The following is a 144,179-nucleotide window of genomic DNA, read 5'->3' on the forward strand; positions in this document are numbered from 1 at the left end:
ACATGACCTTCAATTAATTTTATGCTGAAGTTAGAAATGATTGACCAAGGCCATATTATGTTGTAGCGATGAAGAATTAGGTAACACTTCTCTATGTTTTCATAACAAGCATAGATACACTCAGTTTATATAAACATATTTCTATCACTTCAATCAGTATCACTGGGTTTTTATAAAGATTAAACGGAAAATATGTGCATTGAAGGGACACCTTCTGAGGTACTGAAATTTGATCAGAGTACAAGTATCAGAGCAGCATAAAGTGAATACCATAGTATTTATAGTTTGAAATTAACTTTACACAAAGGGTAAATAGCTCAGTAGAAATATGATGCCCTGTTCAGAGGACTGCAGACAAACTAGAATTCAGGCATTTCTCAATTCAATTCAGTTTGGGCTCATACTGTACATACTAAAATAAAATCAGGAAAAAAATGTAGATATTAACATAACTAAAACTATAAAGGGAAATTCTGAATAACAATTTAAATAGTAAAACAGTGACGGGTATATATCATTTCTTCAAGAAATGTTGAGGTGAAAAGTAAAACAATCTAAGAAACTATCTCCTCATAAATCCCCTTCTATAATGAATCCTTATCTCCCAAACCTACTTGTTCTATTCAGTTGAAGACTCTTATAATTGTCAAGGTTCTACAAAAAAAAAAAAAGCTACACATTAGTACTAAGCATTTTGGATGATTTTTTGCAATATTATGTTAATTAACATATGAAAAATAAAACTATAATTACAAGTTGGGTTTTATTTTTGCTGAAGCAATCTATCAATAGGATAAAGATAGCTAAATTACTGGAAAACAGATTCTAAGGATAAACTGCCAATACAAAAAAGAAAAAAAAGGCACGCATATAAAATTATCACACCCATTAGTGCAAATATTAAAGCAACTGGTCCGTAAGAAACTGTGTCTATAAATTTCTCATTCTCAAATATCTCTAAAAAAATATATTTTTGTAATTCGGTGCTTTGTAAAAATTTTGCTATGGTTACCAAGGGGGAAAGGAGGTAGGGAGGAATAAATTGGGAGGTTGGGATTGACACTACTATATATGAAATGGATAACTAATAAGGACCTACTGTATAGCACAGGGAACTCTACTCAATACTCTGTAATGACCTATATGGGAAAAGAATTTTTAAAAGAGTGGATACATGTATATGTATAACTGATTCACTTTGTTGTACAGCAGAAACTAACACAACATTGTAAATCAACTATACGCCAGTAAAAATTAATTAAAAACAAAATAAAATAAATATTGGAGTTTTTTTTAATTTAAATAAAAAATGAACGAATTCACAGAAAATTGTGGTATATAATATCCTGGGGATGGGGGGATGGGGGAGATAAGACAATTCTGTGGCTATTCAAGATATATGAACAGTCACTTTTTGTGGAAAGTCCAAAACACAAATGGAAGTGGGGCACACCCATAATCCTCAGGGCCCTGAGAAAGGATCCCTGTATTCTAACCACTGCAACATGGCTTCTGCATCACCCCAACAGCATTTATTTCAGCAAAGCATTTTAACACGGAGCAATGTAGCTTTAGGGATAAATATAATAACTTTGAACATATCTAAGTTGTAGATGAAAATGAAAAATGTGTCACACCTCTATCTAAATAGGATCGGAGGCAGATTTTACCAAATAAATTCTTTCTTCTGAAATCCAAAAGTAGCGTGAGAGCAAAATTCTGACTTAAACAAGTATAATTCTAAAACAAGACATTCCGCTATATGCAGTCTGCGTAACAGATAAAAAAATCGTGAAGGATACAAAGCCAGCAGTAGCATGACCCTGCCATTAAGAAAGGCATGTTTTCATTCTCCACGTTAATTTTTAAATGCCTTCATTCTATAAATTAACATTATCAAAAATGACAAAATACTTTAAACTGAAGAGTAACCAAAAATAATAGGTATTAGACTACTAATGGACACCTCTGTAAGAATCACATTCATTTTTCTCCCAAATTAGTGAAACCTGCTTTGAGAAACCTTTTAGTTTTGGGAAATTTTTAAATCGTGGGTGATTTTGAGATTCGAAAAAAAATCGTGGGTAACCTTGAATTCAGCAACTAATTTTCCTATTGTATTGACGAGGCATTGTTACTTATGACATTTGGCAATGAGTTATTCAGAACATTAGAGAAAACCTCAGAAAATCTGAATGAAAATTGCTGGAATAAAAGAGCTAGGATTTTAATCATGTCTGGGGAGTCTTCAGTAGAATTCAGTTAAAGAAGAAAAATATAATTTACTCAGTGGCCACTAACATCCCAATAAAATGTTTAAATCTAATACAAGATTTTAGCTCTGTGGAGTATATCCTCTGCTTACCTAAAAAAAAAAAAAAAAAAAAGCTTTTTCAATTTAAGTTTATTTCCTGTAATAGCATCTGCTCTGCAGATTAAGCACTTTCAGTGACTTTTTTTTTAAAGGGAGGAGAACAGAGGAAGAGGAGGGAAAACACCCCACGCTCTTTGAAAAGTCAACCATACGGCAACACCTGATGAAATAACCAGGGAACAACTGGTCCTCTACAGCCTTCCTTAACATCGTCAGGGCTCCAGAACGTCTGAAAGTGTGAGTGTTTTTGGAAGAGATTCCGAGAGAGAGTCTGGGCTCTGGCATGAATCAGCATTTTACGGTCCTAATGTCAAGGTGCAATGACCCCATCACTTTAAAGGCTTGACATGAAAGGGAAACCTCTTGAGTCAGCAGGTTGAAGTCTGCAAGACCTCAGAAAGGAATAGCACAGGAATAAATTCCTGTTACTATGAAGCTTCTATAGTTTCATACAGTAACTTTTATTTAAATACTCAGTTTCTCACATCCTAAATAGAATATTTCAACCAAAGCCATTCTTTGATTTGTTTGGTATAATGTCTTTTCTTGAAATTCTCTTGTGATATACATGGAGTATGAAAGCTTAACTACAAAAAATCCAATGATAAATTAATTATTCTCACGTATTAAGAGCTACTTCATTCTTTGTAACTTCCAATTGCTTATAATCGAAGATTTACACACCAGGTTGTAAGGTAGTGTGTTCTGGTACATTTGTCCCCAGTTTTCTTCACACCACAAATTCTCATAATTGCTTAAGAGCATCCAAGTTGATTCTGCTTTTATGAAATTTTGGCATACATTAAAGTGGGTAACTCCAGGCTCTCGTAATTACCTCGACAAAATGACAAAACATGATAGCCCAGCCAATCTATAATTACTCAAAATCTATAATTATAATATAACTATACAAACACACACATACAAATTCATGCAAAGTGTAATAAAGGTTTACCAAGCACCAATTAATGCGATGAACACAGATACACAATCTCAAAAATTCATGACTAAAATTCAATGATAATAAATATACCTTAAAATAATATCTGAAGGACCTACTGGATAGCACAGGGAACGCTACTCAATATTTTGTAGTAATAATAAAGGAAAATTATATATATATATATATGAATCGCTTTGCTGTGCACCTGAAACTAACACCACATTGTAAATCAACTCTACTCCCATAAAATAAGTAAATAAATAAGATCTGAAGAGTCAAGGTTAAAAAGCCTTGATTCTTTCTCCAAGGAAAAAGTATACTTTTAGAATTCTCTCTCGTCCAAGAGCATTTATAATCAATTATGCTCCTGAATTTCTTTCCAAATGAAATTCACAAGAAGATTGAAGATAATCTATTTTTAAAATAAAATCGAAGGCACTCTTTTTAAAAGGAATTCGGAGTTATTTTTCAAACACATCATTTTAAGTGAGTTTTTCCAAAACAGATGCCATTTATTCCATCTCTCTAAATGAATGGGTTTACGTTGCTTCAAAAGGCAGTGTGCGCAGCAGTTTTACAAAAGAACAGTATTTCTCCAACATCTCCATCTGCTGGCTTAGAGGAAAAGTAGATTTTATCTGGTGTTTCTTGAAATTTAATATTTTTATAATTTATTGTTATGAAATTGAAATATGAAACTATTAAATTATTTTTAAATAGCCTAATAGCTATTTGTCAAAGTCTTTCAGTAAAAAATAGGAAAGATTTTGAAGAAGACATTTACTATTTAATATTTTTAATTCCAAAGCCCTATGTGATCAGATACTCATGTTCATAGCCCTTTTAGACAGTTTTATGTTGTTTAAAATAAAACAAATTTACTAAAATAAAGTTTTAGTAAATAGTACATTAAGCTTTATTAAAACATTTTAGAATGTAAACATATGTAGTATTCGCCTAAAACCTGCTGTTGATTTTGTTAACCTATACACAATGTGTGGTGTACACACATATGCCAATATCACATTTATTATTGTCACAAAAATGTTGAGTTACAGTAATAAATTGCTTTTGTAGAAAAACTACTAGAATATCTCCACATCCTCAGACTAAACTTCTTAGACGAGACCCAGCAGACAGTGCACAGGAAAGGCGCAGGCCAATAAGGATTTGAAAACTATTTGAAAGAGCATTGAGGGGAAAGGTTAGGAAAAAATGAATCACTATAGGAACAGCATTCATTTATTCTCTGACATCTAGAAGACACTCAGCAAATACTGAAGGGGGCAGGGGGGAAGGAAGGAAGGAAAGAATTCTTGAGGTCCATTACTGATTCAACTGTTGAATATCAGATGCTAATTTATTTATTTTTCTGATTTCATGGATTTTCTCATATTGAAGTCTTATGTTTGAGCAACCTTCAGGGAAAAAAAAAAAACACCTCACTTTAGTAGGCTCTCTAGCTAATCAGAAAGAAGGAAGAAAGGAAGTGGGGAGGGAGGGGAAAATAAAAGGAGAAAGTAAGAAATTGGAAATCTGTCTTTATTTCCTCAGGTACCCATGGAAACAAATGGGAACAAGTAGGTTCTTCCATTATTCCCACTGTGACTGTGAAAGAGGGAGTGGGAGGGAGTTCAGAGCCTGCACAGTCACTTACCCAGTTCAGAATATAATGACTTCATTTCGTTTGCATAACTTTAACCCATTCCATGGATCCTGCTGGACCCTGAAAGCCCCATCGGCCTCAGCAGTTCCAAAGAAGTCCCTCCATCTCAGGAATACAACCAAAATTAGCAGACTAATATCTTTTCTATTTTGAAATTATATTATTAAGGTTTACAACTCTGCTTTCTTAATATATTAAATTTATACGTTACATTTAGGGTTAAATTTACCCTATGGGATTTTTACGGTTTAACTCGGAGGAAGGACAAGCTACTTTATGAACACTGATTGATGATACACATTTTAATACTGGAGTGAAGAAGCAGAATTCCTTAGATTTCTGGAGGAAATGGATGAAAGTCGGTTGGGTTTCTATCAACAGATTTGACATTGCTGCTTCCACTTCATATAGGAAAGAATCATGGACTCCCCTGTCTGAGAAGACAAGGAAACAAAGGCTAACGAGAAAAAGCCTTGAGCACGATTTAAGTGATCAAGGCTCATCTTAATAAATTTGATATTAGAGATCTCCATTCATTTCTTGACTGCTAACTTTGTGAGTGTAGTTTATACAAGCATCTCTCTCTCTCTCTCTCTCTGAAAAGAGGTAAACTAATTTTACATTTTCTATTGCTCTTGGGGAAAAAAAAAAGGATACAAACACTCCATTTCATTTTGCAAACTCTAGATTGTAAAATTCCCAAAGGAATGAAGAAATTGAGTGCCTGGTCGATGAGTTAATGTCAACTCCAGAAAATTCTATTCAATGAGTCTCTCTTCCATACCAGGGCCTCAACTAGCTCTGCTCAGCAATCAGTAAGACTACTTATAACACGGGAGAACCAGAGACCATGGCTCTGAATACCCGTGTCGGGAACTTGAAAATGCATTCAATTCTTCACCATCATTTGTTTTACTGTCCTAGAATAATCCATGGAGGAGAAAATTTGGGACCTGGACACATGTAACTTTTTATCTCAGCTCCATTTTCTAAGAAAAACAACAAGAAAAAAACCTGTGCAAAATGAAGATCTGATTTTCCCATTTTCTCAGAATTATGGTCAAGCAAATTAAATTGTGTTTTTTTTAAATGAAATCTATCTCTTATTACATGGATATACTCATTCTGTGGAAATGTATGGATTTATATATGTGCTGAATATATGTACAGTTTCTGCCTACATATCTTATTTCAATTAAATTTATATTAAATAAATCTACCCAAAAATGCTGAGACTGAGGACCTAAACTAGTCACCTAACCTTACCTAACCATTACTTTTTAGTCTTTACAAAGGCCCAGCACAATCATTCAGCATTTGGGATGAAGACATATTCATTGCTTTCAGGGGACCTATCTCCTGTGCTCTCAGCCAGGCCCTGGCATGATTTTCACCAATGAGTGAACTTCTCTGTCATTGACCATATTCAAATTCTTTTCACCTTGTTTTAAAAATCTAGATCCTTCCAATAATCATAGTCTTGCCTTAGGTTCATTACTTTCCACAGCATTTTCACACTAGTATACGATTACATACAGTCAGATACTTAGCACAATTGTGTGTCAAACTCACAATTCAGGGGGAAAAAATGGAAACCTGATATCAAATAAAATGAATAATCAAAATCTGATAGGTAAACAGGTCAAGCATAAAAAGCCTTCAAAACTTAAACTATAGCCAGTTTCTTTGTATACATACATATATATATAAATTTTCCAAGATATATATTATTATATTCTTCTATGGAGTTTTTTTTTTAACTGCAAATCCACTTAAGCCTCTCTCTCTCTCTTTCCCTCTCTCCCTCTTTCCCTCTCCCTCTTTCTCTCTCTCTCCTCCCCACCATGCCCAGTTGCTTTTCTCACTTAGAACCAACATCTGAAGAAAACACACAACACTGAAATCCTCTTAAACAGGTTTTCATAAACAGTTGACTTCTAAGCATCTAACAGGACCGTGATGACGACCCCTGCTCTATCGGTCAAAGCCAGTGGTTTCGTTCCTTCATTCATTCGGTGGACGGGAGCTTCAAACCGAGCGGATGCTGTTTCTGACGCTACAGTCAAGCTAACCCATGGGCTCTACGATTAAGGCTTATCACAGAGCAGCGGGACGGCCACCAGCTGCCTGTCTACCGTGGGGACTCCGCGGTCGGCCTTTCTCTGCGGTCATGTTCCGCGGGCTCCTTTGCAAGTAGCCAGAGTGGGAGGGGAGCCATCTGCAAGTCCCCCCGCGAGACTGTCAACTGTGCAGTAAACACTGAGAACGTCAAGTCCGAAAAGAGTTCCCGCAACCCAGCCGGCAGGAAAGGATGCCAGCCGCTGGCAGAGGGCAGGGGGTCCGGGGGCGGCCGCGCCTGGACTCGGGCCCGCCAGCCTTCCCACGGAACCGCGCGGGGACTTAATTGCTTGGGTCCCAGCACTCTGAGGCCTGGATGGAGCTCCGCGGCCGGTCCCCGGACACCGCGCTCCGCGCCGAGACTAGCAGGACGGCTGCGAAGACTAAAATGGCTGGTTGGCGGCTTCTCCACCTTCCGAACTCGGCGCATCCCGCCGCTTTCGGGTCCTCCTCCTCCCGCTGCCTCGGCGGGAGCCCCGCGACCTGCGAACCAGCGCCCCGGCCGGCGAGGGCCCGCGGCGCCCCGGGCACGCTCGCCGCTGCGCTCGGGCCGCAGCTCCCGGGGCCGCGATCCCCGGCCTGCGTCAGCCGCGCCGCGCCCCTCGGGGGGCCTCGGGTGCCGAGCGCACTGCGGGACCGCTGTGACAACGTGTCCCGTCTCGGGGGAGCATACAGGCTCACGGGGTCCGCACGGGGACCCCGAGCGGGGCCTGCAGATTTCAACCCGGGGCCGTGGCGTCTACCCAGCAGCCCGACGGCGCGCCCCGGGGCACCGCGTGCTCGCGGGGCACAGGGGTGAAGGGCTCGCCTTGAAGACTCCAGCTACGCCGGTAGCCCTGCACCCAAGGGCGTCCCCTCACCTCCGACACCCACCCCACCCGAGCCCCAGAGCGCACACTCCCCGCCGCCTTTCGCTGGCTCTTCACCGCCCCCCAGGCCCCAGCCAGCGGGCGTCCGCGCGATCGCCGACACCTTCCCCCGACGCTGCCACACGCACGCGCGCGTGCAGTCACTGCGCCCCGACACGGACACGCAGGAACAGACACACACACCAGCCCGCTTTCCGCGTGCGGCCCCCCGAAAGGACATAAATATTCCTTACTCACAAGCATTGGTGACTGCGAAGCTGTTGGCTACCTCCAAATTGTCGATGTGGGGTGTCAGTCTGAACTCCGAAGTGGAGAACTGAACCATCCCTACCCGAAATGCACTGTATTCCTGATCGGCGCCCCTGGGAAACAGCCCCCCTGCAAAGAACAAACACCAAGCGGGAGGACAGTGTCAGCGCCCGGCGGAAAGCAGGGGAGCCCGCTAGCGCCCGACTGCCCCGGAGCCCCTCGTTCACACTAGCAGGCCGAATAAACACATCCACGGACCCGGGAACCGGTGTGTGTGTGTGCGTGTGCGGGGGGGCGGCAGCATCCTAGGCCGAGGGTCAAGGCACAGGGGGGCCCGAAGACAAGGTGGGTGGCCAGAAACATCCTCCCTCCCTAGTGATCACAAGCTGTGCGTTCAGAACCCCTACAGAACCTGAACAAACCGGAAGATGCTGTGACGGCAGAAGGAATAAAAATCTGGGGGTCATTAATGAGAAGCCCTTTCCCTCTCTTGTATCAGAGGCATAGTCTTCTGCCCTTGCCTCATCTTAAGAAAAACATATATATTCCAGGCAGTTTAAATCTGGAATGCAGTCAAGGTATGACATAAGTCTACATGACATGAATTAATTTGTCCACCGTGAACAAAGATTACCACCAAATTATGCACAATTCAAAAGCAGAGCACAAAGGGTACCTACCTATCTGTATGCTGTTAGAAGAGACACCAAAAATCAGTCCCCACAAAACAGGAGAAAGGAGGACAGATATATGCATAATCTTTTGCATTTCCAAGAAAAGTAGAGCATCCACAAAATACCCTTTTTTTCCCCCCTTTTCCTCCTCTTCCTTCTTTGGCCGTTCTCCTCGGCAAATTAGATCCTCTGCATTTTGAGACAGCAATGTAGCACCGAGCTGCTAGAAACCCGACGTGGTGGCAGAGGAATCCCTATTTCCAAGGTCCTGCGGGTGGCTGCCGCCCTGCGCCCGGTCCCCGCTCGCGAAGTCCGGAGACTGGCTGGATGCAGCTTCCAGCAGGCTGCCGCTGTGGTCCCAGCGCCTCGGCACACTCAGCACCCTCCCATGCACTCACACACTCACCCTCGCGCGCTTCTCCCTCTCCCCGCTCTCACACGCGCGCGCGCGCGCACACACACACACGCACACACGCGCACACGCGCACACACACACACACGCACGCGAGTCTCAGAGACGGGTCCGGCGCGCGTGCGCGAGTCGCGGCGGGCGGGCGGGCTGCCGGGGCGCCCCTCCCCCCGCGCGCCCCGCGCGCCACGGCGTCGCGCGCGCGGGGCTGGGAGCGCGGCTCGGAGCCGGGGTGCCGCGGCCCCCGGGCGAGACCTCGGGTCTCGCGAGCTGTCGCGCCCACCGGCGCTCGCCTTTCAGCACCGCGGACAGCGCCCCCGCTCCCGCCTGCGCAGCGCGGCGCGGCGCTACCTTTGTGCCGCCGCGGCAGCTGCGGCGCCGCGAGCTGCTCCAGCACGGACCGGACGCGGCAAAGCCCGTTTCCGGCTGCCGTGCGAAGCCGAGTGGCTCCGTGCTGCTGGCGGTGAAGTGTTCTCTCACCAGGCCCTGCTGCCGTACGATACAAGCAATTCTGATTTTTATCTTCCAGAGCCTGTAAAACCCTCCTAGCAATAGGGAAACGCTGCCTGCCACCGCACCTGATCCACCAGGAAAGCAAGCGAGCAAACAAAACACCCATGAGGAGGGGTTCCAGAACTGTCAACTTTAGCTAAATGGGAGGTAGCCAGGATCCAGGGAAAACCCCGAGGTCTATCTTTAAAGGCCAAAGCCGCACAGGAGAAGATCGAGACTGAACCTTTGAAATACTTTGCATGGAAATCCCATCTTTACACTGTGCCCAGCCTGCTGCGTGCGGGTCCCTCTCGCAGCTTTCACTGCAGACTTCCCCCCCTTCCCCCCCAACCCCGTCGTAGAGACATGTGTAGTCTTGGCTCCGTAGAAGTATGTCTTTACACAGCTTGAAAGCAGACGACTCCGTTTCAAGGAAAGCTTCGTAGGATAAAGAAATTAAAAGATGAAGCAAGTCTGGAAAGGCCGCTGAGCTGCACACCCTTTCCCAGAGACTGAGTTAGAAACCGGCTGCTGCATCGCGTTTTGGTCGTGAGTTTTGAAAATATCACCGGCCAAAGAAAGTAAACTAAGCTCTCACCCCTTTGAACCCGCGAACTGGAGACCACTGGAGAAGAAAGATGACGCAAGGGATTAGAAGTTTGTGGGGAGGGGCATGGTGGGCAGGATGGAAGCCTGGACTTAACTGTGGGAACTTACGGGCCTCACACTGCCTGCCAAACTGATGCCTGGGACCTGCTGTGGCAGAAATTCCTCACTCCGTCTATGGCTTTTGCGGTTTAAATGAAGAAATCAAGGACGACTGAGTACAAGTGACTGTTTCCAGAAGGCGGGAGATCGGAGCCCACGATACGGAAGGCGTAGCCTGGTAATATGTCAGAACGCCAAGAGTTAGTCTATCGTGCTGCTATCCTGGGCACTCCTCCCATGAGTATCATTCGTACAGCCTCCTTGTTGACCTTGTAGGGTCTCATATTTGGCCCTTAATCACTTTGGGCCTCAATTTTTTTAAAAAAATGAGAAAGATGAGCAAAGCGGCCTCTATGGCTCTCTAATCCTGTAATCCTGATTTCAGATCATGGTCTTTCCCTGTTTTTGATTTTCGGTATGTTTTCCTAAGCCAGGAAGTAAAAATATCCATAATCAATTATCAAGTTTTTTTATACTACAGGTAAAAATACCTCCCAATTTTGTCACCGAGAATTTATTTTAGTCCGTTAATAAACACTTCTCTGCATATAACAGGTGTTGTGAGTCAAAATGCATTTAGCCTTTTAAAAAATTTAAAAAGAATAAAAATGGTAAGGAGGACATAAATAAATATATATCCAAGTTTACAATATAAACAATAATTAAATACATCTTATCTATTCAATCACTAGTTGTGATGGAAGACACCAAAATGATTTGAATTATTCTCTAAAATATTTTTAATGGGTAAAAGAATGAATAACAGCTCAGGGCAAAATAAAAAATACTTTTTTCAGCCATATTTTTTCTTCATTCAATTTTTTTCCACAAGAAAAACTTCAACTTCATGCCAAGTAACTAGGAATGAAAGAAGAGAGAGAGAGAGAAAGTTAAATGTGGATAATTGGTCATGGTTGAAGTATGGGTCAATGTAAATTAATTTTTTTTTTAAAGAGGACTTTTTAAAAACTATTTTCATCTTAATCTATTTTAAAGTCAGGCGAAAAGATGGACTCAAAATGAACTGAATTACATTCTATAAAAACAAACAATATAAAATAAGAATTTGCTGAATCATAGAAGCACCTTTCCTAGTAAATCATATGTAATAACTCAAGGCAAGTATTACTGTTTAGTGACCAATTATAATTCATGTATAAAATGGAAATAATTTTAGTAGGCATGCCTTGTAATTCAACTGTTTTTCTGTTAATGTGCCTTTCACAAGGCATGTACGTTTGGCATCATATATAGATACATCTCCTGCAGTATTAGCATCACTGTACTTATATTATCATTCATGGAACTTTTTCAAATTCACTATAACATTTATTACATAACATTTTTCAGGCATAGAATACTGTCAGTATCAATGTGATAAATTTAAATTGGCTGAAGGAAGTGGTTATGCAAATAAATGAAAAATACTGCAATTTATTTTTAATACTTAGAAACTCTGTTTCAAGAAAATACCTCAAATTGATCAGTAATAAAATCAAATTTGAAATTTTCAAAACTACCAGGAATACAATTGAATATAAAAGCGTGCTCAAAGAAACAGTTTGCTATTTTCTGCCCTCTGCTGTTCAATTTTGGTAATTATCTAAAATGTAAGCGTTTCTGAAGCAAGGATAAAATTACAGTAAAAACGGAAGAAATAAAAATATTATCCATTCTGTCATTTGTTCGTTTGCTCGGTCGCTTTTACTGTTGCTGTTTTGTGTGTATGTTTAAATATAACTTTAGCATTAAGGCTAGAAATAAATATTATACATAAAATCTTCATTTCTGTTTTACTCAGTCTTTGTTTCAATATAGGAAATAATCATTTTCTTTTTAAATCTGGTTTGCAATGCTTAAGATTTTATATATGCGTACATATTCTGTGAAGTTTCAATTTGTGTTCCGTAATGAAAAAGCATCAAGGAAAGTCGTTATATGTGTGAGGGGTGGGACAGGGGCAGGGGGGTGACAGCTTTGAAATGACTGGCAGAGCCTATTTTAGCTGAATTCGTTACCAAAACTGGATTATAAATGTCAATACCCTAGTTTCCCGTGATGAAGCTTCAATAAGATGAAGATCATCACCTGCCTTCCTATCGATCCCCTGGAACCGTGAACATGTAGGCTATCGGAAAGGCTTGGACGCAGATGCTGCAGAAGGATCCGGGTTCCAAACTTGAGACATTATTGGCTGAGACAGAGAAAATAAAAAGAAGAAAAAACACGAGGATTTTAATCACTCAGGACAGTAAATAGAAAAAGATATTCATTCCGGGGAGTTTCAGTTCTTCAATTAAAGATAAAGAATAATATTGATATAAGTAGTTATTCAGATGGAAACAATATTGATTATTCTTTTCTTTTGTGACACACTTGATCATTGATTGAATAAAATCAATTTATATGACTCAAAACATATATCTAAAGTTAAGCTTTTGTATATTTTTAAAAATGAACTTAGAATGAAGTCCAAAAATGGAAAGAATAAGTGAAGGTTTCATTTTGTTTTCTTTAAGGGCTCTGATTACATGGATTTTAATTAATTTTACCCCAATTAATAGCAATCCTATAGCAGAAATATTTATTGGAAAAGTGTTTCAATCCATTAATTCAACAAATTAAACGGGACAAGGATATTCTAAATAATGAGCTTGACGTAACAGTGGATAAAACGTGGGTACAACAGAAGCTTTCCTCAAGAAGTTTCCAGACTTCATTCAAGTGAGCAAATGGTTAGGACCATGTGAGAAGGGCAGTCAGAAATGAAATAAATAGGCATATGATTAAGAAATATAACAAGGCAAAAGCAAAACTTATTATGCACATTATATCTTGGAGCTCAGGGCAGAGGAAAATCACTAAAGGCTGACACCTAAATTGAGTCAAGTAGAGATTAACCAGATGAAGGTTGAGATGTAGGTAAACAGAACACTTCTTTTTTTCATTATTTTTTAGCTTTATTTAAGTATAATTAACAAATAAAATAGAAATTAAAGTATAAAATGTGATTATTTGATACACGTATACATCATTGTGCAAGGATTATCCCCATCAAGTTAATTAACACATTCATCGCCTCACAGTTTTACCCTTGTTTGTTTGTAGGAACATTTCAGTTCTATTCGCTTACTAAATTTCAATTATACAATACTGTGTTATCAACAATAGTCACCGTGTTATACACTAGATCCTCAAACCTTATTCACCTTACACCTAACAGTTTGAACCCTTTTACCAACTTCTCCCTTCCCTGACCCCCACCTCAGGCAACCACTTTTCTATTCTCTGTTTCTGTAAGTATGACTTTTTAAAAAAATTTTTCACATATAAGTGACACCATGCAGTATTTGTCTTTCTCTTCCTGGCTTATTTCACTTAGCATAATGCCCTGCATGTCCATGTATATTGAGGCTGAATAATATTCCACAGTGGAATATATATATATATATAAAATATACATAGTACATAATATATATTATATATATATATCACATTTTCTTAATCAATTCATGCATTGACAGAGATTTAGGTTGTTTCCATACCTTGACTCTTATGAATAATGCTGCAGTGAACATAGGAGTACAGATATCTCTTGGAGATGATGCTTTCATTTCCTTTGAGTAGAACCCAGAGTTTGGATTGCTGGATCATATGGTAGTTCTATTTTTAATTTCTTGAGTAAACTCCATACTGTTTTCCATAGTGGCTGCACCAACTTGCATTCCCACCAACAGTATACAGTAATTCACTTCTCTCCACATCCTTGCCAGCATTTGCCATCTCTTGTCTTTTTAATAATAGCCATCCTGAAAGGATAATTAATGATATTGAGCACCTTTTCATGTACCAGTTGGCCATTTGTGTGTCTTCTTTGGAAAAATGTCTATTCAGTTCCTTTGCCCATTTTTAATTCAAGTTATTTGTTTTTATGCTATTGTGATAAATTCCTTATATATTTCAGATATGACCCCTTATCAAATATAAGAATTGCAAATATTTTCTGCCATTCCATAGGTTGCCTTTTCATTCTGTTGGTGGTTTTCTTTGATGCACAGAAGCTTTTTAGTTTGATATAAGCCTACTGGTTTATTTTCGCTTTTGGTGTCAAATCCAAAAAAAATCATTGCCAAGACCCATGTCAGGGGGCTTACCCCCTATGTTTTCTTCTAGGATTTTTATGGTTTCAGGTTCTATGTTCAAGTCTTTAATTCATTTTGAGTTGATTTTTGTGTATGGTGTAAAATTGGGGTCCAATTTCATTCTTTTGCATGTGACAATCTGGTTTTCTCAACACCATTTATTGAAGAAACTATCATTTCCTGATTGTATAATCTTGGCTCCTTTATCAAAAACTAATTTGTCATATATACATGGGTTTATTTCTCTATTCTGTTCCATGGATTTGTCTGTTTTTAATGTCAATAACACACTGTTTTGGTTTCTAAAGCCTTGTGATATAGTTGGAAAGCAGAGAGTCTGCCTCTAGCTTATTTCTTCTTTTTCAAAATTGTTTTGGCTATTTGTGGTCTTTTGTGATTTCATACAAATTTTAGGATTTTTTTTTTCTATTTCTGTGAAAAATGCTATTGGAATTTTGATAGGGATTGCACTGACTCTGTAGATGGCTTTGAGTAGTATGGACATTTTGACAATATTAATTCTTCTATCCATAAATGCAGAATAACTTTCCATTTATTTGGGTCTTCTTCAATTTCTTTCATCAGTATCTTATAGGATTCAGTGTATAGTATTTTATTCTTTTTGATCCTATTGTAAATGTATTGTGTTCTCAATTTCTTTTTCAGATAGTTCATTGTTGGTGTACAGAAATGCAACTGATTTTTGTATGTTGATTTTTTATTCTGACACTTTAATGAGTTTATTAGTTCTAACAGTTTTTTGGTGAAGTCTTTAGGGTTTGCTATATACAGTAATTTGTCATCTGCAAAGAGAGACAATTTTACTTCTTCCTTTCCAGTTTGGATGTCATTTATTGCTTTTTCTTACTTAGTTGCTCAGGCTAGGATTTCCAGTACTATGCTGAATAGAAATGGTGAGAGTGGGCATCCCTGTCTTGTTCCTGATCTTAGAGAAAAAGCTATCGGCTTTTCACCATTGAGTATGATGTTAGATGTGGGCTTGTCATATATGGCCTTCATTATGTTGAGGAACATTCCCTCTATACCCAATTTGTTGAGAGTTTTTATCATGAAAAGAATTGAATTTTGTCAAACGTTTTTTCTATATCTATTGATAATTTTTATCCTTCCATTTGTTAATGTGGTATTTCATACTGATTGATTTGCAGATGTTGAATCATTCTCACATCCTTGAAATAAATCCTGCTTGATTATGGTGTATGATCCTTTTAATGTACTGTTTAATTAGCTTTGCTAATATTTTGTTGAATTTTTAAAGTTTTAATTTTATTTATTTTTTTTATAAAAAAGCATGTTCTTATTAATTATCTATTTTATACATATTAGTGTATATATGTCAATCCGAATCTCGGGGCAGGAGGTGGTGGTGGGATGAATTGTTGAATATTTTTTAATGAATGTTCACCTGGAATATTGGTCTGAAATGTTCTTTTCTTGTAGTGTCCTTGTCTGGATTTGATATCTGGCCTCATTAAATGAGTTTGGAAGTGTTCCGTCCTCTTCTGATTTTTAGAAGAGTTTGAGAAAAAAATGGTATTAACTCTTCTTTAAATATTTGGTAGAATTCACCAGAGAAGCCATCTTATCTTGTACTTTTCTTTGTTGGTTCAACCTCTTTACTAGTAATTGACTAGCCTCTTACTAGTAATTGGTCTGTTCAGAGCCTCTATTTCTTCATGGTTCCATCTTTACGCCCACTATCTTGAACTCTCTGTCAGGTAAGTCGCATATCTGCATTTCACTAAGATCTGTTTCTGGAGATTTATCCTGTTCTTTCGTTGGGAATGTATTCCTCTGTTTCTTCATTTTCCTTGACTCTGTGTGTTGGTCTCTGCACATTAGATAAAACGGCCGCCTCTCCCAGTCTTGACAGAGTGGTCTCGTGTGGAAGATAAACCTTGTCAATCAGCCTGGCCCGAGCTCCGGTTTGTCTCTGAAACGTTTGTGATTGTCCAAGCCACCGTCTTCATTCTTATTTGTTCTAGCAGTTGAGAACATCACAAGACCTGTCAGTGTCCCAAAGGGGAGAATTGTAGTCTGCACCTAGAGATGCAGGCTGATTGGAAGGTGGGTCCTCAGACAGCAGCTGGCATAGTAAGTAATTAAGGCCCTTCCAGGGGTAAACTTGGAGATGGGTGTTTTTCCTGCTCTCCCTCTGTGCTGGACCGGGTGTAAAGCCACAGAGGAATGGGGAGGGTGCTCCTGTACCCATTAAGACCTGCTTCTTTATGAATGCAAGCTTCTGATAGCAAGGCTATCAGAGCTGGTGATCCTGGGGCCTGTCCCTTAGGCAGCAGCCCCAAAGCTGGGGGTCCAGACGTGGACAAGATCCTTCTAGGGGGATACTGGCAACTTAGCAACTTAGAGAGGACTGGAGGGATAAAACAGGGGAGGTGTCTGCTTAGCTTCCCCAGTCTCCAGGGAGGACGTTGGCCAACCCCTAGATGCGTGCTAAGTCAGAAGCCTAATCTTCAGATAGCAGCTTTTTTTAAATTGCAGTGTCATTGATTTGCAATATTTTATTAGCTTCAGGTGTGCAACAGAGTGATTCAATATTTTTATAGATTATAATCCATTTAAAATCATTATAAAATCTTAGCTATATTCTCTGTTGCTGTACAGTATATCCTTGAGGACTCAGTGGGTCCCTTTCATTTTTGCCTGCTTCCTCTGTGCGGAGCCCTGAGGGGGAGAACCACAGAGGCCTCCTATGTTGCCATCTTGCTTGACCCCAAGAACACCTCATTTAAGTGCAGTCCCATCAGGACAGGCATAAGTGCGATCCAGGAATTACACACAGTGCAGTGTTTGTAGGATGGGAAGTGTGAGACAAGGGGAAACAGGAATAAGCCAGACCATGGCAAGAAATATGTAGCTAATCCAATAGGAAAGGGGAATCATTTGAGAGTTTTAAGTAGAGAGGTGAGTTCTTAAGATTTGCATTTAAATGGAACACTCTGGAGGCCGTGGGGAGAATGTATTTATGGGGAAACATTGAATGTAGGGGAGTGGGTAAATGGCTGTATTCCTGGTGGGGCTGACTGGATTAAGAGAGTGAGACGTGCAGAGAGGAAGGAAAGGTTGGTTTCAGGAAGTATTCAGTAGAACTCGTCAGTGAACTTGTACGTGCTGGAGATACAGGTGATGAAGAGACGAAGTTGACTCCCAGGACAGGAGGCTGAGGGCCCAGGAAAATGCTGCGTCATCTCAGGACGAGCTGTAGAGAATCCGGGAAGCACGCGAGATGGTCTGTTTACTCTCTAATGTGTTGGGTTCACAGGGTCTGTGGGACACACCCTCTCCAGATGTTGTGTCAGCACTTGACAATGATTCTGAAACTCGGGGAAGAGGTCTCACACAGAGGTTAATGTCGAGAACTATCATCATTTGGTGTTTCATATGATAGCTACTATTTCTTTAAAAAGGCAGTTAAAGTAAAAAATCTAAAACAGAGAAGACATAGGCATACCTTAAAAATCCTGCTTTCGTTTCATACTGATAAACATAAAACCTTTCCTCTTATTGGAAGAGGGACCAGGCCGTTACCTTGAACATGGCTCTACTGAATAGTTTCCCATTTCAGTCTGTTTAAAGTGGGACGAGAATTTAAGAGTATCTGTGGAGAAATCTTAACACTAAATCTTTTTCCACTTTTAGGGTTTTTCTAATATTATATGATAGTCTCACTCACTCCTAACCAGAATCAAATGTTGTGCCTGTTTGCATGACTGACCCTTTCCAGAACATTCGACAGAGTTTTCAACAATTCTCCTTTCACATGTTGTCAATTTAGAAGGTATTTTAACTAAATTATGTAATCACAATATCAAATTCAACTGTCATAAAATGTTTTCTTTTTTTTTTTTTAATACATTTGGCTTTCAGTCAATGGGTGACAGCAGAAATTAGAAGGGCAAGCTGCTAGCCAAAAGTATTCAGCAGGCCTCCCCTGTGGTTCTCCTATCATGTAAGAGGGGACAAAAAGGAGAAGAAAAGAAACAAATAAATAGCTTACACCATAGCCACAACCATTTTCCAATCTGCAGATGGTTACAAGATTTAAATATGTGACCGCAGCCACCTTCTTCAAGCACTGGCTCCATTTCCACATTATTTTGTCAGCACTTCAGCTAGATGGAAGTCTTTCCTTGGTGTGTGGGATCCAAACCTTCATGCCTGCAGGATCTGAGTCCCTCGTGGTCTTTTCTTTTGGGGATTTTTAGAGTTGTGTCTTGCATGAATACTGGACGAGAGAATACAAGAAGCACTGCAGTGGGTTGTTAATCACGTCTCCTCCATTGCATGTCCATCTCCTCTCCCCTGGTTCGGGTCACGCTGTTTCTACTTCACAATGGTACGCTGCTGTGCGCGGACAACCTCGTGGTTCAGTGGGTCACATGACGTCACTTGTTTAGGATGGGGATAGTGGGTCATAGAATCATGTCAAATCCTCTGGACAGAAGCCCAGTCCCAGTGCCCAGTGGAAAGTCAGAAGCTACTTTTGAAATGGAAAGTAGTTGGCAGCAGCGGGGAGCAAGGTTTTACTTCAAACCCTAGGCATCTGTGCTGTGATTCCCTTATTAGAGTTTGCCACAGTCTATGTCAGCAGCCGTTTGCCCCAGACACTTCAAATACCACTGGGTCTACTAGGTCTCAAGACTCAGGTGTCAGCCTGCTCTGCAGTCTGAAACTGCTGTTGTAGTTTATTTCTTTGGGTCCAACCGGCAGCCTCGTAGGTGAGCACCAATAAACGTGACAGGGCAGCAATCCCAAATGTGGTGCACGTTGCCTGCAGAATGCAAACAGGTCTACCAGACTTTGTTTCTTTCTGTGTGATAGGTGCTGAGAGGTACAGCCAACCTCAGATCAATGATGCTTAAAAAACTTTACCTGGGGCTTCCCTGGTGGCGCAGTGGTTGGGAGTCCACCTGCCGATGCAGGCGAGGCGGGTTCGAGCCCCGGTCCGGGAAGATCCCACATGCCGCGGAGCGGCTGGGCCCGTGAGCCATGGCCGCTGAGCCTGCGCGTCCAGAGCCTGTGCTCCGCAATGGGAGAGGCCACAACAGTGAGAGGCCCGCGTACAGCAAAAAAACAAAACAAAAACAAACAAAAAAAACCTACCCAATTAACAGCCTGAGGAGACCTGGGGAAACAGTGTTTACACTGTTGAGATCAGTTTTTAGGGGACTGGTTCCCTTGCTACCTTTCCAATGTGACCAAACTAGAAATTAGTCTGATCTTCTGAAATTAATTTCTTAGACGTAACTTTATTAACAGGTGTACAATCCTAGCTTAGTACTTAGACATGAATTTGCTGTTGTTTTCAACACTGACTAATAAGAAGTGTAAAAAACATTACCCTCTGGTAGCTTTTCTTTTTTCTGGAATATAACGAACATAATCTATGCAAAGCTTTTTAAATGGGGCAGTTATCCTAAGGAGTTCTAATTCAAATAATATTAAAGAATGAATAGTCTAAATTTAGAAACTATCACATGGAGAGTAATAAGAGGATATAGTACCTGGATGGGATTGTGCAAATGCCCATGTCTGATTATCAGGTTGACTTAAATTATTTATATATTCAAAGTTTTATTTTTATTGCTCAGTTACCTTTTAATACATTCAACAAATATTTATTGGTCATGTAAATGCTGAGTACTAGAGAAATTGAGGTTTTTTAAAAAAAGTAATTAATTTATCTTTGGCTGCGTTTGGTCTTTGTTGCTGCACGCAGGCTTTCTCTAGTTGCGGCGAGCGGGGGCTACTCTTCGTTGCGGTGCATGGGCTTCTCATTGCAGTGGTTTCTCTTGCAGAGCACGGGCTCTAGGCGTGTGGGCTTCAGGAGTTGTGGCACGTGGGCTCAGTAGTTGTGGCTCATGGGCTCTAGAGCACAGGCTCAGTAGTTGTGGTGCACAGGCTCAGTAGTTGTGGCTCACGGGCTCTAGAGTGCAGGCTCGGTAGTTGTAGCTCACGGGCTTAGTTGCTCCGCGGCATGTGGGATCTTCCTGGACCAGGGCTCAAACCCGTGTCCCCTGCATTGGTAGGCATATCCTTAACCACTGCGCCACCAGGGAAGTCCCGAGAAATTGAGGTTAATGTGATAGTTTTTGCCTTCAGAAAGCACACATTCTAGTGAGAGAGAGAGACTCCTGCATTGAGTGGATAAGGTGTTATGGAAAAAAAGGGGAGGCATGATTCTCATGACAGGGAAGATAAATCTGTTTTTCCACAGAGACCTGTGGAAGTGGATCTACAGCTAAGGAAAGGCAGAGACAGCTAGATTACACTTATTGTTTTTTAAAGGAGGAGAATTGAATTTCCAGAAGCCACCCAATATAAGTGGCCCAGAAAACAGACGCAAAGAAACACAGCACAGCAGGAATCAGGATCCTACAGAGGAGATGGTCAGAAATTCATGGGAAAAAGGACATAAAGTACTTACTAAGAAATGAAGATCTAATATTCCAAGTTAGCTTGTCTTGCTAGGCTGTAACCCTCTTCCTTACCCTAACATTCCATGAAACCTTGCTGTGAGGAAAAGTTCCACTTCTGCATCAGCAGAGAGCAGAGCAAAGTTACTGCAAGGATTTTGGATATTCAGAGGAATATCTACAGCCCTGTCCCACATTTTAGAAAAAATATTTTTTCAAAGGGGAAAAAATTTAAATAACTATTGGAGACTGAAGGCTACAGAAAATTTTAATCAATTTTAATATGGCAGTACTTAAGTTCTTATTATACCTAAATGGGATGGGAAGGAATAAAAGTTTCCTTTTCTAAAAAGAGTTATTTGGTTGCTAAGTACATGAAGTTTTAGGCAAATAGCAACAACAAAAATTCAGTTCCAACTGTCTTAAAAATAAGCTAAATATATCAATTCATAGAACTATAATCCCGGAGTTACAGTAGGATTTGATTGACCCAATCACTCTGATTTTCTTTCAGTTTTAGTCTAAGATTAAGATGAAGTCTCCTCTCTCTCTCTCTCTCTCTTCTTTTTTAGATTCCTTATATAAGTGACACCATATGACATTTGTCTTTCTCATTCTGAATTACTTCACTTTGTTTAATAATCTCTAAATCCACCCACGTTGCTGCAGATGACATTATTTCATTATTTTTTATGGCTCAGCAATATTCCATTTTATGTATGTACCATATCTTCTTTATCCACTCATCTGTCGATGGACAGTTTAGTTGCTTCCATGTCTTAATTATTATAAATAGTGCTGCTATGAACATAGGGGTGCATGTACATTTTCAAATTAGAGTTTTCTCCAGATATATTCCCTGGAGTGGAATTGCAGCATCATATGGTAATTCTATTTTTAGATTTCTGTGGAAACTCCATACTGTTCTCCATAGTGGCTGTATCAATTTACATTCCCACCAACAGCGCAAGAGGGTTCCCTTTTCTCCACACCCTCTCCAGCATTTATTGTTTGTAGATTTTTTGATGATGGCCATTCTGACCAGAGTGTGAACTTATTTACAAAACAGAAATAGACCCACCAACATAGAAAACAAACTTATGATTACCAAAGGGGAAAGGCGGGGCGGGGGGTGGGGAGGGATAAATAAGGAGCTTGGGATTAACATACACACACTACTATACATAAAATAGACAACCAACAAGGACCTACTGTATAGCACAGAGAAGTATAGTCAATATTTTGTAATAAGCTATAAGGGAAGATAATCTGAAAAATAACCATATATATATATGTCACATTCCTTCACACCAGAAACTAACACAACATTGTATATCAACTATACTTCAGTTAAGAAAAAAAAAATGAATTCTTCTCATGGAGGTAGCAACTGGTGTTTCCAGCTGAAAAGAAAGCAGTTTCCTTGCCGCTTTCCAACAAGACATGCTAGGATTTGAGGTTTATCCTAACCAGCTTGCCGAGGTCACATTCCAGCTTTAACCCAATGCCTGTGTCTGGAAGGAAGAAATAACAGAGGTTGGATCTGGGACCCACCATTACAGCCAGGAGTTAGTGGACCTGTGGGTGCCATTACCAGTGGGAAGGAGGGAGAAAGGAGAGCTGAGCGCAGAGACCAGCCTGTCCACCAGAGAGCATAAATATGGGAGAATAAGGGTAATTCTAATCAAGGAGAAATTTTATGACTTTATACAGAAACATGCTTTCTCTCATCTTAGAAACATTTACACTGATTCGATCACTTAAGTAGAATGTGCTATGACTATAGCCTTCTGTTCACTTCAAAGGCTATTCCTTCAACATTGTATAAATTCCAGTAACACTATAAACTCCTTTGAAACAGCATCATTTGCTACCACATGTACAGCTTGAGAAAAGTTCAAGGCCGTGAAAGTGCTTTGAGGCACAGATTAACCCTCAACTGCCCTGAATGCCCTCTCTGTTCCCAGCAGTTTTATAACATCATAAATATTTATGTATCTGATACCACTAATGAGTTCCATAAAAGAATTTCTGGCCCACAAACATACTAGTTCAGACTCCTTTGGGCAGCACTAATTAGGTATTTTATGTGCTAAAACACATCGTAGTTGGATAGCTATGTTTAAAAATTAAAAAACAAAATTTTATACTGTCATAACAGAAAGACAGAGTTTTGTTTTTGCTGTCGGTTAGTTTTTGTCTGTTTGCTTCCCCTCACCCGGCATGAAAACAGAGCCATGTCCGACTGGTTTAGTACCAATGACAGATTTTTGCTGCTCTGTATCCTGTATGGAGGAACACGTTAAATTTGCAACCAAAAAACGTTTTTCAGATGGTGACATGAAAGCAAACGTTCCAGTTCGAGTACACTTCATTTCACCTATGGATCAAAGCTACTCACTGAAATAAGGAAACCAACCACCTGAAGTTTTGAAAGTTAATTGTAAATTTGCACAATCTGTCTAGTTCATTATTAATTTTGGAAAAGTACTTCTGCCAGGTTAGACACAAAAGCCTCATTCAGGTGTGCCGTTAACCTTCCTTTTCACTGGAAGGCATCGCAGAGCGGACGTTAATGACAAGAAGTCTTTTGTTCTCGTCTTATAGAAGAATCCTGAAGAATGAGAACTATTTTCTTTCTCTCCCCGCCAACCCCCTTTGAAATGTTTTGCTGGGTTTTGAGTCCTAGAGGCAGATGGATGCCTTTACCCTAGGGTCAGGTTTAATGGGTTTTGGATTAAATTGTTATACGCTGAAGGGTGGAAAATGAAGGCTGAAAATGTCTAAACCACTAGACAATTTCTCTGACGTGAAGGATAGAGATGGGTGTTTTGTTTGCTTTGGACTTGATTATTTTTCATGAGAGTTGTGGGGAATGCGGTTCTTCAGAAGACATGGAAAAATATGGAAGAACTTGAGAGCTGATAGAAGCCCAAACGGGGTGGCACGTGGACACTTGGAGAGATGGAGAACCCTAGCACGACCGCCTTGGTGTTGAGCAAACATTCTGTGCTGAGGCTCGTGCAAAAAGATAGAACCGCTCACACAATGTGAAAGGTCACAGGACTCAGAAAATGGCTTGATGCCCTGGAGACTGGAATTCTTTCTTCCATTTTCCAGGCATTGCTAAGTTCTCCAGTTTATTATGCGAAAGGGAAGGTCCCTCAAAATACGACAAAATTGAACTTCTTGCCAGCTGGCGAAGCTAGGGCATAGGCTGAGATTTAATTTAATTTATCAAAATAAGGGTACCGTGGACCTTCCTTATACTGTCTTTACGACTGTGAATGGAACTCATACCTTCTGTCTGTTGTTCTAGCTTTGGTCAGTGCTACAGTCCAACTGACACAAACCATCAAAATTTTCCTTCAGTTGCCATTTCCAAATATTAAAAGAATTTCCACCATTTGACCCTGCAATCCCACTACTGGGCATATACCCTGAGAAAACCATAATTCAAAAAGAGTCATGTACGACAATGTTCACTGCAGCTCTATTTACAATAGCCAGGACATGGAAGCAACCTAAGTGTTCATTGACAGATGAATGGATAAAGAAGATGTGGCACATATATACAATGGAATATTGCTCAGCCATAAAAAGAAACGAAATTGAGTTATTTGTAGTGAGGTGGATGGACCTAGAGACTGTCATACAGAGTGAAGTAAATCAGAAAGAGAAAAACAAATACCATATGCTAACACATATATATGGAATCTAAAAAAAAAAAAAAAGGTTCTGAAGAACCTAGGGGCAGGACAGGAATAAAGATGCAGTTGTAGAGAATGGACTTGAGGACACAGGGATGGGGAAGGGTAAGCTGGGACGAAGTGAGAGAGTGGCATGGACATATACACACTACCAAATGTAAAATAGATAGCTAGTGGGAAGCAGCCGCATAGCACAGGGAGATCAGCTCGGTGCTTTGTGACCACCTAGAGGGGTGGGATAGGGAGGGTGGGAGGGAGACGCAAGAGGGAGGGGATATGGGGATATATGTATATGTATAACTGATTCACTTTGTTATACAGCAGAAACTAACACACCATTGTAAAGCAATTATACTCCAATAAAGATGTTAAAAAGAAATTAAAGAATTTCCGTCTTCAAATCTTACACAGAGCACCTAGAAGGAATTGCTTAGCTGAAACGCTTCCATAAACATTAGAGCCCCTTTCTGCTCACAGAGCCATGTCAGTGTCCACAGCAACCTCTGAAGGAGTCTCAGCCATGATCTTTCCACATAAAGTCACATCAGAGCTGAAGGATGGGCCCTAAAACGGTCTGCAAGTATGATCTGCAATAGCACTTGTCAAATTCTTCAATAAATATGAGTGACCAGGAGATCAATACAGTAAGTCCCCTACATGCAAACAAGTTCAGTTCCGAGAGCACGTTCGTAAGTCCAGTTTGTTCCTAAGTCCAACCCAGTTAGCCTAGGTACCCAACTAATACAATCAGCTATATAGTACTGTACTGTAATGGGTTTATAATACTTTTCACACAACTAATACATAAAAAACAAACACAGAAATTGAAGGAAACATTTTTAGTCTTACAGTACAGCACCTCGAAAAGTACAGCAGTGCAGCACAGCAGCTGGCCTCCAGGGGCTGGCATGGAGGGAACAGGCAGGAAGAGTTCCTGACTGGAGGAGGGACGGGAGATGGGAGGTGGCAGAGCTGAAGGATCGTCAGCGATGAGAGGCGGAGGGCAAGCTGCAATGTCACTCACGCCTGACGTTGATGGAACTCACGTTCCCACCTTTAAAAGTTCGCAAGTCGAAGGTTCGTACGTAGGGGACTTGCTGTATAGGACAAGGAAGAAGAGCTTGACAATGAATGAAGCTTCTGGACTAAGTTGCCAAGCACATGGTTCCCTGCCCAGAGCCCAAAGTCATCCCCTTGGGGTTGGGGAGGGTACCCTCAAAGGCCCAAGGCTGAAAGTGGGAGGATATAAAGACACTGAGCTAGGAAAACCAAGCGAGGGATGGGACTGCAGCCTGGAAACTGGCTGGGTGGATGAGCCTGTGGCCTCATTGCCTTTGAAGACATCATCACTGGGATAGAGGTTACATGTGAATGGGACACAGGGATGATTTTCCTGAGGGGTGTAAATGAAGTCTGCCTTTGGCCAAGTTTAAATTGGCCACGATGACTGACCGGGAACTGTGGAATCCCCTGAGCTCTCCTCAGTAGTACACGTTAAGCAAGATAAAATCCCAGACGGGCAATGACCGATCACTGCTCTGATTAAGGAACCAGTTAAAGGGTTATTGTGTTTGTCACAATCCTGTCCAGCCAGTATGTCAGGCAGGAACAAAATGTGAACAGTAGCTGATTAAGGGTTAAATGTGGTGAATCCTCTGATTCGTTCAGTTTACTTGATATGTAAAGCAAGATCATCCTTTTCATTCAGGACTCCTGTTGGCTTCTAATCACAAGGTCAACAGAAAGAAATCGAAATTTTTTAGGGGGGGATTTTAAAAAAAAAATTTTATTGAAGTATAGTTGATTTACAACATCACGTAAGTTTAAGCTGTAGAGCACAGCGACTCAGTTTTATATATACATATATATAGTCTTTTCAGATGATTTTCTCTTATAGGTTATTACAAAATATTGAACATAGCTCCCCATGCTGTATAGTAGGTCCTTGTTGGTTATCTGTTTTAAGGAACTCTGAATTTGAATTGGGCTCTGGGCCGAAAGGAGCACTGAAGTGTAAGAGTGCTGCCCCCGCTGAGCCCTGAGGACTGAGCTGCTCACATTACCTTGGAGTTATCTGCAGCCCAAACAGACACAGACTAGACCTTTTGGCAAAATGTGAATCAGGCTCCCCAGATGAGGCCTCAGCAGGTTTTGGATCGGAGAACTTCCTAAAACCGCCGTTCATTCTCATCTGCTTGAAAGGAAAGTGTTGACTTGTTGCTGGATGCTAATCCAAACTCCCCCCACGGCAGGCAGGGTTCAAAAATCTAAGGCCAGAAATATCGATGACCACTGAGGTGACGTCATGGAAGCATCCTCACAGGGAGAGAACCACACAGCAAAGTCTTCTCATAAAATAGAAGTGGGATTAGCAGATGCACACTATTATATATAGAATGGCTACTCAAAAAGGGCCTACTGTAGAGCACAGGGAACTCTACTCAATATTTTGTAATAACCTATAAGGGAAAAGAATCTGAAAAAGAATGTGTGTGTGTGTGTGTGTATATATATATATATATATATATATATATATAGCTGAATCACTTTGCTGTACAGCAGAAATTAACACAACATTGTAAATCAACTACACTTCAATAAAATTAACCTCTGCACACCAGTGGATTGCCTCAAGTTACATTTGTAAACTTTTACTTTTAAATAAATTTGTATTTACAGAAGAGTAACAAGGAAAATAGAGTTCCCTATACCTCCCCTGTAGCTTTCTCTCATGTGGACATAGAAAATAAACTCAGTATATGTATCAAAGCTAAAACAGCAACATTGGCACAGTATTGTAACTAAATTACAGCCTTCATTCTCTTTCCCCACATTTTTCATCAATGTCCTTTTTCTGTTCCAAGATCTCGCCCAGGATACCACACTGCCTTTAGTTCTCATGTCTTTCCAGTTTCCCCCAAACCATGAGAGTTTCCTTGTTTTTTCATGACTTTGACACTTTCGAAGAAGACTGTCAAGTCTTTGGAGGAATGTCCCTCAGTTTGACTTTCTCTAATGTTTTATTATGATTAAACCAGCGCTCAAGTTAGATTTTAAAATAACCCATATGACATAGGCAGTTCATAAGGGACACACCTGAGGCAAAGCAACACCAAAAAGATGGAAAAATCAACAAAGAGAAAGCGACATGACAAAGTTAACATCAGACAAAATAAAATGTAGAATTAAAGTAGAAAGGCGTGAAATGGGACTAAACGGCACCGTCCACACAAACAAATGAAGTAATTCATCAGAAAATGCCAGTCTTGCATTCAAACGTGTGCAAACTTTATACATATGTGTGTGTGTGTCTGTATAATATATAGAGAGAGAAATATTCATAAAGCCTCAAAATATAGAGAGCCAAATCTAATAGAATTATGAAAAGAAAAGGACAAATTTTAAGCATTTTTCTCATAATGTTCGACAATCACATCTAGTAAAATAAGATATCAATAATAAAATAGATATCCCTAATGGTAGCCAAACATGCATGAATTTGGAGTCTAGAAGTCACACTCTTAAATAGTTTCAGGTTACAGAATAAATTAAAAATAAACTTAAAAGCATTTATAACTCTACTTCAACAAAAATGCATATAAAAATTTGTAGCATCCAGCAGTACTTAAAGAGGAATTTATAGCTTTAAATGTATTTGGAGAATATGAATGGTTGGAAAAACATGGACTAAGCATTTGAATCAAGAAGTTTAGGAAAGAACACCAAAATAAATCCAAAGAAAATAGAAGAAAGGCAACACTGAAGAGGAGAAATGAATGAAGTAGAATGCACACACATTAAATCAGAGTTGATCAATAAAAAAATAAACTGGCTCTTTGATAAGACTTACAAAATTGAAAACCTCTGTAAGTGTGATTAAGAAAAGGGAAATCACAGGAGCAGCTAAGCCCACGCGCCACAACTACTGAGCCTGCGCTCTACAGCCTGCGAGCCACAACTACTGAAGCCCTCACATCTAGAGCCCGTGCTCTGCAGCAAGAGAAGCCTCCACAATGAGAAGCCAACGCACCGCAACGAAGAGTATCCCCTGCTCTGCGCAACAAGAGAAAGCCCGCACGCAGCAATGAAGACACAACGCAGCCAAAAATTAATTAATTTATTAATTTAAAAAGAAAGTGGTATGGATTATAACAGAGAGTTTAGATGTCCTAAGACATTATTTCATGGATAATTGTCAATAATTTAAAAACCATAAAAAATTGATAATTTCCTAGAGAGAAATGTTATCGAAATTCATCTAAGAGGGAAAGAGTCTGCATAGAACATTATGTACTTCTTTTTAATGTGCTCAGAATAATAAATGTCCCTAAATCTACCCTCAATAACAGAAGGATGGATCTGTTTTATAGGAGTTTTAGAAAACTCAAAGAACCATTAACTCCAGGCTTACTTAATTTCTTCCAGAGTCCAGAAAGAAGTAGGAAGATACACAACTCATTTTATGAGACGAATGTAACCCTGATGCAGAAACAGAATATGGATGACATGAGAACATGCTATTATTGGCCAATCTCACTTATAAATACAGACATAACAATTTACATAACTCGAAAAACTATACTAAAACTAAAAGGAATGTACCAAAATGAATATATCACAGGCAAAACCAGTTTATCCCAGGAATTATTTCAAGTTAGAAAATCTTTTAACACAGTAACTATGTTACAGTTTATAGGAGAAAAACAATATCATGTCAATAGCTGCAAATTGAGACAATGAGTTTCTTCAGCATTTTAGCTTGGCAAAATTTCTGCATGTTAAATTCTGATTACACCACTTGTTGAATGGAGGATGGGAAATGAGTTCTTTCTTACAATCTTGCCAGGAGTGTAAATTGATACTGTTACTGTAGAAAAATTTTGCGTTATCAATTAATTTTTTAATTGCACAGGGGTTCTATCTGTAGTTATCTACTATACAGAGTCAGTCTCCCATAAATACTAGAATATATACACAAGAATGTTTATTTCAGCATTGCTTGAAATAATGAAAAATTTGAAACAATATAAATATTCTTTATTAAATAAAATGTGACACAGGCATATAATGAAATAATCTGGATATCTATATGAATAGCTCTCAAAAAACCTAATGTGAATGACACACATAGCATTAATGTAAATTTAAAAACACTAATATTTGTTCATTTTTTCTTTAAAATATTATTAAATTTTTTGGGAAAGTACAAGCAAACTGATAATCACGGTTGCCTCAAGGTATAACTGCAGAGAAGCAAGATAAAGACTTGGAGGTGATGACAATTTCAAGTTTATCTTTAAGGTTTAATATTTTTTAAAAAAAGACAAAGTTATATATTACTTAATAGATAAAAAGAATAAAACTTCAATCAAATATGTCAGAAAGTTAAAGTGATTTAATTCTCAGTGTTGGAATATAGGTAATTATTATATTTCCTTCACCATTTTTCTGGCTTTTATAGACTCCCGCCCCTGTCTCTCTCCTCTCTCTCTCTCAATCTGTCTCTCTCATAGATACACACACACACACACACACACACACACACACACACACTTAAAAGCATAATATAGGAAGATAGTTCAAGCTCAGAAGAAAAGAGTTTTACATAGTACAATGTTGTGAATGTTTGTTACCCCCCAAATTCATACGTTGAAATGTTGACACCCTGATCCCAATGGGATGGTATTTGGAGATGGAGGTTTGGGGAGGTCATTAGATCATGAGGGTGGAGCCCTCCTGAATGGGATTTGTGCCTTTATACACGAGAATGAGCTGGCCAGCTCTTTTCCTGCCATGCGAGGATGCCGCCAGAAGACGTCTCTCTGTAAACCAGGAAGAGGTCCTCACCAAGGACCCGACCACACTGGCACCCTGATCTTGGACCACCAGCCTCCAGAACTGTGAGAATAAATGTCTGCCGTCTAAGCCACCCAGCCTGCAGCAATTTGCGAAAGCAGCTCAGGCCAGCTAAGACACATAGGTAGAGAAATAATCTGGGAGCATAATTAGAGAGCAAGAAAAATGCTAATTCGGGTCCCACATCCCTAGATGGCGAGGGAAAATAAACAGGGGCCACTTGAAACATACACGGTTTGAGATCTAGTTCACGGTGTGAGATCTAAATTAAACAGTTCTCTGGAGCATTCTGACTAAGGTCAGGAGAGGCAGGAAAAGGAATAAAATGCTAAGGTTTTGTTTATAAGGATGGAGACCCCAGAAGTCAGAGAGGGAACGAGAGGAGGGCCGCTCCTGGGGAGGGAAGAGTGACAAGACCAGAGTAGCTGAGGTGCAGGCTGCGAACAGGCCGACGGTTCTCAGGTACTAAGATGGTACATCCCCACGAGATGGGGTATTCTGCACGCGCCAGTATGCCCTGGAGGACAGGTGTGACCTGGCGTGTGTGAAAGCTGTCAGATTCAGCCTAAACTACATGTGAATCCAAAAGAATGAGACCAAGTGAGCAGGGACGCACCTGGGGGTGTTTCCTTCCAGGACCGTTTGGCAAGTAGAAAAGAGGAGCTCTTCTCCATGTCTAGAATGATGGGGCGGGAGAGGGGATGTGCGCTTTCTGAGGCGGGGCAGAGCGGACCTGGCCTATATACAAGAATGGGAGTGGTTTCCAATGATTGCTTGTAAATAAATAAATGGAACAGTCCGCTGAGGCTAAGATTTTTTCTGTGCGCCGTCTGGTTCATATCAATTAGCACACACTTCTTTGACCCTTAAATAGGCATTCCCTCCAGAGCTCCTAGTGTAACCTTCTTGTGAGACTGTCCCAGACATACATAAAATAGGTTACCCTGCAGGACTTCCAAAAGGGCAAAAACGTAGTATGTCTTAGTCGCAGATAAAACACCAGTTAATGTTACATACTCTATGTATCCATATATACATGTACAGATATGTATACACATATACAAATATAGACCCATATTTACCTAAACCTATTCACACACACATACATACACACATTCATATACATATACACACATATATATACACATTCATATATATATATATATATATATGTACTTTTTAAAATCTAATATCTTCCCAGTATTATACTTAGGTTTTAAGAACAATGTTTCTTCAATAAATGGATAACTATTGTTACTATAATATAAAATATATTGTCTTAAGGAGAGTTAAATATGGTTTTATTACTTAGAGGTTGACCTCATACATTTTTAGTATGAATTCAGAATGCAATACATTTCCATTTATACAGAATTGGGTTAACTGGATATTTTGATTAATTGAGAATAACCATTATGTTCAGTAGTTGGATTACCAATCTTCAGAGAATGAGAATACAATAAACTATTTTAACATGACAATTCTATCGAACACAATTTAGTGTTTTCTCTCTGTTTCAGGAAGAATTTCACAATCATGCAGTTTGCCAGGATGACCATTATGAGCATTAAATATCTTTTGTTAGTACCATACACGCATGAGATATAAGAGATCCTACAATACGTGCATCAGTACCATACACGCACGAGTTAATATGATCTTGATTTGTCATGTTTAATACACCTAGGAAATTCTTTTCCTTATGTTTTTTTTTTAATTCTGAAGTATTCTCATTTATTTATCTTTTTAAAGGATAAATGTAAAATATGACCCTTAACTAAGTGTATTCTGAATTTGGGGCATTCCATTGCCCACAACCTAATTCTTAAACTTCGGAACTCCAAGTAAATAATCTAAGGACTCCTTAACACACTCCAAGAATATTTTAATATGCAATTGATAGTTTCTGCTATTGTTCCTTAAATTATTTTATATTCAAAATTGTGTATAGCTGATTCACTTTGTTATTAAGCAGAAACTAACACACCATTGTAAAGCAATTACACTTCAATAAAGACGTTAAAAAAAAAAAATGAGGGCTTCCCTGGTGGCGCAGCGGTTGGGAGTCCGCCTGCCGATGCAGGGGACACGGGTTTGTGCCCCGGTCCGGGAGGATCCCACATGCCGCGGAGCAGCTGGGCCGGTGGGCCATGGCCGCTGAGCCTGCGCGTCCGGACCTGTGCTCCGCAATGGGAGAGGCCACAACAGTGAGAGGCCCGCGTACCACAAAAAAAAAAAAAAAAAAAAAAAAAATGAGCTCAATGATTATGGATGTCAGTGCATTTTTTATTTGAAAGACAAACTTCATTAAAAGTAGTTTTAGCATTTTATTTATGATTAAAGTTTTATGTTTTAGTGGAATATTTGTATATAAATGTTTTCAACAAATTACCAAATCAGTGACAATTTATGGAACATGAAGAGCTGAATTAATAAATTCATTTGAAGAGAAAAAAAAGTAGTTTTGGTGCTAGAAATAGTGCAGTACTAAGGGATAAAAGGACATAATAAGAACCCCAATTTATTGCACAATTACTATGTGCTGGAACTCTGCTGAGCACGTTACTTAATACATTAAATCCTCACAATAATGTTATGAGGTGGTCATTATTACCATGTTCTTTTTGTTTGTTTTTTTGGTTTTTTTGGTTTTTGGGGTTTTTTGCGGTACGCGGGCCTCTCACTGTTGTGGCCTCTCCCGTTGCAGAGCACAGGCTCCGGACACGCAGGCTCAGCAGCCATGGCTCACGGGCCCCGCCGCTCCGCGGCATGTGGGATCTTCCCAGACCGGGACACGAACCCGTGTCCCCTGCATCGACAGGCGGACTCTCAACAACTGCGCCACCAGGGAAACCCCATTACCGTTTTTCATAATTGGGGAAACTGAGGCTCAGGATGTTTAAAAAAAAATTTGCCAAGATTTACCGTAGTAAATGGGACTCTAGCCTAGACTATGTATTTGAAAATCCTTGCTTGTAACAACTATAAAAGATAGACTTACATGTTGTAATCTGTAATTCTTAGATTATTTTTACTCCCTCTTCAGGAATAAGGTAATTGAGAAAACCGTTCTTTGACAAGGTTTGCAGGGTTGTGAAAAGCAAACCCAGAACTCTAACTAAACTATAACTATAACGTATTCTTATTCCTTCCAGCCCAAGTCTTTCTACCCTCTCCTGTTCCCTCTGTGTCTACATACTGGATTGGCTTCTGACTTAGCGTAGCTCCTGGGATTATTTCTGTAGGATGCACCTCCCATGTATATGCCTTAAGAAATTTCACATTTTTATTGGGACGTTTGAAATTTGAAAGCTTCCAAGATGTCAGTGGACCGATTGGAAACTCCAGAGATTTTTGAATGAAAGGGCTTTTGAGTATACAAAGGAATAAACCAGAGAAGGGCAGCTGTGTTTAGAAAGAGGCTTTATAACAGTCCAAGGCAGAATTTATTAGGTATTCCCTCTAATGGGTTCCATAAAATATTCTCTCAGTTAATAAGTGAAAGATCATCTTTGTAGCTGAGAAGCCTGCAGATTCTGACTCAGATTTATTAAAAATGCTGAAGCTCGTTAGTAAGTCAGCAGATATGATGCTGCTATGGTGCGCCGAATTCTTGTCCTCCGCAGGTTTCTAAAAGCTTTACGGCACGAGGTCGTGGTCCTTGAAGAAGAGCAGCTAGAGTGTTTACTATTGCTAAATGCCATGTTCCTGCTGCTACGTGGCCAGCTCCATCCCTTGAGAACAGACGGTAAAGTCAGCCGAGCTTTTCAAAAGCTAAAATCCTTTGCCTCATCATCTAGTTTACCATCTCATAAAATAGGGTTTCTCTTGCACGTCAGCAGTGGCTTAGGGGCAAGGCAATGCTAATTGACTAATAAAATCCCTATTTGATGTGGTAATTGCTGCATTCTTGCTAAATCACGGAGCCCAGGAGGTGACTCCTGGTCACCTCACTGTGCATAATATTAATTGAACTGCCATTGCCTCGGGCTGCAAACTGAGATTTACTGAAAATTCTTTCCAGTTACAGGATCAAGATCAGATGGGAGTTTTAGTTAAGAAACAAACACCAGGTAAAGCGCCTTCCATCGTCAGCTGTGGAAAATCTGCTTTTTCCTCTTCATTATTTCCTCAGCAATGTTAACTAGGAAATAAAATTCAAAGAGCACTTTAACTTTCTTTATGGCAATGTTTCTCCACTTTACAATTCATAATTTTTCTTTTCGTTAATGTCTAGCTTCAAAATTCTATGATCTATAGTAAAATGGCCTTTATTTAACTACAGTAAAGTATACTTTACTTAATTTTCTTTAAGACGAGTCTTTTCCTTTCAAATCACTGATTTTCTTCCTTCCCTTATGCTTTTTAATGACATGCATTATGTATTCTGATTTGCATTATAGAGAATTGTATAATTAGCATAATTTTCCTTCTCACACTATTGACTATCATTTAAGAGAGCTTCCACTCTTAAATGTTTTCTTCATCTTCACGGTTTTGGGCTGACACAAGACCCTCAAAATATCAAGTACCCAAGAAGCATTTACTGATTTACATTTTTGTTGTTATTTAGTATTCTACTCTGGGAGGATTTAGAAAGACCTGTTTTGGGTGTGATACACGAGATTTGGAAACTGTAAAAATACTTATAACAGTGAAAATGCACTTATTGTTTGGAGTACAGAAATTCCAACTGGAACAAAATTCACGAGTTTTCTCATTGTTCTTGCTGGTTAAGGACAAAATTTTATAATACATATGTAGGGCTTCACTGGTATCGCAGTGGTTAAGAATCCACCTGACAATGCAGGGGACACGGGTTCGAGTCCTGGTCCGGGAAGATCCCACGTGCTGCGGAGCAACTAAGGCCGTGCACCACAGCTACTGAGCCCGCGCTCTAGAGCCCACGAGCCACATCTACTGAAACCCACGCGCCTAGAGCCCGTGCTCCGCAACGAAGAGTAGCCCCCGCTCTCTGCAACTAGAGAAAGCCTGCGCAAAGCAACAAAGACCCAACACAGCCAAAAATAAATAAATTAATTTAAAAAAATACCTATGTATATATGTGTGTGTATGTATGTGGAGAAAATGCAAAATGTATTAAAATACAAAATATCAAGTTTATGCATATGTGTATATAAACACCCTAAGATTATAACCACCCTTGAATATGGCATCTATATTATCCTTTCATATCAATCACAAGAAAGTCGGTAAAGCATATTTACTCCATTGATGCTTCCAATGCTTTGCAATAACTGGACCTTAACCTCTTAAAAGGTTACGACCAGCTTCACAAAAAAAGGTTGGGGGGAATTAGTGAATGCTAGATTATTGATAGGTTGTGTAAACATATGCACTTCATTTGAAAATATAATTGGAATAAATCTGATTTTCTAAAATAAGATAATAAAATTTTAACAAGAAATCCTTATTAAAGGTTATAAAAAAAAGATTTCAAACTATTTCTCATCTTAGGCCTGGTACTTTAAATTTTTGTATCCAGCTATTTATGTAAACTGAAATTTTCCATGATATAGATGATGATAAATTGAATGGTTTTTAAAGCAGCTTAATTTGAACACGGCATGTGCAATGGGAAATATTTTTAATTTTATTATTCAGTAGAGATGAAACTATATAACTGACACACGCTTAATGTTGAATAAAATCATATCAGTTAAAATGCGTATGGGAAGACAAACCATCCAAGATTGACCCACTTAAAAGAAATAATGAGACGTAAAATTAAACACTAACCTAAAAGGAAAGGTACCTCGCTGAACTTAGCAATCCTGTCACTGCTAAGTGTGATAAGCAAAGGTCGGCTTCAGTTTGGTTGGAGTTTGAGATGTGAGCAATGTGAGAAACAGCTACAAGATAAGTTAAACTTTAACAAGGAGAACTTTATATGTCAGAGGGAGGACTTTTTTCCTTAGTTCGTTGGGCAATACAAAGCTCTAAAGATGTTTGAGCAGAACGCCGTGATCTCAGCTTTATTTTAAAGAAGTTAATGTCATGACAAGTAAATAAAGAATGGGATACTGGATTACATCCTGAACCAAAACAAACAAACAAGAAAAGGTGGGACAACTGGCAAATCTGAATAAGGCCTCTAGATTATAGTAATTTATCAATGTCAATTTCTTGATGCGGGTACCTGGTACTACTGTGGTTATGAAAGGATGTTCCTTGTTTAGGAAACATACATTGAAGTGTGTAAATACAAAGGGTCTTCATCATCTCTGCAACTGTATTTTAAATGTTTCAGAAAAAAAGTGTCTCATGTGAGGACACACACAGTGGGAGAGGGAAAATAAACCTAGTGTGATGAAGTACTAACCTTTGGGGCACTGGCATGAATGGCGTACAGGAATTCTTTGTAATAGTTTTGCACGTTTTTCTGGAAGTCTGAAACAAGGTAAAAAAAGTTTTTAAAAAAGAAAAGTAATACGTACACTACATACAACAGGTTAAGAGATGACCAGGCTGTGAGAGTCTGCACACAGCATCTTGACAATCTAAAGACATTACCAGAATTTAAGATGTAGACATCTTTCAACTCAGCAACTCCACGTCTGGCATCCACTTCACGGAAATATACGCATGTGTGCACAGAAATATTTAGTACAATGCTATTTTGTATTAGAAAAGAAAAACAATCAAAATTCATGTTTAAAAAGAAGCTAAATTCAGACACATTCATGCTATAGAATAATAGGAGGCAAAAGATTTATCAGCATACAATAGATCCTCACATAGAAAGAGCTCCAAAATATAGGAGATGAAAAACAAATCGCAAAACCATACATATGGTAAAATCTCATTTACGTTAAATCCCGTTACGTTATCTTTTATATTTAAAAGGTAGATAGAGGTTGTAGATGCCTAGAGGTCACTGTGGTGACCTCTGGGAAAAGAGAAAGGTTTGAAGATAGAAGGTTATGACAACGTTAAGGGCTTACGTATTTTAGACACACCTGTTTTTCTAATACGTCGAGATATTCACGTATTACTTATGCCATTACAAAATAAACATCACAAAGTAAGTTTGTAGACTGCTGTAATTGTCTGATGCATGGGAAAGGGAAACTGAATTAGGGTGGTGTCCGCAGAAATGGAGAAGCAGTGGTTGGTGTAAGGGGGGAAATTTTAGGACTTGGAACTTGACAGGGCATACCGTGTGACAAAGGAAGGCAGATGGCCCACGGGGGACTGGAATAGTGATGGCTTTACTGGAAACAGAAAATAAGAGAAGCGGCTGATTTGTAAGGAGAAGATCTTTTTTATTTTGGAAACATGGAATTTGCGATACTGACATCCAGGTAAATATACTGCAAGTTTCCTAGAAAGACATAATATGTAAAGTACACAGATCAGAACTACCCTGGGGTTAAGTGACTAAATTCTCAAGATAACAATAGAAAGCAACCGTTAGTGGACACCAATTGTAGTACCTTATGATCATTGCGTAACGTTCCATTTGTAGTTATACATACACACTTAATCCGGGGATAGCTAGTTATATATATTTGGGTATTAAAATGGATATTAAGAGGCTACAATATTGTATTACAGAAAGGAATTCATTCACATTATTTTCAAGAAATAAATTCTTATGGAATGAGAACTGTCTTCCATTTCATACATTTCCCACTTAAAACTCTATATCTAAATCAAACTCCCTAAAATGAATGAAATTGGCAAGAATGAAGAACAGAGATCACAAGCAAATATAATTATTATAACTACAAATTTAAATGGTCTAAGTATTATCCAAGACGCTTTTTCCTCTCAGCGCTTAAGATGTTATTGTCCGGGTCCTAGCAGGATGTTGAAGTCCATCAACAGGGCGACTTGTGGCATTTTTAAAGTGACTCAGGTGACTGTGCTTTTGCAACTAGAGGGTGCTGAAGGACCACAGAGGACTAGATATATCTCGTCTTTTAAAGATTCAGTAATCAGTGACTCTTACAAATTAAAGTCTTCAATAAAATAACATTGAATTATAGATGCAATTTGCATAAACAATATGTAAACACATTTTATTATTGAATTGACAATCCAAACCCTCAGCTGCTGCAAACTCTCCAAATAATGTAAATACACTTATTTGGTCTTATGTTTATGTTACATGGATTAGTCCTAGTATCAGCTATGGAGAAATAAGAAGGTACATTGGCTCTGATATTACTAGGGAATACAAGTCTTATAGACCAGAAAGTACCTATTTTGCAAGTTGGAATAAGACCAAAGCAATTAATCCAAGTAGCCTGGACTTTTAGCAAGAAAGAAGATACAAATGGAGGTGAGATCTAACTAAGTAATCGTTTACTTAACCTTTAAATGTCTTGTAACAAAATCAAACACTATTCAAATAAGAACAAAAGAAATTCAGGAAAAAAATTTAATTTTACTTTAAAAGATGTGAGCATTTTAATAAAATAAAGAAGTTAAAATCCTCTAATGATTATGGATTTTTCTTCCCAACTCGTTACTTCTAGTAATAAGGTATTTTCCTCTTGGTTTCTTACAAATGGTACGAAATCACATATTCATTGCTATATTCCAATTCAAAATATTTATGACTCTTTTTAAGGCACAATGATTTTGTATACTCTGTATCAACAAAATAAAATCCATGAAAATATATCTAGGTTTTAAAGTGGACTAAATAGAATTTCTTTTATCAGAAATATTTAATCAATATATCTCCTTTTATTTTTATTTTATGAGAAACCAGAATTCAGCACGAATTTAGGTAAATCTAGATTTCCCTTTGTTTCAAAAATGCTCACTGGGCTTCATTATCTGGCATTTGACAACACAGGCACACTTTAAAATGAGCTGCTTTTGCAAATTAGGAATTTGTTTGAACTTTATTTCTCCACAGAGCTCATGTAGTTAGAGTTGATATACTTCTACTTATAAAGTTATACCATATGTAATATACTTTTGCTTTATCTATGATAATACCATCTAAAATTGTACAAGAATAAGATGGCTTTCTCCGAAAGTTACAAGGAAAGGGATCTGAAACACTACGTACATTGCGATGATGACAAAACAGGGTTCAGAGTGCACCCCATTTTATTATCAGAATTATCGAAATATTTGCAATTTACACTAACTGGAGAGAAATGTTCGGATTCTATTTTACGTAGTACGCTTATCCTTCATTTATTCCTAAAGCAATTATGTTTGCTTTACATAAATACATCATGATTAGAGCACAGACGTAACAAGATCATGCTGCCATTCCACATGATGAAGGCGCCATATTTGTATTACACTCCAATGGCATCCAAAATGCAATATATTGCTATGAAAGTGCAAAGAATGTTCACAGATTGGCATTAATGAACGAGGTTGTTCACAATGCAATGGGACTTGACTTTATACGAATGGAAAAGGTTTATCATAAATATATAGACCAGTAGATAATGTTGAAAAATAAGAAGCAGAAAGGAAACAACGCTCTTGCATAAAGATCGATCCTCTTCGCTGCCGTCGGAATAACGGGTTTGGCAGGAGGCGGCTTCTTGTTATTCTTGGCCTGGGATTTCCCAAGTCCGTTGTTGACCTCAATGGGTTTTCCATAGCAGTCATAATTGGACAATTCAAAATCTCTCGGTAAGCTTCCCACGATGCTGAAGTCGTTAGATCTCAGATCAGACTTGGACGTACAAACCTTTTTGCATCGGGTCTCTCCAACCTGAGAATAAAAATTAAAGACAGGATATTTAGAATTTTTCTATTTATAAAACGTCTTCAAAAAGATATTTTAAAAATCTGATGGTTTATTCAGTTGACTATTATGTCTCTCTGTCAAACAGAAATAATAGTCAACTGATTAAACCACGGAATTACCTGAACATTTAGGGCTCTAAAATGTTGCCTATACAACAAGGCTTATGTCATGGAATAAACTTTTGGTAGGTTATTTTATGTTAAGGGATCAAGGCACAAATCATCCTTTATCTTAGGTGCTCCCAGGCTTGTGAGAGTTCTCAGTTGAAAGACTGACCAATAAATGAAAATCCAACATTTAACCATGACACAGATCATATTAGCAGAACATACAGAATACAAACGTCTTCTGGTACCTCTGATTTCCCCAGGGATCCTATTGCCAAATTGGGTTGTTTATAAAAGACTGAGGCATTTATCCTTGCAATGAGACAGACTGTGTCTCTAAACCACACTCACAAGTAAGAACTAAAAATGGTCACAATGATCGTGAACCAAAGACTGACCAACGAAAGGCATTCCTCACTTGCCGCCTGAAGATGAATTAGCCAGAGAATCCAAACTCAGAAAATCCAATGAAACTGTGGCTATTTCAGCCAGATCATATGCTACAGAGACTGTTCAGTTGATCATCTCTGAAGTACTACATTTGACTCAATTCCCTACAATATACAGAATAATTATTTCACACTGAACTCTCTCTGGCCGTCAGAAAAGCTCGTGGAAAAGACAGAGGCTGACCAGTGGCTTAAGGAAAGGCCACAGAAGGGGGAGCCCATGATTCCACTGCTTCATCTTTCACTGTTCTTACTCCCGACCTTTGGGATTCACCTTGGGAATCTTCACTAAAATATTTACTGTTTTCCCGAAAAAGGAAACCATGCCATTGTACACTATTAGCACACTCTAGTTTTTGCCTTAGTTACAATAATACATTGACTACTTATGTGGATTCTATTCACATTTACTAGATTATGGCTGGGTAAAAATGATGCTTAATGTAAGACATAAAACAAATCATTCCCCAGCAGCCCTTCAGGTACCAGGACGGTATCCTTTATCCGAACAAACACTGAGGCATAATTTCTGGGCAAAAGCCAGATGGCAGTGCTCAGAGGTGGATAGCAAAGGTAACCAACATACACTGAGTGAAAAAACAAATGAAAATGTGTCACCACATCCTCTGGCTTTATACATTTAGGTTGTTTCCTTTTTTTTTTTTTTTTCAATTTTGAACAAGTGCTGGTAATGTTATTTTTTTAAGCTGATCTATGAATGTTGGCTTTATTATTATATCTTTATGCCACATAGATATTTGTACAATCCTGTTGGGTAAGAACTTTCGAAAAAGATGTTTATGTAAATATAATTGTACAAAAGTACACAAGAAAATGTTGATAAGTAGGAATGGGGACTGAGGCACTGGAATTTCATCCTTTCTGAATGTCTTATAGGTTAAAAAAATGTGAATCACCAACATATTACAATATTTAGAAAGTGTCGATTTAGTTCCGTCCTGGTTTGACGGGACTTGGAGCTAAAGGAGGCCAGCCGGAAGAAAGAGGATTACCGTTCCCCGTTTTTTAACGTACAGTCCCAGCTTCCCCATGGTGAGGACCCATTTTGAGTGCAGCTTAAAGAGGAGCTATATCCTGACGGAGCTACCATTGGTCCGGGCTCTGGTCCACATCAATTTAACCCAGTGCCTAGGAAAATGTCTGGCAAAAAATAGGGACTGATCGATGGAATGAGACAGAACAAAGCTAGCAACGAGAATCTAAGTTATTTAAATGAGACTTTGGGAAATCGTTCATGTATATATTATATATATATATATATATCACGAATTGTGAAAACATATATTTAAAATTTACTTCCAGGCCTTTTATTTAAATTCCCCAATTTGAAATCTTAAAAGGTCACTTTCAGCAAGCAGTCTGTCACCTAAGCTCTGTCTCCACACACACATATACACACGTTCACACTCACATACCCTCCTGGTAAGTGTCCCAGACAGAAGACCGCATTTGAAGCTCTGGTTTTCCAGGACTGTTTGACGAATGGGTAAGTCTCAGTGTGTGTCCGCGAACTTGTGTAAAGACTAAATCACGACTTGATCGGAAGAGAAGTTGGGAATAGCCTCTCCATGTCAAACCTTTGTCCTATTCTCAGACTCTCAGAGCAGCCTGCAAGCTCTGGGACTCCGTGGGTGTCCCAGGCTCTCTCTCACTTAGAATCCTCTGCTCCAAGAGCACTAACTGTGCTTTAGAATCACGTATCAAAACAAAGGAGGACTCTGGATTCTGACAGCAACTCAGAAAGCGTGACTCCTACCAGTTCTTTTTACTTTTGCACAAAGAAGGCCATACATATTTACTACAGAAATGCATTTACTCTGAACCGTATTTTATTCATGGCTTTAGGGGTAGTTTCAGTATCTATAAGTAACTGGACAAGTAGCCCAATTTATATGATATGATAACCTAAGTCATACATATTAACACTTCAAATTTTCTAGTGTTTTGTTTACATAAACACATTCTTAGATTCTGCCAGCAATTTTGTTCGTTTTTTGTTTGTTTGTTTGTTTTGCAGTACGCGGGCCTCTCACTGTTGTGGCCTCTCCCGTTACGGAGCACAGGCTCTGGACGCGCAGGCTCAGCGGCCATGGCTCACGGGCCCAGCCGCTCCGCGGCATGTGGGATCTTCCCGGACCGGGGCACGAACCCGCGTCCCCTGCATCGGCAGGCGGACTCTCAACCACTGCGCCACCAGGGAAGCCCTGCCAGCAATTTTAATCATTATATAATTGTACCTACACAGCTCATTCAAAATGTAGGCATAGAATGTTACATTTATTCCAAGAGATTGTTTAAATATAGGAAATAGTTAAGGGAAGAATAATTACTTCAATGTTGAAGTGATAACAGGAAAAATCACTCCAAAAACTTCAGTTTGGTTACACTAAATGCTTAATCATTTAGTTTATTGAACACTCTTCTATAAACGTATTTGCAGATTCTTATATTTGAAATGAGGTGTGTGTGTGTGTGTGTGTGTGTGTGTGTTGGTGAAGAGTAGGTCTACTGCAGAAGTAATTTTTAACGACGTGTCAGAGCTGAATAAGCAATAAAATTAGGTTCCATACTGAGAAGTCCTCTAGTTGCTTAAACAGCTCATAATTCATTACCTCATTCGCTGGTCTCTTCTCCTGCTCATCAGAGACTTTACACAAACACAACTTTCTTTAGTTAATACTCTCCACACATCATTATCAAATCAAACATGTACATAAGAGTACAAAGAGTTTACAGTATAAATGCTATTTTAAACAATTATAATATCACATGCAGAGGGATTAAATGAGCTACTTAGAAGTAAGACAGTAACCCCACTCCACACATTCTTAAAAGTGACCTTGGTTCTGCAGATCTCCCATTTATACTTTCCCCATTTTTCCTCATATGAATATGTGTCTCATTTACTTTCATCATATAAACTTGTCACTTCTGAAAATTACTGGTAGCAAAAATGAGGTACTACGATAATGAGGCTGTCAAGGATAAAAAATGATGACGATAAGAACTTCCAAAGGCTTCAAACTGTAGCCTCTAAGATTTTCTTTGTGGTCCTTTCCAGCTTGAATCTGCACACAGGTAAAAGCGAATCACCCGAGGCAATATTTCTGGGCCAGAAGACTTAGGTGTGACTTCACGGTGGTAACAACAGAGAACTTACTAGAAAAATGAGCAGAGCCTCAGTGGTGACGTGTGGGCCTGTAACAGACCATCTAACATCTGTGTCGTCACAGTCCTAGAAGGATGGAGGAAAGGTACTCAAAGGAATAACAGCTGAAAACTTCTCCCATTTGGCAAGAAGCATGAGCCTGCATTTTTTTCTAAGAAGCTGAACAAACCCCAAACTGGATGAACCCTAAAAAGAACACTCCAAAATACATAATTAAACTTCTGAACATTAAAGGCAAAAAAAAAAAAAAAAATTTTGAAAGCAGCCAGAGAAAAATGACATTTTACTTAAAGGAGAAAAACAGTGTGAATGAAGCAGAGTTCTTCTCAGAAGCCACAGAGTCCAGAAGGAATGGGCACAATACTTTTTAGGTGTCAAAGGAAAAGAACTTTCAAGGATCCTATTCCCAGTGAAGAGATCCTTTGGGAATGAAGGGAAACCAAGACATTCCCAGATGAAGGAAGCTAGGAGGATCTGTTACCAGCAGCGCTACCCAAAATAATGGATAAAGGCAATTCTCTAAAAGGAAAGAAACAATAAAAGATAGAACCTTGGAATATCAGAATGGAAGAAAGATCAAAGTAAACAAAAATAGGCGCAAATACAATAAACTTTTCTTCTCTCTCTGAGTTTTCCAAATTATGTGTGATGGTGAAACAAAAAGTGTAACACTTTCTAATTAGGTTCTAAGAAGTATTTACAATAATTTTGTCATGTGAAGAGGAAAGCAAAAGGTGTTAAAGGCAGGTAGCATTTCTACACATCACACAAAGTGGTAACAGAGTCACATCAGGAAACTGTGATAAAGTTATGTGTATATAATGGGACACCTGGAGCAGCCTCCAAGCAAGAGAGTGACATGCTTACAAACAATACAGGAAACTCAAAATGTCATTCTAGGAGCTGTTCAAGCAGTCCACGTGGAAGAAGGAGAAAGAAGAAAGAGATTAAAAATAGAACAAATAGGACACAAAATATACACCCTGAGAAAACCATGATTCAAAACGACACGTGCACCGCAATGTTCATTGCAGCACTATTTACGATAGCCAGGTCATGGAAGCAAGCTAAGTGTCCATCGACAGACGAATGGATAAAGAAGATGTGGCACATATATACAATGGAGTAGTACTCAGCCATAACAAGGAACGAAATTGGGTCATTTGTAGAGACGTGGATGGACCCAGAGTCTGTCATACAGAGTGAAGTAAGTCAGAAAGAGAAAAACAAATATCGTATATTAATGCATATATGTGGAATCTAGAAAAATGGTAGAGATGAACCTACTTGCAGGGCAGGAATAAAGATGCAGACGTAGAGAATGGGCATGTGGACATGGGGGTTGGGGGATGAGTTGGGAGATTGAGATGGACGTATACACACTACCACGTGTAAAACAGATAACTAGTGGAAACCTGCTGTATAGCACAGCGAGCTCAGCTCAGTGCTCTGTGGTGACCTAGATGGGTGGGACGGGGTGGAGAGGGGAGGCCCAAAAGGGAGAGGATATACGTACACATACAGCTGATTCACTTCGTTGTACAGCAGAAACTAACACAACATTGTAAAGCAACTATACCCCAATAAAAAATAGTAATAAAATTAAAAAAAAATAGACTGAAGCCCTAAATATATCAATAAGTTCATTAAATTTAAATGATCTAAATATACAAATTAAAACGTGAGAGGGCTTCCCTGGTGGCGCGGTGGTTGAGAGTCCGCCTGCCGATGCAGGGGACGCGGGTTCGTGCCCCGGTCCGGGAAGATCCCACATGCCGCGGAGCGGCTGGGCCTGTGAGCCATGGCCGCTGACCCTGCGTGTCCAGAGCCTGTGCTCCGCAATGGAAGAGGCCACAACAGTGAGAGGCCCGCGTACCACACACACACACAAAAACCAAAAAAATAAAAAAAGACCTGCAGACAGCATCACGTAAGAACAGTTTGCTTGCCTCTGTCTCTAAAACCGTGTCTAATGTTCTAGGTGTTGGTAGGAGTGGCGGTCAGCAAATGGACATGGTCTGGGGCCAGATGCAGGCAAGGTTTCCAAGGCTGTAGGATGGTCTGGACCTGTTGGTCTCTTGTGGAACTTACCATGCTACGTTCAGTGGAAATGGTCCCCTGGCCTAGGGTCTTCTCAACTAGAGGTCATCAAGTACAGGCATGCTGGAGTGAGTGGACCACTGTCCTCAATCCATGACGTGGTCTGTGGCTCCAGGATGTATCAGTACCTGAATCTAGAGGCATGGTCCGCTCTTCTTAGACCCATCACCAAGTGACAAGGCAAGGTCATGGGTTTTAACTGTTCAGTTCTTCTCTAGCTACTCACTGCGCTGGACAAAACCCAAGCCATGGGCATAGTTTCCCTATGAGCCAGGCACCCAGTAAAGAAGTAGCCTGCCTGACATGAGCATTGTGAAGCTCTCCAACTTGATGGGGAATGGGTGGGAGATTGACTCAAGAACGTGGGCCCCGTAAGCCTTCAGCCCCCTGGCCATTCGCAAAGGTTTGTCAAATGAGAAAGAGTAGGAAGGTCTGTCACTTGGGCAAGGCCTCCACATTCAGTGGTGACCATCAGAGCAAAGGAACTGAAGCATCCTTAAACTCCACGGAAAGTTCTCCAGTAATTTGATAAAGTGTTGATTTTTTTCTCGGTTACTATTGGACCTAAGTGTTTTCTATTCTTTTCCAAAAAGTAGGTTGTGCTTAGTCCCTTTGCATCTGTGAGAGAAAAACGAGTGAGAACCGATTCTACCAAACCTTTCAACCCGCAGAATGCACTTTGCTGGCCGACGTCGTCCTTACCTGTAAGGTGCTGATGTGAACAGGTGTGCCCGTGCCATTCACAGTGTTCTTCTTAGCTGCACTCCCCCCCTTCCCATCTGCTTGCTCAGCCTTGGCAATTCTGGCTTTTTCCGCTTCGACTCTCTTGGGGTTATTGAGCATCACCTGGACGACCGCGTACTCCACCAGGGACGCAAACCCGAAGAGCAGACACGCGATGAGCCACACGTCCAAAGCCTTCACGTAAGACACCTTGGGAAGTTCCGCAGCCAGGGTTGTGCACTCAGAGGCCAAGCTGAGCACTGAGAAGATGCCTGCAGGACAGAAACAGGAAGTCAAGTTGCTTTTACTCCCGTGAAATGTTCTACAATCACTGCTCTTTGATGAAATCCCCCTCCAATAACTTTCAATGCCCCTCAGGTCCCCTTAAAACTCAAAGAGTAGAAGAAATACCACGTACTTGCTTCTTATGTAAGAATTATTGAATATGGGTGGTATGTGTGTAAACACTTAACATTTTAAAAAGTAAATATTTATTTTTTATTACCCTAATAATGAAAGATGTACTTGGTTCTCTTTGCTCTTGCATTGGGAATACGGGAAACACTATATTAGTATCAATAATCATTTAAAACACTGAAAAATATATATTCCACCAGTTGCATCATTTCAGAGGCTCCTGAAAGGTGTGGAGTTTTGGGGATTTTTTTTTTTTAATATTGAAGAACTAAGAGACTCTCTCCTAGAAAGAAAGGCTTTTAGTAAAATATAACTTCTGCAGATTGAAACAATATTACATATATATATATATATATATACACACACACATATATATTACTATTATATTGTAATTATCCTCTATCCTGAAGAAAACTAATGAACAGGACTATGTTTTAAAAGTTAATATAGGTTTTAACATTTTCTAACCTGGAAGTGAAAAGTAACATAAAAATACAAGATCTTCTCAAACATTGCCCTAAACTCAGTTAATTATACCTATGGGCATTAATTTAGCAAATCATATTCCCAAGTTATTTTTTTATTCTTAATCAAATGTTATGTCAGCTTATCAATCAATCAAAAACAAGCCTTGAAGTAGCATATATTGGCACCATTCTCTGTGTTTCCATAGCATTTCATGCTCATCAATAACACAGAATGTATCAAATTGTAGTAAATTTAGTAGTATACCTGAATCTTTATCCTGATATATTAGCAACTTTGTGAATGAAATGGAGAATAGTGCCAGATTACAGAAGGCCTTCAAAGTCCTAGAGTGGATCTTTTATCGTATTTGGTAGAGAAATGACATTATCAAGAGAATATTTCAATAACGTCACTCTTCTAGGGATAAAAAAATAAACTGAGAAAGAAAAATATAGGAGATGCAGAAACAAAGAATAAGAAAATGAAGGATACAATGAATGTGAAAGGATTTTGGAGAAAACATTTTTTAAAACTTGATTACTGTTTAAAGGAAGAAGGAAAAGATTAAGACAAACTTCTAAACAGAATGACTGGGAAAATACCCATGAAATATAGGAAGAGGAGAATATAGAAAAGATGTGACTTTGGAAAGAAAACACCGAGTTAGGCCAGATAAAGGCCGAGAAACAAAGAACTGGTGACCACGACTCAGCACAGGGCACCCGGGACCTTCTTGAAGGACAGATTGGCCAGTATCATTCAGGGGAGGTTGTGGTGGAAAGGGAGGGGACTCCAGAGAGGCTCAGGCATCAGAAAAAGAAGGTCAAAGGAGCAGAGAAAGATTCAGAATAATAGGATATTAATGGACATTTGGGAGATATTTATAATCCCAGGCGTTAAGTTAAAAACCATGGTGACCAATTCCAATAAGATCTGTATCATTTCGAAGACGTAAGAATGGAAATGGAGATCAGTTGAGAAGGAAGAGAATGTGGACCTCACTGTGTGCCTTGTCTTCAGGAAATCACATTAAAATAGGAAACGTCCACTTGCTTTTTTATCCTAAAATAAGAAATCTGAGCAAATATTTCTCCGGACAAATATTTCAGCCTTATCTTAACATGGCCTTCAGATGAGATTACGTCATTGTTTAAGTAACTCATAGTGAAATGCTGCCTGAATTTTACTACATTATGAACCAATAAAAAGAAATGTGAAACCCATCATTCAAAAAAATGGGGATATTTATAGTTTCAATATTGTGTTCTTAATATATTATCCCCACTTAATGGAGCACCTCTCTAATACATTCCAGGACTTCTTGGTATAATCTTTCTATAACGTGTTTAAAACATATAGTCCTTATTTGTCATTTGTTACTTTCTCTCCCTAATGCAAAAACAAACCAAGTCTAGATTTCAAATCAGGGAGTATGTCGTAAAATTGCTATCAACTCTGATAAGCAGGCGTGAGGTCTACATCTACTAAAAGTTATGGCTAACAAATAATATAAATCAAAGTATTAATAAATTAACTACATAAAATAGTTAACCTGAATAAAAACTTCTATAAAGAATTCAGGGTGAAGATAAAGCTGTTTAGCTCATCAATATGCAGAAAGAACTTTATAGTGATAAAATCCTTATTTAAGAGACCACTATTGATAGTGAACTCCCATTGACTATGGGATGTCCACAGATTTCTCGTTCAGACAATCTCAGAGGAAACATCTGAAAAATAATTCTTTAATAGCATATACTCTAGCAATCTATTGCCTAAAAGAGGAATACCAAAACCTAGAAGACTGAAAAAGGAAAGCAAGAAAAAGGGTGAAAAAAGAAAAGGAAAAGAAAGGGGAGGTAGAGATATTTTTTTGTATTTCATTTATTTATTTATTTTATTTCTTTTCCTTTTGGCTGTGTTGGGTCTTCGTTGCAGCCCGCAGGCTTCTCTCTAGTTGTGGCGTGCGGGTTTTCTCTTTCTAGTGTCTCATGCAGGCTCCAGAGCGTGTGGGCTCTGTAGTTTGTGGCACGCAAGCTCAGTAGTTGTGGCGCGTGGGCTTAGCTGCCCTGCCGCACATGGGATCTCAGTCCCCCAACTAGGGATCGAACCCACGTCCCCTGCAATGCAAGGTGGATTCTTTACCACTGGACCACCAGGGAAGTCCCGGTAGTATTTTTTATTAACAACAAATAGAACCAACAGAGCAAATCAAGGAGAAATTGTACCCAACAGCTACTGTCTAAACATGAAATCATCTTTATCCCATACTGAGACAAACTACACTATGCAGCAAATTCTTATATGGAGTTGTGATTAATAACATGAAAATTCATTTAGAAATACTGCTAAATTATTACATCAGCATGTTATCATTGCACAGCATTCTAATCAAAGGATACTAAAAGGAAAACTACAGTTACTACCATGTGGGAATCCAGAAATAATATCTGACATTTTTGAAAGAGATCCTCATAATCAAAAAGATCTTGAACCACTGTTCCAGATGATAAGAAAAGACTATAATAAGGAAGAAAGGTACTGTGTGTGACCTGCTAGAGGTCTGAATTGCGACCTGAATTATTCATCTTTTTACATTTATAATTAAAAAGTATTGTTTTAAAAAAATCCTTTTTAGCAGCAACTAAACCATTTCATGTACCAGAAAAAGAATGTGTTACAGTAAAGTTTACGTAGGGTAAAAAGTGTAAGATGTTACCTCCACAGTTACTTTTATACTTAAAGAAATAGCTGAAGACAAAGTCTACCTAAAGTTCGCAGAGGAAGCTTTGATACTTGTTAGCAATGGGAAAAGTAAATCAAAAAGAGATAGGAAGAAAAGTAAAACTAGAACACAAGACTGATTTTATTTTAAAAAGCAAAATGAGTCTAGGGTAAATGATATATGTTCTTCTCCTAAATTTTAGAAAATAAAAATTATGGGCCATAGAAGGAAAAGATTGGCAAATTGATTTCATAATCTTTTGGAACAATGTAGGGGAAAAAAAGTAGAAAAAGGAAAGATACACTGGGTCAAAATAGCCGTATTGACAGAATATCCTGATATTTAATCTGTCAGTAATATTATTTCTTTTTTCTTTTTAGATAAAATTATATATATATGTGTGGGTCTAATCACAGAGCTTCAAAATACCTGAAGCATAATTCCATAATTAGAGTTGGGGATTTTAACAACTTTCTCATCAATAACTATAATAACTAGACAAAAGACATAAAAGATTTTAACAGTACTATCAACCAACCTGACTCCACTCATATCTACAGAAATCTACACCCAAGAGTGACAAACATACAGTGCAGGTGACATGGGATGTTTGCCAGGAGACATATGCTGGGCTGGACCATTAGCGAAGTCTCAGTAAACATAAAAGGATTGAAATCATAGAGTATGTTCCCTGACAAAATTAAAAACAAATCATATTTGAGTACTCATGAAAACGCTAAATATTTGGAATCCAAACTACACATATATAAAGAATCCGTGGGCCAAAGAAGAAATCACAAGGGAAATTAGAGACTATTTTTTTAATGAAGGAAGATGAAAATACAGTATACCAAAATTTGTGCACTGCAGCTAAAGCAGGACTTACAAGGGAAATTTGTAACTTTAAATGCCCATGTTAGAAAAGAAGAAGGGTCTAAAATCGGATATCTGAGTTTCCACTTCAGTCATCAAAAAGAGATCAAATAAAATCCAGACTGAGTAAAAAGCAATAATAAAGACAAGAGCCAAAATCAATGAAAAAGAAAAATAAACAAATAGATAGAAATGAATGAAATGAACGCTGATGTTTTGAAAATACCAAGAAAACGGATAAGTCTTTATCTAGAGTGGTCAAAAAAAAAAAAAAATTCACAATTTAACAGTATCAGTACGTAGGAATGAATACTTCACTACAGCTAGACAGGAAAAGGAAAAACAAATGTTATGAACGTGTTTGTGCTAATAATTTTATCTACTCATCTAATAGCTAGGAATCAATTGGTAAAATTTGCCAAAATAAAGGGAAAAACCATACAAACCTTTAAATATACTCAGAGAAAGCATTGAAGCATTTGGCAAAAGTCAACAGTCATGATAAAAACCCTCTGCCAACTAGGAAGAGAAGGGAACCTCTTCAACCTGATTAAGAGATCTGTAATAACTAGAGCCACTATTACACTCAACAGTGAATACTTCAACTATGTCTACCCAGAATCAGGAATAAGCATCTCTCACAACTGTATTCAACATTGGACTAAGGTCGAAGGCACTACAAGAAGTAAAAAAAATCAAGTATTTGGGGAGTATATGACACAGGAGTACGAATCAGGCAAAACGGTACCATTATCTTGATAAACATTACGCTAATATTTTAGAAAAGTTAAACATACTTTTCCTATAAAATGCAGAAATTTCATTTCTAGGTGTTTGCCCAAGAGTAATGAAAATGTATGCCCACACAGAGCCTTGTACGCCATTATTCATCACATCACGTATAATACCCCAAAACTGGAAACAACCCAATCCCCAACAACTGGTTAATGGAGAAGCACACGGTGGTGTAGCCGTACTATGAAATGCTACTCGGTAATAAGATAGAACCAGACATTAACACACGCAACAGCACATATAAATCTCAAAAACCTAAACATGTCCCTAGTTTTCTTTTCATGAGTCAACATGTTGACTGATCCCACTTTCAATTTACCACCACTGACCTCCAGAGGTCCGCGATCCTACCAGGCAATCAGGGTGTATTTCCCCAGTCCCTTCACCAGTCTCTCTCCCTTCAGAACCACAGTGCTTTTCCCCATCACCCTTGCGACTCATGACCTGGCTTCCCATTTCACTAAGAAAACAAAATCAGGGGCTAGCCCCCATGACCACGTCTGCCCTCGCATCTCGCCGTGTGCCCATCAGCTCTGCCTTCTCTCCTGACGCTACAGACCAGCAGTCAGTCAACCCGATGCACCAGGCACATCTGACCCACCGCCTGTTTTTATAAATACAGTTTTACTAGGACATATCCACACCCCTTCAGCTATGTATTGTCTAAGGCTGCTTTAGCGCTATGACAGCGGATTTCGGGATTTCAACAGAAACCTCAAATGTTTGCTATTCAAACTGTCGCCGAAGGAGTTTGCTGACCCCGTGGACGAATGCACTGTGTTCTAGCAAAGGCCAATCCCTCGTTTCCTACCTCCCATCCCCTCTCACGGCTCCTGCACTTCTACCCACTCTCATTTTTTCCTTCACTACCGGTTGTTTTCCACCAAAAATAAACGTGTGTGGATTGGCCCCTTAGAAAAACAAAACCAAGAAACTCTCAGCTCCCATCCCCCCTGGCTATCTCCCCACCCTCCCCTCCTGTGGGCAGCTAACCACCTCCAACAGGCCGTTTACACCGAGGGCTCTAGGTCCCCCTCCTGCGTTCTCCTGAGTCACTCCGACCAGGCTTCCCGCTTCTCCTCACTCCATGGAGACTGTCTCTCTTCTGGATCCCAGGGACCCCCTAGGCTGCTAAAGCCAAGGGCAATCTTTAGCCCTAACCTTGACCTACAGGCAGCTGGCTGGTCACTCTCCTCGCCTGGACACACCTTCTCCACTTGGCAGGATTCTAGGAAACCACATCACATAGACTGTTCCTCATCTTCTCAATCCCAAGGCTTTAGCCCTGAGATTCTTCTACCTACACTCCACTCATCGCCTTAAATACCATCTACAAGATGTCTTGCATGTGGGATTTAAGAAAGCAGAATCAGGGCTTCCCTGGTGGCGCAGTGGTTAAGAATCTGCCTGCCAATGCAGGGGACACGGGTTCGAGCCCTGGTCCGGGAAGATCCCACATGCCGCGGAGCAACTAAGCCCGTGCGCCACAACTACTGAGCCTGCGCTCTAGAGCCCGCGAGCCACAACTACTGAGCCCACATGCCACAGCTACTGAAGCGTGCGTGCTTAGAGCCCGTGTTCCGCAACAAGAGAAGCCACCGCAATGAGAAACCCATGCACCACAACGAAGAATAGCCCCCGCTCGCCGCAACTAGAGAAAGCCCGTGTGCAGCAACGAAGACCCAACGCAGCCATAAATAAATGAATTAATTAAAAAAAAAAAAAAAAGAAAGGCTCTCGATTATTTCCCCAACCCGAGACTATTTAAGCCCTATAGAGACAGAATTTTCAAGTCTGGCTATTGGTGTTTCTATGTCACAGAGCATTAAACATCACAAACTGGAGAGCGTGGCCTAACCAGCCCTTCCTCTCTCTAGCCTCTCTTGGTGGTACAGCACACAATAACTAGTGTTTAGGAAAATGATGCAAAGTCATGTTTAAAAGATAAATTCTATTACATATTCCCTGATGAACAGTATGAGACAGTATATGATTTAGAAAGATTTCTATCCAAATAGTCATTTGTTTTTAAGCTTGGCACCACTGGGGATTTTAGCCTTCCGTTATCCGTGAAAATCGCTTATTAATAATTATTTCATGAGAGTCAAAGTAGGATGGATTAACTGCTTAAAATACCCCAAGGACACAAAAAGGGAAAACTTAGTTTAATTATAGAATGCATAAACACGGAGAAAATCTAGTTCAATGTCAAGAACTGAAGGAAGTCTGAAAAAAAAAAAAAAGGTTACCATCAATTCCAAAACTCACTGTCTCAAAATCATTTGGTATAATTTCAAAATTATACAGTCATTTCTATAAAGATGCAGCACACTCGCGACCCCCCGAGAGAGGCTGGAACACGTTACCCAGGGGCACTCGGGCAGCGCTGGCGTCGGGGTTGATCCAGAAGGACAGCCAGGACAGAACCACGATGAGCAGGGTTGGGGCGTAGACACCCATCATGTAGAAGCCCACCTGCCGCCTCAGGGTGAAGATGACCTCCACGCACGTGTAGTACCCTGCCAGCGACAGACACGGGCAAGAGTGACACTCCCGCTACATCCCACCGCAAAATCACATCGTGCCCGGAAATTACAGGTCGCTCCTGCTTGAGGCAATTTCACAAAGGGAACTCCACGTAAAAAGGACGGGGGCTGGTTCTGTAAATATGTATCCTTTACGTGATCTAAGAGGACGGCATGATGAGACCTGTTTCACCCGACCTCTTGCGACTTCATTATGAGATTGACAAACAGACACCATGTGCTGCTCTGGGATGGCCAGTCCCGGCTTTTAAGTCTTTGCTCCGAGATTTTGCAGTGACTTAAACTTCCCAGTATCCTTGGGTCCTCTGGGAGCAAAAGATCTAAAGAAGCCACCGGGAGCATCAAATCAGAGCAGAGCAAGTCTAAAAAAGAAACATGCCTGGATTACACGTTGTCAGTATAATTTTCAGCCACGTGGACCACTTCTTATCTGGAAGGGATGACCGTCTACCAGAGCTACCATTTACGCATAAAATGTGCAGACAGTCTTGGAGGTAAACACGAGCAGGGTAAGTGAGTGTTCCCAGTCTATGCAGGTAAAAGTTTGTAAAGGCAAACATCGGACATCCCAACCAAGTCTCCCCTGGTTCCACTCCAGGACCTCAAATGTTCTGGAATCGAGGGAAAGGGCTTCACTTTCACAGGCTGAGACTGAAGCAGACGTTGCCCTTACACGTCATTCTAGGACTGCCATGATGTCAAGTAGTCTCTCAAATTAATCACAAATTATGGGCAGCCTCATAATAGCCTTTGCTGACTGGAGAAAGAAAATAAGTGACACAAATAGCCTCCCAGCACTGGCATACAAGAGACGTTTCCAGATGTTTGAGATGAATTTTTAAAATGTTCAATTTAGATAAAAATGTCATTTCCCATTCAACAAAAGGAAGGGTATGCATGAATTCCAAAACGTTAAAATATCTTCAGTTGCGTTCAGCTTAAACTGTACATAATTATTTTAAAATGCTGAGACAAATGAATGGACAGTGCATAAATAAAATAACTATGGGGGAAAAAGACAATATTACTTTTTTACTGTGTTTTAGTTTAAAAAGTTGTACTTATCTAGTTTTCCGAGTTGGGAAGAAGGTATATATTTCTGATGCTAGAATAATCTTCATATTTATTCATTAATAGTATCTAGAGCAGTAATTGCACACAAATAGGGTCTTTCAAAGAATGGCTATTCTCACCCTTTATCAAATAGCTTAGATTAGAAATCTATCCTTTTCCCAATAATCATTGATACCTCGGAGGGATTAGAAAGATGTTAGGGCTAATTTGTAACAAAAATAAATAGTTGATTTGAACTAAGTAAATTCTAATTATGCCAAATGTTTCCATATTATATCAAAAAAAGACAAGCATGGGCTTCCCTGGTGGCGCAGTGGTTGGGAGTCCGCCTGCCGATGCGGGGGACACGGACTCCTGCCCTGGTCCGGGAAGATCCCACATGCCGCGGAGCGGCTGGGCCCGTGAGCCATGGCCGCTGAGCCTGCGCGTCCGGAGCCTGTGCTCCGCAACGGGAGAGGCCACAGCAGTGAGAGGCCCGCGTACCACAAAAAAAAAAAAAAAAAAAAAAAAAAAAAAAAGACAAGCAATGCAGAGTGTTTGTCTTTTTTAAATTTTAAGTTCATTAAAACTAGGCAATTCATTTAAATGGTGCACAGGTTCTAAAAAGATATGAAAGGCAAAACGATGGAAAATCCCCCTCCCTTTTCAGTGCCTACCTCTTCTCTCAACTTCCTGCCTGGACAAATGAGAACATATGCTTCCAACTAACAACCATGTGCAAAACTTCCAAACCATAATCTTTCCTAAGCCCATTCGCTGCAATTAAGGAGGCCCACAGCGTTGCCTACACGCGGTTCTGCAGTACCTTGCTTTCTAAGAGTGTCACTCCCTCAAGGTAACTTTACACTCACCTAGTGCCTGTGAAATGGGGAAGAACACATATGTGCTTATTACGTATCTTTAGGAGCCTAGGTTGTCACAAGGATTATAACAATTTTCTATAAAGTTGCTCACTTTCCAATGCATTTGCGCATCCCATCCACCACATTTAGATGACAGCCTAGTAACCGATTGCTTCATCTGAAGCCACCCCCCGGGGAGCTTCCCAAGCCGTGGATGCATTTAGCAGTAAAATATACGCCTGGATATCATAGTGATTTGCTCCATAAACTTTTATGAGAAACATCCCTTGATCTTTTTTGATTTCCTGGTACTGTTACATTTATGAGGGGCAGGTGGGCAGCTAATGGGTATAAATGCTCACTGGCAAATTCAATTTACTTTCTATTTCCTGTGAGCTTTTATTTGATTATTATTCACTCAGGCTTCCAATTTAAAGATTTTTCTATACTTGTGTACCCATATATTTCTCCACCTGTGTAATTTCTACTATTATAAATAAAACCCTAATTTTTAATAAAGTTAAAGCCAAATCACCATTTCGGATAATTTTGTACAAATTAAAGAAAATATTGGCCATCATTTTATACGTTGCTTTCTGTATCTTTTCCAGTATTCTGCACTGCTAAGCATTCCATATATTTTGGATGTTCTATTTCCTTAGATACATTTCTAAGTATTATCCAAACATTAAAATGTTTTTCTTATATCCATATACTGATTCATATAAATACTGACAAAGCATGTTTACTGAAATATAGTGCCCATTATTATTATGTTAGCCATGAGTTTTTTCTTATTTTCTGTATCTAATGAGATATAAGTGACTTATTTATGATAACTCAAAAAATAAATACCACACACACACAAAAATCTATGAAAGATTTACTTATCGTAAATCTTGAGTATATCCCCAAATACTCTCTACCGCAGCACACCCTCTTATTTCCTTCTTAGGACTAAAAGAATTACATTTACTTTACTTGCTTGCCACGTAAGAATATGGATCTATAAAACAGCAGGGATCTGTCCTTTATTCACTGCTGAGTCCCCAAGTAGAGGCTTCTTTTTTGTTAAGATTGTTTTGATGTGGACCATTTTTAAAGTCTTTATTGAATTTGTTACAATATTGCTTCTGTTTTATGTTCTGTCCTTTTGGCCACGAGGCATGTGAGATCTTAGCTCCACGACCAGGGATCGAACCCGCATCCCCTGCACTGGAAGGTGAAATCTTAACCACTGGACCTCCAGGGAAGTCCCGAGACATTTTAAGTTCAGGGCTTAAAGGTGAAAAAATGAATAACCCCATGATTTTCAATACTGTTACATGATTTTATACTACATAAAATTAGAAATAAAATTACTGGTTTTATTTTTCATCTCTAGATGAAGTTTAAAAAACTTCAGTAAACTCTATTTCAAGTTTCTCCAACAATTTAGAGACTATTCATTTTGAAATGTTAATCATATAATCTGGATGTGGGTAACTATTTTCCAAATATAATAGCACTCACTGAACTCACAGGACTGTTGTGAGGATTAAATGATAGAATTCCTGCAAAGTGCTTAAAGCAATGCCTGACAGATAGCAAGAACTCAAAAAGCCATCTATTAAATGTTTCTGTACATCAATCCTCCAGAAAACTTCTCTTGGCTTTCAAGTTTATTTTTTCCATTACTAGGTGAGAAATCCCTGAAAACTGTAGTCAGTCTCAATTTGCATGAGTCACAGAGAGGAGAATGACTGTGCCCAGGTTACAGCTGACACTGATTTGCCCTTGACATTCAGGAAGTCGTTGACCCTGCATCTCAGTTATTTTATGTGTTCAACAAAAGAGCTGGCTCAGCATTAGCCGACCGATCACTTCCACATCTGACAATCAAGGTATCTACGATTTCTTCACGGAGTACTTTGATGGTCAAATTTTTAAGAGCTCTGTTTTTCCATTAAAAATTTTGATAATTCTTTCAGCAGTGTATTTGCTTATTTTGTCTCTTGTCCTAAAATACTATAAGCTCTACAAGAGAAGGGACTATTTATATATAAATGTTACATAATCTGTTAATTTAATTGAAGGTCAATGACAACAGATGCTTAAACTAACGTTATCTCTAAGTTGGCCCGTGTTGTATCTATTATTACAACAACGTAGATGTGCAACTATTCACTCTATCTTTTATTCTAATCAACAGGTATGTTTTAAATCATATTTTGTCCTTGATGATGTCACGATGCAGCATTTCAGCTCAAACATCTCATCTCAGTAAATTTTCCACAATTACTCTACACGTTTTTATTTTTGCAAAGTCAACATAAATGTTGCAATAAACTTAAACTTTAATTACATCTATTCCTGAATATCTTTGTCATGATTTACTTCCTGATACAGAATTAGAATTTTGTGATAATTTATAAGTTAGACTGATTATTAGTGTGAATGTATTGGTCAAAAGTCACTCACCTTTTTATTTATATTGCTGAGGAAAATAGCACTATATTTAATATCTAGAGCCTTCAATAACCTATAACCTCCAGAGGAGACTCAAAGGTTGAATACTAACCATATTATGAAAGTATTGATCAGTGAGTACTGTATTTTCATTTCTGTAAAGCTTGACGTGATTTAATGCGTGAGGTTAATTTGTTGAGTTTTCATAACTGGCCGTTCCATAACCTAGATCAAGAATATTATACGGCAAATTTTTACTCATGTCCAATTATTTCATGTGTTTACTGTTTCCTGCACAGCATAAAGATCAAATTTTTTGAAAATTAAGAAAATGGGTCAACCAACAATGAAAACCCGCCCCAAAGACAGCAGACGAATATATATGGGTTACATTGTTTATATCCATAACGTTTGGCCCTAATATGAATCCTGTCAGAGCAGAATTTCTAGGCAACATCTAAGAAAACCACTGCCTGGAGAGTTCATATAAAATAAAACGTTGAAAACCTCTTGTTATCCGGAATTACATAGAGAAAAGCAAAACTATCTAGCGATAAAATAAATTTTAACTTTAGTGGATGTCATTTTATGAAAGATTTAAATGTATCAACATATAGATATAATGTTTATAAATACTGAATTTATTTTTTAACTAGTTTTCTCTGTTCTGTCCCTAGCATATTTTAATATCGAAACAAATCTTTGAAATAAGACTTAGTTGTGTTTAATTTAAAGAATATTACTTACCAGTGCCTTTGTAGTATTTTGTACAGTTACCATATTCAATATCTTCCTTTTTAATATCAAATTGAGGCAAGGCAATTTTTTCTAATTGAACAGGATCCCCTGACTGCCAGATAAATCGTAAGTCATCAGTTGTGTAACCAACTGTAAACAAAAGGAAATAAAATATCAGTTTGAAATATAATTATGGACACTTCTTTAACATTTTAACATCCAGATATCAAACACAGAAATGGTAAAACAATAGGCCCTTTTATGAAACTTTTGTTAGAAATGTAAAGAGGTAAAATCTATGGCCACTAATAAAAATATTAGCACAAGTTACAGATAATTGGCTTAAAGAAAGAGCAAGCTAAAATAATCAGCATATCACAGATGGTAAAAATCCTCGGGGGGCATGAACAGTAGTACATCTGTCTATGTCAGAATTCTGAACCGTCATCAATGAAAAAGTAGCAAATAAGTGATACCAGCTTTCTGAATGTACACATTTACAATCATGCAATATGCTACCTGGAGATTTTTAAAGAAACTTAAGCACCAAAATGGGTTTTTTTGAAGAATTCACTACCAACTTCCCTAGAGGAGTGGCATGGCCAGAGGAGAGCAATAAAACAGCCCCTCAGATGGACATCACTCCATCACTAGAGCCTCCTGGAACCCACATTGTGGGCTTAGGTAACCTGGCTGCAACTCAAGGGCCCCATGGGCTTACAGCATGTTGTAGCCTACCGTTCAACTCTTACACGCCTATATTTTTTAAAGCCGTACTTTAGTGTATCTAGTAATAGAATTGAAGGTATATACACATGTGGAATTATTTATAAAAGATGCATATGGACACACAGGCACACGTATATACAATACACACACAGACGTGTACCTACATACACTTATATCTGCAAAATCTCACATGATAGTTAGAAAGCAAAAAATATTGTTCAAATTTAGGATCCAGCTTCAGTAAATTAAACAACAACAAGTAACCACTAAGTGACTTTAAAGCATGTCATCAAGCAGGCACCTACATTTTATAAGGTGTAGGAACAGGTCACAGTATGTGGGTATTCAGGCTGAAGAGTCCTTCCATTAGTATTAGTTTTTCAAGTTTTATTTCCTACTTTGATTTTCACATGACAAGCTTCATAGCAAATTAATTAATAACTATATTTTAGAGATAAGCATTTCAATGACTACACCTGGTACCTCTTTTAGAAACTGAAAAATATATGATTCTAGAAATATAGAAAATCTAAAATCCAATTTTGTAAAAAATATTTTTTTATAGGTCCATAGAAAATGAATGCTTGGTAGGATTTAGATAATATTTTTCAATGTTTTCCAAATTTTCTGCTCTGAAAAATGTGGTTTTAACATTAGAAAAGTTATTAGGACATCATTTTCTCCTTTACCTTGCCTATATCACTAACTCAAATGCAGGTGGCGATTGGAATGAGTTAGAAGGGTACACACCTACACCTACGGCAACTCAACTGAAATCAACTGGTAACAAAAGAATTCATCTATCTTAGTATACAAATTAATACAGTAAAAGGAAAACTATAATTTCCCTAAATAACTTATTCTAACGTCTATTTGGAATCAAAAGCATTAGTTTCACCGTTATTATCTAAGATATTAGTAGCATGTATTGCCTAGAAATTTTAAGCATTTTTATCCCTATGGTGACTTAGGGTCTCATTTACATACAGCTCTCAAGTTGCATCTTGCAACGCTGTGTATCCATGGGAAACAAGGTCAAGTCCAAAGGGCACGAAAGAGTAATAGATAGCCTGAAAGCAGAAACAGACGTCTTAGAAGTTGTTTAACACATGTCTCCGTGGTATACTGATTTTTAAAGGAAAATATGAATCTACAAATATTAGAGAGAAAAGAGTACCTCATGCTGACGAGGACATCTCCATCCCGAAAAATAAAGAGGAGGATATTTTCCTGGGTTACATCATGAAAATTGGCACTTTTTTCATTTGCAAAAAATAAATCAGGTTTCCACAGACACTTGTACATCGTGGGGTCCACCGTCAGGGCATCTGAGCCCCGGAAATCGCTAGGCAGCTTCAGTCTGGGGTCGTTCCACTTCTGTCTCAGGAAGATGTTGACTCTATAATCCTGGGAAAATTACGTGTGCGTGTGTTTACTGCCATTTTTAAGAATGCGTTCAGCACCAGAATAAAAAGGGTTCAATCGTTAGCAGCACAAATACGTTTGCTCTTCCAACATTAACAAGGAGCACAATAGCTTGGTATAAGAAGCCCCTCGTGTCTTTCTAAGACTCTCTACAGACATCCTCTTAGCGCTTGCGAGTTCAAACGTCGTCATAGAACTTTACCAATAATTGCTTTACTGTAATACAAACACCAATTATACCAGGGGGTTAGTTGGTATTGTCAAAAAAGCACAGGAACTGCTAAATACTGCCATTATTCTTCCCCCAAAAGTAGGATACATTTTCATTAAAAATAGATAAGAAGCCAAGAGAAAATATTTCACTTGTATCTTACTAAGTAGCAAACTACAAAAATAATTTATATGTATATAAAGCTACAAGGGGGTTCGGGAGGGAAGGATTGGGAGTTTGGGGTGTGCAGATGGAAGCTGTTTATCCATAGGATGGATAAACAACAAGGTCCTACTGCAGAGCACAGGGAACTACATTCAGTAGCCTGGGATAAACCACCGTGTAAAAGAATTTTTAAAAGAGTGTGTATATAAGTATAACTAAATCACTTTGCTGTACAGCAGAAACTAACACAACACTGTAAATCAACTGTACATCAATAAAAATAAAATAAAACTCCATATATGTTTAAAACACATACTTTATATATACACTTGAGGAAGAAAAGGAAAAATGATCCTTGCCTACTCATACATGTAAATGATTATACAGAGGTAGTCAAATAACATTTGGATTTTGCCAGATGAGCGTACATGAAACATGTGTAAATGTTATATTCAACTCCAGTAGGAAAAGGTTTTGAAATCCCCTAAACAGCTGATTATTTTTCTTCAGTTTTTTGCCTATCTCCAAAGTTTTAATTGTAAAACTTTGTAAAAGTTGGATTATATCAAGACATGTATATCCTAAGAATAGATGAACCTGGAAACATTGTTTAATACCTTAATACATTTTATATTTGCCAGTGAAATGAGGTTCTGCCACACATTGGGTTACTGGGGTATATACAGTCCAAAGCAGCACGGTGGCATGATGCTCAGGTTTTTTTATTTTAATTTTATATGCTGAACTCAGAACATGCACCAAAGTGCTCGAGGCATAAATGACATTGGGCCTCAGCATCCTTATTTTCAACCATTCAAAATTCACAAAATACTATCTATCCATGGCCTTTTGGCATGATCCAAATGAATCAGAGCATAAACTTCAAATCAAAATCCAAATGTTTCAATGGGAAGAGATGACAGATTATCTTTCTTTAAATAATAAGACCTAACATATTTATATGAAACATAAATGCACACATTTTATTTATGTATAAAATATAAAATAAAGCATAAGCAATGTGCAGTGACTAGGAAAATTTGAGGAATGCACTTTCTCTCTCCTATGATGTTCAGATTCTATAATAGTAATCAGAGGAGGGTAAGGCACATACTGATAATAAATATTTCCTGAACTACAGACAGTGAAGTAAGATTTAACTTACCTACATCTAACGGCTAAACTTGATGTTTATAAAAACTGCAACACATATAACACATTGTAAATCAACTATACTTCAATTAAATACATGTTTAATAAATAAATAAACTTCAACACATAATACAAATTGATTGTTAAAAATCGTACGCAGATGGTCTTGAAGTGCAAAAGTCAAATAAATTAAGAATTATGTAAGCTGGCACTGAACATATCTGTACCACTGGCAGGGAAAACAAAAATAACATTTTCCTAATCAAACGAACATGGAATCAAGGAGGACGTGAAGGAGACCTAGGACCCTGGAAGATGAAGACCTGCACTACACAGCTCCATTAACTTTTTGTCAAATATACACATATCTTACAATTCATAATGGGACTTAAGTGGTTACCTCATATCTGATTGTGACAGCTAAAGAAATTAGCTCAAAACATGTCCAGGACATAGGCCTATCAGCTGGTAAGCCTTCCAGTGGCCACAATGCTGCTTCCTGACCAAAGTTTTTCTCATCCCAGAAAAACATGCATGGCCCCCAACTTAAGAAGAAATACACCATAGATCTGGTCATTTTCAAATAAAATTCCTAGTATGCTAGCTTCGCGAAAGCACATGGTTGATATACACTTGCCATTACTTTGCGCACTTAACAGTATCCAATTCCAAATTATTTGCTAAAAAGCTTTCCTGTAATGATCGGCCAAAATGACTGGTATTCTAAAATTATATACAGTCAAAGCTATTCTATTACCCTCGTATAACTACTGTTTCTTATCCAGGTAAACCATCAAACACTACATCTTCAAGCTGTGGTATTTGAAATACGCATTCACGGTATTATGATGAAATACTGTGTCCTAAGGGTCAGATGAGGTTGCCGATGTATCTTTTATAAGCTTATTATTAAAGCTATGGTCCCTTATTTTGGTCAAGAACCATGACATGAAAATACTGAAGATGAATTTTTCTTTAATTTTTCATTTGCTCATCCAAATATGACTATGATACCTTTGTAGAGGTATTTACTACGTGCTAGCCATATTTGGCCTAAGTGCCTTACAAAAATATGACTATTTTTGGAAGTTTATACTGTGAAAATGGTCTCTTGGTGCTCATAAATGCTTCCTGTTACTGGGAAGTACCAGGTAAGCTTATTGTCGTGTTTCCTTTCTGTCTGGCAGCTAGGGAACTGAAAGCTAAACCCTGCAGCTAATTGACATTTAGTACTGTTTCAATTATTGTATTTTTGTTATTATTATACACTGTAAATCCTCTCCAGAAACAGGGGGCTGGATAAAAAAATAAATAAGTTGAGACACTGCCATGTACTGACAAGACTCTTTCGGTATTACTTGGGCGCAACTCCCAAGCAACCTTACCAGTGTGGCTTCTAAAACTGGATGCTTTGTGTTAGCCTAATATTAGGTCTTATTACTTTGAAGAGGGTGAGACATATGTGTAGAGATAGAAATATTAAGATCTCATTGGTATTCTTTATCTAGACCCAAGCAACTACATTTTGCTTCTAGTAATTAATTTCTAAAGATATTATATCTTTAGATATAATTATAATAGTAATTATAGTAATAGTAATTATAGTACTAGTAATAGTAATTATTATTAGTAATAGTAATTACTATTATAGTAATAGTAATTATATTACTATTTTTTTAATATCAGAAAGATATCTGACAGGAATTAAAGCAACGCTAACCTTTAACTTCAGCATATTTTGCATAATTAAAAAAGAAGCCATCTTACAATGTTTGGGGTGGAACTTCAGGAATTAAGCCTGCATTATGTCGAGCTCCCCTCGATATCTCCACACAGGCACACATTCTTTTGGGAGCACTGTTCTACTTCCCACCTATTTCCAAAATGGAATGGTTAACTCATCTAAAACTGTATCGCAAAATTATGTTTCTTTTAAAATTTTTATAGCAATTGCAATAGTGTTTTTCCATGTGAAGTCCATTTTTCTAAATTCTTCTTGAAGTCTAAATCAATGTTTCCACACCATCCCAGAATATACTCATGTCATTTATCATTTATTAAGTTCAAAGCATTTTAATCAGCTGAAAGCTGATGAAAGCCCTAGATAGTATCAGAGACCTTGACAAAATAAACTGTCTGTGTGAAAAATTACAAAATTACAAATGATACAAGAATGTTTTCATCTACAGTCAACCCTCTTTTTATTCTATATGTCTGAGACAGGCTGGGACCTGGGACCTGGGACCCTTTGCTGCAGGGCTTGCACCTGGACACACGTTTCCTGCAGTCATAAAGAAACTATAAGGGACTAAAAATAACTGACAACAGCAAATGGAAATGAGGGTGTGGAGCAGTAGGAACTCTCACTGCTGCTGGGAATCAAAATATGACAGCTACTTTGGGAGACAGTTTGTCAGTTTCTTACAAAACTAAACATACTCGTATCATATTGCACTCCTTGGTAAGTACTCAAAAAAGTTGAAAACTATGTCTACACAAAAACCTGCAAATAGGTATTTATTGTAGCTTTAGTTATAACTGCCAGAACTTGGAAGCAACCAAGATGTCCTCCAGTGGGTGACGGATTAATAAACTGTGCTCCATCACGCAGTGGAATATTATTCGACACTAAAAGGAAATGAGCCGTCAAGCCGTGAAAAGACATAAAGGAACCTTAAATGTATGTGACTAAGTGAGAGAAGCCAATCTGAAAGGGCTGCATACTGTATGATTCCAACTATAATGGCATTCTGGAAAAGGCAAAACTAAGGAGCCAGTAAAAAGATCAGTGGTTGCCAGGGGTTAGGGGGAGAGAAGAATGAACAGGCAGAAGACAGTGGTTTTCCAGGGCAGTGAAATTCTTCTGTTTGATACCATAATGGTGGACACATGTCATCATATGTTTGTCAAAGCCCATCAAATGGACAATGCCAAGAGCAAACCCTAATCTAAACGCTGGATTTTAGGTGATGATGTGTCCATGTAGAGTCATCGATTGCAACCAAAGGACCACTTTGGGGGAGTAAATCCACAGTGGAGGAGACTGCACGTCCAGGGGTAAGGGGCCGACAGGAACTCTCTATGCCTTCTGCTCATTTTTGCTGCGAACCTAAAACTATTCTAAAAAATAAAGTCTACTTAAAAAAAGGAAATGCAAAAAATTATGTCAACAAAAGGAAAGGGAATAAATAAAAGGTTAGCCAAAATTTGGAGACAGGCAAAAAGATGGCCCTTTCAATATCACAGTAAATGCTATCTAACAAGCCCACCTAAGGGTTGTCTGAGTCTCTAGGAAAATGTAACTTTGTTTGACTTGCCATTTTCTATAGATTAGGGCCCAGACTCTGTACAATTATGTCATTTCAAGAAGATTACTAAATTACAAATGATTTCTGTCAGGTAGGACAGATACTCCCAAAGGTATGCCTTTATTGCCCTGTAGAACATTAACAAGTATATCTAATTTAGCAACCTAATTGCAGCATTCTTTCTCTCCAGTCTCCTGAATTCTCCACTGAATCAGCTTTACTATCTGGCTGGTTCCCTCATTAATGAGTTAAATAAATCACTGACATGTCCTTACAATATTCATGTTTTTAACTTTTTAAAAATTGTGCTTTGTTCTCAAAACGTTAAGTATAGAATTACCATATGATCCAGCAATTCCACTCCTAGGTACATGCCCAGAAGAATTAAAAGCAAGAGACTACAACTGATATTTGTACACCCTCTTCCATAGCGGCATTATTCACAATAATCAAAAGGTGGAAACAATCCAAGTGCCCATCAACTGATGAACAGATAGACAAGTGTGGTATATACATATACACACACTGTGGAATATTATTCAGCCATAAAACGGAATGACATTCTGATACATATTACAACATGAATGAACCTTGAAAACACTACCCCAAAAAATCAAGACTAAGAAAGAGTTTGTCCAATATTCCTACCTAGAGAAGGAATGCAGGGGAAAAAATAACCCTAGGGAGGGTAAGCATTTAAAGGGCTGGCTTTCTCAGAAGTCTGAGAAAAAGAAGAAAGCCCTGAGAATGTGATTTCACCAAACCAGAGTCAAAAGCTTCAAGATGGTCCACAGCAATAAATGCCACCAGAGGTCAAGTACAGTCGAACTGAATACTTTCAGCAAATGAGGGAGACACTGATGATTTCAGCAAAACACTGTGGCACATAAAAGCAAGATGACAGAGAGTTAGGACATGAGCAACGTTGCCTATCTAGAAGATGAAGATAATAATGATACACCCACAACACAGGCTTTTTACCAGCAATAAATGAGAAAACATATGTAAAGTACACAAAGTTCATCTGGCTATGTTAAGCACTAGGCAAGTATCAATATTTTGTCTCATTATTGATAGTATATATCCTTAATGTTGTTATTCTTTTATAATGTTGGTAATAGAGGTGAATAGGCTTTTTGCCTCAAAAAAAAAAAAACAAGCCTATACCGTAATTCATTGGGTTTGCTCTGTACTGTGATCGACGTACGATTATTCTAAACCGTAATCCATTTCTAGGTCACAAATCTTGAAACTGCTTTGAGCATCTCCTGAAATGAACTCTTCTTGCTTTCAGCTGCACTGATGTAAGCTCAATATACCATAAGCTTTGAGTCTCTACTGTAATCCTTTTCCAAATTTTATTTCTGAGTAGAACTCCAGAGTTGTATTACAATGAGTATCACTGAAAAACTGGAAATCAGTTACTTCATTGTATCATTCTTGGTCATTACGTCTTATTATCTCATTAGGAAAGTGCTTCCAAGATGCTTTTCTATTAGTTGTGTAGCTACATAGTATTATATTCAATACAAGTTGCAGCACGCTGATGCGTCTTTTAAGAGTGTTTAAAAATTTCACAATTTAAATTAATAGCTTTGGTTTAACATTCATTAAAAGATAAAAGATTATTAATTAGTATGCTTTGGTTCATGCTTTATGGGCATTTCTAAATAATTGCTACTTATTGGCATTTCAAAGCCTCTGTATCTAGATAACTAACTTAGAAACCTATTTATTTTCATTTTCATTTATTCAATCACTATACTTATAGCTCTATCATTTATTTTGCAATAAACAACTTCCCATCAGAAACAGACCTCTTTTATCACTGGGAAATTACTTAATTGTTTTGAAAGAACTTGGTGACAAATACTATCATTATTCATTCCAAATAGCACACTAATAGTCATGATCTGGAAAATGGATGTTCTCCAAGATTTTCAGTACCAATTAACACCCAAATTACACTACTTATTCAAGGCAATAAAACATTTCACAAGAAGGCATTAAAAATGGTTAGTTTCATTAATGATATTTTAATATTAAGAACTGTTCATCTATGTTCTGTTTTGTTGTTAGGATACCTCTTCTGGTTACTTGTAATTTTTACCTAACTCTCACATACGTGATGTTTCCTCATTTGATTTCTTTACATTACGATAAAAAAAAATGGCGTTCAAGGAAGTAAAGAAAATCAACTCTCATAGCATCCGGCAGCATCATAATTAAAGTTCTGTCAACAGAGCTGTTATAAAGTCTGGTGTGAAAGGGATTTAAATTTGGTCATTAGTGAGGTTAGAAATTTCATGTAAGAACTGCAAGCTACCAAAATGTCAGTAAAAATTCTTAGGTTATGCTTTATCTATTTTTCTCAATATGTGATTTTTAAGAGTTTTTAGTTAAATACTGTTTAATCACACCCTACGAATATTTAAATTTTTCTAGACCTATGTCAACATTCCACTTTTATTAGGAGTGCCTGCTAGGTGATACAATGCGACCACCCTAAACTATAAACTACATGAGTTGCAGTCTGCTGGACTGGATATCTAGCAAGCGCCCAATATATTTCTGTTAAAGACAGAAGGGAAGAAATAATTTCTATGACATTTTGACAGGTTAGGATATTTGGATAGCACTGTTTACACCATTAATTTAATTTTTCTGTACCAGCTGATAATGACAAATTTTGGAAGGAGAAGATAAAACTGGGACATTTCTCATCCTTCCTTCTTGTCTAAGACAGTTGACCCTCGTACAGCGCAGGGTTAGTAGTGCCGACACGCCATTCAGTCAAAAGTCCGCGTGTAACTTTATTGTGTGCCCTTCTGTATCTATGGATTCAACCAACTGCTGTAGGTCGTGTAATACTGTAGGACGTATATGGCACTATAGTGACAAAAATCTGTATAAAGTGGACCCGTGCAGTTCAGAAACGTGTTGTTCAAGGGTCAGCTGTACAATCCTCTTACTTATGATGTCTGATCACCAGTGCTTCTGAATAATATAGCTAAGAGAAATAGGATAGAGAGTAACTTAGTAAACTAAGACAAGTTGTAAGGAAAGAAATTTAAAGTTACATATAGAAGAAAATACATAAAATCCAATTGTTTTAAAACAACAAAGATAAGTAAGTGCCAAGAACTAGAATTAAGCTCTTTTAGCTGATCCCAAATATGATTTTCTTCTTGAAAAGGTCATGCAGCACAAAGGCATAGAAAGCTTGGCAGGATCATGGATCGTAATGCGACAATCATTCAATATAATTACAAAGCGTGTCTACACCAAAGAAAATGGATTGTATAATCAGGCTTTTATTTCCATGAAAGAGTTCTTACGTACTTCTGATGAGGCAAAGTGTCTGTGTACAGATCGTTACAATAAACCTAATACCTAATTTTCCCCACAAGTGCAACAGTTCACATTTTCAATTCTAAAAACCAACTGATGTAAGCCAGAGGTTGGAACTGAATGGAAAAATCAACAAATATTTTCAGTATAACCATAGAGCAGACGCCACCTCGCCTCTAACAAACCACTCTTTTGTTTTGAAGGTCTTATTTCAGTAGTCACCAGCAGTAGCATATAAACTGATACAAGTGACTGCTGTACCAACTTCAAGTGAGGATGATTACATTTATTTGATGATTTGGGTAATGCTGCTATTAAGTCAGTAAATATCACTTACAGCATTAACAACGATGTCTTACAGAAATGGAAGGTAGCAGAATGCCAACGAACACACCGACATGAGAAATAGGAACCATGAAGCTCAAAAATGAGATTGTGAAACCAGCTGAAGGAGCACATACATAACCGTGGAGGTTAGAAGGGCTTAAGGAGTATAATATGGCTGTGACGTTGTTTCTTCCACTACACAGTTACAGTTTGTGAACAAACGTGAGACTGATTTTAGTTTAGCGAGTTAGCCTCTGAATTATGTCCCTGCCACTCTCTCACTTCGTCCCAGCTTACCCTTATACGCTACCAAATGTAAAATCCATAGCTAGTGGGAAGCAGCTGCATAGCACAGGGAGATCAGCTCGGTGCTTTGTGACCACCTAGAGGGGTGGGATAGGGAGGGTGGGAGGGAGACACAAGAGGGAGGAGATATGGGGATATATGTATATCTATAGCTGATTCACTTTGTTATAAAGCAGAAACAAACACACCACTGTAAAGCAATTATACTCCAATAAAGGTGTTAAAAAAAAATAGCCTCGGAATTAGAAGACAAATAAGTAGGAAGGCATGTTTTCCAAACAGAATTGGCTAAAATGTCCTTACAGCAGTGTTAATGTGTACCACCTCGATGGCTTCTTTGTTTGGTAATGAACTTTATACACTGGAGGAAAGGGCTGCCCTCCTCCTTCAGAAGTTGCCCCACCTCTGTCTGCAGTTCCTCACGCTACGCCCATCCCAAGCTCTGTGTTCTACATTATGTTTTCTGGAGTAAGCAACTGCCGGTTAAAGTAGAAAGATCTGAGCTGCAGAGGAAAGCTCTGGGCAACACTGAAGCTTCCAAATTTTAGGGCTTCCTTTATTTCAGCAGATCTTTATAGGGGAAATTTCCAGGGGGCTATTCATAAACAAAACCACAACCGTACAGTGAAGCTGCTAACAAACATAAATGGTTCATTTTCTTTAGGATGAGATTCTATCCTGACAGTACGTTAATTTGCAAATGCATGACAACCAAACAGTGAACCACTCCTAAGAGTTACTATGTCATGCAAAACACTGTTGCTTTATTTCTATAGTTTTTTCACTCTTTTTAGGGTGTAACACATCAAGTACACAACAGATTCCAGCACAAGCCTGTCTGATATCACAACTTACACACTATTCATCATACTGTTTCTATGAACATATATCTTATATTTAGACAATCTAAGGCTCTCTGCTTTTCCAACCTCTTTTTTTTGGAGGCGTCTTTTTGTTTGTTTTCTTTTGTTTTTAAGAAATATGCTATCTGGCTATTTTCAAAAAGACAAGAGATCTAACACAACATTGTAAATCAACTATACTTCAATAAATTTTTTTTAAAAGACAAGAGATAAATTCTGGTTAGAATGTAGAGAAAGGGGAACAATTGTACACTATTAGTGGGAATGCAAACTGGTACAGCTGCTATGGAAAACAATATGGAGAGTCCTCAGGAAATTAAAACTAGAACTACCATATCCAGCAATCCCATCTCTGGGCCTATACCCAAAGGAAACAAGATATCTAGAAGCGATGCATGTATTTCCATGTTCACTACAGCATTATTTACAATAGCCAAGGCATGGAAACAACCTAAGTGCCCACCAATGGAGGAATGAATGAGGAAAATTTGGTATATATATACATATATCGTGGAATATCACTGAGTCTTAAAAAAGAAGGAAATACTGTCATTTACAATAATATGGATGAACCTGGAGACCATTATGCTACGTAAAATAAGCCAGACAGAGAAGGACAATTACTCCGTGGTATCACTTATATGTCGAGTCTTAAAACAACGTTGAATTCATAGAGTAGGAGAGTGATTGCCAGGAATTTCAGGGTATGGGAAATAGGGAGAGGTTGGTAAAACGTGCAAACTTTAGGTTGTGAGATGAATAAGGTCTGAGGATCTAACGTGTAACATGGTGACTGTAGTTGATAACACAATTGTGTAATTGAAATTTGGTAAAGGAATAGAACTTAAATGTTCTCATCAAAAAAAAAAGAGATAAATGTGGATATGCTAATTAAGTTGATGGGGGAAATCCTTTCACAATATAGAGGCATATCAAATCATCACATACACTTTAAATTTCTTACGATTTCATCTGTCAGTTATACCTTAATGAAGCTGAAAAAAAATAAGCCCACCCTGGGTGATTGGAAGGAAAAAGAAAGAAATAACTGCTCTCCACACGTGGACCCTCTTAGTTAACCTGCTGAGTCATCACTATTATTTCTGCCTGGTGTCTATAACAAGTAATGAAGAGCAAGCTTGTCTTAGATAACACTTTTTTCCCTTAGAAGACATCCTAATGTTATCTCTATATCGAGAATAGCTTGTACCTTTCCTAACTATTAAGCAACCAGGTATTAGGGCATCTGTTTTTGGAAAGACTGAGCAAATCTATAAAATATGACAGGCTTAAAACACACATCTATAAAACTCTGTCTTATAGGTATGCATGAAATAAACACTGCAAAAGCAAAAAATAATACTTATGATAAAATGGAACATTTAAGTCTATTTGATGAGTATGGTTCCAATTCTGAACCTTTAGGCTGTATCTTCACAACACAAAGGGAAAGCCAGGTTATTTCATCAAAAGAAACAGTAAATATAAATAATTTGGTTCCTCTGCATAAAGGTCTCTAAAACTAACCCTCTACTATCATAACATTATTTGCTTTTTTTTTTTTTTGCGGTACGTGGGCCTCTCACTGCTGTGGCCTCTCCCGTTGCGGAGCAACAGGCTCCGGACGCGCAGGCTCAGCGGCCATGGCTCACGGGCCCAGCCGCTCCGCGGCATGTGGGATATTCCTGGACCGGGGCACGAACCCGTGTCCCCTGCATCGGCAGGCGGACTCTCAACCATGGCGCCACCAGGGAAGCCCTGCTCTGTTTTTTAACCCAGTAAATGTTCAACATGAGTCTATTGTTTAAATTTGCTTTGCCAATTTTTTTATGGCTACGTGGACTCACTTTTTGCTAGACAAATAGCAGAATTTATTTGTTCATTTATTTAACCGGTATTAGTTAATAATATGACATTATTTATGTGTTCACTAACTGCGGGCCTATTGTCTCCTCACTTTACAGGAAATGAAGAAGTTGAATACATTTTTCCTGACTTAAGGAGTTAATAGTCCATCAGACATCAAAGGAAAAGACACAAAAATACTTGCATTACAGTCAGGAAGCGATCTGGTTTAACAAACAAACGTGACAGAGCTGAAAGACCTGGATGGAAAAGGGGCACAGGGTGAGTGGGAGTAGCTCAGAGTAAGAGGCCCTGATTACAGACGAGAGATGGAGGTTCAAGGCAAGTAGCGGCGACAAAGACGCTGCTGAAAACTGGTGGGATCTGGTCCCAGCAACGGGTGCTTTGGGCTCGCTACTGTGAAGAGCAGGCAGGAGGACAAGAGAAGATTATGTGAGAAATTACGCAGTATTTTGTTATAATCCTCAAATAGCCTGTAAGAAAGTTCTTACTCCTTTTCTATGTCTCCCACGTGTTTTCAGCTTGATACAGTTAAGTAACTACTGACGGGACCTAGAGAAGTGTAGCATCTGATATTTGGGAGGCACTCAATGTTCATTAAAGAACAGGTACATTAATGGTACTGCCTGAGTTGGGACACATATGTAGCCTTCATGCAAATGAGAAAAAAACATCCCTGCATTAGTTGTCCTAAAATGCAAGATAGAGTTGAGGATGTTTCCCACAGGCTGAAACACCTCGATGGTGGTGTTTCGGGATTAGCGTAACAGTACCGTGAAAGATAAAACAAGGTACAGGGAAGAGTATAGAGACCAAATAGATCCCCTGGAAGTTTCACCTTGAGAAAATGAAATTTCTCACTCTTGTTAAGTGAAGTGCTTAGATAAACTAGTCATATTTTCAAATGATGAGGGCTATCCTTGTCTCCTGAGTGATATATGGTTGTCTGTCCTTTATTTCAGAGCTGTCTTCTAGTGATCTATACTATATTAGACATACAGTCATTTGGGTGAACTAAAGTCGCTGCAAGTGAATTTTGGACTTGAGTTCAAAATCTTTAATTATCCAAAATATCTACACCCTGTCTAAAAAAAAATCAAGTACTCAGGGCTAAAGACATGGTTCTATAAAAAATAAATAACATTCTCCTCACAATTAATATATTATATTCTTATATTAATTAATATAAAAATAGGTGTCATCATTTAAATGCAATATACAATTGCTTTTGTAACATACTATGCTGCTCCTAAGAATAAAGGAAAACATATTTAAAATCATTCTTTCTCTGGTCTGAGGTATTCCCTGAAAAACTCTACTGTGTTCTAACCATTGCTATTAGGCTTTTAATCCAAACCTTATATTATTCCTTAAGAAAAATATAAGTATCTCAAGAAAAAGATACCAAAAAAAAAAAACATTAAGCTTTCTTTCTCCCACCTAAAGTATCATTTCTGCATGTGGTTTTTCAAAAAGGGTACAAATCTAATATGTTAAAACATTAATAAGCAAGTGGACTGTACCGAATGTCTTCTAAAAGCTGAGGGGTAATTGCATCACACATGGCTCAGGGCATCTACTAATCACCCTCCACAGACATCTTTGCCCCTAACGCCCAACTCACCCTGGATGGCAGCCCCACCTCAAGCCTCCCTTCTCTGTTCCCTTCGCTCTTTTCTGTCCCTCCTTTCTCTTCCTGGCCGTCTCCTTGCCCTTTCTTTGTGTCGCATAATCTTTTCAGGGAGCTCCGCTGCTCTAGTTTAGGAAAATCAAATTTGCTTTTTACTATTCTCTGCTCCACACATCACAAAATTAGCACAAGAGAAAAAACAAAGATTCTTCTCAGGAAATTGGAAGGAAAAAAAAAAACTATGAATACTTAAATATTTTTGAATGCCTCTACACATAAGCATATTAGGAAAAAAATGTCACTCCAGAATATTAATTGCATAAATCCTTTTCCCAGGTGGTATCCAATTAGCCGTTCAGAGTGAGGACGTTAATTCTCCCAAGTCTGTAAGTTTCAATGCAATACAAAGACTAAATTTGAATGGCAAAATCACAAAGCCATTGACATCACTGATTCAACAAAACCCTGAAATTTGAATATTTTATACTAGGAGACAGCTTGCATTTTTTTCCCTGAGAGTTACTCCTTATTCTTCAGTTATAATTTCTTCCACTATCCTCCAGTTAAAATCTTCTCAATTAAAAATATTAAATTGGTTGTAATCTTACCATTGTTGTCTCTTGAATAGATCCAAAACTGTTGATAAAAATGTTGACAACTACATCAACAGGAATGCCTGTCAATAAAAATTAAGGATATATTTAGTAGCTGTAAAAAACTTGGTCAGAATCTTCATTTTTTATGGTTTATGCATTTCATTTTTCTATTTTTTCCAATCCGTATGGATGTAAAATTATAAACCTATGATTTCAGGATACCATGTTCACAGTTGCTATTGACTTATTTTTCTAAATAGGGATCAACACACAAATAAAAAATGAGTTACCTTGTACTTTATAGCGTTATTTATTCAGAAATATTTCTCTCTTAAATTGTAGAAATTCTGGGAAAATACATTTACCTTAAATTTTTTTTTTAATTGGGCTGATGCATTTACTTTAAGAGATTGTAAATTATTCTTTAAAAAACATCATTTTTAAAATATGGGTGTTTTTTTTTGCATTTTATAATCATTTTAAATTGTTACCTTAAATGGTAATGCAGAATTCAATTACAATTGCTATATTTTGATTTTTAATTCATGAAAATGCAAAGTTAATCAGACATATAACAGATCATTATTAAGATTTTTGCCTGACATGCTGGAAAATAATTTTAAAGTTCATGGAGTGAGAACTAAACTATAATGTTGCCAATTTCTTTCTGTTTCTTTTTTTTTTTTTTTTACTCATTGTGAACTGCTGCTTGGGCTAACAAAGGGAAAATGTGAATTTAGCCTTTTAGCCACATAACCTCTGACTGATGAAAAACAGGTGTTGAATCAATACAGGGTAGACATGTGACAACCCAGAGCACAGTGCTGCTGAAAGTAACCGCAGGTTCTGGTAAAGAACAAAAACCCTGTTTTTATAACAGAGTCGTATAACTTCACTTGACTAGAAGCAGCTGCAAGCTTTTCTTTCTTTCTTTCTTTTCTTTCTTCTTTCTTTCTTTCTTTCTTTTCTTTCTTCTTTCTTTCTTTCTTTCTTTTTCTTTCTTTCTTCTTTCTTTCTTTCTTTCTTCTTTCTTTCTTTCCGTCCGTCCTTCCTTCCTTCCTTCCTTCCTTCTTTCTTCCTTTCTTTCTTTTTTCCGTAAAGGAAAAATAATCAAGCCTTATAATGTTAATCCGATCTACATTAATACCTGTCCTTAACCAGCAACAAAGATGACAGTTTTCCAGAGATATGTTCATATAACTTTTCCTAACTCATCAAGAGGAAGCAAGAAAGGAAGAGAGAGAGGAAGAAAGAAAGAAAGGAAGGAAGGAAGGAAGGGAGGGAGGGAGGGAGGGAAGCTGTACCACCTTCCCACAACTTTTAGCTCAAGTACAGTTTTGGTTCTTGAAAGGAATGATAGGAGATAATGTTTTCTTGAAGAATACATAGTCATTTTATTCACAAAGTTAACACGCTTTTAAAAACCATATGGCCATTTTTTTTTCAGTTAAAGAGTAGAGGGAATTTTTTTAATCAATGTAAAAACCTAATAAAGATTTAAAAAGAAAGAATTTAAATGTCTATCAGAGCATTCTCTATCCTCAAATGAGTATATGGCCATTCTCCTACAAAGTAGAACTTTGGTGTCTGAATGAAAGTCAGAGCGTAAATTTTAAATTATTAAGGTTAAGAATACAAAGTACTTAGAAAACCCATCAGATCGGTTAGCCTATTAATTCACAACATATCTTTTTTATTTTTAACTGGGAACTACATAAGCCTATTAGAACGAATGCTTTGCTTATCTTTAAACATCTTTGCATTAAATTGCTCTGACTTAAGCACATTACATGACAGATGTCCATTAGAATATACTCTTTTGAATAAAACAAATAAATGATCTTATACAGATAAAATTAGTTTTTAAACTGCAAAGAATGGAGATATTGGGGTGGAGGGAGACCAACCTTTGAAATTTGGTCTTATCCTGGGATCATAACTGACCAATAGCCTATTCAAGATATTGCTAGTGGAGTTGGCCGGTACTCGGGCAAGGTCCTCGGCTGACTGCTGCCTATACGAGAAAAAGCAAAACAAAGCCCTGGTAAGTATTTAGAATAGCAAGCAACAGGAATGCGTGATGTTCATTGGAGAAAAGACTTCGCTTTTTGAGACAAATTTGCAGCATGGCTTTTCCAAGTAGAGGTGACAAGTAGTAGACTTATCAGAATCCCAAAAAGTATTTGTCATAAAAAATAAAAACAAACACAAAAAGTATTTTAGCGTTTAATTTGACCAAATGCATGAAACACTGCCCTAAATACTTCATGTTACTTTCTTTAAATAAAATTAAGCAGACCTCTCACTTGTCCTGAAGCAACACGCAGTCAAAATCTAGACAAGCACAAAAGAATGGCAGACAAGGAAACAAGAGCAAAAACTAGTTTTTGAATAATATATATAGTATTAACCTTCCACCTAAGCAGAGGAGTATGTGAATACTACAGGATGATAAGGCCAGAGGGTCCAAGAATTCACAAAACAATCATGCTGACCCATAAATGATATTGTCCAAGAAACACACACGAATGCTCTCCGTGGAGTAAAATACACCGGGGATTGGTAAAGGCAGTTCCTCAAATATCAGACCAATTAAAAGGGGAAAATACAGAGCTCCGAGATACAGCTCCTTTTCTTTTACATGCACATAATTTGCTGTCAACTATCGAAAAGAGAAAAACTGCCATTTCTTCTACTTTAATCAACTTTGAACAATGAATCTTGACTAAACTGGGAGTTGCTTGGGAGCACGTAAACGCTTCCTTGGAAGCCAGTGGAAACTGTTGTTCTTTACTGTTGGTTTGGATTCATTTACCACCTGTAAAGTCTTATCATATAATCATTTTCCCAGTCCAAAAATAATATCCATGAAAATCACAGGGAAGGTTAAAACTACACTTGGAGCATCCAGCATTGTCTATTCTGTACCGATACAGTAAAAGTGTCAATTTCATAAGTGACATTATAGGAAGCAAACAATGTCATGTGCTTGGCTTTGTTTTAAAATCCCAGCTCTGACCTATCAGGCAATTCTTTTCTGTGTTAATTATCGTACAATGTGCTGATAAGATACAACCACTACAGGTGAAATGTGACAGATATGAGGAAGCGTATGAAAAAATCTAAAACTACTGTGAGTTGATACAGACAACCTTTTCAAGTAGCTCTCAGAAAGAATCCAAAACATTGGAGAAAAAAAATGAAAACCAATTAGTTAAACCCCCCAAAGGTGCAGGAGATTAAGTAGATATGTTTCTCAAGACCTTATCAGCTCCCATATCCTAGCTGCAGGATTTGGGGACCAGTAATGAGATTTTTCCATTTCATTCTCCAGGATTTGGGGACCAGTAATGAGATTTTCCCATTCATTCATTTTCCATTTCATTCTCAAGAGAATGAGGTTATGTGGAAAAATTAGATATTAAGATGCAAATTAGTGTCCAAACCCATCTACAAGTTTTCTCATCCAAGGGAGGAAAACGGAACTGATGGATTACAAACTACACTTGAATTGGATCAATTAAGGACGGCTATTATTATGTCTCGATATAAAATCCTTCACAAGTACATTTCTTCTAAGGAATAGAATGAACCAGACAACCTAAAGACAATTAACAATTTCTTTTCTTTTTTGACCATTGTGTCAATACATACTTTCATGTCTCTGCTGCAGGTAACCTGATATGAGTCTTTAATCAACACTTCACCTTTCTTTATATTAGAAATTTAAAGACATTTTAAAATTTAAGTGAAATCTCATGTAATTTATATTCACATGGATGAATTCAGGGATTTTTTTCCTACCTAAATAAAAAAATAGAAATCATTCTTTTTCAGCTTGGTCAATCCTAAAATAACATTAAAGTCATCTCCACACGTTAAAATATGTTTTAAAAGCCTAGATAGCTACATCACTTTCTTCAAGAGAGCTGAAACAATTTGCATACAGCACATTTTCCTGTGTTTGCACTTTACTATACATAACCTTATAATTTGGAAAGCGGCTAGTATTTATACAAAATAACCAGGAATAAGAAGAGTTAAATGATTTTAATTAGGTTCCATGCTCAATGTCTATTTCGTTATTAGAGATTTCACATTCTGAATCTCAGTCCAATGTTTTATCCATCTGATGAGGCCATTGTGTTTTCTTTCAGTAAATCTATCAAGGATTATGATATTATTACACAACAGGACTGATTTCATGGAAATATGATATTAATTTAAGACAATAACTGAGTCTACTGAGGCAAAGTCATCAAATGACTAGAGAAAATAATGTCTTTTATATCAAAAGCCTTTTTACAGCCTGCCTCTTTTGTTCACTCACCTAAACTTGAACTGATGTCATGACTAATATGCTAAGGAATGGACCAGGCTGTATAGCTGGATGATGTAATGTTTTCCAGCACTAAAGGAAAAATCCAGAAATGTCTTTCCAAAGAGGGAAGCTCAGTTTTCCATTCACTGCAGAGTGTACTTATTTTCCATGACCCTTTAGCGACCACACAGCACTGCTGCATTTCAAAGCCGGTGTGCGCGAGCATATTGGCTTCACATCCTCCCTTAAACCAGGAATCTGCGTCAAAGGACCGTTTTGTTTTTCCAGTTATAAGTGCAGCAACCATGGTCACAGGTCTTCGCAGACCTGAGTGTGGCAGGGCGCTAGCCAGGTCACCTCAAGGAGGGAGCTGCCTGCTGGCTGTGAACTAAAGCAAGCACGCGGACGGAGGAAAGAGCAAGGCGTGCAAAATACGTACGTTGTATTATTTCTCCTCTTTACTCTAGGGCAGTGATTCTTTACCTCTTTTTTTAGCACTACAGATACCGCTGAGAATATGATGAAAGCTATGTGCTTCCCTGAGAAAATGGCCACAAAGTCTGCAATGCTGAGGGTTCCAGGATGTGCCCCACAGGTTAAGAAACCCTCCTTCGTGGAAACAAATGCTGTTACCTCACCTAAAGTGAGATAAGGGAAGATTTTTTTTTTTTTAAAGCTGATGGGACTTTGTCAAAAAGACACAGGGGCCAACTGAAAGAGCTCCCTATGGCCAAATCTAGGATGACTTGAGCAATAAAATAAAATTGTACTGGCTTATAATCCAAAGTATAAAATAAGAACGCATGAGTCCATAAAGATGTAAATAAAATGGCTGATTGGGTAAATAACTAAATGGTAGAGCACAGACGAATCTCCCGTGCAGAATTCCGAATAACTGGCATGGATCCTCTGCTCTCAAACTGCTGGATCATCACACCCCCAGCTTGGTGTGAGCTGTGCCCAGCGACACCTTTCCAAAGAGCGTGGGATGGAAGCTCGGGGGAGAAACCTGACAAATGCAACCTCACCCAGGTGATTACCGTTAACCTCTAACCAGGTGATAAGTCATTTGACTCTGTGTACGTTTAATATGATGTGATGGGACTGTCATTGCTAAATGAGTGTTCTTCCTTCCCAGAACACATAACTTCAATCTAGTCCTGACAAAAACATCAGACAAATCCCAGCGGAGGGACCTTCTACAAGCTACCTGACCACGATTCCTCAAAGCTTCCATGGCCACAAAAAACAAAGTCTGAGAAACTGTCACAGCCAAAAGGAGCCTAAGGAGGTGTGAGGACTGGATGTCATTTGTATCCTGACTGGGGTCCTAGAGCAGAAAAAGGACATTAGCTAAACACTAAGCAATCGAAATATAGACTATAGTCAATAACAATATACCACTCTTGGTTCTTTTTTTTAACATCTTTATTGGAGTAAAACTGCTTTACAATGGTGTGTTAGTTTCTGCTTTATAACAAAGTGAATCACCTAAACGTACACATATATCCCCGTATCCCCTCCCTCTTGCATCTCCCTCCCTCCCACCCTCCCTATCCCACCCCTCTAGGTGGTCACAAAGCACCGAGCTGATCTCCCTGTGCTATGCGGCTGCTTCCCACTAGCTATCTATTTTACATTTGGTAGTGTATATATGTCCATGCCACTCTCTCACTTCATCCCAGCCTACCCTTCCCCCTCCCCGTGTCCTCAAGTCCATTCTCTACGTCTGCATCTTTATTCCTGTCCTGCCCCTAGGTTCTTCAGAACCATTTTTTGTTGTTGTTGTTTTTTAGATTCCATATATATGTGTTAGCATACGGTGTTTGTTTTTCTCTTTCTGACTTACTTCACTCTGTATGACAGACTCTAGGTCCATCCACCTCACTACAAACAACTCAATTTTGTTTCTTTTTATGGCTGAGTCTTGAGTTGTAAGAAATGTGCTAAACTAATGTAAGACGTTAATAATAGGGGAAACTAGATGCAGGATATTGGGAACTCCATATTATTTTGACAATTTTTCTATAAATTTAAAACTGTTCTAATTTTTTTTAATTTATTTTTTGCTGCGTTGGGTCTTCGTTGCTGCGCGCGGGCTCTCTCTAGTTGTGGCGAGCTGGGGCTTCTCTTCTGTGTGGTGCACAGGCTTCTCATTGTGGAGGCTTCTCTTGTTGTGGAGCGCAGGCTCTAGGTGTGCGGGCTCACTAGTTGTGGCTCACGGGCTCTAGAGCGCAGGCTCAGTAGTTGCGGCACACGGGATTAGTTGCTCCGTGGCATGTGGGATCTTTCCGGACCAGGAATCAAACCCGTGTCCCCTGCACTGGCAGGCGGATTCTTAACCACTGCACCACCAGGGAAGTCCCTGTTCTAATTGTTTTAAAAAGTTCATTTGAGGAACAAAAAAGAAGAGGGGGGACAAATAATAATAAACACCTCATCAAAGATGAGCAAGGTGGCAAATAACATATGAAAAGATGCTCCACACCATGTACCACCAAGGAAATGCGAATGAAAACAACAATGAGGTACCGCTACACACCGACCGCAGTGGCCAAACTCCGGAACACTGACAACATCAAGGATGTGGAGCCAGCAGACGCTCGTATTCTTTGCTGGTGAGAAAGCAAAACGGTGCAGCCACTTTGGAAGACATTTTGGTGGGTGTTTATAAAATGAAACATACTCGTACTATACGATCCAGTAATAGCACTCCTTGGTATATACCCAAAGGGAATGAAAACTTACGTCCACACAAAAACCTGCACACGAGGCTTACAGCAGCTTTACTCATAACTGCCGAAACTGGAAGCTACCAACACGTCCTTCAGTGGGTGAATGGATAAATAAACTGGGGAACATCCAGACAGTGAACGTTATTCAGCGCTAAAAAGAAATGAACTGTCAAGGCATGAAAATAAAAGGAGGAAACTGACATGCATATTTCTAAGAAGCCAATCTGAAAAGGCTGTATAGTTCCAACTATATACCATTCTGGAAAAGGCAAAACTAGAGACAGTACAAAGACCAGCAGTTGCCCAGGGGTTGGAAGTTTGGAGGAGAGATGAGTGGGCAGAGCACAGAGGACTTTTAGTGCAGTGAAAATACTCAGTATGACCCAATAATGATGGACACATGTCACTGTCATTTGCCCAAATCCACAGAACGCTCACCACCAAGAGTGAATCCTCGTGGAAACTATGGACCTTGAGTGATCACGACGTAGATTCATCAACGGTAACAAATGTACCATCTGGTGGGGATGTTGATAATGAGGGAGACTAGGCCATTGTAGGGGCAGAGGGTACACGGGAAATCTCTGTACCATACTCTCTATTGTGCTGTGAACCTAAAAATTCTCTGAAAAAGTAAAGTTAAGAGAAAGAACAAGAAGGAAGCTAAAAGATTCAGAGAGGCACTCACACTTCCTTATTCCAAAATCCACAGCTGTAACTGGAGGTAAACTCTCTATACAGTCAGGTAAAACTGACATTTTGATCATACGTGAAGTCTGGGGCTTATGAAAACCCACTGCTACAAGTCTGTACATATCCCCTTACTAAGAGGTTAGTTCCCATTTTTATCTACATGGAAGAATTTTTAATTAGACAATCAGATAGACATACAAAGACAGACAAACACTTCCTAGAGTCAGGTAATAAATCAGGTCAGTAGTTATTTAAGAATCCAGATAATTGTGGGGTTATTGTACTTTTATTTGTTTTGTATTCGCCTTACTATAGTATAATTTATTATCACCTCTCTTAACAGCTTCGGTATTTATTTTCCATTCGGTTTTCCCAAATTGTGAACGGAAGGTTTATGAATACAGGGAGTGATACCTTTGACTGACTAGTTGACTTTAATTAGTTTTATATTATTTGAAAAGAATGTGTTTATGAGTGTATGTGCAGCAAAGTCTGTTGTGTTATAATTGTCCAAGAATTATAATTACAAACAGTGTTCCTCAACAACCATTTTGTCACTCCAGTTGGGCTTACGGAACTGTTAAATCCCATGGAAACATTTGACAAACTTGTCTGTCTTCAATTACGCAATTACATTACCCATGGCTCATAGAAAAAAATATTTTTCATGAAGTAGAAACATCTATTTAGAGATGCTATATATTGGACACTAGGGATTTCCGAAACTCATCAAAGACTGTGGTCCTTTTGATACAAGCCTCGTGGTACAAGGAATTAAACTTAAACCTCAACCCAAACAAAATGTTTACTGTGCAATTATTTTCCATACTACACAGAAATGGTATTCCATCCAGCCCAGCAAATCAGAATCCATAGTGTTGCAATAATACCTCTGACTCTGAGACAAATTACAACTGGAACAGGACTTATCTTCTGTCAGTTTTCCGCACATGGCATAAGTGTAAAATACTTCCCTTCTGGCCTAAGAGATGTGGTAATAAGATAAGCTCCACAGTCACATAATAAAGTTAAGTACGGGTATCACTGAAGACGCTCTTACCTTAAGAGTGGACACTGTACTAGTGCCAGACAGACTGCGAGATTGCCACGTGACACTGGCAAATCCCTTACCCTCGCTGAGCCTCCGTGTACTCACGTTTAAATGAAGGTCTAAATGAGGTGAACTCTAAGATCCGTGCAGGTGCCAATCCAGATACCCCTGTGAGGGACCCTGGGGTGCTGCTTCCCCCCAGATCTCCCAGCACCACGGAGGCTGCCAGAAATGTGGCTGCTTAAGGCTCTGAGCTCAGTCTCTTCAGGAACAGCCTTCAGCTGAAGGTGAACCGTGTCTGAAGACTCTCTGTGAGGACACCAAGCCCCAAGTCCCTCTCTACTAACCGAGGCCACCCCAGCCTCGAGCTCCTGGGGCATCAACTGAAGCCTCAGTTGCAACTGCCTTGTTCCTGTGTTTGAATCTGCCTTTCTCAGCCCCAAGAGGTCTTGTTCCCCAAACAATCTCATTCTGCAGGTCAATCTCCATCTCAGAGTCTGTCCCTGAGAAAACTCAACTTAGGACATGAAACAATAAGATCCCTTAAAGAACAACCAAAGCTTCACCAGCCACGCCACTACAATCTGCTGCACTTCTCTTCTACTTCAGTCGTTTAAGGTTTCATTTAAGAAAGCTCTTGGCGTTCACAACACGCCATGCACAGTGCATGGGCTAGTGAGGTATTCAAGAGTCCAACACACATACGGGTGATTCTCACATAAAGGTGGTATTGAAAGCTGCAGGTTCTGATGAACGTGTCCAGCGATTCTCAGCTTCGATTGTGCACTGAGCCCCCTGGAGGAGCTCTGCAGACTACAGATGCGAAGTCGCACGCCCCACCTCCAGATTGAGTTAGTGCGGGATGAGACCCAGGCATCAGGATTTAAAAGCTCCTTGGATGATTTTTTTTTTTTTTTTTTTTGCGGTACGCGGGCCTCTCACTGTTGTGGCTTCTCCCATTGCGGAGCACAGGCTCCGGACGCACAGGCTCAGCGAGCCCGCTCCGCGGCATGTGGGATCCTCCCGGACCGGGGCACGAACCCGTGTCCCCTGCATCGGCAGGCGGACTCTCAACCACTGCGCCACCAGGGAAGCCCTCCTTGGATGATTTTAATGATTAGACAAATCACTAGTTAGGAAAAAAAAAAGTTTACAGTGACGAAAAGGACATGGAATTGAAACACCAGGCACCCCAACATGTAATGAGCAGATGTAGGAAGATAAGCCGACAATTAAGGCAAAGGATAAGCTACCCAAGAAGAAGGAGGTGTGGGCAAAGAATGTTGCCGCCGTATCAGTAAACAAAGGATGCTGCAGCCATGAAGCCAGCACATGGCAGCCACCCCCGGCGGTGCCCCCTGAGGGGACTCAGGATGAGAACGCTGGTCCCCGGCAGCCGAGGTGCACGTCCAAGGAAGAGTTTCAGTGAGCCCGGACTCTTGCATCTTCCCATACATAGAAAATTGCTAAATTCATTACGTTGAGATGTCTGGCTTTCGTTAATTAGTGGTAAACTTTTGATGTTCCGATTACTTGGTCTTTGTTGCAAAAACTCCTCCGTGTTCTGGCTCTCCCCTTACCTCTTTGGAACAGTCCCTCCGAGCTATTCTGAGAGGCTGCATCCTGGGCTTAAGTCCTCAGTTTTGTCCGCCAAATAAAGCATAATTCTCAACTTCTGGTTGTGCATTTTTTTCCATCAACAGAGAAAACCCACAAGTGTGGCGTCAACAGAATTCCAGGAAAAAAAATATTTGATGGAAGGGTTGGTTCACAGGACCAAAGCTGCTGAGAGGTTAATAAGTTGAGGACTAAAGACTCTTCACAGGATTGAGCAAAAGGGAGAGCTGCTTTCCAGCTGAGGGAGAGACAGGAGCCACACTGGATGGGATGGTAAGATGTAGGGTGGGAGATGGAATGAAGAATTTGATTGGAGGGACTTCAGGAGATGGAACAGGAAATCCTGGACTCTCCTGCCGCCATGGATACACCATCTCAACAGCAAGGCACGGATCCATCCCCTCTGTGAGAAATCCAGAAACTAACAGACAGGCTTCTCCACCCAACCAGCCTCAATGGCCCCGGTAGGAAAAGGGGAGACACTGTATCCCCACAATCCCCACCCCCCAGGCACCGCCCACCACAACACAGACCAGAGAGAACAGGGAAAGAGTGGAACCAGCATCCCAGCTTATTGGGGTGCCACCCCAGGGATGGGCTTCTAGCTCGCCTGCCTCCAGACACTGATGGGGCCGGTGGATACCAATCCCGTGGGGACCACAGAGATCCAAGCCGGGGCTGGAACCAGGAGAACTGGCCACGGCCCCTCCCACCACCTTAGTGCACAGTGTTGAGCTCTAAACCCCAGCTCCGGGGGACTTCCCTGGTGGCACAGTGGTTGAGAAACTGCCTGCCAATGCAGGGGACACAGGTTCGAGCTCTGGTCCGTGAAGATCCCACATGCCGCGGAGCAACTAAGCCCGTGCGCCACAACTGCTGAGCCTGCACTCTAGAGCCCACAAGCCACAACTACTTAGCCCACATGCCACAACTACTGAAGCCCGTGCACCTAGAGCCCATGCTCCGCAACAAGAAGCCACCTCAATGAGAATCCCGCGCACTGCAATGAAGAGTAGCCCCCACTCGCCGCAACTAGAGAAAGCCCACATGCAGCAACAAAGACCCAATGCAGCCAAAAATAAATACATAAAAATAAATAAATTTATTAAAACAATAAAAAATAAAACTCTACCCCAGCTCGTCCCCGCATCTGCAGCTCAGGGTCCCTGCCACACTCTGCGCAATAGACACTGTGTGGAAACAACCTAATGTCTATTGACAGATGAATGGATTTTTAAAAGCAGTCCATGCATACACACAATGGAATATTACTCAGCCCTAAAAAAGGAAATCCTGCCACATGCAACAACACAGATGGGCCTGGAGGACAGGATGCTAAGTGAGATAAGCCAGTTTCAGAAGCACAAATACTTCAGGATTCCACTTATATGAGGAGCCTAAAACAGTCACACTCATAGCGACAAAGGAAAAAATGGGGGTTGGTGGGAGTGAGGAGGGAACTGGAGTTGGTCATCAACAGGTGTAAAATTTCACTTAAGTAAGATGAGTAAGTTCTGGAAATCTACTGTACAACGTTGTACCCAATGTCAACCACACTGTATTGGACACAAAATCTGTGAAAAGGAGTAGATCTCATGTTAAGTGTTCTTGCCACAATAAAAATATTTTAAATTAAAAAAAAAAACAATATCCAGTGACAACTCGCCCCAAAAGAAAATCCACACGGTATTTATACATAACAAAATATTGTGACTGAGTTATTACTCAATTTAAGACAGAAAAAAAATCAGTCAAATTACTAGTTTGCTTTTGTTTTTTTTTTTAAACCAAACGGCTGATTATTTGAACTATTTCCCTCGCTAATATTTGAAAACCAAGTTTAACGTCCTGGCTTTCTTCTAAGGAAAATCTGGCCCATGAAGAGATAAAAAAGTGAACACTAGCAAGACAAAATATCACTGGGTATAGTTCCTAAATACTTGGGCTTCAAAAATTAATAAAGTAAGTCTACTCTTTGTTACCACCCCCAAAAGAAGACTTGGACTATACTGACTCCAGCAAAGGAGAAAAACTGACTAGAAGCAAGTGTGGGTTTCAGAAACATGGGGGAATTTTTCTTTCCATTAGTCTGTGTTGTAAAATCTAAGGAGATGAAAGATGCAGTTGAGTGGAAAAACTTGGAAATATTAATTCCCATTTCAGATTCCCTCCCCCCCAAAACAAAACCCAGAGTCAATGAAATCTAAGACATGGGAGACATAATGAGTCCTGGATGGAGGTGGGGAGTGCCTTCTCTGAAAGGGAGAAGGTGGGGAATACAGGCAGGATCATACGCCTGGTGGGAAACAGTCAGACAGATGTCCTGTCCTCCTTGAAAGTTTCACTCTAACAATCCAGAACAATCTTCTTGTTTACCTGCCAAGAACTAAGCTATCACAGAGCACCCAGAAGATACAAAATGACATATACTGAATTGCATTTGAAAACAATTCCGAACCTTAAAGGTAACCAAAAATACATCAATGTGACTGATTTTGAAACTTACGTTTTAAAGGTATTATGATACAGTATCCAATACTGTTGCCAAATGATTCACTAATCATGACTAATATCAATTATGGCCTATCATTGTCTATATTTGTTAACACCTTTGGGGGGAAATGTTCTGTGAGTGTAAATGTTTCAAGAGTTGAATCTATTTCTCCCTCACAGAACCCACACTTAAATAGAACTACCATTCTTCGTATTCTGCACGGGTAGCATTCAACACATATTGAGTTAGCCAACTGCAGCCAGGCGTTTTCCTCCAGCCTTGGAAACGTGCTCAAAAAACAACATGCAAAAGCACCTGCCCTCCTGGAGCTCAACCCTGGACTCATGGAGTGATTGCCACCGGACAGGAATCCAAAAGCCCCCAGGTACCAGTCCTGAACGTGCACGGTTCAGTGCTAAGGTTTGCATCTGATGCGGTTTCAAATACCCATGATCCAGCCACATTTAGGAAAAGGTGGTTATCACAACTTGAAGATAAATATCTCCACTCCCAGTTCATTTGCTTTGCCTATTTTCCCACGTACGTTTCTCTGTTTACCTTTTTATTTCACGTTCGACTAAAAATTAGAAACAAAATCGAGTCCATACCATGTTAGGGACCACCCCAAGCTTTTGTATCTACCTGTGTGAAGATGGATATGCTGATTCTAAACTTCACAGGGAAAGGCTACGAGCCCAGGATGGCCAAGGTGACACGGAAGGAGAACCAAGCAGGGGATGTGAGGCTTTCCACTCCCTTGATGGGGGGTGTGTCACTGCACGAGGTGAGCAGTCCCGGACCAGTGGGACAGGAAAGAGAAGCGATAACCGACCTAGAGTGAATGTACACTTGCCAGTTAGCAAAGTAAGGAGAGCCTTTTGCATAAATGTGCTGCCCTCACCGGATGTGCCTATCCCATCATACACAAACGATGAGCTGAAGTGGGCTACAGAGCTAAATGTGAAACACGAAACAGCGACAGCCTCTAGGAAAATAACCAAAACAGACTACTTCGTGACCTGCGTCAGAGAAAGATTTCTTAAATAAAACACAAAAGCATTAATAAAAATTAATAAATCGGACTTCATTAAAAATAAGCACTTTAAATTAGGAGTTTGGAATTAACAGATATACACTCCTATATACAAAACAGATAACCGTATAGCACAGGGAACTCTACTCAATACTCTGTAATGACCTACATGGGAAAAGAATCTAACAGTGGATACACGTACACGTATAACTGAATCACTCTGGTGTACCCCTGAAAGTAACGCAACACTGTAAATCAACTATACTTCAAAAGAAAAAAATAAGCACTTCAGTTCATCAAGAGACACTGTTAAGACACGAAAATGCATAACAAAGATGGGAGAACTGACTGTAGTACAGTCATCCGGCCATATCTGCAACCAGGATTCAACCAACCTCAGGTGGAAAAGACGTGAGGAGAAAAAAACTTCCAGAAAGTTCCAAAAAGCCAAACTTGAGTCTGCAGTGTGCTGGCAACTTCTTACATAGCGTTTACGTGGCATGAGGCACCGTAAGTGCCCTAGAGATGATTCTTTGCACTGTACATCGTTGTTATAGATACTTTTTCTGTATGGTTTATGATGATTTTGAGAGTGTCACCATATCATTCTGAGCCTTTCTAAACCATATATTAAAGGCAAGATCCCCTTCTCATCTAAAAAAAAGAAATATGTAGCCCTTGACATGAGAGGCACCACTAGTGACAGCATCCTGGCTCTGAAAGCCATGCCGCCTGGGTGTGAATCCTGCTTTACTAGCAGCGTGGCCCTGGACACCTAACCCCTGCGCCTCAATTAGCTGTCTTGTAAACAGTGCTGATAATCCTGGAAAATCACTCTTTTTCATAAAAGGCATGTTTTCAGAATCAAATTAGGTGATTTACGTAAGAGCTTAGAACACACCTAATACTTGGTGTTACACATCAATCAGTGCACGGTACCCTATCTTGGGTCATCGGCAAAGGAACAGAAACTGGTTACAATTAAGAAGACCCCTAGGGCTTCCCTGGTGGCGCACTGGTTAAGAATCCACCTGCCAATGCAGGGGACACAGGTTCGAGCCCTGGTCCGGGAAGATCCCACGTGCCGTGGAGCAACTAAGTCCGTGAGCCACAGCTACTGAGCCTGCGCTCTAGAGCCCACGAGCCACAACTACTGAGCCCTCGTGCCACAACTATTGAAGCCCGCGCGCCTAGAGCCCTGCTCCGCAACGAGAAGCCACCGCAATGAGAAGCCGGCGCACCGCAACAGAGTAGCCCCTGCTGGCCGCAACTAGAGAAAGCCTGTGCGCAGCAATGAAGACCCAATGCAGTCAAACATAAATACATAAAAATAAATTAATTTCAAAAAAAAGAAGATCCCTAGTCAGAAAACAGCTGATCCAAACCTGTTGAAGTTTTCAGTATGTGATTTGATCCACAAATATGTAGAATATCCTGATTTCTTACACATACACGTAACGTACATTCACGCATCTTCTTTTCCAAATCAACACCCTATTCGTACTGCTCCTTCGAAATTTATAGCACCGAGCTAGTAAAAGGGAGTGTTTTCCTTGCTACTACAAACAAAACTCAAAAACAAGATATTCAGTAAAGAGAGGCCAGAGCAGGGCTTCCCTGGTGGCGCAGTGGTTGAGAGTCCGCCTGCCGATGCAGAGTGCATGGGTTCGTGCCCCGGTCCGGGAGGATCCCACGTGCCGCGGAGCGGCTGGGCCCGTGAGCCATGGCCGCTGAGCCTGCGCGTCCGGAGCCTGTGCTCCGCAACGGGAGAGGCCACGGCAGTGAGATGCCTGTGTACCACAAAAAAAAAAAAAAAATTGTCAATGTTAATTTTATTTCTCTATCATTTAATTGTGTCTAGAGTAGGGATTTAATAGACTAGGTGACTCCTGAGCTGGGCTGGAAGGATAAGGAAGCAGGTAACAGGTGGAAAGGGAAGGCGGAGGGCAGATTCCAGGAGGTGGTCACAGCGAACACAGCAGATGACTAACAGAGCGACATTGAGAAGCACACCATGGCAGGAAAAGAAGGTGTGGCACATATATACAGCCATACAAAGGAGGAAATTGGGTCATTTGTGGAGATGTGGATGGACCTACAGACTGACATACAGAGTGAAGAAGTCAGAAAGCGAAAAACAAATATCATCTATTAATGCACATATGCGGGATCTTGAAAAACCGTACAGATGAACCTCTTTGCAAAGCAGAAATAGAGTAACAGACATAGAAAACAGATGTGTGGGTACCAAGGGAGGAAAGGGGGTGTTGGGACAGATTGGGAGATTGGGATTGACACATATACACTACTACGTATTAAAATAGATAACTAATGAGAACCTGCTGTAGAGCACAGGGAACTCTGCTCAGTGATCTGTGGTGACCTCAATGGGAAGGAAATCTAAAAAAGAGGGTATATATGTACACGTATAGCTGATTCACTTTGCTGTACAGTAGAAACTAACACAACATTGTAAAGCAACTATACTCCAATAAAAAAAAAAAAAAGAAAAGAGAAATATGGTTGGATATACAATAAGCATCTCAAATCTGCTGACACTAGAAAACAGCAGTTCTCAAAGAGTGGTCCACAGACACCTGAAGGTGCCCGAGACCTTTTCTGAGCGTCCAGAAAGTCAGACTATTCTCTTCATCTCCATCATCATCATCATCCTCCTCCTCAAAACAACATTTACTTTGTTTCACGCTGCAGACGTTTGCACTGATGCTGCACAAGCAACGGTGGATAAGACCGCCAGTGCACAACTCAGGAAACTAATAGTTGTACGTAGCAAGAGTGTTCGTGTCCTTAACCACTAGACACCAGCAGTAAGAAATAAATAAAAGATGTGAAAGATGGTGTTCCCATGTAATGTTCTTAAAGAAGCAGTAAAAAATATTAAATTTATTAAACTTTGCAATTTAAATCCATACTATTTTAATATTCTGCATGAAAAAAATGGCAAGTATCCAGACAGCACTTCTGCTGCACAGAAAACTGAACTACGAGAATTGTTCCAAAGAACAGCACTTGGATGACTGTTCGACTTGCTAGTGAACAAGAGACTTTTCATGCAACACTGTTTTCATGGAAGACCATGGGAAACCTATGGTGATTCAGACTTGGATATTTGGCAAAAAAAGTTTTCACAAGTGAAAGAAGAAAGACTGTAAGTTCAAGAAAAACTAATGAGGGTATTTGCTGCCAGTCTGCTGATACTAACAGACTTTCCAGTGAGATCAAAAGTAATAGTAAATGGATGTGATTATTTGATACTGTATAATGAAACCTGTCAACATTTGGAAGATCTGTAAAACCCAGCAAACCAATATTTTCCAAATGATCAATGCATGTTATAAATTCATGTTTGGGCAAAAAAAAAAAAAGCCATTCAAAATGAAAGACCAGCAAATTTTAATACAACAGAGATCAAAATGTTCACTGATCTGATTTCAGATTTTACATCACAACCAACTTTTAAGGAACTATCACTTGTCCAATTTTGGCATGGCATTAAGAAGGAATATTCATAATTATAGAAAGGCTATTGAAATACTCTTCCCTTTTCCAATTATATGTCGGCATGAGGTCATATTTTCTTCACCTAATTCAACCAAAACAGTATATCACAACAAACGGAATCCAGGAGCAGCTATGAGAATTCAGCTGTCTTCCATTATGCCAGCCACTGAACAGATAGGAACATTGTAAGACAATGCCACTCTCCGCACTATTTTTTTATTTTTGAAAATATAGTTAGTTTTCATAAAAATAAGTTATTCATGTTAATCTGCAATGAGTATATTTTAGGTAATTTAATAAATATTTTTTTAAATTTCTGTTTCAATTTATAACAAGGCAACATCAATAGATAACTCCCACATAAACTAAAGCTCACTGTGTCCTTAAAGATGCTTCAGATTGGAAAGGGGTCCTGAGACCAAAGTTTGAGAGCCGCTGTTATAGAAGATGAACTACAGAGGACAGGATGGAATGCAGGAGTCTGGGGAAGTCCCTGCAACAACAGCTTCAAGGTGACATGATTAGAACCCAACAAGGACCACACCCATTGAGATGCAGAGAAATAGCCGGATGCAAGAGTCATTTCTGAGCAAGAATCAACAGAATGAGTAACTGATGAGATGACCCAGGTGAGCGTCCGGGACAGAATGGAAGATGTTTCAGCCGTTTCTCATGAAAGGCTGGGTGGAGAGCTGAGGAAGGCTGATGGCAGAGCTGGTTTGATATATTAACTCTGAGGTCCAGTAGGAAGTTACAAATAGTGCCCTGGAACTCACAAGACTAGTTACACCTGGAGATAAGGATGTGTGTGTAACCACAGACACAGGGAGAAATTACTCAGGGGAAGAGCGCTAAGTAAGAAGCTAAAAGGACCAAGATGAACATCTAGCAACATCCAGGATATGAATATGTGGCAAAACCCACTATTTCTGGACAGACAAAAAAGAATAGCTAGGAAGGTGTCTAATCAGGGGTAGCAGGAGAGGCAGATGCAAAGCTGGAAGGCAAATCAGGGCAGAGGGGTTGAGGGTAAGAGATCACTTCAGGACGCAGAAGACAATCATTTGTCCTTGTCAAGTAAAGTAAGGACTCCGAAGAAATTTTGCAGATTTGCTTAAAAGGAATAAAATAAATATCTTCATCAAAAAACAGAATGGTGGCAGGAGTCAATACTAATAGGAGAATTAAGTGGTTCTACTATTTCCTTTGTTACAACAATAATGTCTGGCTTTTTCAATTCAAAGAAATTCAAGTAAAGAAAAGGAAAAAATTGTGAATTAGAGCTGAAATTGTGGGCTGTCAGTTTAAGAAATGTGACAATGAACACAGAGGAAAAAACAAATTTGATGAAATAGGAATACAAAAAATGTGCATTTGGGACTTCCCTGGCGGTCCAGCAATTAAGACTCCGTGCTTCCAATGCTGGGGATGCGGGTTCAATCCCTGGTTGGGGAACTAAGATCCCATATGCCATGCAGTGCAGCCAAACAAACAAACAAAAAAACTGCGTTTTTCCAGGTAGGCGACGCTTCGGCGTAGTTTTAAGCCCTTAGAAAAAGGAGCCAAAGAAGAGAAGATACGAAGCATGGGCAAGCAGAGTGTGGTGATGGGGCGCGTCTCAGAAGGGGGTGGGGGATGGAATCCGGGACTGGGAAAAGGACGTCCCTCTTCCTCTGGGTCAGGAGCCAAGGAGAAGAGAAAGGATGATGCCACAGGCAGCTCTGGAGGGAAGATGGAGGGGTGAGTGAGCGCGAGTCCAGCAACTTCTATTTTTTTTCTTTAAAGTAGAAGTTCGTATCGTAGGTGAAGACCGAAAGGGGTATTGATCAAGGACTGAAACCATTATTAGGGAAAGAGAAACATGGAGCCACTAAGGGCCAGTGAAGAATTGAGGCACCACAATGAAGACCCAGCCAAGGCTACATCAACACACAAAATAAACCAATGGAGATTCCAAACAACATTTGTAGAATGAAACCGAAAACATTACAGATATTCCAGTCAAATACATATGGAACTCCTGGGAGATATTAAAGGGTGTTGCAATACGACCTTTGGATTATCTCAGCAGCCACGTCCGTGGTGTAACTGAGAGCTGAACACAGACGCAAAGAAGGCTACGAGTCCACTCATTAAATGTGGGCCTTTTCTATCAGGTTACTCTTGGGAGTGGAGTCCTAAACTCCCCCGAATCATCAAGAACTCCTCCTACTGTTTTCTCACAGGAGGACTCATAAAGGTCAGATGTCTCACATTCTCCAACAAAGTCTATTAGTGACTGGATCATTGTTTTGCTGTTATTCCAATCAGAGCTCTTAGAAAGGTAACTTCCTATTTACATCATCTCTCAGAGGAGCTATTTGTAGGTACATAAATTTGAATAATTTGCTTCTTGAATTCTAAGTGTAAATTTCCATGTTGAGGGCAAAGGGACTCATTTATGACGTGCTCTCTGCTCTCTGGAGGACCGCAGTGATGTGCTTTTTTCAGGTAGTAGCTCAAGAAGAATACAGGAGACTTCGGCAAAGATACTCTATCCTTTACTGCATTACAGAAATTATTCACCTCCAAAAGAAAACAAAAGACAAACACAGGACACGTTTTTGTAAGTCAAGTTCCTCAGTTTATGAAAAATTATAGAGTTAAGAATGGGTACAATTTACCTTGCACACATGTGGCTCTTCTGCTTGGGAGGATGGTTACATACCTACATTTTGATAAGTCAATTCTGCAATTAGATCCCTTAGTAATTAACTTGCTTAAGAAACAGAATTTTGCGTATTCTCTTTCCATTGGTTAGGCTTGTCTAGTTCTAAATCAGAAAATGAAAAATCTTGACAAAAACAGGAATAGTTAGCCCTGAATATAAAGGTAGCAAAACAATCATAAATAAAACTTGACTGCATCATAATAGATAGAGTTGGAATGAATGACTGAAATTAGGAAACTACTGAGATGAAACTTTTCACCATAAGAATGAGAAAATTGAGACCTAAATAAATTAAATGACTTATTGAAAGTTATAAAGCCCATCAACAAAAGTCCTAATTGAGATACCGCAGTGGGCTTTCTCCCAAATTCCAAGGTTTTATCCATCTAGATTAAGCAGACATACAAAGGGAATTTTAAACAATGCATGTTTCAAGGTGATCTCTAAACATGGTCCCAGTGAGCCACTGATCCATCAAAAGATTAATTTATGATTTTTCTATTTGATCAGTCACCCATTTGGTTTAGTAAGTATAAACATAGCTGAAATGCAGAGAACATTGAAATAGGCAGAATATGAAACTATATATATATATGAAAGTGTGTATCTTTACGAAAGTGTGTGTGTATATATATATATATTCTTCCTACTTCAAAATTCCTTGAATCAGAGCTTCATTTATGCTTACTAAATGAAAGTGTATATACTGTAATGAAAGTGGAGAGAGAGGGAGAGCCATCTCATCTCAAGTATTTATAATTCGGCTGAAGAGTTAACACAATATATACATTTCAACTAGAAAATAAAAGGTATCATAGGAAGACTATTACTATTAAATCTAATCAAGTGTCAAAACACACAGGATGCACAAAAAGGATTCTAAGAGATCAAGAAGAGGGAGTTTAATTTTAGCTCTAATCATAAGCTCGTGAAACCTTGGTGAAAAGAACTTTTAAATTCGGCAACTTCCCAGTGATACTTCGTTTAGGTAGTGTCCCTACCCAACCTTGGGAGGTTCTGGTGACAAAGAACCTCCCAAGGAAATCCTTGGATAGTTATATTGTTGGATAGTTATATCCTATCCTTTCAAATGGAAATGTCTTCCTCTATGTTTCTCTCTTTGGTCTTGGTTCTATAACTTGAGGTCTAAATATGAATTCTAGCTCCTATTATATGAAACTCCTCACAATGGTGGATTACTCATCTACTCTTAAAGAAAATAACCCACGGTAAACCTATCAAACCACAGACTTTCATGTTCCTGCAAACGCTGATCATGATTATCTGAACAAACTCCCACATAAATCCAATCCTCACAAACGAATGCAACCAGAATTCAACACAATGTTCCAGGTATGACATACCCACCACGAAATTAACCCTTTTTTTTCCTCTGCAAACACTGTATTTCTAACAGGGTCCAAGACCTTAATGCATTAACAGCCATAGCATGCTAATAATTTGCACTAATCTTACTTTCAATGAACACTTCTAACCGTGTAAAAGGTTTCATCAGGCAAGGTAATGACTGAGATGAGCCCTGAAGGACTGCGTAGATTAAGCAGGAGGTTGTCGCTCTATAACCATAAGCATGTCTAAGCATAAGCAGTGGCAGGTTGGCACAAGGACAGATCAGCCTTTCTAAGATGAGAGAGTAGTTTCGCACAAAGTTCCGCATGTAAATCAGAGAGACCTTTGAAAGTCAGAGTGAAGAGTCTGCCCTGGATCCTTGAGGGAATAAGAAGACATTGTGGGTCTGCAACATAAGATTAACAAGATGAAAATGGAAACGGTATGTAAGACGAATAATAATGAGCGGGGAAAAAAATACAGCAAGTAATTAGGAAACTATTTTAACAGACTATGTTGAAAATGACGGTAAGAGGAGATGCAATGAACAGGACAGATACAGGAGATCATTTTAAGAGAAAACAGGTTCCATTTAAGTTTCATGCCGGAATAACTAAAATAATGAGGATTCCGATTTCAAAAATCTAGGAAATTATTTGGAAAGGGAAGATCATTAATTCAGTTGACTGCAAAATAATATCATGCCATTAAATCAGAATTGTTTGTTAGGTAGTAAGAAAATACATAACTGCCCATCAATGAAAAATTTGATCTACCTTTGTTATAGTAATAATAATACTGGCAGTTTTCAATTATATCCATTGTGCAGATTCTCCTATCCATTTCCAATCAGCCTTTCATTTTGGGCCAATGTATTTATCTTGAACATTTCCATTAGGAAGTAAGGAAATGGAACTAAACTGAAATCAATCCCTTCTATTAACGAATAACAGGGAATAAAATCAGAATAGGAAGAAAATGGCTAACATTATACTTAACCCAACCCTTCATACTACACAGAACTGATGTCTACGAATACTACCATTAAATGGTATCTCTCTGAAGGAGACAAAAAAATCTCATATTGGTATCAAACACATTTATACACACACAACTTTTTTAGGTTGTGAAGAAACTAATAAAAAGTAGTCATATTGTTTCTCATTACGCACACAGAACCATAAATCTTCATGTCATGATTTTAAAGCTAGAGTACCAACAGTTTGGAGGAAATATCATTAGGATGAAGTAAATACATGCAAACATGACCGAACAGTCATAGAAATAATAGCAGTCCTCCTCCAGGATCAATTAAGGGCTTCTTATGATGCTTCTTCACACCTAAGGTACAAGTCTGGGCCCAAAATGGGAGAAAGATTTCAAATGTAACTTGTAAGCAAATTAGTTACACTTACGGTGAGCTATCAGATGCCTGGAATTCAAACAGTCCTCAGCAAATGGTAGAAAGTTCCCTAACTCAGCGATGACAAAAATGTCGGTATGTGTCCAGAGGTTACAGTCGGGCCAAATTCAGTATTAAAAAGTGTTACTGTGTCTGCTATGAGTACAAATAGAAATGACAAATAATGCTTTGGTTTTGGTTCAAATAGTTCTGTTTTGTTTTTGTTCATTCAATCAAGAATTCCGAAAGTATATTTTAGAATGTTCTGGTTTCATATACAATAGACACATAAACACAGATTCATAAACCTAAGCCTTCTTCTCATCAGTTATGGCAGGCATTGCTCAGATAATTAATATTCGTCATCCCTCAATCATTATTTCTTGAGATTAACAGTAGCTTGACATATTTATTCCGATTGGTTTAGGTCAGAAAAGAGAAAAGATGGTCTGAGTTTGAAAGATATTCAAAAAACCTGATTACTTGTGACATTTCAAGAAGAAATGCTACCACTGCAAGTTTTTAAGTCCTGATTATTAGACCAAGGTATACTTATTTTATATGGTAGAGCTCTCCACGACAATGTACCAAAATTAGCAGCCAAGCTCTTTAAATCTGGGTGGAGATTAAATTTTTAAAAGGTGATTCTTTCTATATCATTCTGCAATTGGATAATCATAAGACCGTCATCACATACAATATACTAGAGTCAAAGACTCTTAAAAATCTCACAAATTGAAATGTCCTTAAACACCTCTGTCTGGCCAAACTACCTACCCAAGGCTCAAACTTTCTATAAAGTATGCCTGCAAGTAATTATCCCCTGTGGCTTGGGGTTGCTGTGAGCTCCACTGCCTCTGTTCCCAGGCAATTATATCTGGCAGAATGCTATTAGAAAGTTCTTGCTAATTTGGAGCCAAAAATATCCCTTCTCATGGTTCTACTCATTAGTCCTGGTTGTAAGTATTGGTGCCAAGCAGCAAAGTCTACTTTGTCATCTGAATCACAAGTTTTCACAAAATTGAAGATAACTGTCAAATACCTCAGTTCCTTCAGCACTTTCTAATATGACATTATTTTAATTACCTCAACTATTCTTATTTCTCTCCGCTGAAGGTATTGACCAGCACAGTGCAGAAATCTCTATAAGTCTTGCTTTAAATAATATAATTCTTTTAAGGCTAGTAATATGCTTAACACAGAACTGGTAAAATAAGAACACTGATTTCTTTCTTAAGTAACTATACATATAGTTATATTTAGCTGGGATGGAAAGATAGCGTACAGAGTTACTCATCTGCATCAGGTATATATATTATATATCATATTATATTATGTCATATTATACTATACTACAGTATAGTATTATTCATTTGTATTATGGTTACAACACTATTTAATATTTTTTCCAAGTGTGTTCAGCCACACTGCTTTCCCCATCCTATACTTGCACACATGATTTCTGAACCAAAGTGCAGTTTATACTTCAATCTCGTTAGATTCAGCCCATCGCTTTGGACTTCCAAGGTCATATTAGATCCTAATTCTGTCTCACGTACCCACCATATGTTTCAGTATCACATTACTCTCCATCTGGATGTTTCCTCTGTATAGTTTATTTTAGTCATTGATATGATGTTTATCACGAGAAGGCCAAACTTTCACCAGGAAGCATCTTCCAGGCTGAAGACGCTCTACCAATAACCTAGACATTAACTCCCTTCTTCTCCTTATATTAAGACTATATGTCTAAATACTGTCCAGGGAGATCATATAAATTATTTTCAAGTACTGTAACAAAATCCAGATACAGTGACTTGTAAGGGTCAACGATCTTGAGTTTGTATTCACTCTTTAAACAAATGTTTATGGCATGTACATTTTGAACCAGGCACGATGTTGATCTCTGGTGACTAAGTCAGTAAGACAAGCCCTCGCGGAGTTTACCATCTAGTAGGGGGAGCAGACAATTACAGCTGATGTCACCACGTAGTTTTATAAGCAGGATAGGCAATTAGGGAACCTCGAAGGCACAGAGTGTGATTGTCTAAATCAGACCGTCAGGATTAAGCAAGGTTTATACTCCAATAAAGATGTTAAAAAAAAATAGATATCCACCTTGCAAGATGGGTTATGAAAATCAGTCAGGATTAAAATGTTATAGAATCTATAATTTAACCATTTCATAATGTTTAAAAAACAAAAATAAATCTATCCTTGTACTTAGCATGTAATAAAGGAATATTATATGTAGCTGAAATTATGTTATTTAGGAAGCAAGGATGGCCTGGAGTCTTTTGATAGTGTCTGCTTGCGCATATATTAAATGCATTATGGTGTTAGGCGTCTGTGAATAATTAAGCAAGAGTCATGTGCAATAATTCAGAAATGATTCCATTAATGGTCAGAATTTTTCTGCATATTTAAAGAAAGTAAAAGCATATGAATATGTGTGTGTATATATATAGGCATATACATGCACACATATAGGGAGATTTCTGATTCAGCAGCCAGCATTAATTTTAATTTTTTGTTAACAGGTGGTGGAAATAGTAAACACTTTATAATATGAAAAAAAAAAAAAAAAAGGTTTCCCAAAGGAGACAACAAAGTTTGAGTGTGGGGTCATTACGGGACAGTCAGATTCAAGTGTTGGATGTATGGATGTGGTGCTCTTCAGAGAGATCTGGGCCGGGCACACAGCTACAGGAGTCGACAGCGAACACGTGGTATTTATCGCTGTGGATTTTCATAAGACCGCTGAGGCAAGGGTTAACTCATGGAAGAAGGAAACCTCTGGCATTTTGGTAAAGGGAAGAACACTTTGGAAGTGTGAAAGAGCAAGCGTGGATGAGACTTGAGTAAGGGCGTGATCGGGATGCAAAGAGACAGACGGAGGAGTCAGAGGCCAGTTCAGCAAGAGTTTTGTGCGCTGAGCCAAGAAATCAGAACCTTTCCCAAAGGTTATGGAGTCCCTCAGGGGACTCTGAGCGCTGGAGTGGCTTGAGTACGCTGTGGAAAATACACTCTAGGGTCAGGGTGAGGTAGGAACTGGTGGAGGAAGCCAAGAAGAGGGAGACCAATAACGAGCTCACTAGAAGGGCTGGGGGGAGAAGTGACAGCGGCGTCACGATGGGGATGGAAGTGAGGGGCACACTCACAAGATGGCGCAGACTCTGAATGTGGAAGTCTCGGCAACGACTGGACTTGAGAAGCTAAGGTAGAAAGAGGGGGTCCTAGGTAACCCCTAGGATCTGAGTTTGGATGGCAAAGGAAGCAAATGGAAACACTGTATTAGGAGACGTGGGGAGGATTTCCGTACTCGGGTTTTTATCGTTTTGAATTGAGATTTAAGATCAAGATGGGATAACCAGGCAGAAGTGGTGGATGTATGGGTACATTCTTCAGAGAGGCTGGGCTGCATACAGCACCTTAGGCGTTAACAGTGCACAGATGGAGGTACAGCCAGAGATTTGCACAAAATCGCTGAGGCAGAACGTATAGGAAATCAGAAGACCCATAGATTCAGGTCAGTGTCAAATTCAAGCTTTACAATAAAAAGCTAAACAGTGTCCAAGGACTTAATCTAAAACATAGCTTCTAATTTCAAGTTTACTGTGTATTTATTTATACTGAATTTCTAAAATTTTGGGACTCAAATTTATCAGGTAGTTTGGCAACCTGGTACTGCTGCTCCAGTTACACACCAAAAAACAATGAATAACAGCATACATTTATCATTTTCGAGCTTCTCAAAACAATTAAAGGTTAAAAAAATAATAAAAAGCCAGGGAGAGAGTATCATACGATTCCAGCTCCACATCAACCCAGAATACGAAGGGTCCTAAGTCCTTTCTACATTTAGAAACAGTTTTCCTCTTATTTCCAATCTTTGGGAAGAAACGTTTCAAGAATAAAAAGGGAAGTTTCTGCTCCTGTTTACTACATGTGCACAACACATCAACTGCATATATCCATTCAACACCGTTGCTCTTCAACTCTAGTCAAAAAAAAATGTAAAGAAATCAGAACATCACTGGGCAAGATTTCACCATATTGAGGAGTGTATGGAAGCCTGTACGTAACTTCCGGGTTTTGTGATCTCAAATATTCCTCTTAATCAAGATGTTTTATGCTTAGTCAGCTTACACAGGATGGGCAAACTGGACCATCCGCTGAGAAACAAATAGTCTGCAGCCCGTTATTGTAACTGAGATTCCCAACCTGGATATTCAAAGAAATTTAATACAACGGATCCAACAAAAGCCAGAGAAAACCTTAGCCTTCAGAAGTGCAGTGACCATGAACTCAAAATTCTTAGTAAAATGCTCAAACAAAAAATATGCAAATGTAATTCTCCAAAGTACATCTACTTTTTAATAAGCTGGATTTGGGGCAGCATCACCAGGGCTCCTGTTAATAAAGCTTTATTCAGTCTCATAATTGCAAGAAAGTAAGTAATATAATCAAAATTTGAAAACTGTGGTAGAAAATTTCAGAGATAAAATTTTAATTTCTCAACATACCTAAAACACTGCGATACGGGCTCACCACGTGTATGTTGGGCCTTCCACTTGGAGGTTTCCATATGCACCAAAGAGAACCTTCATTGTTTCCCTCTTTATCTATCAGATTTAATGTTAAAAATCTGTCCTAACCAGAGACAGCCTAAGCATATACAGTCAGTTTACATATAAGGCAAGAGCGCAGTTCTGGGAAGAAATAGGATGCCCTCTAAAAGACTCTTGTAAGGTACACGGCAGCCGTAAGGCTTGCAGTTGCCACATTCAGAGCTGTGAGTCATGACATTTAACAGGATGGGGGCGCGGGGGGGGGAAGCAGGCTGGGGCGAGGGAGACAGGAGCCCCATCAGCTTCCACAGAGAGCGGAACCCGACTGCGCACAGATGGCTTGACTCCACACATAGGATCAGCGCGCCTTCAAGACAAATACAAGAGTTCACATCAATATGCCAAGATTTATCCAACAAAACGTTAAAATGAAGGCTATCCAAAACATGACAAGGTGTCCTTATCCTTGGGAAGAGTAAGGCCTGACCATGTCCAGTTCCCGAAAACGCGAGTCCCCTGGTTGCAGCTCAAACACTCTTATCTGTGAAGATGAGTCACACTCAGTAGGGCGGATGGGGCCATCCTGTCACACCCAGAAGCCTGGCCCTGACGTCAGGCTGTGTAGACTGGAAGAAGCAGGACTATTAACGCTGAAAACTAGGAGGTATTTCTTAACAGAGAGCTTTACGTACTACGGGACTTTATATGGGTCACCATACCGTCCCCAGACCTTCCGTCTCACATATTCATACAGACGTCCATTCCAAAATACCAACTCTAATATCCTTTCTTTACAAAATTTACTTCCCAGAAGGTATCTTAATAATTCTTATGAAACATCTATGAAACTATAATAATCAATATTTAAGTAGTGATGATGCTGGAATAATGTCACCTGAGAGCAATATAGCACTTCGGAAATCTTAATGTAAAAATAACCAGTACCAGCAACTTAATTCTTACTCCACATTACTGCATATGTTTTAACATTATTACTTAAAAGCACATATTCTGTGAAGGTTATTGATTTATATACTGTTCAATTGTTCTAATTATTGGGTATTATTTACTGTTATTCACCAGTAATAGTAACACTTTATTTTTTTTTTAAATGGAGTGCAAACCATAAAATTTTTTTGCTGTTTTTTTTCTGAGTGGGGAGGGAGTGGGAATTGGATTTAGATTTTGTTTTTACAGGTAACTTCCAATTTAATGACATTTTTTGAGAAATATACTTATTTCCTAAGATAAATCTTTTACCCAAAGAAACCCCATTGAAATGGAAAATGGATCTACCACGTAATTCTTCTCCTGCCATGCCTTAATGTGAATTAAATAGACCTTAAAATCATAGTCTAGCAATCTGATTTTTTAAATGAGTATTCAATTTCAGTAGTATTTTTTTTTAAAGTCAACTTTTTGAACTGGCATTTGCTCAAAGCAGGGAATCTCAGTAACCAGCGAAAGTTGCACATTCAGGGTAAGAAAGAAATAGAAACTTTTTTCTACTTTTATAAAAGATGTATGAAAATTACAGAAGCCCAGGGCACGAACAAAACTTTATAAAACTTTACCTTTATCATACTGAGAATTAGCTTTCCCATTGTAAAGCCCTCTTCACTTTGTCACTTTCTACCTATGAAACAAATGGGTGCAATTCTAACAGGGAAAGTTCTGTTGCCATGTGTTTCAATAAACCACTTTGATGAAAAATGCAATAATATTTCTCCATATAAGAACATAAGACATGAAGAACATACGATGGGCATAGGTACTGCTTCTTTTTCCCCTTCCCTTTCTTTGAAGACTTCTCTTTAGAACAGGCTTCTTCAACACACAAGGAAATTAAAATAAAAAAGGCCACCGCCAATACAAACTTCATCTTGAAAAGTTAAATTTCAGGAGATCGATCTACAAGAAAGAACAAGAAAATGTTTACATTTATGAGGCAAACGGTAACTACACGACTCTTTAAGGAGTACGACCATTACTACCCAATGGACAAGGGTGTCTTGTACATCAAGTTCTCATTGCTTGTGGCAAACATCTGTCTTGCATACAGGTGCAAACATTAAGATTTTATCATATTTTGGGGCTTCCCGGGTGGCACAGTGGTTGAGAATCTGCCTGCCAATGCAGGGGACACGGGTTCGAGCCCTGGTCTGGGAAGATCCCTCATGCCACGGAGCAACTAGGCCCGTGAGCTACAACTACTGAGCCTGCGCGTCTGGAGCCTGTGCTCCGCAACGAGGTCACGATAGTGAGAGGCCTGCGCACCACGATGAAGAGTGGCCCCCCGCTCGCTGCAACTAGAGAAAGTCCTCGCACAGAAACGAACACCCAACACAGCCAAAAATAAAAATAAATAAATATTTTTTTTAAAAAAGATTTTATCATATTTTAAGCTTATTAAATATATTTAGTATAATTTTCTATTCTTCTCTTCTGAAGAAAAAACTCTGTAAGTTCCATCTTTGAAGTCCACTTTTAGACTTTTAAAATCATATCATGTGTGTTTTCATGTATAATTATGTACAGTGTCTGTGATTTGTTTTACTTGCATAAATGCTACTTGGCTTTAAAAAAAATTCTCATTGCTCAAACCTACACGATACATGGAAAGATGTTTACACGGTTTTAAGATGGTTACGATGGACTAGGTCATTTAAATCAATGTTTTGTTTTTTAAATTTCCTCTGTTCTTTGACTTTCGCATGTATATTTTTTCAAAACCAATAAAACTATTCTCGAAGAAAAGATAATTCTAAGTATTAAAGGACTGATAGAGAAAAAAGAAAAAACTATTATCAAAGAGTTTCACTGTCTAAATTCATTGTTTTTATTTATGTACATTAAATTCGCAGTTACCTTTTACCCAAAAAAGGTGCTCATTGATTTAAGTTAGCTTTTGGCTTTCCCACTCACATGATACTGACATTTATCGTTCAAATGATGATTTCTGACTCCAGAAATTCTAGGCAACATTGTATGAAATAAAATAGCAAATATAGTCAGCCTTCTCCAAATACTCTTCTTAGCTGTATTTTAATAACATTTTCCATGCTCCAGGAGAACTACATTCTTGCCTATCTGATGCATTAAAAAAAAAACAAAAAAACAAAAAAACCTTTAAGCATCTCCTAAACCCTGTAGTATTTAGACCTCTTCCGCATCTTTAATTCCCAAACCATAAACAGTGTCTCCTTCACTGTTTCCTGCACAGGAAGAGACCGGTCTACTCCTCAGCGTTCACGGAAGTCCCAGCTCCCCCTCATAATTTGGCTTCTCCTGTGTCACGTTTTTCATCTCTCTTCCTCCCAGGAAGTCTGATCTTCTCACGTTTCTCCTTCGCAGCCCTAAGCAAGCAGGAGGGGACGCCTCCCTGGTCCTCTCTCCCGAAGACGACGGAGGGGCTCACCAGGCCCACAGCTGCCCGCGGTCACCTCGCAGCACTGGACTCCCTGCCCCGCACCCCAGCCAGCGGCGGCATCCGGCCCCGACACCTGTGCCCACGGCCGCAGGGACTGCGCCCGCCTTCCCTCCCGGCGCCAGGAAGCCCGAGGCCGTCCTAGAGGTCTGAAGGGCGGAGAGAGAGATGCCACCCCGTCCTTCTGCGCCCACCCACACCTCCCGAAGGGGCAGCGGCAGGGGCTGACGGGCCCCGCAGACCAAACGCCGCCGACTGCACCCCTGCGGCCAACCTCACCTCCACCGCGGACTCGCGGGAGGCGCTGCGCCTCCGCCTCCCGCCGCCGCGGCGCCCCGCGCCCCGGCCAGGCCTCGCCGCAGGGGTGCTCATCCCGGACCCCCGCGCCGCCCCTCCCCCCGGAGCCGACCTACCCTGGCGCCCCGCCCGCAGCCCCGGAGGACGCGCGCTCGGGCCGGACGCGCCGGTGCGGGGGGAGCGGCTGCGTCCCGTCCCCGCGTCCCCGAGATGGGCTGACGCGCCTGCTCCGGCCGCCGAGCCTGCGCCGTGTGGTCCGCGCCTGTGCGGTCGGGACGCTGCGCGGCCGCGGAACGGAGCGGGGACGGCGTTGGGGACGGAGAGGGGCACGACGTTGGGGACGGAGAGGGGCACGGCGTTGGGGACGGAGTTGGGGACGGAGATGGGGACGGAGTTGATGGGGACGAAGTTGATGGGGACGGAGTTGGGGACGGAGATGGGGTTGGAGATGGGGACGGAGTTGGGGACGGGGATGGGGATGGAGATGGGGACGGAGTTGGGGACAAAGATGGGGACGGAGTTGGGGACAGAGATGGGGACGGAGTTGGGGCAGGGGCCGGGGAGGGCAGGGGTGTCCCGGCCGCGCGAGCGTCCCCTCCCCAAGTCTAGCGGGAGAATGTGGTCCCCGCCAGGGGCTGGAGACGATGCGGGCGGGGGTGGTGAGGGCAGGGGTTGGATCAGAAGGAAAACCCTTTCAAGGAGCTGGAATCGTTTAGGGTCTATTTCTGACCATTAGTCTGGAAAAACAAACAAACAAACAAACAAACAAAAAAACCCAACAATAGACTAACAAATGACCTTCTTGGGCCAAAGCGGGTAACATACATTTTCTGTGCCTTCATCGTCTGCCTAGTCTACTGGCATCTAACTTCATCTCGGAGTCTTATTTCCAATTTCTCAAAGCCTGACCTTTTAAGCGCACTTAAATTGAGCAGAATCACTAAAGCCGTATAAACTTGGACACAAGTTGTTTTCATACCTTGGCTATTGTGAATAATGCTGCTATGAACATTGGGGTGCATGTATCTTTTTGGATTTTCTTCAGATAAATACTCAAAAGTGGAATTTCTGAGTCATATGGTAGTTCTATTTTTAAAATTTTGAGGAACCATCATACTGTTTTCCATAGTGGCTGCACTAATTTGCACTCCCACCAAGTGTAGGAGGGTTCCCTTTTCTACACATTCTTGCCAACACTTGTTACTTCTTGTCTTTTTTGAAGATAGCCGTTCTGACAGGTGAGGTGATAGTTAATTGTGGTTTTGATTTTCATTTCCCTGGTGATGAGTGATGTTGAGCGTCTATTCATGTGTCTGATGGCCATCTGTATGTCTTCTTTGGAAAAATGCCTATTCAGATCTTATGCCCACTTTTTTATTGGGTTGTTCGTTTGCTTGTTTGTTTTCATATTGAGTTGTATGAGTCCTTTATATATTTTGGATATTAACCCCTTATTGGACATATTTGCAAATATCTTCTTCCATTCGGTAGGTTCCCTTTTCGTTTTGTTGATGGTTTCCTTTGCTGTGCAAAAGCTTTTTAGTTTGTGTCCCATTTGTTTATTTTTGCTTTTGTTGCTTTTGCTAGAGGAATCAGATCCAAAAAATATTGCTAAGACCAATGTCAAAGAGCATAGTGCCTAAGTTTTCTTCTCCGAATTCTATGGTTTCAGGGCTTACATTTTAAGTCTTTAATCCATTTTCAGTTTATTTTCGTATCTGGTATGGGAAAGTGTTCCAGTTTCATTCTTTTACCTGTAGCTGTCCAGTTTTCCCAGCACCATTTATCAAAGAGGCTGTCTTTTCCCCATTGTGTATTCTTGCCTCCTTTGTCCTATTAATTGATCCTGTACATGTGGGCTTATTTCTAGGCTCTCTATTTTATTCCATTGATCTATGTGTCTGTTTTTGTGCTAGCACCATACTGTTTTGATTACTATAACTGTGTAATATCATTTCAAATATGGGAGTGTGGTACCTCCAGCCTTGTCCTTTTTTCTCAAGATTGCTTTGGCTATTTGGGGTCTTTTGTGATTCCATATAAATTTTAGGATTATAAAATTCTGTGGAAAATGCCATGGGTACTTTGACAGGAGTGGCACTGATTCTGTAGATTGCTTTGGGTAGAAAATATATTTTAACAATATTAATTCTTCTCATATATGAGTACTGTGTATCTATTTATTAGTATTGTCTTCAATTACTTTTATCAGTGTCTTACAGTTTTCAGAGTACAGATCTTCCACTTTCTTGGTTAAAGAAAGCATTCCTAGGTATTTTATTCTTTTTGGTGGATTGTGAATGGGATTGTTTTCTCAATTTCTCTTTCTGATATTTCATTATTGCTGTATAGAAATGGAACAGCTTTCTGTATACTGATTTTGTATCCTGCAAATTTCTGAATTCATCAATTAGTTCTAATAGTTTTGTGGTGGGGTCTTTTGGGTTTTCTATATATGGTACCATGTCATCTGCAAATAGTGACAGTTTTACTCCTTCCTTTACAATCTGGATGTCTTTCATTTCTTCTTGTCTGATTGCTGCGCTAGGCTTTTCAATACTTTGTTAAATAGAAGCGGCAAGAGTGGGCATTCTCGTCTTGTTCCTGATCTTAGAGGAAAAGCTTTGATCTTTTTATCATTGAGTATGAGGTTAGCTGTGGGTTTGTCATAAATGGCCCTTATTATGTTTAGATATGTTTCCTCTGTACCAAATTTGTTGAGAGTTTTTAATCACAAATGGATTTTTAATTTTGTCAAATGCTTTTTCACATCTATTGAGATGATCATGTGTTTATTCTTTGTTTTGTTAATGTGGTGTATCATATTGAATGATTTGTGGATATTGAACTATCCTTGCATCTCTGGAATAAGTCCCACTTTATCATGATGTATGATCCTTTTGATGTATGGTTGAATTTGGTTTGATAATATTTTGTTGAAGATTTCTGCATCTATGTTCATCAGGGACATTGGTCTGTAGTTTTCTTTTTTTGTAGTATCTTTTCCTGGTTTTGGTTTCAGTATAATGTTGGCCTCTAAGAATATGTTAGGAAGTGTTCCTTCCTCTTCACTTTTTTGGAATAGTTTGAGATGGATAGGTTTTAACTCTTCTTTCAACATTTGGTAGAATTCCCCTGTGAAGCTATCTTGTTTTTTATTTGGAGTTTTTTGATAACTGATTTGATTTCACTACTAGTAACTGGTCTGATCAGATTTTCTCTTGCTTCCTGATTCAGCCTTGAAATATTGTATGTTTTTAAGAATTCCCATTTCTTCTAGGTTGTTCAATTTATTGGCATATAACTGTTCATAGTATTCCCCTATGATTGTTTGTATTTCTGTGATATCAGTTGTAACCTCTCTTTCATTTCTAATTTTATTTACTGGGCCCTCTTTGTTTCTTGTTAAATCTGGCTAAAGGTTTATTAATTTTGTTTATCTTTTCAAAAAAGCAGGTCTTAGTTTCATCAATCTTTTCTATTGGTTTTTACTTTTGGTCTCTATTTCATGTATTTCTGCTCTGACTGCAAGTTATTTTAATACACTTATTATCTATGAAAAACCAGAGGCTCAGAGAAGGAATTTGTTTCTCCAGGATAATAGAGTTGAAGGGGAAGAGATAGGAGTATTTCACCTTTAATGTCCTATTAGAACATTAAAACTCCAGTTTTAGTTGCACATGAGTTAATGCAGGTTATTTTTTAGACATAGACTTGGCTTGTACAGAATTCTGGCTACAGTTTAGGAAGTTGAAGTAAAAGAGGCTGTTCTAGTAGTAGATCCAGAATTTTACTTCCAATGTCAGGTTGGTCCTAAAGATTAATGAATATGTGAATTGTTTTTCACTTAATTTTTCTTTCTGTTCCATATAATAGCAATAATAATAATTATCATTTTCAGTGATTGAGGGTGTACTATTTTCCAGGTGCTGCATAAATTTATTATCTCCTCTCCACCTTTATGAGGGCAATACTCTTCTTATTACCATTCATAGATAAAGATCCAAAGGCATCATATAACTTTTCCCAAGTTTGTTAATAACATTCCTAATAAATGATTGAGAGAGCTATGCACCTAAGTATGTCTGATTTTGGAAGCTGGGCACTAAAAATATTTTTGTGTGGCTGTAAATTTTATATTTAATAGTGGCTAATGACATCCAAAATAACATTTATATACAACCAAAACACATTAACTGTGATGTAATTTTGAGAAAATAAAAGTAGAAATATGAGTAAGAAACTCCTGTTTATGAATTTGAGTATTATATTCTGTCTCATCCAATTGAGGAAACAGTTCTGAACCATCAAAGGCCACTGTAACTTCTATTAATCCACCACAGCCCTTACCCCATAGAGAGGACCTATCTGTGATTGGAGGTGTATGGTTTTCAAGATTTTAATGTTTTGCCAGAATATTCACTGTAAAAGCAGTGACATTATATGATACAGCTTTTAGATAAATTAGAAATACTGTATGTCCTAAGTCCTTAGCAAAAGAAGAGGAAGAATTACTCACCTCTTTGTTAATGACATGATACTATTACCATACTTTAAGAATATGCCTTAGGAAAAAGCAAGTGAACTTAATGATTATTTAGTGTTATTGTTACCAAACTAAACTTGGGTCCACTTGCCCGTGTGCAGAAAAGCCAAACTACTGACACTGGGTTGTGGTGAAGGAAAGTACAGCGTTTATTGCAGGGCAAAAGCAAGGAGAATGGGCAGCTCATGCTCAAAAGACCTGAACTCCCTAATGGCTTTCAGGGAAGGGTTTTAAAGGCCATGTGAGGGTGGGGCTGCAGAGTGCATGATTAGCTCATGCACAATTCTCAGGTTGGCTGGCATCAAGGTGAGGTTTCAAGCATCATCAACCTTCTGGTTTCAAATGGTCTAGGGTCTGTGTTCTTACAGTCAGCACTTTTCATCTGGTGGGTCTGCTTCCTATAAAAACAACCTAGGACTGTGTGTCGGACATTTATCTGTATCTTTCAGGGAACTGGGAGTTCAGTGATTCTGCTGTGTGGCTGGTTTATAGTCTAAATTGTTACCAGTTTCCAAGTCCAACAGCTAACCTTTGTTTCTACATCTTCATATTCCTAATCCTTAGCTCTTGACCTGGACTTTTACTTCAAAAAATCAAGGACACAGGAGCTTGTACACAGTTTCATTATCAAGGCTAGTCCAATATCAAAATCACTGATTTTCACCAAAGCTCTTAACATCCAGATAGATATTATGAAGCAACTGTCATCCACAGATCAGTTTGTGTGAGTTATTTATTCTTTTTTGTTTTTTTTAAATAGGGGCAGAAAGTTGTATTGAAGCCATTTTTCTGTCTAGAAGAGTTAGTGTAAATAAGGTTACAGTTAGAAAGACATAGACCTGGAATTTAAACAGTGCAGCAATCCCCCATATAGCCATCGTAAAACAGTTATCAATAATTGAACATTTGCTTTATCTGTGTCTTTTTAAAGGTAGTTAAAGGCGTTGTCATGTTATTTCAATACTTGCTCCCATATGCATCTCTGGAAACCAGACACCTTCACACATTACCACAATGTCATTTTCACACCTAACAAAATGAAGAATCCCTTAGTATCACCTAAATTCTGCCCATAATTAAATTTTCCCAGTTATTTTAAAATATATATATAAACATATTTTAACATAAACATATATATTTTTTTCACATCATGCTTCTCTCTCTCTCATGCCCTCTCTCGCTCATTCCTGCCTTTTCTGTGTGTGTTGAGTCTTTCATTCTTCTGCTTTGCAGTTAGCATGTGATAAACCAGCTCGTTCCTACCGCTCGAAGCCAGATGCTTCTCTGAAGCAATGATGACAGTTCCTGGGGCAGAAGCAGATGGCCAGTCACTCAGGCCCACAAATCTTCCAGTGAAACAGAATCTCTGCCAGAAGTATTTTCAGTTTTTACCAAGTCTGAACAAATAGTAGCCTCTTTTGACCAGCTCTGAATGTGCCCATCAGCAGTGCTGCAAGTCTGGGAAGATCTCATGCTCTCCTCCAGGAGTTCATGCCTTAAGTGTCCTGAACAACAGCTGTCTTCCCCGGTAACCAGAGCAGATGTGTCACATCAGTTTAGAAAGCAACCCAAAACCTGTCTTTTAGAAACTTGTAAGTAGTGTCAATGTTCATTTTTTTTGCTTATTACCTCTTTCTTTTAAGACCTAGGTAAACAATTAATATTAGAGAAGTATTATCTATGGACAATATGAAGAATTTATTCCTCTAAGTTTTCTAATACCAAGCTACATCAACTGGAAGTTCCAAAAATGCACATTGCATGGATTCTAAATTTGTGTCTTTGTTGGAAGTGTTTTTCTATTTGCCATACCAGTAAACTCCATTTACAATTTATGTCTATGATATGACAGATGATGACCAAGAACTGGCTTCTTATTTCAGCAATTTATTTTTTAGAATTAGTAAGTGAATGTATAATGGTTGTACAAATATTAAAAGTAAGCTATAGAAATAAAACTGTGGTATGTATCAAATTATTATGGTTTTAAAATAAGATTTAAAATCAGCCTCACCAAACAAAGTAAGCTCATCATGTTATCATTAAGAACAACTTTAGCTTGCCGTGGATTTTTTTTTTTTTTTTTTTTTTTTGGTACGCGGACCTCTCACTGTTGCGTCCTCTCCCGTTGCGGAGCACAGGCTCCGGACGCGCAGGCTCAGCGGCCACGGCTCACGGGCCCAGCCGCTCCGCGGCATGTGGGATCTTCCCGGACCGGGGCACGAACCCACGTCCCCTGCATCGGCAGGCGGACTCTCAACCACTGCGCCACCAGGGAAGCCCGTGGATTTGGTTTTTTGGCATGTCGGAGTGTATGGCTTTATTTTATTAGTATATTAGTTACGTCTTTGTATTTTCATGACCCATCTCTTCAAAAGATCATTTGAAAAGCCCTGGATGCATGACTTTCTTCTCAGAATCATGTGTTCCTTCTTGGAGACAGGAATTAGAGCCATAGTCACCAAAATAATTATTCCAAAGAAGTGGGGGTGGGGGTGGGTGGGCAGAGACAATATTTTAATGATAAAAAACAATATTGCTGGAATATTCTCTTCAGATCTTATGGTGAGCGGAGCTTCGTGGTGGTGTATATGTTTTTAAAAAGATTTACTTTGGGGGCTTCCGTGGTGGTGCAGTGGTTAAGAATCTGCCTGCCAATGCCAGGGTTTTATCATTACGACAGAAGATTCATGTATGGGGTATTCACGGCTCCCTGAGGAGGGAGTGATGATTAACAGCCTGAGGGAAGGGAGACGATTATGATCTCTCATTGAGATGATGTCTCAGTTGGGTTTTAGAGAATCAGTGTGCCAGATTGACCAAAGGGAATTCCTAACAAGTGGAAAGGTGGGTGTGGAGACATAGATATACAATACATGGTGTGGACATTTTTCCACAGAGTTTTATTTTTCTGGAACATAAAGAATTTGTGATTCAGGGAAGAGAGAGAATGACAGAAAATGAAGCTGGAGGGGTGCATGGACCAGACAAGTAAGGGTCTCATTTACAATGATGCTTATTTTATAGGTTGAAATAAAGCTGGGAAGGGTCTTAAGAGAAGGGAATTATGTAATTGGATTTGTTTTGTAGAGTGATCACTTGAACAGCCATCTGGAGACAGTGTTGGGACAGACAAGAAGCAAGAAGACACTGAGGAAGTTGTCGGTAGGTAGCGTCTCAGGAAATAAAAAGAGTCCAGAGAATAAGAGAGACATCGATGACACAGACTTAAGGATGCACGATGGACCATGGTAGGATGAGGGTCGCAGAACCAAGTGTGCCGATGGCCAAAAACAGGCACGACAGGGAAGTTATTCTTGGCTTGTGTGTTTGGTTTGTTTTATTTCATTTCAGTGGCTGACAGGACGATAGAAACTGTGGTTGGGCAGTTTCAAGGAATAACTTTCTTATCGATATCCTGCACTACACTCCGATTGTCCTTCTGCTACCCCTCCTTGACAAAATTCCAATCCTGCGTGAAGCCCACGACCTGCTTTCTCCAAAACTGAGTGGACGGATTAATTACTTAACAGAACAGCTTTAATGGCATTTATAGCAGACGGGCCCTTTATGTGCTCGGCAATCTTATTACGTTTGCTCTGGTTTCCATGGTTATTTCATTCATTCTCCATGGTCCTCGAACTTCCATCACCCGGCTCCCTACTCACCCTCAACAGGTGACAAAACAGAAGGCAGCATTCGCTCGACGTTCATTCAACAAACCTACCCATGATGAGAACTTTGCTTTTCTCCTCCACTCAGCTAACAGCAAACGTTTCCTCTCCATCTCGCCTCCCATCCACCACCAGCTGCATCACCTTGCTTCGACTCTCGGCATCTTTCATGTATCCAGGAGCCGTGACGCTGCCTTCCCCTCTCCCTTTCCCTTACCTCCAGCTGCTCCCTTCCTATCAACCCCAGCACTAAACATAACACTCTCCAACATTTGAAAATAAGAACCTTCTCCCCAAAGCTAAGTAATTGACAATAAACTTTGGTGTTAAATGAAAACAAAGTCGTGGGAAACAGCATCCCGCCTCTGACACTCTCCATCTGCAATCGCGCTTGCTCCTTTTGCTAGACCTTGCTTTTCTCTCCTCACGTGATCAGCCTTATTATGCACTGGAGGGACAGCATTAGGACACCTGTGTATTGAAACGTCCTTGACCCAAGGTCAGTGCTGTATTAGTTTGCTGCAGCTGCCACAACAAAGTTACAAAGACCGGGTGACGTAAACAAGAGAAATGCAGCTTCTCACAGTTCTGGGGCTGGAAGGCTGAGACCACCACCCCACCAGGGTTTGCTCTGAGGTGTCTCTGCGTGGCTTGCTGATGGCGGCCCTCTTGCTTCCTGGCTGCATGGCCATCCCTGTGTTGTACACATCCTTGGTGTCTCCTCTGCTTCTTCTAAGAACACCAGTCCTGTTGGATGAGGGCTGTTCCCTCGCAACCTCGTTTTACCTTAATCATCTCTTGAAGACCTTATCTCCAAATATGGCTACATTTGGAGGTACCAGGGGTTGGAGCTATAACACATGCATTTGCGGGATGGGGGCGGGGCAGTAAACAATAAAGTTCATAACTTTATTGACTGCTACGTATTAGGTTATTGATTTCTTCTCTCATTCTGAAGGTGGAGGGAACCATTTCAGACCTATCATAACACCTGGACTTTGGTCATAGCACCTGGAATGCAGAAGAGAGATTCATGAGTGACAGGATTCTGACAATGCCGTTGATACAGAGAACTGATTAAATGTGGAGGATAGTGAAAAGCGCTCAAAGGCAACTCGCAGCTTTTGAACTTGGATGAGTAGGTGGCCATTGGTATATCTACAAGGAAGATGGAACAGAAGAAGTGCAATGGTGGGAAGAAGGATGACGTGTTTTATTTCAGGGGCACTGAGATTGAGACAGCAAGCCAGTGCTTGGGAGAAAGTCAGGGAAGCAGAGGTAATATCAGGCACAAGGCCAACCAATACCCTGAGGGAAAATACAGAATAAGACGTGCAGCCGTGTCTGTGGGGGGACGCTCACACTTAGAGGAAGAATGATGGGGAAATTGTTAAAATTGATAAGGAAAGGAAATTCATGGAAGCAAAGAAAGGAGAGCATTTAAAAAAAAGAGAGAGAGAGAGAGAGAACTTCAGAGCCTAAGGCTTCAGTTTGCCATCTTCAGTGAGTAAGATGGAGCTCATGGGAAAATGGGGTCGGGGGGGGGGAAGGTCAGGGACCCAGAACAAGCAGGGATCCGCTACCTTACACCAGAAGCTTTATGAGCTGTATCTCTGACACTGAAGGCAGGTATCGGATTTCATCTGTTTCTGTGTTAGAGCCAGGTTTGAAATCTAGGTCTTTTCATTTTCATACCCTGCTTCATGTAAATGAGTCATAGTAAATTACCTATATGGAATGTTAAAATAAATACATTTGAAGTCAAAACACAGTATTGAACAGAAAATAGAATTGGTAAGAATAAATGATAGATAGGTAGATAGATAGATACTTAGATATAGATAGACTCTAAAAAACATTAGTAGAAGCTAATTTCTACTAAGTAGCTTTTTTGACATTTTTCGACCTCATATGTAGCTCACCAAGTGCCAATGAGAGATCTCCATAAGCATTTATGAAGTTCTCATTGGTCAAAACTGATAGTCCCAAGTGAAAACTATTTAAACCAAGACAAAACAACTAACTGTACTTTTGATAAAAATTCTTCTGTCGTTCTTGTGTTCAATTTCTTTTATTTACTAATTCTAATTAATTCAACTCAGTTTCCTATGCTTTCTTTGTAGGTTATTGAAGCCTAGAATCTGGTTATTGAAAGTTCGTGAAGGTGGAAATGATAGATGCTTAGAACAATGACATCAGACAATACTTATTTTTAGTAAGAAAATTACTCTAATTAAAGCTGAAGAAATACCATATAGCTCATTTTAATTCTATTTTTCTTTCAATAAAAACATGTTTTGGGTATCCACTATGGGTCAAACATTGTGGAAGCAACTGAAATGTAAAAACTAGTAAGAAATGGTACTTACACTAAAGTGATCCAAAGTGAGGCAAACAGATATATTTATAAAACTATGTTACGTGTTGCCACTTAACACAATGGCTGGATCATCATAGGGAAATGGAAAAAGATGAAGCCAGGGAGGAGAGTATAACCAGATAATGAAGAACATTGAACAACATGCTTAAGAGTTTATTTTCATTTCATTCTGAAGACTATGAGAGCCATTGAAGAGCTTTCATTGGGAGATAAAAACGACCAGATTAACATTTAAGAAGTATGATCAGCAAAAGAACATGCTGATTTTGAATTGCTGTCAAATATTGAAGGGTGTCATTAAAATAGATTAAGCAAACAGTGTAATGAATTTGCACTGAGAGTAAATCTCTTTCAAAGTAACATATTGCGATTCCAAAATAACACAGCACCGTTATTTCAATTTTGTGCTATATTCATTACTGTTAGGTAATTTTATTAGAATAGAGGTAAAACTGATTCAAGAAGTTATTTATGGTATTTTTTTTAATGTAAATCTCTCCACTAACAAATTCTGTGCAAAACTTGACTGTCAACCAATCTCTCTCCGCGATTGATAGCCGGCTCTATCCCAATGGTGTGTGTTAAGTAATTTTGTACCTAAAACTTTTTAAAAATAAAAATAGTACTGGCCTAAAGGAAAATAATCTGAAAAAATATACATATATGTATATAATTGAATCACTTCGTACCTGAAACTAACATAATACTGTAAATCAACTCTACTTCTGTTTTAAAAAATAGAGCTGGCAAAAATAGTTGCTCTAACACAAGTCAGTGTTACTCGAGGAAATTGCACCTGTGCTGCCATAACTGTAGCTGGGTTCGCTGAACCTCTGGGAGCCTGACGCCCGAGCAGGCGTGGAATGCGAGTACGTGCACACGATGGACAGGCTTGCATTGGGAATTCTTAAGGAGGAGGAAGAGAGACGTTTATATCTCAGGCTGAATTTGGAGCACCGCTGGGGAATCTTTTCCACTAGATTTATGAATGAAAGTTTTTATCTTCCTAAGTATTGGAGAACTATATGACACAATAGGGTCAAAATTCCTAGCTATTTAATATAAATTTCTGTCCATGGATTTTGGAAAACTTCCAGATGAATAACACATTTGGACTGCACAAGGATAAAATATTTATTATCTTTTTTCTAGTCTGGAATATAATGACATGTATGTAGGAAGACAAACATATAACAACAGATCAATATGATACTTGAGATGTGAGTCTATGCCCCTTGGAAAAGTATGGGGTAGTTTTGTTTGTGTTTGAGTGTGTTTTACAAAGAAATATAGGAATTCCAGAAATGATTCTTCATTTATTGCCATTCCATTTTGGTTAGTATAATTCCAAAGGAAAATATGTGCCACTGATTGAGTTGTTTCCATCTGAAAACCAAGACAAAAGATGTGTCCTCCAGACGTCACACCAGGTACAGTGTTACTGATGGAATAGCTGAAAGCAAGGCTCGTGGAAGAACATATTTCAGATTTTACAGTCGGGGGCATTTAGTGTAGTTCCACTGATTTCCTTGTGAACATGTAACTGCTGCTTTTAGCAAATTCGTGGCTCCACATGGGAATTGATCAGGAAGATGAGGGAAGCCAGGAAGGAGAAAGTATGCCAAGATTTAAGGAGGTCAAAAGAAACTGGAATGTTGACACATGAGCAAAGCTCAGGAAATTTAATACTATTTCCATTGCTTTCGAGCAACGTATTTTATGATCTCCACATTGACAAGTAGGCCAAAATGTATTTCAAAAAATAGGCCTCTTCATTTTCACAATTTATCAGGATAATATTATTTTGTGAATAAATAGGGCAGTCTTGATTTGAGAATTTTCACTTGGCCAGATGCGAAATAAGAATTGAAGAGTTTTCCTAATACAAAGATATAGATATAGTTCTTTACTTCAGTTAATTGAAATGTGAGAATCTCTTTTACTTATCAAGATGAAATATTAAACATTCTTCAGTCTTTGTCAGGCACACACTGCTGTGTTTTAGCAGATCTCAATATAACAGGGTTGCTTTGTCTAATTTTTGTTATGCAAGAAGATGGAGAAAAGTTAATAAGCAGCAAAAGAGTCTGTAAAGATGGCTTCCTATGCTACTAATAAATCCTTTTTTTAAAAAAAGTTACCTCTTTAGTCATTTGAGTGTGTGTGTGTGTGTGTGTGTGTGTTCTAAGAATTTGGGGCCAAGGGCTACAGCTTAGGGAGAAGTGGGAGATCACCCTGTCTTGTAAAATGTGCTCTTTTCCAAGGGGCCCTGCAAGCAGTAGTGTCCATCATGAGGCTGTGCAGTCGGAAAGGAAAGCCTGCTGCAGACACTAGGGTGATGACGTCCCAGGCTGTGCCCTTCACAGAGGAATGCCCCTTTCTGCTTTGTGATCGTGGCTCAGGGAAAAACAAAGCTCTTAGCCATCCAGTCCCCCTAAGGAGGACCGGCCAGCGGAATGCAAAGCCAGGAGAAGAATGCCCCTCTCTGCTCCCTCCCTAAGAGCTGACAAACCTGGAGGAGTCCAAATAGGGCCACTCGACCTACGGTCAGCTTGCCAGGCCATGGGGTCCTCACCAAATGATGACAGGATTCATTTCTAACCTCACCACCTGAGTAAGACATTCCCCAGATATGAGTAAGGAAATAAAATTGAGTCTTAAAATAATAGAAGAAGATACTTCAAAGACATGGGCAGAGAGCCAAAGAAGTTTTTTAAAAAGCAACAAAATGATTTTTGTATATTGAGGAAAGGAAATTAAAAATAGACTCCATTGACACTCCCTTGACAGAGGAGTGGATAAAGAAGATGTAGTACGTATACACAATGGAGTATTACTCAACCATAAAAAAGAATGAAAAAATGCCATTTGAGACAGCATGGATGGACCTAGAGATTATCATACTAAGTGAAGTAAGTCAGACACAGAAAGACAAATATGACATGGTATCACTTATATGTGGAATCTAAAAAAATGGTACTAATGAACCTATTTATAAAACAGAAATAGATTCACTGATACAGAAAACAACTTACAGTTACCAGGGGAAGGGAGGGGAGGGATAAATTGGAGGATTGAGATTAACATATACACACTACTATATATAAAATAGATAACTAATAAGAACCTACAGTATAGCACAGGGAACTCTACTCAGTACTCTGTAGTGGCCTATATGGGAATGGAATCTAAAAAAGAGTGGATGTATGTATATGTATAACTGATTCACTTTGCTGTACACTCGAAACTAACACAACATTGTAAATCAACTATACTCCAATAAAAATTATTTTTTTAGAAAAGAATTCTTAAAATAATACAAGAAGACACTTCAAAGAGCAGAGAACACAATAATTAAAAAAAAATTTAAAACAGCAAAAAAAAATTTTGTATATTAAAAAAATGTAAATAAAGAAAATTAAAAATGGCCTTCCCTGGTGGTGCAGTGGTTAAGAATCCGCCTGCCAATGCAGGGGACATGGGTTCGAGCCCTGGTCCGGGAAAATCCCACATGCCATGGAGCAACTAAGCGTGTGTGCCACAAGTACTGAGCCTGCGCTCTAGAGCCCACGAGCCACAACTACTGAGCCTGCGAGCCACAACCACTGAAGCCCACGCGCCTAGAGCCCGTGCTCGCGACAAGAGAAGCCACCGCAATGAGAAGCCCGTGCACCGCAATGAAGAGTAGCCCCCGCTCGCCGCAACTAGAGAAAGCCTGCGCACAGCAACAAAGACCCAACACAGCCAAAAATAAATAACTAAATAAATACATAAAAGCAATCATTAAAAAAGGAAAGAAAAGAAAATTAAAAATAGATTGCTGAAAGCAAATTAATTTGGGAAATTGAAGGTCAGAATACACTCAACACAAAATATGATGGTATGGCATTTATGGGTTGAATTGCCCTATTAAAAGACAAATACTAGGTTGGATTAGAAAACAAAATCCAGCTATGTGCCTTTCACAAGGAACAAGACAAAAACAAAGTCACATAGAAAGGCTAACAATAATGAAATGACTAAGGATGTATTAAACAAAAAATCTAAAAATCAAATAAAGTGAGCTATGACATGAAAAGCATTAAATGAGGCCAAAAACAAGTATATTTATAACGATAAAGACGAGATCGGGAGTTCCAGAGATCTGGGAAGAGCTTGGAAGTTGTTACTCCTAAACTTACAGCAAGAAAAAGCTGAATAAACTGAAAATCAGTGAATTTTTTCTTAGACCTTTCAGAGAACTAAGTTCATAGTGAAAGTCTCCATCCCAAAATCTGGAGCGACAGTCAAATCTAGAGCCTCATAGCTGAGATCTGCTTACCTGGAGCAGAAGCCCTTGGAGCTGTAAACAGATAGGAACCCGTAAAGGTGATTTTGACAAATTATCGAGGCAGAGTGAGGACTAGTGTAAGAGTGAGATGCTTCTGGGGGCTGAGGTCCTAGCGAGCATCACACATCTTGGACTTTACCTTTAGGGACCTCCCCTCATTGTCACAGTGAAGACTGGAGAAAAGTTCCTTAGTGGCTCTGACAGGGGAAGGGAAGAGTGAGCTTTGTGATAAATGCCCAGAGACTTTGCTATCACAAGAACCTACTCCCCCGGGGAAAGACTTCCTCAGAGCCTGGTCCCTGTCTTCCTAAGAGGAGAAGCCATACAAGAAAAAACACTCGTGAAGGTCACAGGCCAGAGCTATAGGCCCCATGAAAGAGATTTAACTGGAAGTTTGTGGAATGCCCTCTGTCATCCATACCTTATTATAATAATAGTGGATTACAACTATACAACTGCATACAAACAGACTCTCTAAGAAGTACTTAAGAAAGTCCAAAGTCAAGAAGGAAAGAAAAAATAAGGACACAAGACGAGTCTGAAGCCTTGTCACTTAACAGCCACAGCAAACAGTAAGGAAAGACCAACTCCAAACCAGATTAGCACAAAACTACACCCTAAGGACCTATCACCTCACTTCCCATTATCCAGTAAAGCATGGTCAGATTTCATGAAAAAATTACAAGGCACATCAAAAAGTAAGAAAAAAACCATCTGAAGAAACAACATGAGCGTCAGACCAGATCCAGATATGACAACAGGTATTGGCATTCTCAAACAGGGAATTTAAAATAACTGTGATTAGGGAATTCCCTGGCAGTCCGGTGGTTAGGACTTGGTGATTTCATTGCCATGGGCCTGGGTTCAATCCCTGGTCAAGGAGCTAAGATCCCACAAGTTGTGTGGCATGGCCAAAAATTAAATTAAATTAAATTAAAAAATAAAATAACCATGATGAACATGATAAGGGCTCTAATGGAGACGGCAGCAACAAGTAAGATCAAGTGGGTGATGTAAACAGACAGATGGGAATTCTAAGAAAGAGTCAAAGGAGGTGCTAGAAATCTAAAAGACTGACAGAAATGAGGAATGCCTTTGATGACCTCGTCAGGAGACTGAACACGGCAAGGGAAGAAATAGCTTACCTAAAGAATGTTTGATAATCACAAATTTTCTTGCCTCATAAGCTAGCCTTAAGGCACGTAGAGCAAAAATTTCTATTAATAAAAAGAGAAGTACACAATTCTACCATCATGGTGGGAGATTTTAATATACATCTTTCAGAAGTTGTCAGATGAAGTGGACAAAAAAGGTAAAAGGTATAGAATTTGTTTGCTTTTTGCTTCTTCTATCTGCTTTGTTAACAAGATATACGATGCTCCTTGCCTCTGAGTAGGTCTGTGCTGCATGAAATATGAAGTAACTGGAATCGCCCTCCATTTTGTCTCCCTATTGTCCGTCCTCCCTCCCCCTTTCCCATCTCTGTCTGGATTGGGACCAGATGCTGAGGATAGAATTCGAATGAAACAATTAACTGATTGATCTAATACAGATAGAATTTTAGAGCCAATAACAAAGGAAAAAATCACAAAGAAATGTCAACAATCCACAGATATTCTTACCCCAGACCCTAATTCTTCGCCCCTGCAGTAGTAGACATTGGCTATGTGTAAGGCCACAACGAATAACTCAATTAATTTCTGGAAGAAGAATCTGTACAGGCCTCATTTTCAAGCTACAATGCAATAAACTAGATATAAGCTATAAATGACTCAAAACATATACATACACATAAATCACTACATTCCAAAATTTATAATCCATTTCTAAATAAAACTTGAGTTAAAGAGGAATCAAAACAAATATATATATATATGAACTTTAAAACTTATCGTGAATTTCCATATTTCAGAAATAATGGAGTTAGACCAAAGCAGTACTAAGAGGAAAATTTATGACTAGAAATACACTCATTATAATTCAAGAATATTTTAAATAAATGAATTAAACATTCAGTCCAAGAAATTACAAAGAAGAACAAGGTTAATTTTCTTTTAAATATAGACAATAAAATCAAAAGTAAAAATTAAAATAAATAATAAGGAAATAATGTCTGGCCAAGTAGTATTTTTATCAAAATAAAAGTTGGTAGCAACATATTATTAGTAATGAGAAAACAGAAAGAAGAAGTAAATTCAGTTGCCGTAGATGATGATAGCCAAGTAGATAGATAAATGACAAGAATTGATTCAAGAAGACATAGAAAACACAAAAACACCAATACCCACAGACTCTATGGAAAAGAATACTGGATTTTCTATTGCAGGGATTGACAAACGTTTTTCTGTAAAGACTCAGATAACGAATACAGTAAGTCCCCTACGTACAAACCTTCAAGTTGCGAGCTTTCAAAGAGCGAACATGTGTTTGCACGTCCAGTCACGTAACTTAGTTCACGTGTCTGGCGTACATTGTCACGTGCCTGCAGCCTCTACAAGTGGTTGTGCTGTTGTGTACTTTTCTGTACGGACTGTGTAGAGTACAGTAGCACAGTATCTTTATTTCAAGATCAGGATGTCTGGAAGCAAGTGTAAAAGCAGCGGTGAAGTGGCTGGTACTGCTAAGAAGCACCGGGAATAGGAGGCCCAGGGAAAGGATGAAGAGAGACAAGAGGAAGAAGAAGTAACTGAAGAACTGAAGAGATTCACGACGCAGGAAATGGCAGGGGATTTTCTCTATCTGAGGAGGCACTGTTAGTTTCTGAGGCACAGGACCTGAAGGTAGAAAGGTACACGAAGGTCGCAGCGTCTGTTCCATATGCAATCCAGTGCTACCATGTTATCTATGATGAGAAAAAAAGAGCTGCTACCCAGACATCACTGGATCGTTTTTTCAAGAGGGTAGATAGAACTGAATCCAGCAAGGAACCGGAACCTGTGCCGTCAGCGTCAGGCGTGAGTGAAATGGCAGCTTGCCCTCCATCTCCTGTTGCTGACGACCCTTCAGCTCTACCATCTCCCACCCGCCTCCCTCCTCCAGTCAGTAAGTCTTCTTGTCTGTTCACTCGATGCCAGCCCCTGGATGCCAGCTGTTGTACTGCACTATTGTACTTTTCAAGGTGCTGTACTGTAAGACTAAAAATGTTTTCTTTATTTTGTGTTTGTTTTTTATGTATTATTTATGTGAAAAGTATTATAAACCTATTACAGTACAGTACTATATAGCCAATAGTGTGGTGGTTATGTAGGCTAAACCTGTTGGACTTACGAACAAATTGGACTTACGAACCCTCTCTCGGAACAGAACTCGTTCACATGTAGGGGACTTACTGTATTTGAAATTTTGCCAGCAAGGTTGTCTCTATTACAAATACACAGTTCTGGAGATCTATAAAGATGGCAGGATAAAGGGACATGGAGCTCACCTGCCCCCAGGAACACATCCAAAAAATCTACATGGGGAACAATTCTCATGGAAAACTAGATACTGGCAGAAGGACTCCTGTACAACCAAGGCTGAGGAAAGCCGGACAGGTAATCAGAATGGAAGGAAAGCAATCAGGTCAGGACCTGGGCCACTGTGAGGGGACTCGGAGGAAAAGGGAGAACACACAGGTGGACATTTGCCCCAGGGACTGAGCTGTGAGAGCCACAGATTGGGGCCCCCAGTCCTGGGACCCCCTGCGGGAAGGCAAGCCCCCCTTGCTGATTGGAGGGACACTGGGACCCACAGGAGGGCAGCGGGAAGCCTGAGGATGGCCTGTGCTGGCTTGTCCCAGGCCGGAGATAGGTCTGCTCTGTGGCTGCTAGGTTTCCCACACTGGCCTCGGCTCCAGCTGAGCAAACACTATGGTCCCAGGGACAGGGCGGCACCGGGTCTGGGACAGCCACAGGTGGGCAGAAGACTTGACCATGGGACATCGAGGCCCCACGATCTGGGGGTGGAGCCCGGGTGGGGCTGCAGTGCCATTGTGGGCGCTCACCTTAGGGGCACATTAGAAGCTGCCGAGCCCTGGGACGGGGGCCTCCACTTCAGCCCCGCCCCCCACCAAGGCGGCCAGCACACCCCGGGCAAAGACACGAGTCGCCTCCATGTCAAGTCCCGCCACGGGCACTGGACACACAGTCTCAGCAGGGATGCTCCCACATAAAAACTCCACCTCAAGACCTCAGCAGGTAACTGGTTCACCAAAATTCATAGAGGCAGAGAAAGTTAAACGAAATGAAAAGGCAGAGGATCTGCTCTCAATCGAAAGAGTGAGAGAAAAACCATAAAAAAAAAATAATGAAACAGAAATAAACAGGTTACCAGGTAAAGAATTCAAAGCATTGGAAAAAATAATGCTAACTGAATTAGGGAAAAGAATGAATGTACAAAGTGAAAATTTTAGCAAGGAACTAGAAAATACAAAACAGACCCAATCAGAAATAAAGGATTCAATACTGGAATAAAAAAACACACTGGAAGGAATGAATAGAAAACTAAGTGTTACAGAAGAATGCCTAAGTGATCTGGAAGAGAGAATAATGCAAATCATCCAACCACAACAGCAGAAAGAAAATCACATTTAAAAAAATAAAAACAGGGCTTCCCTGGTGGCGCAGTGGTTGAGAGTCCGCCTGCCGAGGCAGGGGACACGGGTTCGTGCCCCGGTCCGGGAGGATCCCACATGCCGCGGAGCGGCTGGGCCCGTGAGCCATGGCCGCTGAGCCTGCGCGTCTGGAGCCTGTGCTCTGCAACGGGAGAGGCCACAACAGTGAGAGGCCCGCGTACAGCAAAAAAAAAATAAAAATAAAACATTTTAAGAGATCTCTGGGAAAACAATAAGAATACCAACATTTGCATTATAGGGGACCCATAAAGAGACGAGAGAGGATTGAAAATGTACTTGAGGAAATTCGTATTTTATCACTTTCAATCATCACAAAACCCTTACGGTGCGCTATTATTATTTTCATTTTATAGATGTAGACTGGGGACATAAAGGAAAAGAATTTAGTTCAAAGTAATGTCTTCAACAATGATTCAATTTTAGCAAAATATCTTATACTAGAAAACTATATTTCTCGTCATATAAATTTCCTGTGGACTATTGGGAAATTATTTTATCGATGGAAATAACAAGGTCCAAGGAAGTTAAGTAACCTGCCCCAGGTTGCATACTCAGTAAATGCGAAGTTACCAGTATTGTACCGATTTATAGTTCTGAAACACACACACCCTGCCGGACCTGGATTAAAGGGGAGAAACCTGTAGATAACAGGGCATCACTGATGTGATGGTTCCCTGGATCTTTGTGGATTCTATTTCCCACCCTTCAGACACATGGGGGCCTTATCAAGGCCCCCAAATCACTAACCACTTTGGCTATATACCACTTTGCCACTATACTGTTAGTATAATGGCATCACTATCATGGACCAATGTGATGTGCTGTGGTGCATCTAGAGGGCACATATCTCCCTGGACCACATTGTGACACAGTGTGCCCTGGGGCAGAACTCTATATGTCTCTAAATGTCTTGTCTATTCCAAGTAAATGTGAACCATTTTTTCTTTAATTGAAGTACAGTTGATTTACAGTGTTGTGTTAGTTTCAGCTGTACAGCACAGTGATTCAGGTATAGTTCCCTGTGCTATACAGTAGGTCCTTGCTGTTTACCTATTTTAGATATAGTAGTGTGTATCTGTTAATCCCCAAATCCTAATTTATCCCTTGCCCACTTTTCCCCTTTGGTAACCATAAGTTTGTTTTCTATGTCTGTGAGTCTACTTTTGTTTTGTAAATAAGTTCATTTGTATCATTCTTCTAGATTCCACAAATAAGTGATATTATATGGTATTTGTCTTTCTTTGTCTGACTTGCTTCACTCTGTATGACAATCTCTAGGTCCATCTACATTGCTGCAAATGGCATTATTTCATTCTTTTTTATGGCTGAGTAATATTCCATCGTATATATACACCACGTCTTCTTTATCCATTCGTCTGTTGATGAACACTTAGGTTGCTTCCATGTCTTGGCTATTGTAAATACTGCTGTGAACGTAGGGGTGCATGTATCATTTTGAATTAGAGTTTTCTCCAGATATATGCCCAGTAGTGTGATTGCTGGATCACATGGTAATTCTATTTTTAGTTTCTTGAGGAACCTCCATACTGTTCTCCATAGCGGCTGTATCAATTTACATTCCCACCAACAGTGTAGGAGGGTTCCCTTTTCTCCACACCCTCTCCAGCATTTACTGTTTGTAGACTTTTTGATGATTGTCATTCTGACCAGAGTGAGGTGATATATCATTGTAGTTTTGATTTGCATATGAACTGTTTATGATGCTCTTTGTTAGTAAGAATGGAAAATAACAAACTCATCAAATCAGTGGCCATACACCATGCACCTGTTATTCTACTCTAGCGAAGACAATCACATCTGGCTCAGGAGCTGCAACTTGGATGACGCCTTGGTGGACTTTCCAGTAGTCTGCTGCATCCTCCAGCCAGGCCGCAGACGAGCCAGCCCTGAAATCCTGCGTTAGCATCTGCTCCTTTGAACACTCCTGGCACCAGCGACCGCGATTTGGCTTCCCTACGAAGCATACTCTGAGATGAAGATGAGTTTGCCAGACGTTTGTTAAAGACTGCTCCTGGGAGTGCACGAGTGTAGAAGAGACAGAAAGGAAACAGGATTGGACAGAAGGAGACGCTGAGCTGCGATGACGTCCCAGTAAAAGACTCCCCGGATTCCACGGAGAGATCTGGAGCAGGGATGGCCTTTCAGAACTGCCCTGAGTTGGGAAAGAGGGGCCTGGGCTGATTGGTCACTGGGTACAGGAGAACCCCAGAAGTAGCTGTGACCTTGAGCGGGCCAGTCTCCTTCAGCCGAGGCCATCACCATAAATGGCTGTCAGTCTGGAAGCATCTCCCAGCAGCTTTCTCAGCATCTCCATCATTCTCAGCTGCCGACAGAAGGAGCCCTTCATTTGTTAAGGGAAATACGGCCTGCTCATCAGAGCGCCCACCCCTGTCAGGTGACGGTCTGTGGGGCCGCTTCTGGGCTTTCGACTTCTCTGTCTGCACAAATATCACATTGTTCTAATTACTGCAGCTTTATAATAGGTCTTGCTGTTTGGAAGTGTCTAGCATTGTACTCCCAAGGCTCATAAATTATCCCTCCATTTCTCTAGTCTTTCATCTTAAGAAGGATTTTAGTTTCTAGTGCAGAGGCTTTGAACCTCTTTTGATAGATTTATTCCTAGATACTTGATGTTTCTTGATGTGATTGCAATGGTATAATTTTTTCCATTTCATTTTTGTCATTTGTTGATGGAATGCAAACGATTTTTGTAGATTGAACACATATGCTGTAACTTTGCTAAATTCACTTATTAATTTTAAATGTTTGTAAACTCTTTATATTTTCTAAGCATACAATGGCTATGTCTGAATAATGATCGTTTTATTTCTTCTTTTCCATTGTTATGTCTTTTTCCTTGCCTTATTTTACTGCCTAAATCTCCAATACAGTGTTGAATGACATGTTGATAGTAAACACCCTTGCCTCCTTCCGAATTTCAAGGACAATCTTTTCAGTATTTCACCATTTTGTAAGATGTTTTCACTAGGTTTTTTATAGATGTTCTTATAGATTACTTATAGATTAAGGTATTTCCCTTCTATTTCTAGTACTCTCAGAGTTTTTAATCATGAGTAAGTGTTGAATGTTGTCAAATGATTTTTCTCAACCTAGCAAAATCATGTGATTTTTCTCCCCTCCACCGTTTTTTCTTAGTGTGGTAAATTACACTGATGGCTTTTCAGTGTTAAACTAACTTTGCATATGGACGGATGATATCAGCATATATATAGACACATACATATACATATACTGAATTGGAATTGCTAACATTTTATTAAGGATGTTTGCATCTATGTTCACTATTGGTCTGTAATACTACTCTCTTGTCATTTCCTTGTCAAGGTTTGGAATCAATGATTGGATGCTATTTAAAAAACAAACAAATAAACAAACAAAAAACACCCAAGGAATTATTCCCTTTTTTCCATGTCCTGGAAGAATTTACGTCTGGCTGGTATTTCTTATTTACATTTCTTCTTTAAAAGTTTGGGAAGATACACCAGTGAATCCTTCTGGGTCTGGGATTTTTACTATGAGGTTTTTAAATGACATATTCAGCTTTAACTTCTAGGCTATTAGGAAGTGAAACTTAAGCCCTGTTTATTGAGTGTATCTTACCTACCAGGCTATGTATCAAATGTATGTACTATACCATTGTGATAGAGGTTGATGATTCAGCGGTAATCCTATGAGCCTAAGATGGAGCTTGTGTTGAAAATACAAAGGTGAGATGCATGGGCCTTCTCTTCTGGAACATACTCTAGAGGAGAGACCGGCTTTTGCCAAGTATACAGCAATAAACATAAAATTTCAATTTTAATGAATTTAAACAGAGGGTCTGGATGCCATGAGAGTTCATAACAAGAATATTTGATCCCTAAGCATATTAGAAACAACTTTCGTAAAGAAATACTGTGTGGGCGTAAGTAAATGTTTTCAACTTATCTGTATTTATACCTGTTCATTATTCCTTTCCTCTTTAAAAACATCCTGTTGACAAGCTGCCCCCCCCACAGAGCTACTTCTCCAAGACGGGCTGTAGATGTGGTCACGTCCCTCAGGAGTATCCACGCTGGGAGGAGACCCCAGCCCTCCTCTGTGGTCCTCTCCCACCCCCCTTAGGGGGGAAGCTCGGTTTCTCATCCTTCTCCTGCTGCCATTGCTTCTCCCCACCACAAGGTGTCTCTGTTGACAACTCATACTCCACAGTCAGCTAGGTGATGAGTCCCCGCATCCCCAGAGGATTCTACTCTGAGAATTCCTTGGAACAAGCATCTCCCCTGCTTGGATGTGCATCCTCCAGCTACTCGTGCTCACATCTCTAAGCCATCCTTGGCCATCCTCTAGGCTCAGGGAGCACAGTGTCCACATTTTTTCCGAAACTGTCTTTGCGTTTCTGAACCTGCCCCTTTGTAACTCTCAAAACCCAAAGGGCCCCATATGCCCCTTCTCACCAGTTCAGCCACCTACCTTTGTAAGGATGGTTAGATCAAACGTCCTGGGTCTAAGACCAGGCAAAACACAAGAGAAGCCTATGGAGCCCCTTTTTTAGACCAAGGAAGCTACTCTGTTTGTTCAGAAAAGGAGAGGGATCTATTTCCAGATCTTAAGGGAGAGTTCTCCTCCTAGGGATTATTGAGGTAACTTTCTAACGCCTCTCTCACTAGATCAAAGAAGTGGAAAACCAAACACACACACACGTTTAACTTGGGGGTATATATACAGTTAAATGCTCTTTAATTAAACACCTTTCTTTTGTTCTAGGAAACATTGGTGTGGAGAAAAAAAACAATAATTAGTTACAATCTGGTGAAAATACCTCATGTATCTAATTATAACAATCAGGCTGCCCCGTGGGCTTCTCTTCTCTATTATAAGCAACACAATTCTTCAAAACTTTGCTCAGGTTACTATTTTCTGTTCCTTTCTTCATTTTCCTCATTCCTTTCCCATCTTTTCCAGTTTGTCCACATCTCTTACAAAGCATAGTGACACGAAGTAGCCACAGAATCCTAGTAAAGAGTTCATGAATGCATAATATAGCAGGAATATTACTTCCAAATGCCCCATGAATTATTCCTTTTAATAAATTCCAGAATCCTCACAGCTTGGGTTCAGCACCCAGACTCCAGGTTTTTCTTTTATATTTTTGTCTAGTCAAGTCCTTTCCATTTGTTTTTCTACAAAATTTTATCCCGCTTTAGAAACCAACAGTTTTATTCATGTCACTTTGATTCTCATTTTCACATTTCAGAAAAATGGCAAGTTTTCCAAACGCAAAGTTATTTCACATCGCAGCCCTTTTTTATATACGAGATTGATTATTCAATAGTTTCAATATACTGACCTTTAAAATAATTACTTTATACTCTCCCCCGGCCAACAGCTTAACATCTATTTTTAAAAAGCACAGTTTAGACAATAACTCACAATGTCTTTCTGATTCTGGCAAATTTAATTGAGTTTTCTCCAATTTTAGCAATAATGTAACAATTTTCTGCCAAACAGAGATCCATTTCTATTCAATAAAGTGCTGTTAGTAAAGAAAATATTTTATCTTACTTTTGTATGCTAATGTATCTGGAAGCAAATAGGTAGACAGGATAATTTCTCCATATTCTTTGCAGCACCATTATTTTAAGCAAGGTCATATGTATACATTCTATAGCATATCATTCCACTGTTCGGCAAATAACAAAATTCATTGTATTGTTCTTCTATGATTCATTGAATCAAATAACCCCCAACCCATGAATCTTGAAATGACATTAGAAATCATCAAATAAAACCCAAAATTAAGACTATGAGGTTCATCCTGTCTCTGGCAGTGATATCTTCATCATCACCCAAACTGCTGGTAACTCTACTAAGTGTTTTGCATACATTATTTCATTTAAACTTCGTGACAGTCTTAGGGTTATTATTCTCACTTTACAGATTGGGAAGCTGAGGCCATGCTTGTCTTTGTGATTTTAGAGGCAATGCCTTTAACCTCTACAGAGCCGTTCTCTGTACTGTTTTCAGAGTGATCTATTTAAATAAACAATTTCTGATTGTGACAACTTCCAAGCTCTTCATTTTTCTAGTGACTGCCCCTTGCTTACAGAACCAAATCTAAATTTCCTAACATAGTATGCAAATATTGATAGATACGTTCCTGCCCATTTCTCCTGTCCCTTATGTTTCTTCACCTAGCACTTTGAAACCTCCCTACCCTACCATCCTGGATTCCTTGTAGTTTCCAGTATGCTGGCTTGTGTATCTGTGTCTTATGTTTCTTGTTCTACCTTGAATTTCCTTTTTCCTTCAACTTGTGACCTAGACTTTTTCTTCATAATAAACTCCAGTGTTATCCGCAACAGAAAAACTTTGCTGACCCTTGAAGTCACTGACCCATTTGCTTGATGGGTCAAGCAAATTTGCTTGACTTTGCTTGAAGTCACCTTGCCCATTTGCTTCTATATCATTCTATGAACACATTTACTGGAATGTTTTACCTTGTGTATCTATCCCCACTCTTACCAGACTGTAAGCTCTCTGAGAAAAGAATTTAGTTTAAAAGTGTTTAGTTCTGTGATCTTGGTGTATGGAACACAATAGACCCACACAGTAAATGTGCATTAAATGAAAAAAAAAAAACAAACTATGAGGTTCAGGCAACTTAAGAGATGTATCTAAAATCAATTAGTGATCAAAACTGGATTAGAAACCAGTTTTTCTGATGCAAAATCTAAGGTTCTTTCCTCTACATAACACCATCTTCTGAGTTTGCCATTTCAATAACATTTAAGGAAAGGTAGAGTTAAATGGGAGTAATATATAGAAAATTTCACTCTATGAGCTTAAATACCAAAGAATTGTAGCTATATAGCAGAAAAATCCTATTATTAGTATTGATTAATTTGTTGTAAATATACTTTGTAATTACAGCTAAATGAACATTGATAGGTGTTTTCAAATAATGTAATAAGTAAACATTGTCAATATTTGCCTGATCATTGTGCTGGGTTTTTTTACATTTATTTATTTTTATCATTATTATATTTTACTGAAGTCTAGTTGATTTACAATGTTTTGGGTGTACAGCAAAGTGATTCAGTTATACATGTATATATCTCTTCTTTTTCAGATTCTTTTCCATTATAGCTTATTACAAGATATTGAATATAGTTCCCTGTGCTATACAGTAGGACCTTGTTGGTTATCTATTTTATATATAGTAGTGTGTATATGTTAATCTAAAATTCCTAAATTATCCCTCCCCCACCTCTTTTCCCCTTTGGTAATCGTAAGTTTCATTTCTATGTCTGTGAGTCTGTTTCTGTTTTGTAAATCAGTTCATTTGTATCTTGTTTTTAGATTCCACATATAAGTGATATCACATCATATTTGTCTTTGTCTGACTTACTTCACTTAGTACGATAATCTCTAGGTCCATCCATGTTGCTGCAAATGGCATTATTTCATTCTTTTTTATGGCTGAGTGATATTCCATCGTATGTATGTACCACATCTTCTTTACCCATTCCTCTGGCTGTGCTGGTTTTAAATCCATTGCATCTCAGTTCTGGATCTGTCCTTCTACAATGCACCCTGGAAAGCTGGGACTGGAAGACTGAAGATGACACCTCACAGGCTTCCTTACCAGCATCCTTCAGGAACGAGAGAAAGATCAGGAGATCGGCAGAGGGGCAGAGGGCCTTCGTTGTTACTGTTTGCCGGCTGTGCCGGTCGGTCACCACCACCCCAGCAGTGGCCGCCAGTTCCAGCCTTCAGCCTTTTCCACCTGTTTGTTCCTGCTCAGAGGTGTCAGCTGCAGCCCAGCCGTGCCCTGCACCCAGGGCTGTGCTCCCATGTTCTAAGTACACTAATCTCCCTCTTTACTCCCCAGACAGACTGCTACCTAACTCCTACTCTGACTCCCTGGGGTTTCAGTGTTTCCCTTTGCCCCTAAACCCTCCAACACCTGGGTAGCAAATTTCCTATATTAAATCCTCCCTGTCGAAAAGCTTCTGACCCCTAACAGATAAGGTTACCCCCATCACAAGGAATAATTGACATTTGTTTCTCTTTATTTTTCCAAATTTTGCACTATTAAATTCAGAATTCTCTACCATTAGGGAGAGCAAAAAAGGAGAGAGAGAGAAAATCGGAAGATTTAATGTCTAAGTGTCTTCCTTCCTTGAGACAAAGCTCTGCGAGCAACTAATCATGAGAAATGACATATCTTATGCCAGAATCAGATTCTAAAGTCAGTGTGCAAAATAGAAATAGGGTTCAATCAAATTACCGTTGAATATCCCTTAATAATTCATTAGTATAATCAAATTACCGTTGAATATCCCTTAATAATTCATTAGTATTGCACATATAGTTTTGTGTAAAGTACTGTATTTAAAATATCTATTCAAACACTGTATAAAAGGTGCAATATATTTTTAATGGTACCCATGTAAAATATAATTAAATTTTTTTAAACTTTATCGTTGAAATTTTATAGTTTGAATTTAAATATAATGCAACTAAATCAAGTATTTGTAGAACTATGAAAGGATGTAGAAATTAAGATGTTATTGCTTTCCTTAGGATGTAGTTTTGGAATCCAAGAGGCTTAACATTAGTTAGCCAAGTTTTAGTTGTCTACAAATATAAGACACTTTAAAAATGCTTATGTAGGTAACTACTTGTGCCAATTAGAAATGATTTAATGTACTTCCTAAAGAACATCTATTTTATAAGAAATCCTGGGAGGATTTAATAACTAGAGTGAATAAAATAAATGCTTATAATTTTAAGTAATTATTTCTAATAAGTAATTACAAACAGTATATGGTATTACTCTGGAAAAATGTAAAAACTTCTATTTTCAAAGCTACTGTTATTAATTTTTTGCAAAAGTAGACTCTCATCATATTAACGCATTATATCATACAGATACAGAAAAAGATTTGGATTTTTTAAATGGAAGTTTTCACAGACAGGAATTTTTCTATATACTCTTTTTTAAATTAATTAATTAATTTACATTTATTCTTGGGTGCCTCGGGCCTTCGTTGCTGCAGGTTGGCTTTCTCTAGTTGCGGTGAGCAGGGGCTACCTTTTGTTGCAGGGCACGGGCTTCTCATTGCGGTGGCTTCTCTTGTTGCGGAGTACGGGCTTGCAGAGCACGGGCTCTTGGGCTTCAGTAGTTGTGGCACGCGGGCTCAGTAGTTGTGGCACGCGGGCTCAGTAGTTGTGGCTCGTGGGCTCAGTAGTTGTGGCTCCTGGGCTCTAGAGCACAGGCTCAGTAATTGTGTCTCACGGGCTTAGTTGCTGGGCGGCATGTAGGATCGATCTTCCAGGACCAGGGCTCAAACCCATGTCCCCTGCATTAGCAGGTGGATTCTCTCTCTCTCTTTTTTTTTTTTTTTGCAGTACGCGGGCCTCTCACTGCTGTGGCCTCTCTCGTTACGGAGCACAGGCTCCGGACGCGCAGGCTCAGCGGCCATGGCTCACGGGCCCAGCCGCTCCGCGGCATGTGGGATCTTCCCGGACCGGGGCACGAACCCACATCCCCTGCATTGGCAGGCGGACTCTCAACCACTGCGCCACCAGGAAAGCCCTATAATTAGTCTTTTTTTATGCAGTTAATTTTATCCAGGTAAATTCTTATGATTCACGCAAATGTAATTTTATTAACAATTTTGTTTTATAGATAAGTTTATTTCTCTTAGAATTTATATCACTACCAGCTCCACTTTCCATATGTTTATTCAGTTATATTATTCTTGATGTATTTATTTATGCATTTTCTGAGATGGATATTTGAAAGAATTATCAGCCGTTAACTCTACTGATTCCAAAAATTCTAAAAATTACTTTTTCACAAATATCCAAAATAGAAAGTAAAATGGAGCAGTTATCTGAATTATTTTTACTGGGACATGAAACGTCTTTGTTGCTTCATGTCCCTTGCTTGGCATAACTTTTGAACTGAAACTCCATCTGCTTAATTAGTAAGCTGGACCCTTAAAATTCACTGAGATTCAGACTTTATGTATAGCGTTCTTGTTTGAATTAAGTCGCTGTAGCACAACTAAACAGAAATAGACTCACAGACCTAGAAAACAAACATATGGTTATCAGTGGGGGAAAGGGGGTGGGCAGGGATAAATTAGGAGTTTGGGATTCATAGATACACACCACTGTATATAACATAGATAAACAACAAGGACCTACTGTATAGTACAATGAACTATATTCAGTATCTTGTAATAAACCATAATGGAAAATAATCCAAAAAAGAATATATATTATATATGTGCATATATACATATAAACTGTACACCTGAAACTACATTGTAAATCAACTATACTTCAATACAAATATAAATAAATAAATAAATAAATATAGTCTCCCAATATTATAGTCCTTTATCCATGTCTACACTGGATAAAGTTTGAGCCTCCGCCCTCCCCTCCAATCTGTGTGGCTTGTTCCCCGTACAGGGCATCCCAGGGGACCAGGCAGCCCAGAAGTTCCTCTCAGCAGCCTGGCCACGTCTGCATCCACAGGGAGCGTGCTGGGCTCTGGCTCTGTCCTTCTGTCCCATTGATCCTCAGCCACATTCCTTAAAACTGAAGCCACCTGTCACAGCTGGAGGTTAATCATGTGATAAAAGAATGCATACAGTAGAATGTCAAGGAAAACTGCCCCAGGACTCTGCAATAACAAAAAACCCTGCCGTTTGGAAATGATATAATTTGAGATAAAGTGATAAACTCCTAATGGTGAAATTTTAGTGAGTCCAGTGAGAACCAATGCAGAGAGTGGGTTCTTATGATAAATACGCATCCTTTGTAATATCCTGCCTTTCGGCATTGAAAAGTAGTATCGAATATAGAAAAGGGGAAAGATCTCTGCGCGAGTGAGGGAGTGAGAGAAAAGATCTCTGTGAGGGTCTGTGAGCCTAGAAGTTGGAGATTTTCTTTTTCACTTTGAACAGTGTTTTTGATCATTCAGATACACAAACGGTGATCTTTGAACCAAGGAAGCTGAGCCAGAGAAAAACACATTTAATCTCACTTCAAAGAAAGACGTGGACCATCGTCTTCATCATAAATTAACGCGATTATTTGTTGTTTGGCCACCACAAAGTATATTGTATTTTTCACCAGTAGAGGATGGAATTTTGGCCTGATTTTACAGAACTGGAGCCAGATTAGCTTATTTTATTTGGATCCTTGGTTTCTCTCAAGAGATGGAATTCAGGGCCAGCCCAATTGTGAAACTTTCAAATTGTCTTCAGAGCCCGAGCTAATCCCTATACATCTTTACAAGGACTGCTTATCTTAGAACCTTGGCATTTCATAAAGAAATGAATATTCATCTTCAAGAACAAATATTTGGGACGTAATTATATTAAAAGTATCTACCTAAGAAGACTCACAGGAATAATTCTGACGTGTTAATAATTCTCACTGTCATTAAACAATTCACCAGTAATGTAAAAAGTGATGAGATATACAATATATGCGAAGCAAGATTTTCTGAGTTTCAAAGGAGGCCACGGTGAGTGGCTTGGCGACTTTGAGAACTGAATTTTTTTTACGATTTTAAATGAATATTAAATATCTTCAGGTAGCTATCTGTAATGATGGATATAGATTAATTATTATCCTTGTCTTTAAAATTGGGTTGAGGGCTTCCCTGGTGGCGCAGTGGTTGAGAGTCCGCCTGCCGATGCAGGGGACGCAGGTTCGTGCCCCGGTCCGGGAGGATCCCACATGCCGCGGAGCGGCTGGGCCCGTGAGCCATGGCTGCTGAGCCTGCGCGTCCGGAGCCTGTGCTCCGCAACGGGAGAGGCCACAGCAGTGAGAGGCCCGCATACCGCAAAAAAAAAAAAAAAAAAAAAAAAAAAATTTGGGTTGACCCCATTACATTCTGCAGTTACAAGTATAGTTCATTCAACTCCCAGAGAGCTGCCTGTGTTAGGTGCTGTCTCCCTCATGTTGACCAAAGTATTTTCATGATTCAAAAAAAGTGTCACATCTTGATAAGCTGCCCTTTGCCTGTGATTTCCTTTTTTTCTGAAGGTCCCAATAAAATAAGCATAATTTCAGAAAGACGTGAGTGTTGGAAAAATTATAGCAAATGATTAGCTTGTTTAATTGAAGAAGACATCTTGGAATGCTGTAAACACATCATAATTGTCCTTATTATTAAAATAAATGTACAGCGGCTTAATGGTTGTTCTGGTATTGCATGATAAGAAAGGCTCAGATGGAGTTCTGACCTCTACATCTCAAAAATCAGGCATATTTTAATCTGCTCTCTCTGCAAGGAAGTTCATATTTAAAGGCAGACTCCAAAATGACCTCTTGGGGGCACTGATGTGTCCTCATATGAAACCCCAGGTATCTTGTGAAAAAGTGCAAATTATGATCCAGTAGGTCCGGGGTGGAGCCCAGGAATCCACTTTCCTAATAAACTCCCATGGGAGGCTGACCCTGCTGGTCCATGAATGCACCTTGAATAGAAGATTCTAGAACAGTCATCCCAATAGAACTTTCTGCAAAGAAGAAAAGGGTCTCTATCTCCATGCTTTCCAACATGATAGACAGTAGGCGTAGTTAGCAAGTAAGCTTTTGAAATATGGCAAGTGGGAGTGAAAGTTTAATTTTAGTACATTTAAGTTAACTCAAGTATTAACTGTCAGGTATGTCTAGTGACTCCTGTTGGAGCTTCCCTAGACCGCCTACAAGCGAATACAGTACCCTTGGCCATTGAACTCAGTGTCTGAAACAGAGAAGTTAATTCCACAAATACCTGTGATGTCTCAGTATGATCAACTTTTCCCAACAAGAGGTGCATCTTCTAAACTAGAGAAACAAATTGACCTTTTGAGGTAAACTTTCAGAATGAAGTACATTTGCTGAGAGTCACTGTGGTGATGCAAAGGAAAAAGTCTACGAAGGTTTATCTTGATTCACATAATAAAGAGATCACTAAAGTGGAATGAGAAAAAAAAAAGCAGTATAGAACAGCAAGAGAAAGGTTGAAAAGACTGGGAGTATTGGAGGGGCAGCTGTCACTCCTGAGGGTCTCTGGAGAGATGGAAAGATGAAGAAGATTTGACTAAACTTGGGAAATTTCCCTAGGTCTCAGGTATTTCTCAGGAAAACTCCTTATTCTTCTGCATGTTTTTTATAATTAGATATTGTTTTCTTTGCATGTGTTAACTCCCACTCATGCTTCTAAGGAAAAGCCAAGAAAGGCAGATAGCTCTGGTATGAGCATGTTACCTGTGTCCTCCCTAATTCTCCCTCATTCATATCCCTTGACTCTGGAATTGACTATTTGGATATTTGCAATCTGTGAAAATTTTGGTTTAAATAATTATCACTTAAAAGGATAAGAATGTAGAAAACAAACTGATGGTTACCAGGAGGGAAAGGGAGAGGGATAAATTGGGAGACTGGGATTGACATATACACTCTACTATATATAAAATAGAGAACCAACGAGGACCTACAGTATAGCACAGGGAACTCTACCCAATACTCTGTAATGACCTATATGGGAAAAGAATCTAAAACAGAGTGGATACATGTATGTATATAACTGATTCACTTTGCTGTACCCCTGAAACTAACACAACATTGTAAATCAACTGTGCGCCAATAAAATTTTTTTTGAAAATAAATAAAGTAAAAGGATAAGAGTTTTATTATACCGAGTTATAAAATAAACTACCTTAAGATAGTTCTATTCTTATGAAACCTGCCTTCTTAACGCTTCCTAGAACTTCAAATAGCCAGGTCTCCTGGCCTCCCTCCTTTGATTTCTTTCACAGCAGTGGGTACAGAATCAGCTGGGAAGAGCACGGCTGGGCTACTGACTGCATCCCACTTTACCACACGCGTCAGCTTTTCACTCTGTCTTTTTGACCTAGACATCTCTATATAACTTTTCTGTCCTGATAATCTATTCCAAATTTCCTGCCTACCTGTGAGAGATTTCTGCAACATATTTTACAGACTTTGCCATTCATTTGTTAAGCCCACAAAATCCCTGCTTAAAATATGACATTGGTGAAAGCTATGAAGAAAACAGCTATTGTTCAGACTGGAAATGTCTGTGGCCAAGAATAGCAGTGATTCCTCTGGTGCCATTTCTATCATCAGTATTCTTATTCCTGGCAGTTCGACATCAGCATGCAGGGAATTTATTGAACAAAGAAAAGTTGAATTAATGAGCCAACAAAAATGATCAACATCAAAGACCTGATGCAGATGGAAAAACTGAGCCAAAGAATGAGTGTGTTCAAAGATGTTAACGCATTGCGTGACTATTCTAGAGGATGTCACCTATCAACCTTTCGAATAAACAAAACACTCGTTAACAGTTGGCACTGCAACCGCCTCTTCCGAGGGCAGATTTGGATGGGATCCCAGTGACTATATCACCCAGGGAGAATGGAGGATTTTCCCTAATCTCTAACACTTTAAACCCAAAGCCATTCCGTAGAATCTTCAGAGCCTTCCAATACCTATTTAACTAATCCATTTATACCAGTTGTTGAGATTCTGCCTGTAACATACGCAACAGTTCCTACCAGCCCTAGCCGAAAGGAAAAGGTTGAAAATGTATATTGTAAGTGTACCTTAGCCTACCTGCTTAGACTGTAACTCTGATACTGACTGTGCTCTATAATGAGGTAAGGAGTCAAAGACATGGGTACTTCTCAAGGTTCTAGCAATAAGATGAAGTAGGACTCACCACCAGGGCCCTGGGGATCCTGGGCCAAAACTGTACAGCAAAAGACAGACCTGTTAGAAAGTTATGAGTTTATGATACAATAGAATGCAATACAGTAGAATGCAATATGATATACGATATGATATGATATGATACTAGTTGAGTTGAGACACTCCAAAATGTGGTTCTGGGTGAAAATTCATATCCTGTTGAAATTTTACAGCTGGACTAGTTGTCATGGTCAAATTAAGCAGAGCCTTGAAACACTTTGGGGTAATGGCCTGAGATGGTCTGATAAGTACTTGCCCCAATTCTGGGCCTTGTGGTGGAATAATAGTGACATAATGGGGCTACAGAAGAAAGAAGCTTAAGGAATTTAAAGAGCATGGAGTTAAACGGGGAAAACAACTAGAATTTTAGAAGCGTCGTACTTTAATCCAAATCTTAGGGATCCTCCTATTTGGAAGTATTTGAAACAATTTGTATTTGCCACGGTTTTCGTCTCTGTTGGATGTGGAAAATGCTGTCACCCTAAACTTAGCAAATGAAATCATGCCTTAAAAAATGTGAGAATTACTATCTGAAATTTTGAAGGTGCGACATAGGATGCAAAGCATTTGCCGGTGTTTTTAATGGCTTTGTTTTCGTTTTAAGAGTTAAGTTTTCCTTGAGAAGGCATTTACACATTACCCTCCAACTTTCACTAGTGTGCCCTCCAATCACCCAGAGAGTGAATATAAAAACGGGCATGACCCTGGGCTCCACTCTCTGTAGCTTCTGACCCAGCATGTGTGAGTCGGACCCTCTGGTGGTTCAGGTGTAAACACTGCACTTGACCTGCCCCGCTGCAGAAATCGTGTCACTCATTTTCCATGCAGCTGCCAGTGTCCCTGATGTCAGGAGTTACTCTGTAATGAGTGGATGTGTGAATCACGCTGGCTGTTTAATGAATCTGGTTTAAGGTTTGGTAAGTGTATGAAGCCTTAGGAGAAAAACTGTTGCATATTGGCCTCCCCATTGAAATCATTCTTTTATCCCAGTTACCAAATTCTGATGCCCAGGACAGGGGAACAAATGAGGTAAGTTTGATGAATGGTGAAATATTTTTCATTTATCATGTTTTTCTACTCCATACATTTTCTCTTATATCTTTTGGAAAATACTAGAAAAAATGTATAAAGCTAATGTGTTTTAATAAACCAACATCTGTTAATAAGGTGTTTTCCCCTCATTGTCAAGTGTGTGTGTTTGAGAGAGAGAGAAAGAGAGAGAGGAGAAAAAGAAAAAGTATTCTCGGTTGCCGCAGGCGAATACACAGAATCATACCTGAGGGCAATGCAGCTGGGACAGTTTCCACATTCTACTGCGGAACCACGTCCCCAACATTACCAAGCTCAGGTCCAGCTGCTTTCTGCTCGAAAACCAGTACCCAAGGGGCAAGTGTTGGTGGAAAGGAAAGTTGCTTTTAATCCGAAAGCCATCAATCTGGGGAGAAGGTGGACTCAGGGTCCCCAAAATCCACCTCCAGAGATTTTGCTCGGCCATGAAGGTTTTTAAAGGGAAAAAGGGAAGTCATTTCAGTGAATCATCGAGAAGGGGGGTGAGGTTGGTCGTCATCCCCCGCTGTGGGCAGGCTTGTCAACCGCTGGTGATCTTTCTTCAGATGCTGTCTTGTTCACACACTTTGTTTGCCAGGTTACTGAAGGGGAAGCTGGGGGAGAGATCTGGTCATCTGTTAATTACTTATTCTTTATTTCTACTTTGATCTACGGAAAGAACCAACAGGTCAGGCAAAGTATGGTGTGCTTGGGCCGGAGATGAGTAGAGCATGGGGGCGCCTGGTTTAAGATGAGTGACAATGTAGCTCTGCTATAGTAACAAGAAAAGGGGCTTCCTGCTGAGGGCGGTTTCCTGCAAAGAGCTGCTTACAAAAATAGAGGAAAACCAGCAGCAAATGCTGGAGGCCGTGAGTGCTTACCACACCACAGGTCTCTACAGGTCAGTAACAGTGGTCAGTCCACCACTGAAAGTCCTCTTATGAGGGATGTTATAATACCCTGATATTATAGTACAGAACTGCGAGACCCTGTGCCTGACGATGGTACCACAGATGTGGAAAAGCAGGATCATGCAGAGGGAGAAGAGCCTGTAATTATGAAACATCCTTGCCCTTTGTATGTGCTTAAACTTCTGGCTGGGTGGGACCATTCCATGCTACTTATTATTCAATGTTAGCTACCTGTATGGAGACTCCAGACGTTTTTCTGGAAATAAAAAGCAATATAGAAGCTGCCAATTAGACAAGGTCCTCGTCGGTGGTCAATCCCTCAATCTTGCCTTTAAGAGCAAATATGAATTTTATAAACCTCCTAAGAGGATGTAGCTAAAGAAGGTACAACATTTCCTCCATTTAATAATTCGGATATGATACGATAGTCTGAATTAGTTTATGTTGAATTTATGCTGCTTTCCTTTTAGAATCTTAGAAACCAAGGGACATTATGGTAGTTTATTCCAAATCATTGAGTTTACTGCTCTACCAAGTTTGTATCAGATAGATACAAGGATGCTAACTGCAACGAGCACTTAAAAATGCAAACGCGTGGGATGCGAGAAGACTGTGCCCTCAGGCCTTGTGGAAAAGAGCAGGGAATATTCCTGTGTGCTTCTCACCCACCCCTGCTCCTCTTCCCCTCACACGTGCACAGAAAATATCTCCTGCAGTCTTACGTAGCCCCCTTCCTTGTGCTTTCTGTCACCCTTTCTAGTCCTGGTGATAAAAATCAGTCCTCCTATTTTCATGATAATTA

The 144,179-nt window shown here is 39.4% G+C and overlaps 2 protein-coding genes and 1 long non-coding RNA gene across 12 annotated transcripts in view; 1 reads left to right on the top strand and 2 right to left on the bottom strand.

Moving 5' to 3' along the window:
* Positions 1 to 9,387, bottom strand: part of GRIA2 (glutamate ionotropic receptor AMPA type subunit 2) — a 160,898-nt gene extending 151,511 nt beyond the window's left edge. For 2 of the 5 annotated variants that reach the window (XR_009564149.1, XM_060299886.1), the window contains exons 1-2: positions 8,900 to 9,385; positions 8,208 to 8,348 (exon numbers count right to left, since the gene is read on the bottom strand). Coding sequence is in view for 4 of the 5 variants with exons in the window: in XM_060299886.1 (XP_060155869.1) it covers positions 8,208 to 8,348; positions 8,900 to 8,987 (229 nt within the window). In the remaining variant the exon portion in view is untranslated. Of the gene's footprint in view, positions 1 to 8,207; positions 8,349 to 8,899 lie in introns of all 5 variants that reach the window. The other 3 variants (XM_030865759.3, XM_030865760.3, XM_030865757.2) reach the window with 2 other exon arrangements.
* Positions 9,388 to 37,930: 28,543 nt separating this feature from the next.
* On the bottom strand, positions 37,931 to 107,321 carry GLRB (glycine receptor beta). 3 transcript variants are annotated; one of them, XM_030865762.2, is made up of 10 exons: positions 107,180 to 107,321; positions 105,100 to 105,250; positions 77,748 to 77,854; positions 75,853 to 75,920; positions 61,818 to 62,047; positions 61,628 to 61,710; positions 59,921 to 60,061; positions 54,630 to 54,782; positions 46,965 to 47,257; positions 37,931 to 40,380 (listed from the first exon to the last, which is right to left on the bottom strand). In XM_030865762.2, exons 2-10 carry the CDS (start codon positions 105,219 to 105,221, stop codon positions 40,084 to 40,086), a joined length of 1,494 nt encoding a protein of 497 aa, XP_030721622.1. In that variant the 5' UTR covers positions 105,222 to 105,250; positions 107,180 to 107,321; the 3' UTR covers positions 37,931 to 40,083. The 3 variants fall into 3 exon arrangements, with proteins under 3 accessions (XP_030721622.1, XP_060155870.1, XP_060155871.1); XM_060299887.1 differs by lacking the exon at positions 107,180 to 107,321 and adding an exon at positions 107,046 to 107,143; XM_060299888.1 differs by lacking the exon at positions 54,630 to 54,782.
* A 426-nt stretch (positions 107,322 to 107,747) lies between these two features.
* On the top strand, positions 107,748 to 119,766 carry LOC132597377 (uncharacterized). 4 transcript variants are annotated; one of them, XR_009564153.1, is made up of 4 exons: positions 107,748 to 113,201; positions 114,700 to 116,118; positions 116,242 to 116,561; positions 117,407 to 119,766. It is a non-coding gene; the product is annotated as an uncharacterized lncRNA (long non-coding RNA). The 4 variants fall into 4 exon arrangements; XR_009564151.1 differs by having other exon boundaries at positions 107,748 to 112,333; positions 112,843 to 113,201; positions 114,700 to 116,561; XR_009564152.1 differs by having other exon boundaries at positions 107,748 to 108,301; positions 112,843 to 113,201; positions 114,700 to 116,561.
* The last annotated feature ends 24,413 nt before the right edge of the window (positions 119,767 to 144,179 follow it).

This window comes from Globicephala melas, chromosome 5 (genome assembly GCF_963455315.2).
Source record: "Globicephala melas chromosome 5, mGloMel1.2, whole genome shotgun sequence".
Classification (NCBI taxonomy): Eukaryota; Metazoa; Chordata; class Mammalia; order Artiodactyla; family Delphinidae; genus Globicephala; species Globicephala melas.

What these genes read in the sequence shown, in the direction of transcription:
- GLRB (XM_030865762.2), bottom strand. Translation starts at nt 105,221, where the DNA reads ATGAAGTTTGTATTGGCGGTGGCCTTTTTTATTTTAATTTCCTTGTGT. An exon ending in CTATTCAAGAGACAACAATG is followed by an intron (nt 62,048 to 75,852) that starts GTAAGATTACAA and finishes TAATTTTCCCAG; the next exon opens with GATTATAGAGTCAACATCTT. An exon ending in TTCACATCAGCACCTTACAG is followed by an intron (nt 40,381 to 46,964) that starts GTAAGGACGACG and finishes TTTTATTCTCAG; the next exon opens with GTTGGAGAGACCCGATGCAA.